This window comes from Cervus canadensis, chromosome 24, assembly GCF_019320065.1.
Source record: "Cervus canadensis isolate Bull #8, Minnesota chromosome 24, ASM1932006v1, whole genome shotgun sequence".
In the NCBI taxonomy this organism is placed as follows: domain Eukaryota; kingdom Metazoa; phylum Chordata; class Mammalia; order Artiodactyla; family Cervidae; genus Cervus; species Cervus canadensis.
Window position 1 is genome coordinate 7646696 of NC_057409.1, and position 144179 is coordinate 7790874.

Here is a 144179-nt window from a genome sequence, read left to right on the forward strand (position 1 = left end):
GTGAACCTGCAGGTCCTAAGTGCCTCGCTTTCTCATCGCCCACTCGCAAACCTCCTAACCTTTCCTGGATGGCCTCCGTGCCTGATCTCTTCCTCCAGGGCCCTGCAGGCTTGGCTGGGCTGTTGAGGAACAGGGTTCTGGCCTTGTCAGGCACACCGTGGCTTTCAGTTTGGCAAAGGCTCCGGATATACCAGGGCTCAGCTGTCAAGTCGTTCCTGCTCCAAGGTTCAGAAGGTTCCAGCAGGGTGTTCTACCCTCCAGCCTCCTTCAGCCCCCAAGCAGATAGAAATCCGAATGCAGCACCTCTTCAGGGCCCACCTACAGCACACCCAGTAGCCCCCATAGCTGCCCAAGCCTCCTCACACCTTCTCCGCCTCCCCTGCCAGCAGGCCCAAGCAGCCAGAGACAGGCATGGCCGGACCCAGGGCCTCTGGGAGAGCCACGTGTGCCAGCCCAGTGCCTGCCAGCTCTCAGGCTGATCTCACAATGGCCCCTTTCACCAGGGAGAGAGCTGGCTACCCTGGAGCCCCAGGGGTGACGTCCCAGCCCCAGGGGCAGGGAGGAGGAGGTCAGAACTCAGGAGGGGGCGGCCGAGGCTGGGAGAGAGCAAGGTGCTGAGGCCCTGCCGCCGCCATCTCCGCCTGACAGCAAGGTGCCCACAGCACAGCCAAACCACAGAGATCAGACCCCCCGGGGCCCGGGTGTGGGGGGACAGATAAGTGTGGGAGCAGATGGAGGGAAGGAGTTAGTCATGGGGTTCTGAGGGAAGGGAGGCTGGGCCCTCAGCCCACGCTCTGGCTGGCATCTCCAGGCCCATAGCAAAAGGGTGACGTGGTCTTGGTCCTTGAAACAGCCCTTCCCGTAACAATCCGGGCATCCCAGCCAGGCACCTTTTGCCCCTCCCCTTTGTCCCCATGCCTTTTGCCCCAGGCCTCCAGGAGCTCTTAAAGGAACTCGCATCTTCCTACAAGTATCTCTGTCCCTGTTGTTCAGTTCAGTTCAGTCGCTCAGTTGTGTCCGACTCTTTGCAACCCCATGGACTGCAGCGCGCTAGGCCTCCCTGTCCATCACCAACTCCTGGAGTTTACTCAAACTCATCTCCATGGAGTCGGTGATGCCAACCAACCACCTCATCCTCTGTCATCCCCTTCTCCTTCTACCTTCAATCTTTCCCAGCATCAGGGTCTTTTCAAATGAGTCAGCTCTTCGCATCAGGTGGCCAAAGTATTGGCGTCCCAGATTCAGCATCAGTCCTTCCAATGAATATTCAGGCCTGATTTCCTTTAGGATGGACTGGTTTGATCTCCTTGCAGTGCAAGGGACTCTCAAGAGTCTTCTCCAACACCACAGTTCAAAAGCATCAGTTCTTCGGCGCTCTGTCCCTGTTAGCTGCCCCCTTCTCCACTCCTAGTGCCTAAATCTAATCTAAGCCACTCAATCCCCAAATTAAAGCTTTCACTGGCTCCCCACTGCCCAAAGGACCATGACCTCAAAGTCTGGACTGTCAACTTTGCCCACCCAGTAGCCATTCCTTTTCCTTATTATCTCTAAATTCCTTTATTCCAGGGAAGCCATCCCTCCCTCACTCTGTCCCTGCGGTTTGGATGGGGCTCAGGGATATAGGGAAAGGCAGGTGACCCCAACCTGGCCAATCAGAGTAGTTAAGCCCCACCCCCAAACAGTGATTGGTTCAGGTGTAGTCATGTGACCCAGACCAGTCCAGGGAGAGTCAACTGCAGAACCTGTGTTTAAACCCTGGGAGAAATTGATTTTTTCCTTCCCCTGGGCTGGAAATTGGGATGGGACCAGTCTGGAGAGGCCTTCGTTTGGAAAGGAACTGCTCCAGAGGGAAGGCAACACAGGGAGAAGCAGAAAGATGGAGAATAAGTCCTCGTGGCAGCATTTCAATCCCTAGATCCAGCTCTTTCCTGAAGCAGAGAAAATGAAGTTCTTGTTTTTGGTGGGGGCAAGTTTCCTTCTCATTTAAGCCTCTTGGGATTGTGTTTTCTGTGTCTTGCAACCCAGGAGCTCTGACCGATTCAGAGACCCTCCCTAGTCCAGTGCAGCACCGCATCAGCGTGGAACACGCTGTCTGCCTCCCTCTGGATATACCGAACTTGCTGCTCTCCCAAACACCCCATGTACCCTGTGACTCTGCTGGGCTCTCTGCCTATGGTGAACTCACTTTTCCCTTTTGCTTTTGCTCAGCTCTTAAAGGTTCAGTTCAAATGCCCAGTTCCTCCACAGAGCCTCTGCCAGCTCCTCCCGGAGGAGAATTTGCTCTTTGCCCCTGGTCACTATAGAACCATTATTTGGCTGGATCACAGTAGTTTGTGTGTGAATCCATCTCCTTCACTAGATTATTGAGCTTCTCGAGGGCAGCGACTGTGATTTTCTTTTCTCAGTGTACAGTACCCGGTCTGGTACATCATAGGGGCTCAGAAATGCTTGTGAAATGATCTGAATTGCCATCAGACTGGGTGGCTCCCAGCTTGGGGTTGGCATCATGGGGCTGGGCCCTGACTCTGGCATCACTATTGGCAACTCTGCGGCCCGTTCCCACCTCTGTGTGGATGCTCTTTCCTCAGCTTAAAATGTCTGTCTCAGCCTGTCCTTGTGGTTCAGTGGTTAAGACTCCATGATCCCAATGCAGGGGATGTGGGTTTGATCCCTGGTCAGGGAACTAGATTCAGCATGCCATCAGAAGAGCTCATCTGCTGTGACTAAGATCTGATGCAGTCAAATTAATAATAAAAAAAAGTCTGTCTCCCCTCAATCTATAAATCCTGCTCATCCATCAAGGAGCTCGAAGCTCTTAATATATGAGATGAAGGCTGCTTTGAAATTGAACAGACTTGAGTCCAAGTCCTGGCCCTTCCACACGGCACACGTGTTTATGGGGTGAGTCATAGAACTTCCCTGAGCCTCAGTTTCCTTAAAGTGGCAAGTGCAAAGGGTTTATTACATGCTGGGCATTGTTCTAAATGCTTTACTGGTGCCAGCGTGCCTCATTCTTCTGTCCACCCTCTGGGGTGGAGGCATTAATATTATCCTCATAACAGATGAGGGAACAGAGGCCCAGAGAGGTTAAGTGCTGCCTGAAGCCATGACTCGGAGGTGGCAGAACTGGGGTTGGAACTCACAGTCAGTCGCCAGAGCAGTCCTGCCCCTTGCAAAATGAGGACAGTACTAGCACCTTCTTTTCAAGGTTGTTGTGACAGTCAACCTTCACATAATGTGTGCAGAGGACTAGCAGAGCTGAGCACTGCTGTTACCTCTGGTGTGTTCTGAGCCTGGTAAAGTCCAGTCTTCCCAGAGAATCCTGGACCAGGGAGGGAGTGGGGCTGTGGCTTGGCCAGGACAGTGTCCACGTGGCTCTGGCTGCATTTTAGGGCTCTCTCTGCTTGGCAGAAGGATTCTGCTCATAATGCTCATTTGTCCAGACTGTGGGTCAATGGCTTCTGCATTCTCTGCATGCACTTCCCTGGGCGCAGAAGGGGTGGAAGAGGACAGCATGGACTCCAGCCAGGCTAGGGAAAGCTTCTGGGAATTGGGAGGTCTGGGGTGGCCAGAGGGCCTCGTTTCTAGAAACCCCAGCTCTGCCACTGCCTGGATATGAGAACTTGATCACTTAATCACCTTGGGCCTCAGTTTCTTCATCTGTAAAGTGGGGACAGTCATGATATCTACTTGATCTGGTGGTGTGAAGATGAAAGATGGTGTGTTTTGCAGTATGTGTTGCGGGCACTCAGTGAAAGACAGTTGAGTATCAGTCTCATTTTGCTTTTTGCTCAATCAGGCTGTCTGGGACTCTGTCCTGGCTCTACTGTTTCCTAGTAGTGGGACCTTGAGCAAATTACTCAACTTCTCTGTGGTCAGCTCCTCACTTATGAATCTGGGACAAGGACAAGACATAATGAAACAACTGTGTCTGGCACATTAAGGATGCTCCATACATTTCAGTGCTTGTTGTTATTATTCTCCAGCTGTAAGACCTTGGGAGACAACCAGCCCCTCCACAAGACTTGGCTTCCCCATCTATTAAGTGAAGTTTAGACTTGGCTCTTGGGGCCATTTCCTAAGAGATTCCCGATTCTAGCCCCCACCACTGAATCACTCCCTCTGGGAGAGAGGCCAGATATCCTTTCTCTGGGAGCCGCTGTGTCCTCCTTCATCTTACTTCACTCCCTGCTGGGTCACCAAAGCCTGACCTGGACCTGGCAGATGATGGGACCTCAGTAAATGTTTACTGAATTTATGTGTGTTTTTTTTAAATGAAACAAACACTGATTTAGAGATTTTTATGTTCCAGGCACTCCTCTGAAGTCTTTACAGACAGATATAAATGCGTTCACTCTTTGTGATCTTGGAGGAAGGGACTGTTTTTTTTTTTTTTTTTTTAATTAATTTATGTATTTGGCTGCACCAGGTCTTAGTTGCAGCACACAGGATCTTCAATCTTCGTTGTGGCAGGCGGGATCTAGTTCCTTGATCAGGGAGCAAACCCGGTTCCCCTTCAGTAGGAGCCCAGGGTCTTAGCCACTGGACCAGCAGAGAAGCCCCAGGAGGGATTCTTATTATCTCCATTTTTTTCACAAGTGAAGCAGCTGAGGCAGGGAGTCAGGCTGGTGTACCCAGGATTTACACCCAGGTTCTCTGGCTCCAGGTTCATCTTCAGACCTTCTCTGACCCTGCTCTCTCTGCTCTCTCTCTCTGCTCTCTCTGTTCAAGAACCGACATACACACTGTACCCATCCACCCACAGGTATCCATTACACATCTCCTGGGATGGGATTCTCCCATCCTCAGGGTGAGAGGCGGGGACTGGCCGTGAGATGCACAGAACTGAGCAATGGGTCTAGCCTCTTGGGGACAGTCTGCCAACACCTGCCACTCTGCCAAGTCCAAAAACGGCCTGGGAACAGCTCACATCCTGCTGCTCTTCCGGAGCCCGAGGAGCTAACAGGAAAGGCTCAGAGGCCTGGCTGCAGTGCTGACTCGCTGGGAGGCGGGGCGAGCAGCCGGTAGGGAAGGGCGAGCAGCACATTAAGTTCATCTTTCCTTTCTTGGGCACTCACTGGAATAAGGCTGGGCCCTGGAGCCAGAGGCCTGAATCCTCCAACCCAGAACCACAAGATGCTCCCAGGCCACACGTACTGGATTAAAACCTGGCCACAGCACCCCTCTAAGAAGATGAGGGTCTCTGCACGGCCAAATCCAGTATTGGCCTCCTTGAGCACTGCCCACTTGCTGACCACAGCCTGGCGGCCTAGAAAGGCCCCGGGAAGGAAATAAGGAGAAACTTGAAGCCTGAAAGTGGGAGGAGGGGATGAGAGCAGAGAAATGCAATCGGAAGAAAGAAGCAACGTGTCTAGACTCCGAAGGCTCCTAGGATGGAAATGGTTGCTGAACTTTTAAGAGGAAGTATATTTAATATTCAGATTTTATCTTTTAGTGGTGCCTCCACCCACCATCACCACCAACCTTCCAGATGGCCTTGTGGGATAAATTGTGAGTGTGTTAAGGGTAGGGCCATGTTCCTGGAATGGGACTTGGGGGTATGCACAGCACACATGGGACACAAGAGATGTCGAGACTGAGAACTCAGTAAAATGCAGCCCTGGGAGGCTGGTGAGTCAGGCTCTGTAACCTGCACATCTCCTGGGCTTCTTACAGGCAGGCGCTGGAGGCTTGAGCCATGTGGTAGAGTGCAAACTTTAGAGCTAGATTATGTGAGTCACACACTCTCTACATCTGTCTTAGACTCCTTGAGCCTTGATCTCATCTATAAAATGGGAATAATAAAGACTAATTTTTTCAGTACCTAGTACATGCTCGACACTGATATCAGTATACCTTATGTGGATTACCCTTTTTAAAATTCTTAATGCAACCCTATGAAGTACCTTCTGTTTTCCGATGAGGAAACTGAGGCATAAGAAGTTTAAGTTTATACAATAAGTAGCAGAGTTGCTAAAACTCAGGAGGTCTCAAATGACACAGGTCACATCTACCCACTAAGGGAGCTGTGAGTGTTTAATGAATACACACGTGTAAGTCTCACAGACCAGTGCCTGGCACATAGTTGCTATTGCTCAGTCTCTCAGTTGTGTCCAACACTCGCGACCCCATGGACTGCAGCACATCAGGATTCACTGGCCTTCACTATCTCCTAGAGTCTGCTCAAACTCACGTTCACTGAGTCTGTGAAACCATCCAAACATCTCATCCTCTGTCGTCCCCTTCTCTTACTGCCTTCTATCTTTCCCAGCCTCATGGTCTTTTCCAATGAGTCAGCTGTTCACATCAGGTGGCCAAAGTATTGGAGTTTCAGCTTCAGTATCAGTCCTTCCAGTGAATATTCAGGGTGATTTCCTTTAGGATTAACTGATTTCATCTCCTTGCAGTCCAAGGGACTCTCAAGAGTCTTCTCCAACACCACAGTTCGACAGTATCACTTCTTTGGTGCTCAGACTTTCTTATTGTCCAGCTCTCACATCCGTACATGACTACTGGAAAAACCATAGCTTTGACTATACAGATCTTTGTAGGCAAAGTAATGTCTCTGCTTTTTAATATGCTGTCTAGGTTTGTCATTGCTTTTCTTCCAAGGAGCAAGTGTCTTTTAATTTCATGGCTCAGTCACTGTCCACAGTGATTTTGGAGCCCAAGAAAATAAAGTCTGCCACTGTTTCCATTGTTTCCCCATCTATTAGCTACAAAGTGTTGAAACCAGATGCCATGATCTTTGTTCTTTGAATGTTGAGTTTCAAACAAGTTTTTTCACTGTCCTCTTTTACCTTCATCAAGAGGCTCTTTAATTCCTCTTTGCTTTCTGCCATTTAAGTGGTATCATCGGTATACTGAGGTTATTGATATTTCTCTCTGCAGTCTTGATTCCAGCTTGTGATTCAACCAGCCAGGCATTTCGCATGGTGTACTCTGCATAGAAATTAAATAAGCAGGGTGACTATATGCAGCCTTGATGTACTTCTTTCCCAATTTGGAACCATTCTGTTCCATGTGTGGTTCTAACTGTTGCATCTTGACCTGCATACAGGTTTCTCAGGTGGCAGGTAATGTGGCCTGGTATTCCCAACTCTTTAAGAATTTTCCACAGTTTGTTAGTAACCACACAGTCAAAAGCTTCTGAGTAGTCAATAAAACAGAAGTAGATGTTTTTCTGGAACTCTCTAGCTTTTTCTATGATCCAATGGATATTGGCAATTTGATCTCTGGTTCCTCTGCCTTTTCTAAATCCAGCTTGTACATCTAGAAGTTCTCTGTTCAGACACTATTGAAGCCTAGCTTGAAGGATTTTGAGCATTACTTTCCTAGCATGTGAAATGTGTGCAATTGTGTGGTAGTTTGAACACTCCTTGGCATTGCCTTTCTCCCTCTTCCAACAACTGAAGAGATGACTCTACACATGGACATCATCAGATGGTCAATACTAAAATCAGATGGATTATGTCCTTTGAGCTGAAGATGGAGAAACTCTATACAGTCAGCAAAGACAAGACGGGGAATGGACTAGCACAGAGTAAGTTCTATGTGCCACAAGTACTGGCACATAATAAATTAAATGTGAGCTCTTGTGCTCACAGTGAAGCACAAGAGTGGCATCAGTGAAGATGTGACCATCTGACTCATTGGGGTTAAACAACAAGGGAATTTGTTATTTCATCAACTGGAGGTCCCTGGGCATTCTTGACCTCAGGATTGATTGAGGCAGTGGTTCTATGATGGCATAAAGACCTAGAATCTGTCTCCTGCTCTGCACATTGGCTTCAACCCAAGGGAAGTGGCGACACTTGGTGGCAAGGTGGCTGCCAGCAACACCTGGAAAATCCTACATCCTCATTCTTCCCCAGCAAGAGGAAGAAACTGTGTTCCTGAACTTAAACGAAGCAGGGCAAAGTCTAAGAGAGTTTTGCCAAAAGAAAACACTTTTGGGTCACAGCAACCACCCTCTTCCAACAACACAAGAGATACACTACACATGGACATCACCAGATGGTCAATACTGATTTCAGATTGATTACACTCTTTTAGTCAAAGATGGAGAAGCTCTATACAGTCAGCAAAGACAAGACATGGAACTGACAGTGGCTCAGATCATGAGCTCCTTATAAAAAAAATTCAGGCTTAAATTGAAAAAACTAGGGAAAACCACTGGACTATTCAGTTCAGTTCAGTCGCTCAGTCATGTCTGACTCTTTGTGACCCCATGGACTGCAGCATGCCAGGCTTCCCTGTCCATCACCAACTCCCAGAGCTTGCTTAAACTCATGTCCATCGAGTCGGTGATGCCATCCAACCATCTAATCCTCTTTCATTCCCTTCTTTTCCTCCCTTCAATCTTTCCCAGCCTCAGGGTCTTTTCCAACGAGTCAGTTCTTAGCATCAGGTGGCAAAAGGATTGGAGCTTCAGCTTCAGCATCAGTTCTTCCAATGAACACCCAGGACTGATCTCCTTTAGGATGGACTGGTTGGATCTCCATGCAGTCCAAGGGACTCTCAAAAGTCTTCTCCAACACTGCAGTTCAAAAGCACCAATTCTTTGGCGCTCAGCTTCCTTTATAGTCCAACTCTCACATCCATACATGACTACTGGAAAAACCATAGCTTTTACTAGATGGATCTTTGCCGACAAAGTAATGTCTCTGCTTTTAAATATGCTGGTAACCCACTCCAGTATTCTTGCCTGGAAAATCCCATGGACAGAGGAGCCTGGTGGGCTACAGTCCATGGGGTCGCTAAGAGTTGGACACGACTGAGTGACTTCACTCACTTTTCACTTTCATGCATTGGAGAAGGAAATGGCAACCCACTCCAGTATTCTTGCCTGGAGAATCCCAGGGACAGAGGAGCCTGGTAGGCTGCCGTCTATGGGGTTACACAGAGTTGGACATGACTGACGCGTCTTAGCATCAGCAGCAGCTTGGTCATAGCTTTTCTTCCAAGGAGCAAGCGTCTTAATTTCATGGCTGCAGTCACCATCTGCAGTGATTTTGGAGCCCCCAAAAATAAAGTCTCTCACTGTTTCCATTGTTTCCCCACCTATTTGACATGAAGTGATGGGACTGGATGCCATGATCTTAGTTTTTTGAATGTTGAGTTTTAAGCCAGCTTTTTCACTCTCCTCTTTCACTTTCATCAAGAGGCTCTTTAGTTCTTCTTCACTTTCTGCCATAAGGGTGGTGTCATCTGCATATTTGAAGTTATTGATATATCTCTTTGCAGTCTTGATTCCAGCTTGTGATTCATCCAGCCTGGCATTTCTCATGATGTACTCTGCATATAAGTTAAATAAGCAGAGTGACAATATGCAGCCTTGTTGTACTCCTTTCCCAATTTGGAACCAGTCTATTGTTCCATTTCTGGTTCTAACTGTTGCTTCTTGACCTGCATACAGATTTCTCAGGAGGCAGGTAAGATGGTCTATTATTCCCAACTTTTTAAGAGTTTTCCCCATTTTGTTGAATCTGCACAAAATGGATCACAAGTCACTTGCTTTGGCATAGTCAATAAAGCAGAAATAGATGTTTTTCTGGAGCTCTCTTGCTTTTTCGATGATCCAACGGATGTTGACAATCTCTGGTTCCTCTGCCTTTTCTAAAACAAGCTTGAACATCTGGAAGTTCATGGTTCACATACTGTTGAAGCCTGGCTTGGAAAATTTTGAGCATTACTTTGCTAGTGTGTGAGATGAATGCAATTGTGTGGTAGTTTGAGCATTTTTGGCATTACCTTTCTTTGAGATTGGAATAAAAACTGACCTTTTCCAGTCCTGTGGCCACTGTTGAGTGTTCCAAATTTGCTGGCATATTGAGTGCAGCACTTTCACAGCATCATCTTTTTGGATTTGAAATAGATCAACTGGAATTCTATCACCTCCACTAGCTTTGTTTGTAGTGATGCTTTCTAAGGCCCACTTGATTTCTCATTCCAGGGTGTCTGGCTCTAGGTGAGTGATAACACCATCATGATTATATGTGTCATGAAGATCTTTTTTGTGTAGTTCTTCTGTGTATTCTTGCCACCTCTTCTTGATATCTTCTGCTTCTGTTAGGTCCATACCATTTCTGTCCTTTCTTGTACTCATCTTTGCATGAAATGTTACATTGGTGTCATTGATTTTCTTGAAGAGATCTCTAGTCTTTCCCATTCTATTGTTTTCCTCCATTTCTTTGCACTGATTACTGGTTACTGAGGAAGGCTTTCTTATCTCTCCATGGTATTCTTTGGAACTCTGCATTCAGTTGGGTATATCTTTCCTTTTATTCTTTGCCTTTAGCATCTCTTCTTTTCTCAGCTATTTGTAAGTCCTCCTCATACAAGTATCTTGCCTTTTTGCTTTTCTTTTTTGTGGGGATGGTCTTGATCACTGCCTCCTGTATAATGTCACAAACCATTTATGTATGACCTAAATCAAATCCCTTATGATTATACAGTGGAGGTGACAAATAGATTCAAGGGATTAGATCTGGTAGACACTGCCTGAAGAACTATGGATGGAGGTTCATAACACTGTACAGGAGGCAGTGACCAAAACCATCTCAAAGAAAAAGAAATACAAGAAGGCAAAGTGGTTGTCTGAGGGGGCCTTACAAATAGCTGAGAAAAGAAGAGAAGTGAATGGCAAAGGAGAAAGGGAAAGACATACCCAACTGAATGCAGAGTTCCAGAGAACAGCAAGGAGAGATAAGAAAGCCTTCTTAAGTGAACAATGCAAAGAAATAGAGGAAAGCAATAGAGTGGGAAAGACTAGAGATCTTCAAGAAAATTGGAGATATCAAGGGAATATTTCATGCAAAGATGGGCTCAATAAAGGACAGAAACAACAAGGACCTAACAAAAGCAGAAGAGATGAAGAAGAGGTGGCAAGAATGCCCAGAAGAACTATACCAAAAAGGTCTTAATGACCCAGATAACCACAGTGGTGTGGTCACTCACCTAGAACCAGATATCCTGGAGTGTAAAGTCAAGTGGACCTTAGGAAGCATTATTTAGAACAAAGTTAGTGGAGGTGATGGAATTGCAGCTGAGCTATTTCAAATCCTAAAAGATGATGCTGTGAAAGTGCTGCACTCAGTATGCCAGCAAATTTGTAAAACTTAGCAGTGGCCACAGGACTGGAAAAAGTTTTCATTCCAATCCCAAAGAAAAGCAATGCTAAAGAAAGTTCAAACTACTGTACAGTTGCTCTCATCTCCTATACTAGCAAGGTGATGCTCCAAATCCTTCAAGCTAGGCTTCAATAGCATGTGAACTGAGAACTTCGAGATGTGCAAGCTGGATTTAGAAAAGGCAGGATTTAGAAAAGGATTTAGAAAATCCTAAAGAGGAACCAGAGATCAAATTACCAACATCCGCTGGATCATAGAAAAAGCAAGAGAATTCCAGAGAAACATCTACTGCTTTGTTGACTACTTAAAAGCCTTTGATTGTTGGATCACAACAAACTGGAAAATTCTTAGAGAAATGGAAATACCAGACCACCTTGCCTGCCTCCTGAGAAACCCGTATGCAGGTCAAGAAGCAACAGTTCTAACCAGACATGGAACAACAAACTGGTTCAAAACTGGGAAAGGAATACATCAAGACCATATATTGTCACCCTGCTTATTTAACTTCTATGCAGTGTACATCATGTGAAATCCTGAGCTGGATGAATCACAAGCTGGAATCAAGACTGCAAAGAGATATATCAATAACTTCAAATATGCAGATGGTACCACCCTAATGGCAGAAAGCGAAGAAGAATGAAAAACCTCTTGATGAGGGTGAAAGAGAAGAGTGAAAAAACTGGCTCAAAACTCAACATTTGAAAAACGAAGGTCATAGCATCTGGTCCAATCACTTTATGGTTAATAGATGGGGAAAAATGGAAACAGTGACAGATTTTACTTTCTTCGGCTCCAAAATCACTGTGGATGGTGACTGTCACTATGAAATTAAAGGGCACTTGCTCCTTGGAAGGAAAGCTATGAGCAACCTAGACAGCATATTAAAAAGCAGAGACTTCACTTTGCTGACAAAGATCCATCTAGCCAAAGCTATGGTTTTTCCAACAGTCATGTATGCATGTGAGAGTAGAACTGTAAAGAAGGCTGAGTGCCTAAGAATTGATACTTTCGAATTGTGGTCTGGAGAAGACTCTTGAGAATCCCCTTGAACAGCAAGGAGATCCAACAAGTCAATCCTAAAGGAAATCAACCCTGAATATTCATTGGAAGGACTGATGCTGAAGCTGAAGCTCCAATACTTTGGCCACCTGATGTGAAAAGCCAACTCACTGGAAAAGACCCTGATACTGGGAGGAATTGAAGGCAAGAGGAGAGGGGGTGACAGAAGATGAAGTGGGTGGATGGCATCGTTGACTCAATGGACATGAGTTTGGGCAAACTCTGGGAGATAGTGAAGGACAGAGAAGCATGGCATGCTGCAGTCCATGGTGTCACAAAGAGTTTGCCATGGCTTAGCGACTGAACAGCAAGTCTGACTGGTCAAGCTGAATCTTGTGCTCATCTGTGGACCAATAACAGCACCAAAACAGTGCCAGGAGCTGCTAGTATTAGCCTTCACTGGCTCCACCCCTAGAGCTGAAACTGGGGCAAACATTCCCAGAATAGGGGGGCTGGCCAGAGGACTCTGTTAGGAAGGTATAAGGAGGGGTGTGGATGCAACTTTAAAGAACTGGTGACCCGTGTTAGCTGGAGGACTGGGGGAACCCTGGGTTACACAATCCTGTGTACTCATCCAGTGTCCAGTGGTGCTGGATCCAGAGGAAGAAGAGGTTTATTTGGATTGAGGGTGGAGGTATGTTTTTGGAGGCTCCCTGGAGGCTTTGCCTCTGAATCCTGAAATATGAGAAAGATTTCCTCAGCCAGGAAAGTCTGGAAAGAGAGTCAGAGAGTATAGCGTGAGCAAAGATCTGTGGATTTGGGGGAAGTTGGGACCCTGGGCAGAGTAGCCTGGGGGGAGGGAGGTGTAATGTGAGATGGGGGCTTCAGGGCACAGGACTCCTGTCCTCCCCACCTCACCTCTGGGCTGAGAGGACCAGAATAACAGATAACATTACCAAGCGCTTGCTCTCTGTGCATACTTTCTGGGCAATTAATCCTCATGACAGCTCTAGGGAGAGGTACTGCTACTGTCCCATTTTACAGCTGGGGAAAGTGAGACACAGATTAAGTAATTTGCCTAAGATCACACAACTGGACAGGGCAGACCTGGGCTACAAATCCAAGCAGTCTGACCTCAAAGCCTATGCTTTCAACATGCCCTTGACCTTCCCTGCTTGTCCCCATCCCAAAAGGGGCTGAGCAGCACGGGGCAGGGAGAGAGAAGTTCCATCAGGCCTGTGCGTCATTTTGTGTCACTGCAGCTGGTGCTTGCCGCAGCAGGGGCACCTGCATCTGGCAGACAAAGGCTCAAGAAGGTTTTGTCTCCAGTGGGCAGGGAGTCAGCCCCCTTCCTGAGGCACGGGAGACAGGGAGAAGGCGGGAGAGCTGACGTGGAAGGAGCTCCAGGGCCAGGAGATCTTCCTTCCTAGTACTTGAGTTCTTTGAGTCTCCGTTCTCTCCTTTGAAATAATAATAATTCTCATTATTCCAAATATCATGCTATTAGGAGGAGGCAGATGGAACTCGGTAAAGAATACAAAGCTGCTTTTTACCATGTCATTCAAAGGTTATTTGTTTTTCTTGCTAAAGCAGAAATCCTGGGTTGGAAATGTTAGCAGTGATTGCCTTTGCAGCTTCATTCTTTGTTCTGCTTTTCATTCTTTTTTTTTTTTTTTAAATCTTCTGTACAATGAACATATTTTACTTTTTAATGGACTCTCCCCCACAAAGAAGAACATTAAAATTCATTATTAAAATTCTTCCATGGGATATATCTACATAAACCTATGCAGATGTATGTAGAATGGCTTTGGAAGGCAACCCAGGAAAATGACTGTGTGCAGCCTAGGGGAGGGGAAATAAGAGCCTGGGGTGGGGGTGGGGAACTACCCTTGAGCTGTAGGCTCTCTGGGACTGCTTGAATTATTATTTATTTATTTTACCCCTTGCTTGCATAACCTCTCAAAAACTGTTTTTTTTTTTCAGCCAAGAGAAAGAATCAGAGCCAAGCCCCAAATCCTCGCTGGGTCCCCTGGTGACCATTCTTGGGATCCATCTCTGAGCTCCCCTTCCCCTTCTCTGTTCTGGCTTTTTAAGAGATGCCTTAAAAAGACCCCGGTGGGACTGGAAGACTGACTTGCCTTGTCTCCCAGCCAAGTGGCTGATTCCAATGAAGTGGGTGTCAGACATCTTGCCTGGGGCGGGGAGTTCTTCCCCCACTCAGCATGGAGCTACTCACTGCAGCCTCCACACCAAGACCACATTTCTTTTCTTTTTAGTTAATAAAATTAATTAATCTTTAGCTGCGATGAGTCTTCGATGCTGTGCATGCTCAGGCTTTCTCTAGCTGCAGAGAGTGAGGGCTACTCTTCGCGGTGGCTCGAGGGCTTATTGTGGAGGCTTCTCTTTTGGAGCGCGGCTCTAGGCACTCGGGTTTCAGTAGTTGCAGCCCAAGAGGCTTAGTTGCTCCGCTGCATATGGGATCTTCCCAGACCAGGGGTTGAACCCGTGTGCCCTTCATTGGCAGGCAGATTCTTAACCACTGGACCATCAGGGGAATCCTGGCCACATTTCTTAGGGCAGTATAAGGCCCTCCCTGCCTGGCCTTTCCTCTGTCCAGTTTCACATTCTCCACCCCCTCATCTCAGACTGATGGCCAGGCGCCAAAAGAGCCTATCTTCTCTCACCCCAGGTCCACGCACAAGCTGTTCCCTCCACCTGAACAGTCCTTCTCCCCCGTCTGCACAGCTAATACCAACTGATTATGCAAACCTCGTCTTAGATGGAACCTCCTCCAGGAAGCTCTCCTTGATCCATCCTGTTAGGGGCCCTCCTCTGGACTCCCACAACACCCTGGGATCCCCTAGTGCAGAATTCTAGCTGCGCCACTTTTGCCCTGGCTGTGTAACTCTGGGCTAATGATCTAACCTCTCTGTGCCTCAGTTTCCTCATGTGTAAAAGTGCACTTAGCTCAGAGTTGTTGTAAAGATGATATGACTCAACGCAGATAAAATGTTCAGAATCGTGCCTGGTACTTTGTAAACTCTGGATAACTCTCGTTCTTATCACGTGATGTTTGGAATGGCCTGTTTATCTGTCTCCCCCGTTAGATTGTTATGAGCTTCCTGAACCCTGGGTCATCCTGATGTTCACTCAGGGCCTGGTACATATTAAGACAATCTTGAAAAATTCCTGTTAAATAAGTGAAATAATCTGTTCAGATTAATAAACATTTCTTGAGCACTTGCAAAGCATGTACAATATGTAACACTCCTTATTAGACACGGGGCTACTAGGTACCTTCTAAGCAATGTTTCACTTAACCCTTATTACAAGGGTTTGAGTCAAGTACTTGCAGCATTCCCATTTCACAGACAGGTAAGCTTTCTGTCCCCATGACCTGTTTCATTTTTTCACCATAGCACATCACCTCCTGACATGTTATGCATTTATTTGTCTGTGAGACAGGCTGCCTCCCCTGGCAGTTCTGTAACAGCAGAGACTCTATTTTGTATTATATTTTGCAGTGTTCACAGGGCCTAGGACAATGTCTTACACAGAGCAAGTGCTCATTTTTTGTCTGTATTAAACACCATTGCCTTTTCTTTTTTTTTTTTTTTTTTTTACCATTGCCTCTTGAGAAAACTTTGATGACTGCCTTCCACCCCAGACTAAGTTAGATGCCCCCATCTGTGCTTTCATAGCACCTGGAAATTATGTGCACTTCCCCTAACCCAGCAGTTATCAGGCTTTGCTGATATTTCTTCTTAAATCTTGGCCAATGGGAGGGCAGGGCCTGTGGTTAATAATAATAATAATAATAATAAACAATGAACATTTGTTGAGTATTTAGCGTGGGACAGCTCTTTCCGTGAGGTATCTATCCCACTCAGTAGTATCTGTCCTCCTCAGTAGGACCCTATGAGGAAGCATGTTGTCTCCATTTTACAGAGGAGGAAAACTGAGGCTCCTGGAGGTGAAGACACTTGCTGCAGATAAAGTGAGTAGCAAGTCACGTGCTAGCAGTGCCTGGCCTAGGCAGTCCGAATTTAGCATTGGGATCCTTAACCACTACACCTATTGCCTCTTTAGAAAAGACAACAGCTATTTATGCTACAAACTGAGTCGGGAGCACTTGAGAAATGTCTTCTGAATGCCTCTGACAAGCAGGAAACAAAAAGGTGTTCCCAGTTCCGGTTCTGCTGATTTCTGGTCCACTGGAGACAATAGGGGGCGGGGTGCTGAACCAGTCTGCGCAAAGGGAGGAATCACGCGGGGCTTTTTGGAAAGGGCGTAATAATGCCTCTTCCTTCTCACTCCCCAGCGCAGGTCCCAGAGGCTCAGAATCCCTGGAAAGACCAGTGGTTAAGCCGGTACTGCTGTTGTTTCCTGGCTGGCCCAGCCCCTATGGCCAGACTTGGGGGTGGCCCCAGTGATGGTGATCTAAAAGGCTGGAATGTCTTCCTGGCTATTAGCAAAAAGGAAACCAACCAACACATAAAAAAGTCCTTCAAAAGAGAGATATCATAGAATGAGTTCCGTTGGTTCAGCCACTCCAAGAGAGAGGGAAAAACTCCCTGGATTTCAGTTAGGGATCTAGCTTTTCCTGTCTCCGGGCCCCTATGATGTTTATTTTAATTTAAAGCAATTTCAAACCAACAGAAAAGTTGCAAGAATAATATGAAAGCTCATATTATGGATAAGTTTATTTATATGAGATATATAAATATATGTTATTTATATATGAGAAATATATACATATTTGTCACCTAGATTCCACAAACTTTTTACATTTTGCCGCTTTTATTTTTTCTCTCCATTGATAGATAGATGATAGATATTAGATATAGGTCGATAAATAGATGGATATTAGATATAGATAGATGGTAGATGTTAGAAATATGGATATACATCTAATTCTAGGATATATACTATGGTTTCTGAACCATTTGAGAGTAGGCTGCAGACATCACACTCTGTATCCCTTGATATTTCAGTACATATTTCCAAAAAATGAGGATATTCTCCTTCATAACCACAGTACAGCCATGAAATTCAGGAAACTTAGCATTGACATGATTCTGTAATTACTATGCATACTGCCATCCTGTCAGATGACGCAGTAACTTTCTTTATGGTATTCCTTTCTCTAGTATAAGCTCTGGGCCGAGGTTATGTACTGTGTTTGGCTGTTGCGTCTTTTTACTCTCCTCTAACCTGGAAAAGCCCCCTGCCTTTCTTTACATTTGTGACATTGAAATCTTGAAGAAGACAGAGCGTTTTGCAGAATGTTGCTCGTTTGGGGTGTGTCTGATGTCTTCTCATGATTAGATTTGGGTTGTACACTCAGCTGGAATCTTACAAAAGTGATGCTGTGTGCTTCTTCGGGCATCACTTCAAGAACCCCCCAATGTTTGTCTGCTTGGAGAGGGTGCTCTTTTTATTTTTCCTAACTTGTTATTTAATATTGGAGTATAGCCGATTAACAATGTTGTGGTAGTTTCCGGTGGACAGCAAAAAGATTCAGCCACACATATAAATGTATCCATTCTCCCCCAAACTCCCCTCCCACCCAGGCTGCCCCACAACATGCAGCAGAGTTCCCTGTGCTACACAATAGGTCCTCATTGGTTATCAATTTTAAATAAAACAGTGCGTACGTGTTGATGGAGAGTGTGCTCATTTTGATCATCGGGTTAAGAGGTGGTCTGGTTTCTCCACTGTACATGTTGCAATCTCCCCCCTTGCCGGGGGGGAAAAAGCAATCTGTTAGGGGGCACTTGAAGGTCAAGTAAATATGCTGTTCCTGCTGATTCTTGCAGTGTTTATTTCCGATCAGCAGGAAGAGGTGCCCCGTCCCCTTTTACCGTCTTTGTCCCAGTCAGCCCCCACACCGTGAAGCTGGGATGAGGCCTCTCCTAGCATACTTCATCAGCGTTCATTGGGGCTTGGACATGTTTACCCCACCTGACCCTGTTATTTGAATCCAGGGACTCTGGTGCATGCCTTAACAGGGTGGACTCAGCAGCTGAAGGGTATGGGCAGGTTTTGGGCAAGAAAGGACTCCTTTTAGAGTTTCACTTGAAAACAAAGAGGCAAACCAAGTGGGAGGAAAAAAAATAAGTGTTGGGCTCAGCCTTCAGAAGCCTGGCCATGTCTGCGGTCAGCTCAGGAGCAATGGCTGTGGTCCTTCTGTTAGGGACTGTCCCTTGTGTGTATACAAATGCTGGCAGTCCTGGTCCAAACACAGACAGCCCAAAGGAAGCACAGTGCTATTTAAGGAGATGAGTGACTGATATGGGAAACAAACAGATCAACTAGCCAAGCCTCCAAGTATCACCAAGCCACCGACCATGAAGGGAGCAGGTCTGAGCATGTGGGGTGCAGCTGGGAAAACACCGGCCCGTGGCTCGCAGGTCTCCTCTGGCCGCTGAGACTCGGCGTGGCTCAGAGCTGGGGGCCGTGTTTATTCTTTTGAAGCGTGAAGGGTACGTCTCAGCTTTGAAAAAATACAGTTGCCGGCTTGAGTTTCAAATAGTTCAACGCCCCCTCTGCTACCTAGCTGTGATCTAAAAAACTGGGATCGTTCAGACCTAAGAGTACCAAATAAATGAACTGTGAACGCCCAAGGATGAGAAAGAAGTGTCCTTACTCAAATCAATCTTTGTGGCTGGAAAAGATGGTCGATTTTTGGTCTGATGTTGCAGGGAAGCTGCTGGGGGCTGGAGACCCACCCCTGCGTTCTCCTGTGGCAGCACCTGGCTGTCCCTGCGCCTTTAAACCGTAGGAAATGGACACCTCATCTGAGTCGAGGCCTCCAGCTCTAGTGCTGAGAGCTATTTCTCTGTGCTGAAGGTCATATCCATGGTCTTAGGTCAAGAGGCAAAGGGCGGAACAGGCATTTGGTGGAAGACGGTGCAGTCTGGAGTAAGAATCGATTTGGGTTCAAATCCCACCTCTGTCTCTTACTTACCAGCTATTTGACTTGGGCAACTGATTGAAGGTCTCTAAGCCTCAGTTTCTTCCTCTGCAAAATGGGGTTCAATAATAACAGTGGACTTAGGTTGTAGGTATTATATGAGATTGTGTATACAGTGTACTCAATGAAGCATGTATTAAGTGCTAAATGCACCTCTAGTAATAAGAACAGTGATGATGGTGGTGGTCACTATTATTATTTCTGAACTATTATTTCTGAACATTCCAGGCTATGTTTGGCTTGGCTAGGAGGTTGGAGCCGGGGTGGAGGTAGGAGTGGGGATGTGGGCCGAGGGAGCAATGAGTGGCACTGAATTGAGGCCACCAGGCACAGAATGCCATCATCCTGATGGCCAACTCCACTAGCTCCTACCCTCATCAGCAGCCTCATTCTCAGCAACCTTGGACACCATTTTAAGTGACTGTGTATTATTGCATTGTGTGGATGAACTATGGGGGTTTTTCAAACTATGTTTTATTTGAGGAATTTTTAATAGCTGCAGAATATTCCAGTGATTGGTTGGATCATGTTTTGACAGGGAAACAAAATAGTGTATTAGAATACAAACAGGCTTTGGAAATACAGATCTTCAACTGTTTAGTCAACATTTTTTGAGCATCAACTTTGGGCCAGGCCCTGTGCTGTGTGCTGGTCATACGAGGGTAAAGGAGACTGACGGGGATCTGCCCTCATGATGCTTAGGGTCTAGAGGGCCGACAAGCATACGAGCGGACCTGAGTTTAAGCCCTGACTGTGTGATCTTAGTCTCGTGTCTTCCCGCCATAGTATCCTCATATACAGAGGCTCAACGTAGAGTGTTACAGCCACAGTATTTGGCCAACAAACATTAGTTCTCTTTTATATATATGCATATATATGTGGTTTTATATATATGCACATATATATGCATTAGTGGCTTTATATATATGCATATGTATAAACATTTATACATATATATCTGTATTATATATACATATCTAATTATAAAATAAACTATACATAACATAATTACTAATATATACATCTTTTTTTGCCCTTATGGATAATATAGCCGTGGATAGCTTCCTAAAATACCTTTTTCTTTTGGGGATGGATTATTTATTGTCATGAGATGATTTTTGCTATCTAGCTAAAGAAGGTTTTTTTTTTCTTTGTTTTTTTAGGCTGTGCTGGAGGCTTGTGGAGTCTTACTTTCTGGACGACGATTGAAACAGGCCCTGGCAGTCAAAGCACCAAGTCCCAACCACTGAAGCATCAGGGAATTCCCTGAAGAAGTTTTTCTAAACCCTCTGCTACTCTCCAGTGTTCACCGGGCAAGAAGTGGGCAGGAGCCACTGAACTGGCAGGAGGTCTCAGCAAGCAAGTAAGATCTTTGGTTTCCCATCTGCCTCCTTTGTGACACCAAGGGAATTCCTGCCTCTGCGCCTTTGCACTTGCTGTTCTCTCTGCCTAAAGCACTGGATGCCGCCTAGACATCACCTTCACTTTCTTCAGGTCTTTACTTAACTGTCATCTTATCAGAGAGGCTGTTCTTAACCACTCCCTCTCAACTCCTCTCTTCATCTCCTTTCTCCTATTTCTTCTTCTTCATAACTCTTATTACCTCCTAGCATAGGTATATTGGCCTGAGTATTGGCTTATTGTCTGTCTTTGTCAATGTTTGTGAAAACCAGGATGTTGTCTGACCTGGGCCTGGAACAATGCCTGGCATATAGGAGGCCCTCAATAAAAATTTGTGGCATAAGTAAATAAAGAGATCACATGGGACTACTCATAATATGTACAGTATATACTAGTGTCTGGAAACAGTAAAAAGCTGTTCAAATGAAAGGGAGAATGAAAATAATTGGAAACTGAATACAGTACCTTATTTGGGTGATAGGCCATTGAAGATCTTGGCTGGGGTGTATGTGAGTGTCAGAGAGACAGTATTTTTTCCCTGCCAAGCTGCAGTGAGAGACTAATGGCTTCTATGGGGATCCAATCCAATTAAGGCCCTGGCTCCAAGTCAGCTCGGGTTCCCTTGCTGGCTGCAGCAGCTTCCAAGTAACAGAATGAAACCTGTAACTTTCCCGAGATGAGACAGTCTCCAGGCGAGCAGGGCAGAAAGGGGCTGAGGGTAGGGTTTCTGCTCCCTAGGGAGCAAATCTGCCTTGCATGCACGTGGTTCTAATATTCTGTGTATGTGTGTGTGTGTCTGTCTGTCTCTGTGTGTCTATATGTCTGTCTATGTCTGTCTGTCTGTCTATGTGTGTATGTGTGTGTGTGTGTGTGCGTTCTAGGCAAAGTGGCTATTTACCATCCTCCAAAACCAGTGCTCACAGTGAAGCAGCTGGATGCGGTGGAAAGACGTCAAATGCAAAGCAAGGGGACGTGGGTTCTGAGATCTGCTCCCACATAGCTGTGTGACAGGGCAAGAAACCAAGAAGGCAGGGAAGCTGAGACCTGCCCCGACTCACACAGCTCCCTACTACAGAGCTAGAGAGGTGACTGTCCACAAGTTTAGGCTTCATTGCACTCAGAATGCTCTTTCAACTGTTGGGTTGTTTTTTTTTTTCCTTTAAAAAAGCATTTTTTGGAGAGGTAATACATAGCCAAAGGAAAAAATTTTAAATTTATGTAAAAAAAAATCTCTATTGTAGTAAACAAATGTACACCTGTATCCCCAGTGAGCTAGTTCTCCTTTCTGGGGTAAACACTGTGTCCAATTTCTTGTGTATCTTTCCAGAGAGAAATGCACTTGTGACATAGAGTTATGAAAAAGTTATTATGGTATGTGAATGTGATACACAGGCATGCAGAAATGATGCACAAGCATTACATTAAAATTTAAACTAATATAGAGAAATCTAATATCACAGGTATAGATTATGCTTCTTCATGTATCCAAGCATTTTCAAGGTTTTTTGGTGAATATATTATATGTGTGTGTATGCTCAATTGCTCAGTTATGTCTGACTCTTTGGACCCCCTGGCTTGTAGCCCGCCAGGCTCCAATGTTCATGGGATTTTCCAGGCAAGAATATTGTGGAGTGGGTTCCCATTTCCTACTCCAGACTATCTTCCCAACCCAGGGATCAAACCCACATCTCTTGCATCTCCTGCCTTGGCAGGCAGATTCTTTACCACTTTACCACCTGGGAAACCTGGTACATATATATGAGTATCAGTTCAGTTCAGTCGCTCAGTCGTGTCCAACTCTTTGCAACCCCATGGACTGCAGCACACCAGGCCTCCCTGTCCATCACCAACTCCCGGAGCTTGCTCAAACTCACGTCCATCAAGTTGGTGATGCCAGGTGGCGCCATCCAATCATCTCATCCTCTGTCATCCCCTTCTTATTCTGCCTTCAATCTTTCCCAGCCTCATGGTCAGGGTCTTTTTCAATGAGTCAGTTACTTGCATCAGGTGGCCAAAGTACTGGAGTTTCAGCTTCATCATCATTCCTTCCAATGAATATATATATATATATATATATGAATATATATATTCTAAGAATATATTCTAAGCATATATATATGCTAAGTTGCTTCAGTCATGTCTGACTCTATGATGCTATGGGCTGTATGTAGCCCACCAGGTTCCTCAGTCCATGGGATTCTCCAAGCAAGAATACTGGGATGGATTGCCACGCCCTCTTCCAGGGAATCTTGCTGACCCAGGGATTGAACCCAGGTTTCTTTTTCCTGTATTGCAGACAGATTCTTTACTGCTGAGACACCAGGGAAGCCCAATTTCCTTTATAATATTCCTTATATTATATATCAATAACATATATGTGCCATATATATGTATGTTTCTCAAAAACAATTTTGATAGAACTTCACATATTATTGAAGATTTCCTATTCCCAGATGCTTTTATGTTTTTGGTTGCAATAATAACTCAGATGTTTACTTCTATTATAATTTCGAACTGGCAGGGCTTTGAATATAGGAAGGCACTGGTTTCTAAAAAAAATAATCACTTTATATCTTATCATTTCCATGAGATTGCTCACTGTTTTGTTGTTGTTTCAGTCATGCCATTTGGCATGTGGGATTTTAGTCCTCAGACCAGGGATTGAACCCATGCCCCCTGCAATGGAAGCATGGTGTCTTAACCTCTGGACTGCCAGGGAAATCCTAAGGTTGCTTATTGTTGCTTACGGATTTCCAGTTGTTTTTCTTTGTAACTAATGTAGAAGACAGTCAGCCCAGTAGATTCTGCTCCCATGGATGCTTTGTTAATAAACTCTTCTTGATGTGACTGATGACCTATCACATCTGTGTAAACTTCCCCTTCTTTCCCTGACTCAACATAAGCCTCTGTTATAGATATTATCCCCACACTTGACAGAAGAAATTGTGGCTTGGCAAGGTGAAATGATTTGCCTTAGCTAGTGAGTGGCAGACCTGGCATTTCAACTGAGGTTTGTTATGCAAAATCTTTTGATCTTAGCGTGGCGAAACGAAGGAGAGAAGAGGTTAGAGAGGGGTTTGTGCAAAAGCAGCAGAAGACGACATTTTTTGAATGCCTAAGCCATGCCAAAAACTTTATGTACTATCTTTTTGAATGCTCATAAGACCTCTTGGAGGCCAGTGTTATGAGCAGATGGTTGGCCAGGGCATGGGCTCAAGGACAAAGAGATCTGGGTTTGATTATTAGCTCGGCCGCTTTCCAGCTGTGTGACCCTAGGCACATTGCTTAACTTTTCTGAGCCTCAGTTTCTGTGCTGTATCCTTGTTACAAATGGTACCTGAATGGTCGTCCTCTCAAAGGTCTGTGTCCTGGAGCTTGTGGCCAAGAACACCTCAGTCCTTGGACCCACACACTGGAACTCTGTTTCTAAAGCCTAGAAAAGCTGAATTGACATGTGTCTCCAGCTCCTATGTTTGCTGAATGACTTTGCTTCCTCCAGAGGAACCCATATCTACAGGGAGGTGGGAAGTTGGTGCTTCTGTGGACACAGCATTCAGGTTAAACTTTAGCCAAAATTATGGCTAAGTCACAATTAGCAGGATTTTATAGGACCTAATTGTGGGGACACATCTGAAGTTCAAAGATGCATTGGGATTTTCCAGAACTGAGTTGACTGACATCACTGGAGATTAGTTTGTTGCTGTTGTTTAATCGCTCAGTCGTGTCCCACTGATTTTGATCCCATAGACTGTAGCCCATCAGGCTCCTCTGTCCATGGGATTTCCCAGGCAAGAGTACTGGAGTTGCCATTACCTACACAGGGGATCTTCCAGACTCAGGGACCAAACTCATGGCTCCTGACACGTCTCTGGCATTGCAGGTTGATTCTTTCCTGCTGAGCCACTGGAGAAGCCCCCAGAGATTAATTAAGCACCTGTCACAGGTGCAATGAGAGAAACGACGATGTGAAACTTAGGAGATGGAGGTTAAAAGGCAATGTTTGAATTTTACTTATTCTTTCACTGAATCTCATCAAACTTGGGGCTTCCCAGGTGGTGCTTGTGGTAAAGAACCTGCCTGCCAATGCAGGAGACATAAGAGTCTCAGGTTCAATACCTGGGTCAGGAAGATCCCCTGGAGGAGAGCGTCAAGATTATTATTATTTTATTATGTCCCAAGCACTGAGCTAGGTATAAGAAAGTATAAATAGGAACTATAGGCATACATGATTTTGTTGTACATCATTGTATTGTGCTTTGTAGATATTGCATTTTCTTACAAATTAAAGGCTTTTGGCAACCTGGCATTGAGCAAGTCTATTGGCACTATTTCTCTAGCACTGTTAATTTATTTAATATACTTATTTTTAAAATGTATTTCACATCTGTAATGTATCAAGTACTCTGCTAAATCATTTGCATGTATTATCTCACTTAATCCTCACAATTACCCTGTGACATTAGTATTCTTATCACCCTTATCTTATACATAAAGAAACTGAGGCTTACAGACTAATTTGCTATTTTTCCCATTGTCAATTTAGTTAGCAAAGAATAAATATTTGAAACCCAGGTCTAGTGTACCAACAGCATTATTTTTACTTACTTACTTTATTTATTTATTTTTTGTTTGTTATTTTTGGTTATGCCATGGGATCTTAGTTCCCCAACCAGGGATCAAACCTGTGCCCTCAGCAGTGAAAGTGTGCAATCCTTCCGCCAGGGAGTTTCCTAACAGCATTATTTCTTTTTTGAATTTTTAATTTTTTTAAACTTCTAATTTTGTGTTGGGTTATAGCCAATTAGCAATGCCATGATGGTTTCAGGTGAGCAGCAAAGGGACTCAGCCATGCATATACTTGTGACCATTCTCCCCCAACCTAGACAGCATATTAAAAAGTAGAGACATCACTTTGTCAACAAAGGTCCGTCTAGTCAAGGCTATGGTTTTTCCAGTAGTCATGTATGGATGTGAGAGTTGGGCTATAAAGAAAGCTGAGCGCTGAACAATTGATGCTTTTGAACTGTGGTGTTGGAGAAGACTCTTGAGAGTCCCTTGGCCTGCAAGGACATCCACCCAGTCCATCGTAAAGGAGATCAGTCCTGGGTGTTCATTGGAAGGACTGATGCTGAAGCTGAAACTCCAATACTTTGGCCACCTGATGCGAAGAGCTGACTCATTTGAAAAGACCCTGATGCTGGGAAAGATTGAAGGCAGGAGGAGAAGGGGATGACAGAGGATGAGATGGTTGGATGGCATCACCGACTCAGTGGACATAGGTTTGGGTGGACTCTGTGAGTTGGTGATGGACAGGGAGGCCTGGTGTGCTTCGGTCCATGAGATCGCAAAGAGTTGGACACAACTGAGTGACTGAACTGAACTGAACTGATTCTCCCCCAAACTCCCCTCCCACCCAGATTGCCATATAACATTGAGCAGGGTTCCGTGTGCTGTACAGTAGAACAGCATTATTTTTCAATTAAAGTATGTATATTATTTTTTTCAGGATAATGCTACTACACACTTAATAGACTACGTACAGTGCAAACATAATTTTTATACGTACTGGGAAGCCAAAAAAATCTGTGTGACTTGCTTTATTAAGATACTGGCTTTATGAGTTAGAGGTAGCTGCAGAGGGAATTGAAAGCTTAGGCTTTGCTGTGGTCATGTTTCTCCAGTATTACTACAGTGGGCAGGGAGACCAGGTCTACACGCTGAAGAAGCCTGACTCTATGGGACAACAGACCCACTGGGCCTATACCGCTCAATTCTCCCTGGACGACAAAAACTCTCAAGATGAAATCACCATCAAGAAATGCTTCAAGGTGCTCATGACCCAGCAACCTCGGCCCGTCCTCTGAGGATCTCTTAAAATCTCATATCCCTTCTGCTGCCTGCTAGCCCCAGGAGACTTTCTGAAACCATGCTCTTCAATCTGTAAGCCTTGAAGTCTTGCTACAACTCTTGCTTCTTGAATCTGGTCTCATCCTTTCCTTTGATCATGCTTGTTGTGAAGCAATTATGGTAGCATCCTCTTTAAAGGGAAGATGTTTGAATCATCTTTTCATACTTTGAATCACTGCTAGGTTATTAAAATGATTTGAAAGAGAAAACAAAAGATACTGGCTTTATTATAGTGGCCTGGAACTGAACTCACGTCTCTAAGGCCTGCCTCTCATGTTTATTAGCATTTAGTATATGCCAGGCAGTGTGTTAATAAGGTTTACATTTATTTACCTGTTTAATCTCCATAATGACTCTGTGAGATAGGTATTGTAATTATCATCATTTTATAAGAGGAAATTGGTATAGAGAGGACTACTTTCTCAAAATTGCACAGCTGGGAAATTTCGCTCAACTAAAGATGGAGATAAAGTTCCTTCTACTCTGAGAATCTCACAGTACACCAAGGAAGAAGACTTTGATATGAACAGTAATAATAGCTAACATTTATTAAATGTTTATAATTAAATGCTTTACATGAATTATCTCATTTAATCCTCAAAGTGACTTTATTAGTTAGGTTCTATTCTAGTCTCTTGTAATGAGGAGGCTTGCTTGAGTTAAGTAACTTATCCAAATGGAGTTCAAAATCAGGCAGTTTGCAAAGAAGCTCACGTTAGTACATGCAATACCACCTAACCTCCTTGATGGATGATGTAGAATCCAGACCAATACATTGGTTCAAGGCAGCTCCTTGGAGCAGGGGAATATTTGAGTTGGGCCTTAAAGGATAGGTAGAACCTTACCCATACCCACTAAGTATACAATGTGGTGAAAAGACAATTGTGGGTTGAACTCTCAGCTCTGCCATCTTCCCAACTGAATGACTTGTGTTTAATCTCCTCCATTCTCTAGTTTCCTTAATTTTAAGTGTGGACAATGAAAATCATTCATCTGAAACACCAGGAGGAATAAAGTTTTTTTTATTTTTTTAAGAGTGCAGTCTCAGTAGTTGTGGCACACACAGGCTTATTTGCCCCAGGGTATGTGGGATCTTCCAGATGTACAAGCTGGATATAGAAAAGGAAGAGATCAAATTGCCAGAATCTTTTGGATCATAGAAAAAGAAAAGGAAGTTCCAGAAAAACATCTACTTCTGCTTCATTGACTATTCAAAAGCCTTTGACTATGTGGATCACAAAAAAAATGTGGAAAATTTTTAAAGAGATGGGAATACCAGGCCACTTTACCTGCCTCCTGAGAAACCTGTATGTGGGTCAAGAAGCAACAGTTAGAACCTTACATGGAACAACTAACTGGTTCCAAACTGAGAAAGGAGTACATCAAGGCTGTACATTTTCACCCTGCAAACTGCTGGGCTGGATGATCACAAGCTGGAATCAAGATTGCTGGGAAAAATATCAACAACCTCAGATATGCAGATGATACCACTTTAATGGCAGAACGCGAAGAGGAACTAAAGAGCCTCTTGATGAAGGTGAAAGCAGAGAGTGAAAAAGCTGGCTTGAAACTCAACATTCAAAAAACTAAGACCATGGGATCTGGGCCCATCACTTCACGGCAAATAGAAGGGGAAAAACTGGACGTGGTGACAGATTTTCTTTTCTTGGTCTCCAAAATCACTGCGGACTGTGACTGCAGCCATGAAATTAAAAGATGCTTAATCCTTGGAAGAAAAGCTATGACCAACCTAGACAGCATATTAGAAAGCAGAGGCGTCACTTTGCCAACAAAGGTCTGTGTAGTCATAGCTATGGTTTTTCCAGTAGTCATGTATAGATGTGAGGGTTGGACCATCAAGAAGGCTGCTGGTGCTGCTGCTAAGTCGCTTCAGTCGTGTCTGACTCTGTGCGACCCCATAGACGGCAGCCCACCAGACTCCCCTGTCCCTGGGATTCTCCAGGCAAGAATACTGGAGTGGGTTGCCATTTCCTTCTCCAAGGCATGGAAGTGAAAAGTGAAAGTGAAGTCTCTCAGTCGTGTCCGACTCTTAGCGACCCCATGGACTGCAGCCTACCAGGCTCCTCTGTCCATGGGATTTTCCAGGCAAGAGTACTAGAGTGGGGTGCCATTGCCTTTTCCCAAGAAAGCTGAGCACTGAAGAAATGATGCTTTCTAATTGTGGTGCTGGAGAAGACTCTGGAGAGTCCCTTGGACTGCAAGGAGATTCAATGAGTCAATTCTCAAGGAAATCAACCCTGAGTATTCATTGGTAGGACTGATGCTGAAGCCAAAGCTCCAAAACTTTGGCCACCTAATGCGAAGAGATGACTCATTGGAAGACCCTGATGCTGGGAAAGAGTGAAGGCAAAAGAAGAAGAAAACAGCAGAGGATAAGATGGTTAGATAGCAACATCAACTCAATGGATATGAATTTGAACAAACTCTGGGAGACAGTGAAGGATAGGGAAGCCTGTAGGCCGTGGAGTCGCAAAGAGTTGGACATGACTTAGGGACAGAACAATGATATGTGGGATCTTAGTTCCCCAACCAGGGATCAAACCCACATTCCCTTCATTGGAAGGCAGATTCTTAACCACTGGACCCCCAGGGAAGTCCCCATGAGGAATAAATGTGATTGGATATAAAAACACTCAGATATCTAGCATGTAGGGAGTTCAGTAGTGGAGATTAAGGACAGATGGGTTTGAGACCAACAGTTCGTTCCTAAGCAGCACCAGGCACCATTGCAAGCATTTAACATGCATTTACTTATCCATAATCCTATTTACTCATTAAAAATCATAACTATTATTTGTTACTATTTTTAGACCCATTTTATAGAGGAGCAAAGGGAACACAGTGAAGTTAAATAAGGTATTCTGAGCCAGCAAACGACAGTGGCAGAACTGGAACCCAGGCAGTCTGACCCAAGAGTCCACGTGCTTAGCACTTCGCTGCCTCAGTGGCAGAGAGTGGGTTTGAGACAGTCAGCTAGAGCAGCACTCCAGAATCAGGACTGGGAAGAGGCACGTGTGCCAGCAGTGGGGGCTTTCTGGAGGTGCCACCTTGCCCCTTGGAAAACCTGACTTCTCATGTAGCAGCAATCACAGACAAACACAAACCACCTGGCCTCTCAGAAGGGGTGAACAAGACCTTCCAAAGGGTACATCAGGGGTACAGGAAACCGTAGCTTAAACAAGGCACATACACCCATTCCATAAGTTCTTACTGTGTATTATGAATTGTTGTATGAGCTGGGAATATCAGCCATAACCAAAAATCAAACAAAAAGTTCTGCCCTCATAGAATTGATGTTTAGTGGCAGGAGAGAGACAATAAGCAAATAAACAAGTAAAATGTATTTCAGAGGGTGATAAGTGTTATGGAGAGAAATAAAGTGGAGAGTAGAATGAGGTTGAACCACTTGCAATGTTGAGTAGGATGGTATTGGGGGAGATTTCCCTGAGAAAGAGGTATGTGAGCAAAGACCTGAAGGAGGCAAGGGAATGGGAATTGCAGGAATCCTGGGGGGAAGAATGTTCCTCTGGGGGAGGAATGTTCCATAGAAGGAGAAGAGCAAGTGCAAAGGCCCTGAGGCAAGAGGGCATTTGGCACATTCAAAGAATAGCAAGGAAGCAGGTGTGCCTGGGATAGAGAGCAAAGGGGAGAGGAATAAGAGATGAGGTCAGAAGCGGGTGGGGGTGGAGGAGGGAGGAGAACACATCTCTACCTGTCTTCAAGATCTGTGTGTGTGTGTTATAAAAGCAAAACAATACAGAATGTAAAACATGCATGCATTTCAATACTCGAATATGAGACTTAAATGCAATATGCTTGTGGACCCTCCCCCACATACACGTCCTGGTTCTCTCCCTTTCTACCTCTCCCTGGACTGGCTCTGCCCATTCATGCAAGCCACATGGTGGTGGAAATTGGGAAATGTAGGTATAAGTGACTGTGATCAGATTTCTAAGCACAGGCTCTGGGTCTCAGCCTGAGATCATCACTGCCTCAAGGTTCTGTTGGGGAGGATGTCAGTGGCTTCCTCTCAGTTAGGATCTGCCTCAATAAGGCCTAAAAACTCCTGGTTGGCTCATCCCTCCACGCCTTGGTCACTTTCATGTCCTCGGCCGAGAGGCCAGTATGGGGCTGTCAGCAGACACTCACCACAGCTAACAGTGACTGATTCAAGCTGAATTTGATGACCTTCAGGCAATCTTTGGAAAAGAGAACTGCCTGGAAATACTCCTTTGCCTCAGGGCCAGTCTGGGGTCATCTTGGAGTTACCATTTGATTGTTTTGGACCTGGATCTGCTTTGAACTGGTTCACCATTTTGGTTCCTTTTCAGGCCGGTAGAGACTGGAAGCAAACTTTGGTTCACTTTCTGACTCTATGAAGAACTAACACTAGGTTCAGTTGGCACTTCAGTTTTTGTTTTGTTTTTGTTTCTTTTTTTTTTTTGGTTTGGGTTCCCATCTCGGGGACAGCCTCCTAGCATTTACTTCTTTTCAACAAATGGGCTGGTCTCACAGAGTTGAGTATGATGCCATCCTTGCCTGCAGGGGTGGACAAGGACAGTAGGAGGCCTAGAGTAGCGATAATAGCTATCACTGACTAAGCAGGAGGTGAGGTAAGGAAGGCCCAGTAACAGCCCCACTCCCATCTAGAGAATGAAACTGAGACTTAGGGAGTTGGGGCTTCCCAGGTGGCTCAGTGGTAAAATAATCTGCCTACCAATGCTGATTTGATCCCTGTGTCGAGAAGATCCCCTGGAGGAGGAAATGGCAACCCACTCCAGTATTCTTGCCTGGAGAATCCCACGGACAGAGGCGCCTGGCAGGCTACAGTTCATGGGGTCGCAAACTGAGTGACTGAACAGGCAGGGATTGAAGGATCTTGCAGTTTCAGGGCTTAGGCTGACTCTAGATCATGTGCTCCTAACCCCTGGGGTAGGATGTTTCTTTAACAGAGTTCCTGCAAGAGAATTTGAGCAACACGCTATGGACTGGGAGAGGGAGGAGCTGCAGGTTTCACTATATTTTCACACACACGTTCAGTTTGTTAAAACATTCTGACAAGTGCTATGCTCTGAGGATGTGGAGAGATAAACCTCAGTCTGATCCTCTCAGGACTCAGCCTTCAAGTTAAGCTAGGAGGTGGGGAGGAGTAGCTGAGTCATGTGTTACCGAAAGTTAGAAGAGGGGACAAGTAACTGTTTCCAGAGGGGATGACACTTGCCCCAGGCGTTCATCAGTCACAAAACCAGACCGGTGCTTACCTCCTGCCTGACTCAAAAGTATACGGCCACTGTCCTCAAGGACTTCAAATCCCAGTAGAATTTTTCCAGTTTGAAGACCACCGCATCAAAAAAGTCCCGGTGCTTGTTAAAATGGCAATTTGTCCCTTCCCCTCCGGAGGAGAATCAGAGAATTGGGTAAAGCAGGTCTGGGAGTAGCACCCAGGTGATTCTGGTACACACTTCAGGTTTGCCAGGTGGACGGGGAAAGGAAATCACTTCAGGGAAGAGGAACCCTATGGATTAATGGCTTGAGAGTCCTTCGTAGCCTCGGGCAAAGGCGTTCAGTTCCAGACCTTAGGCTCTCCGAGGATAGGGATCACGGTCCGTGCTGTTTACTGCGGGGGGGTGGGGGGGTAGGCACACTGTAGGGCCTGATAAATATTTGTTAATAAGCTGGCTCCCAAGACAGAAGTGACGGGAGAGTCAAAAGGGAAAACGGAGAAGTCAGAGAGGAAGGATAAAACAGTGCTTCTAAGGGGATGAAAACTTTCTCCGAAGAGGCAGAAGGGAGCTCTGCCTAACTGAGGGTGTTGGGGGGAGGCGACTGCTGAGGGAAAGGGGGACGACTCCCGGTGGGCTGCAGCAGAGGGGAGAGGGCGGGAGATGTCTTCTCACTTCTCCAGGCCGGCCGAAGGCTGAGGTCACCTGGCGCAGCGCCAACAGCAGCTGCGAGGACGCGCCCGCGCTTCGGCGGGAGGCGGTGTCAGGCGCTGGTCCGCGGGGGACTTTCCCCTCCGCCCCACCTCGGGAGGCGAGGCTCGGAGTCCCGCCCTCCGCTCGCCCAAGCCCAGGCTTCTCTTGGTCCCCACCGGCGCCACGCCCCTGAGCCGAGGTCAAGCCGCCTCAACAGCCTCCAGGGGCCGGAGCCATCCTTCAGCCGCCAACCCCCCGCCCCACCTCAACACCCACTCGGCCGAGGCCACGCCCCCAGCCGAGACCCCGCCCCCTGCGCCCCGCCTCCGCGACTTGAAGGGGCCGGGGCTGCGGCCGCCTCAGAGTCGCGCGCGCGGGGCGTGGGGCGGTGCTGAGGCGACGAGCCTGAGGCACGGAGGCTGAGGCGAGCTAGACGCCAGGACAGTCCAGGGTGCTGCAGCGCGGCGGGAGCCCGTAGCCAGAGCAGTCCCGGAGCAGAAACAGCCGCCGCCGCCGTCCGCGGAGTCCAGCCGAACCGGCCATGGCGTTGTCGATGCCGCTGAACGGGTTGAAGGAGGAGGACAAAGAGCCCATCATCGAGCTTTTCGTCAAGGTGAGCGCTCGCCGCCGTCCCGTCCTCCCAGAGCCGACAACCCCCCGCCCGCCGGGACGCAGGGGGCGGCGGCCCTTGGGCGCTCCTCAGCCGCGGCGCCCCCACGCGGCGCAGGGCAAGCGGGTTGGAGGGGAGCTTTGCTCCCGCGCCCCCGGCCCATTGTCTTGGGCCCACCCGCGCCTTCCCGCCGCCGAGGCCGGTCGAGGGAGCCGGGGTGGGACCGGGACCCCAGAAAGCCAGCACTGCGGGGCGGGGAGGGAGGGCGGGCACCGCCTCCAGCCGCGGGGACCCCGGCGGATGCCTCACCATCGTCCCGCGTCCGGGTGGGGCGAGCTTCTCCCTCCACCCCCGCCGCCACCCCGGGGCCCCGGAGGCCCCAATTCCTGGGACCGGGACCGGGGCGGGGGTGGGTCCTGTCACCCCTCTCTTCCCAAGCCACCGCCGGGGCGCCCGACCCCACCCCACCTCAGCCCTCGGCTCTCGACCCAAGTCCACTCCCAGCCCGGAAGGTGAAGCCTCAGCGCCGTCGTGAGCTGAACTTGCTTGAATACTTTCTGAAAGAGCGTGTCACTCCCGGCTGTAGGAAACTGTAACTTTAATTTTCGATTCCATCTGAAAAAATGTTTTAAAAAGAGCAGACGTTCCTGGGCCTCCGGAAAAGACCGAGATTCCCCACTTAGGTTTTCCTGTCTTAGGTATTTTACCACCATCTGGTTTCTTGTTTCTCAAGCGCGAGTGTTTTGTATGATGCAACATTTTGGCTGCTCCCCTCGGTGTTGCTGCCTCGGGAAAGATTATGTGCCCTTTTGTTTTGAAAGAAAAACTGATGAGGAAAGAATTCGTAACTTGTTTGGGCTTTAAAGGGTTGATTTTTTACCCCTTCTTGTCTCTTCAGTTTTTGTATCTTGGAACTACCATGTTTGTTGACAAGTACTACCTCTAGCCCTTTACTTTTTTCTTCAGTATTTTTCGTTTTCGCAAAGGAGATAGATAGAAGTTATGAACATCTGGATCCAACTGCCTCTCTCAAAACTTCTTTAAAATCCTCGAGATTTTCTTTCTTAGTCACTTACTTAAGCCAGCTCTCAGATTTAAGCTCTTAGTTGGAGAATTTAACAGAAATCCAGAACAACTTTGTTCTTTATTTCCTGAGTTTTTCTTCTAAAGTACAGAAGACATTTAGGGGTGTGTTTGAGACATGGAAGGAAGAAATGCTCTGAAAATGATGGGAACAGTGTTTTAAGATTTCTTTCAGTTATCAGTTTTAGAAGCAGTTTGATTCAGGGAGCTGAAACAGCAGACAGGTATAGAACCCGCAGAGTATCTTCAAAGAGTCTCAGTTATTTATAGTGGCAAATATAGTACTTTGAGGTGCAGAGAATGTAGGAAGAAATCTGAAATAAGAAAAAGGAAGAGGCCTGGAAGGCAGCATGGAGAAGGGAGAGGGGTGGGTCAGAGAGAAGTATTCAAAAAATTTCACTGAGCCAAGGAATAGGAAGGAATTTCCATAAATTCAAAAACAATGTATCTACTGAAAACCAAAAAAAAAAAAAAATGTTACTTAAACATATTACTTTAGAAGTATCATTAAATTTACAGTCAGATAAAGGTGCTATCAATAGTGGCCTTTCAGCTTTGTACTGGAGGTCTAGCCAATACAATAAGACAAGAAAAAGAAATAAAGGATATGAATTACAGGTAAGGAGATCAGTGCTTAATTCCCTATTGCTATTAATTTAACTCTTCAGTTAGGAGAGAGATGTGGTGCCTTGTTTCTAAGACTTGAGTCACTTGTATACATCCCTTCTTAATTTTCTGTATATTTCTTGAATTGGTCTTACTTACTAAATCCAGCTCACTTTTTAAAAAGCATAAACACATTGCCCTAAGCAATAATGCTTGTGAAACTGGATTAGGTGTGGTGATTATATTTCTTATGTGCATAACTATCAAAATAAATGTTTGTGAGCCATTTAAAAGCATCCTGCTTATCAATAGTTGTAAGAACCAGGTTCAAGTCATAGTTCTGTGTTCACTGGCTAGTTTAACCTGGGCAGGTTATTTTCCCTCTCTGAGACTTGTTTTCCTTTTTATGAAGTAAGAGGTGAAATGTTTTCTGCTGCCCCATGATTCTGCATAGGCAAAACTTTGTACTGATATAAATCAGGATAGCTGTTTCAAAGAGGGAAAAGGGGACAGTTAAGTTGTGGTAAAGAGTATTCTTGATTACCAAAATCTATGTGTGGGAAATGCCAGTGGGGAAAATATTCTTGTAAATAAAATTATTTTGAGAGCAGCAAAGGGGTGGCGACTGGTTGTCCAGTGTGGTGTATTAAACATCTGAGTTTGTAGCAGGAAACTGTTACCTACACCTAAAGGAAATGAGTATAAACATGCTACCTGTTTAGGTAGCATTAAATTTTATGGAAATAGGCTAGGACCTTACAAGCTAGTGTGACTAGACTCACTGCTACATTTTTTTTCCCTTGTGAGTGTTGTTTTTGGAGTTGTCTGTTCATGAGCCCAGTGAACTCTCATGGCCTATGTAACAGCAGTGCTCCATTTTTGTTTGTTTACCCCAGCATGTACAGGATGGGGGGTACCCTCCCAACAGTAAAAGAGGCCTACAAAGGCAGTCATCCTCAAGAGTTAGGATGCTCTCTTTTTCCTACTCTGAGGGGCCTGGTATGGATTTTGATACATTAGTCCTACTTGGGGACCACTGATTAGTAAGGTGAAGTTCAAGCCCTTTAGCAAGGTCATAAAGTCTCTTATCTTCTGCCAGGTTTCTAATCCAATTTGTCCACTTACTAATTGTGAGTCCCAGACACATTGCTTAAACCTCTCTATGGCTCATCTGCATAGGTGAGATATTAATAGACCAACTTCATGGGATTAAATTAGTTAATAGATATGGTGGTAATAAGCTTAGAACAATGCCTAGTTCTAAGATACTAGAAGTAAGTAAATAAGTAAATAAATGCTAGTAGTGTGTCATTTTGTATACACTTATTTGTATATACATCTTCCCTACTTGAAAGGCAGTAAGTTTCTTGATGGTAAGGTCTGTGTATTGTTCTGAGTGAGTACCTAGGATGGTACCAAATAGTTGGAATGAGATTGTTTCCTTTCTGAGCATTTTGGTGTTGATATATGTGTCTGACATGCTTTGGAATTGAGGGCTACTTACTTTTTAGATCCTGATGGTCTGTGTCTCAAACCTTGGTCCTTCATTTGTTTAACTTTGCTTACCCTCCAGCCTCCAAAGCTGTGTGGTTTTATCTATTTTCCCTTCCATTTTTGGTACTTCTAGTATGTTCATGTATCTGCCATATATTTTCCACCAGTATTTCTTCTTTGTTACATTTAGAATTTGAAAACCCAGATTTCTATATGGGGTAAAAGTAAATACTGTGTTGAACAACAAAATGAGAGAAGTTGAGAAGAGTCTGAATCTTTGGATTTTTCCTTTGCTTCTATATCCCTAACTCCTATTGATTCCCCTGCTGCCCTCCGGCCCCACCCCCTGCTAGAATCTTTGGTATGATGTGATGGTGTTTCTGATCTTGGGGAGGAGGATTCCCTTTGCAGAGTTTACTTTTATTGGCTGGAATGTAAAGTCGTTGGTGTTGCCATTTTGAACTGGGACACTCACTGTTGGCTGTCATTCCTAAACTGCTAGAATTGGAGTGGTGTAAAAAGTTAATCTGGTGCAGAGTGGCTTAATACACAAGAATGATTGTTTCTTTGAGGTATCTGGCAGAATTTTTAATGTGCGTGAACCCTGACTGCTTGGAGCCCGACTGCATGGCTTGAATCTGGCTTCTAGAAGTGTCAGGGAAGTTTCTTAAGTTCTTAGTACCTCAGTTTCTTGACCTCTAATATTGAGATGATGATAACAGCACAATTTTATGGGGTTGCTGATGGGATTAATTGGTGATCTTTGTGTATTAATTAGGCTAATCTAAGCTTCTGTAATAAGTACTGTTATCTACCCCAAACAGTGGTTCAAACAAAATGGAAGTTAATTTCCTTTCTCACCTGGCAACCCAGGCAGGGTATTCTCAATGTTGATGGCTTTCCTCCTTAGAGTCATTTAGGGACCAAAGCCTTTTCAGCTTCTTTTCCCACCAGCCCCCATGGCATTGTTCTCTCAGTTGGCCGAGCTGGTAACAGAAATACTGGTTGCAGCAGTTGGTGAAGAGTATGGAGGAGGCTCATCATAAGGGCACCAGCCTAGAACTTCTACCTGTCACTTCCTTTCATTCTCCACTGGGGAGAACTATAATCACATGATTCCATCTAACTGCAAGGAATGCTGGGAAATATGATCCAGCCATATATCATCCTATGTAAAGTATTAGGAATAGTGCTTGGCACACAGTAGAACAGTGGACACCTATTTTCGTTCTTGATAATATATTTTTCTTCTTTTTTTGGCTGTGTTGTGTGGCTTCGTAGGATCTTATTTCCCACCAGGGATTAAACCCAGGCCATCGGCAGTGAAAGTAGAGTCCTAACCACTGGATTTCCAGGAAATTCCCAATAGTGTATTATTCATAAGTACGAGCTTCATTAATTGGATTCAGGGGATTTCGTAAATCCTTAAAATTACATCTAAAATTCTATATGAATCTCTTTTTCTTGGAATTAGGAGCCATTGTTCTAAAAAGTATATGGTGGCATTCTGATTGTTGAGTATTAATTCATATAAGAAAGATATAGAAGAAAAGTTTGACCTAGATGATCCCTAAAGTCACTTCCATTTGTTATCTGTGATTTAAAGCATTTATTGGAAAGAAGTAAGTGACTAAAACTGAGTTAGGTGTTAAGGGAAATATAAGAAATTATTAAACATTTTCTGTTTTTAGGTTTATAAATTTTATTGGAAAGAAAACAACAATACAGGGTAGTACATGCTTAACGAGTCAACTGTGGTTCACATTAAGTTGGGCCAGGACAGATGGGTAAAGGCAGAGAAGTAAGCTTTGACTTGACTTTGAAAAAATAGCTATCGTAAGGGAATTGGGAATAGCCAAGAATGGGAATGTTAGGGGTGTGTGTGTGTGTGTGTGTGTGTGTTTTATAATTTTATTTATTTATTTTGGCTGTGCTAGATCTTTGTTGCTGCGAGGGCTTTTCTCTTCTTGCTGTGTGCGAACTTCTTATTTCGGTGAAGGCTTCTCTTATTGCAGAGCACAGGTTCTAGGACATGCAGCCTTCAGTAGTTGCAACTCCCATCCTCAAGAGCACAGGCTCAATAGTCGTGGGATAGGGACTTAATTGCTCTGCATCATGTGGGATCGACCTTGGACCAACCCAAGTCTCCTGCATTGACAGGTGGATTCTTTACCACTGAGCCACCAGGGAAGCCCTGGGAATGTTAGTTTTGACATCACTTGTAAACATTATGCAGGAAACAGTAGATAGATGATACTTTCAGAAGAAGAAGGAACCAGCAATGTTTCAAACCCATAGTGCCAGGGAGACAAGTTATTTAAAAGTTGAGAATGAGACTTTCAAAACCTAAGTCTGAGTCTCATTGTTTTCCCAATACTTCTCTACTTTTTGGATTGCTGTCTATTCATCAGCTTCTCATCTGCATTTGGAGAGGTGCAAATGGATTATGGGCAGGCTTGAAGCTATCTTTTTTTTATTGTATAAAGTGGGAGTTCTTTATGTTTTGTTTTGAGGGCAGGCTTTTTTTTTTAAACACAGACAAATGAAATTAATTTTCTATAGGCAGTGATGCTGAGAACTTTGTTTTAATAACTGAACAAAAACTAACCCAACATCAAGACAGTGTTACCTTGGATGAATTGCTTTGACATTTATTTGAGGTTTTCAGAGGGGAAAATTCAGGAGATAGAAATGAATGTAAAAATGTGAAGTTAATGGCAGCTCTGTTTTGTTATGTTTTGTCTAAGCTGTTCCTGAAGACTTAACAGTGCAATTCTTGGCAAAGGCCAAGGTGATAACTTGATTAAATGTAAAATTCTGAGAGAAAGGGGCCCCAAATGGGTAACAGATGGGAGGATTCTGAGACAAGGTGACTGAAAACATGAAAAGTCTAACATGAAGGAAGGAGATTGATGGGAGGGATAAATTATGAGGTAGAGGTTAACACATACACACTACTATATATAAAGTAGATAACCAACAAGGATCTACTCTATAGCACAGGGACCTATACTCAATATTTTGTAACACCCGTAAAGAAAAAGAATCTGAGAAAGAGACTGTGTGTATATAACTGAAGCACTGTTCTGTACACCTGAAACACAACATTCTAAGTCAACTGTACGTCAATTAAAGAAATTCTAATGGTATGAATAATAATAGGAAAGAGCAATGCGGAGGACCTGGCTGTCACTAAAAGTTAGAGTTGGTTTGGAAGGGTGCTTACAGAGATTCCTGAAAGCCAGTAAAATGATGGTGAGCAAGACTTTCCCATTTCCTGTTTCATTGGCAGTGTGGAACCTCAGTGTTCTTATGTCTCCTGACTAGGGAATTAGTGAGTCCATAAAAGGGAAATTTGTTAGCCAGGCTGAAGAGTGTGATTAAGGCAGATTTCAATCAAGTAGGGGAGTAAGTTAAGATGGGTTTGTCCACTGTATAGGATTTTGTAGAAAATGGAAAGGGAGTTTCTGAAGGAAAGTAACATTAAGGTCATGGATGCAAACTGTCCAAGTTTGATTTACTAGAAATCTAAATTTAATTCAGAGATCAGTTTGTGAATTCTTTTAGAAGTTTTAATCCTTGTCTTTTTGGTAACTTGACTTTATCCCTCAGTACTCAGTACCAAGAAATGGTATACAGAATATCAATTAGCCTTATTTGATTTGTTATTTTCCTTTATTTAAAATATAAAACCAGGAAACTATATTAGTATAAATTGATGAAAATAACAACTTAATGTAGATAAATGAGACTATATTTGAAAGGTGTGCCAAAGATGGTCTAGGAGTATTTTATATTTTAATATTTTGAAGAAGTAGTAATATTAGAATCAGGGCCAGGTATTGACCCTCAGAGCATATATTTTGTTTTATAGATTTTTTTTTTGTTGCTTTGCTTAGAGCTGAAATACAGTATGACTCTGGGCAAGAGGTATAACAGTTTTACTTTTTTTGTAATAAAATTATTACTTCCAACTTTACAGGTGAAATAATTTATTTTTATGGAAATAATTAAGTTTTCATTATAATAGAATTGTAAAAATATCAATCATCTGTAATAATTTAAGTATTAAATTTTACCATCATGTAGCATAGCTATTTATTTGTATGTGTGAGAGAAGGAAAAAGGAGAATCTGAATAAATATTAGAGACTACAAAAGCAATTAGCTGAAAGTTGAAGTAATTAAGAACTTTTAAGAATATGTGAGTTCTGTGTATGTTTCCTTAGTTAACAACCTGTTGCTTTATTATGGCGGTAGAGACCAGGTGGTAGATTGCTAGAGTGAAAGTTCATTAAAAGCTAAAGATGACCCAATTAGTCTGCTGTGCTGTTTAGGAAAATGGAAGAGTGGTAGCTATGAGCCAGACTACATAGACTAATTGAGAGAAAAGAAGACAGACTTAAATGAAGTTTTGGCCTTGAATATACATATGCCCTAGACTTAACTGAAAAATTTGCAGAGGTATAAACTTATGAAGAGTATGAAGTTTTGTATTATTTGATTCTGTAGGTTACAGAATATATTAGTTAACATGTGAAATGAAAGACTCTTAGTCGTGTTCGACTCTTTGTGACCCCATGGTCTATACAGTCCATGGAATTCTTCTGGCCAGAATACTGGGGTGGGTAGCCTTTCCCTTTTCCAGGGAATCTTCCCAACCCAGGGATTGAACCTAGGTCTCCCGCAGCGCCGGCAGATTCTTTACCAGCTGAGCCACAAACGAAGCCCAAGAATACTGGAGTGGGTGGCCTATCTCGTCTCCAGCGGATCTTCCTGACCCAGGAATTGAACTGGGATCTCATGCATTGCAGGTGGATTTTTTACCAACTGAGCTATCAGGGAAGTCCATATTCGTTAACATAGGGATCTAAATTTTTGATTTATAGGTATTGAGGGCTTGTTGATCTTCATTAAATCAAGTAAAAACTAACGCTAGCCATCAATAACATAGACTTTACTGACATTTTTACTTTTCAGCAGGACCCTTGATTGCAAAGGTATCTAAAAAAAAATGACTCAGCATCAGTGGTATCTAACCTTAGTCTGTTTTAGTTTAAATATTGGCCCTAAATTTGAAAAATAATGTCAGTTTTCTTCTGCTTCCTAGTATATTCATCTGTACGTATTATGCTTTTAAAAAAATGTTTCTAAAAAAAAATGTTTCTTTCTAGTTATAAACCAACAGTTATTTACTGTAGACAACCTGGAAAACACAGAAAAGCATCATAAAATAAAATTACTTTTGTCTGTCTTTTCTTAAAGTGACTACTGTTGCTATTTTGTTATATGTTCTAATCTTATTCAGAAACTTGCATGAATTATTGGTGACAGTTTATGTATAATGTTTTAATGTTCTTCATGCAGAATACTTGGAAGAATGAACAGTAAAACCCAATCTAAAGTAACATATACTGAGTTAAGTGAGTTGGTTTAAAGAAAATTAACTTCATTTAAGTTTAACCAGAGAAACTCAGATTGAATTTGGATTTATTTTCCTAATGGCACTAAAAGAACATTTACCCTGTTTGATCTTTGCAGGAAGAAGGGAAGCTTTTATGTTGTGAAATCTGCCAACACGTATAATTGCTCTTAGTGTAGATATTGTTTAAATGGTTTGAAGGTAGGCCTTCCTCTGTGCTTTTTGGGATATCCATTTTGAAAACTCTTTTTTTTTTTTTTTTTTAGGTATTTCCCCCCTCAAGTTCTATCTATTAATAGTAGGTTGAGGTATGCCCATTTTATAGTTGGAGGATATAAGATGCAGTCTTTGTTTAGGAACAGTCAAGCACAGTATAGGGATCATAATAGAAGCAAACATTGAATACTTTCCATGCACCAAGTGCTAGAGAGATAAAGGAATAAGAACAGTTTCCTTTGTCTTCAAGGAACTCGCAAAACAGTTTAATGGACAAGGGTGAGTAAATGAGCCGTGTTTGATGATGTCATTTTCCATATAATACAGTGACTTTTTGTCTCATGTGCTTTTTAAAATCCAGTTGAATTAAGGTCTTAAGACACAATTTATGTGGCAACCTAAATGACATAATTGACTTAAGAGATGAGTGAAATATTTATGTTGTATTCTAACAGATGAAGGGTAGTTGGTATTACTGAATCTACCAGGTATTGTATATTATTAGTTTGAAGAAACTTTTATCCTTTCCTTCAATAATTGTGTTATATTCTGTGATTTTTGCCTAAAATAAAACTGATACTTTAGTCATAAATTTTAAAAGGATCCTCCTTTCTCTAGCTGTTTATTGAATTAGATACAAACTCCATGATCTAGCATTTGTAGTCTTTCAGATCATGATCCCAACGTGTTTTCAGTCTTATCCCCCCACTGCAGCTGCAGATATATGTCATGTTCTAGCTAGATTGGTCCTCAACATGCCCTGTACTTCTCTGCCTTCATGGAAGATTTTTGCTCTTGTTTCTTTCATCTGAAATATGCTAGCCTCTCCCCCTACCTCCAGTTTCTGCCTGCTGGAATAATATTTGTTATTTTTTCAATCAGTCATTTAACAAGTAACTGTGATACTGTTCTGTGGACTTGGATATACCAAAGAACATTATGGCATTCATATTCAGTTGAGGGAGGCATGTAGTGAATGTATGTCTACTAGTGATAAGTGCTGTGAAGAAAACTGAAGTGTAGGGTAAGGAGCATGGAGAATGATAGCGGTGTTCTTTCTGATTTAACGGGACATTGAATAGAATCTTTAGCTCTGCAGAAAGTAGCAAATAGGGAGGGGAGGGCAGAAGCAAGGAGACTAAGTAGTGGACTGTCTATAATTAAGGCAAGAAATGGTGGTGGCTTGGGCTAAGGTGAGAAGTAGTCTAGTTCTGGATATATTTCTAAGATGGAGGTCACAGGATTTCCTAATAGATTGGATGAGGAATTTGAGAGAAGGAGAAGTCGAAGATGATACTGAGATTTTTTTTTTTTTGATAACTAGAATGATGGAGTTGCTATTAGCCAAGATGGGAAATGCTTTGGGAAGGGCTAGTTCTGATGGAGAGATCAGGAATTTTGTTTTTGATATGTTAAATTTGAATATTTTAAGACCTCATAGAACCTGTTGTCTAGTGAAAGAGGCTTCTGTTAAAGAAATACACAGATATGGTATATAATTACGTTAAGGACAAGAACAGGGTATCTGAGAAAGAATGACAGGAAACCAATTTAGATGGAAGCTTAATGGGAGCTTCTCTGAGAAAACGACTTGTAGGATGAATAGTAATTAGGGGAAGAATGAGAGGAAGATCATTCTAGGCTGGAGGAACTGGCATATGTAAAGGCTGGAAATACTCAATGGAGGTATTCAACAAATTGAGACTGTGTTTGGAATAGAGAGAACAAGACTGAGGTGCAGAGTGAGCAATAGGCAGGCCACGTCATGGAGGTCCTTGTGTGTCATGTGGGTTTTCTCCTTAGTAAAACGGCAGTGTCATGGTTTAGTCTGTGTTTTAGGGTGAGTAGTCTAGCCATTCTGTGGCAAGAGTGGAAGCAGGGAACACTACTTGCAGGCTGTTGTGATGGACAAAGATGGTGGTGGTGGTGGCTTGAATTAGGATGGCGATGGTGAGAATAGAATGGATTTGAGATAAATTTTGGAAGTGGAGTACATAAGAAGATGCTGAAGAAGGAGTTCTGTGAGATGACGGGGGCATCTTAGTAGAATCACTGGTTGATAGTGGTCCCTTTTATGAGAAGGAGAAGGAGCAGTGTTCAGGTTTTGACTTGTTGAGTTTGAGATGACTGAGATGTCAAGCGGACATTTCTAGTAGAAAGTTGGATGTACAGACCCAGTGCTCGGAAAGAAGTCTCAGGAGGGTAGGGAAATTTGGGACGTGTGTGTGTGTGTGTGTGTACATACTTTATTTGTTTATGTGGTGTTTAAAGTGTGTGAGGTCATTCTGTAAATGAGTGAAGAGTAGGAAAAATGCTCAGGACCAAATTCCTGGGAGCTCATAACACTGAAGGGTTGTGTAATAAAGAATCTGGAAAAGGGGAAGTAGGAGGAGTTGCAATCAAGCGATAGTGGGAAGAGGAAGGTGATAAGAGCAAGGTACCAAGGAAACTAGAAATTTTTAAGGAGGGAGCAATTGGTTGTGTCAAGTAAAAGTTGGGTGTTCTGTTTGATTTATCAGTCTGAAAGTCATGGGTAACCTTAGTAGTAACGGCTTTGATGAAGAGGTGGTGGGGAAGCTATAGCAGAGCTAGAAGAGTGAAGAGGAAGTGAGAGAGTGGGCTCAATGAGTAAGTAAAGCCAAACTCTAACAAGAACCTTGGCTGTGTCAAAGAGACAGGTTGGTAGGTAGAAGGGGATACATGTCAAGGGAAGGGCTTTTTAAAAAAGTTCAGCTGTAAGAGCTTTATTGTAGGAAGGAAAACTTACAACATCATCTTAGAGATGAAAATAGTTCTCATGAGAATCATGATAATTCACTGACTGGGATGCCTCTTTACTACAAGGAAGATCTGATTTGTAGATTTTAAAGAACAGATGCTTAATCTCACTGACTTAATTTTCCTGTTGCATTTTCCAAATGCACGAGATAGAAATGTAGAAGAGTATTTCATACTTAACTGAACTAATATAAATATTTATGAGGTGCTTTCTATGTGCCAGGCACCACTGTTCACTGCATTACGTATATTAACTCATTTGATTCTTCTTCAATAAAATATTTGCTGAAAGAATATACAAAAGCTTTGTGTTTTTTTTCCCCCCTGTTCCCTTGAACAGGGTTGATTCCAGAGGAGACTGGGGGTGGGGGGGGGGCGGAGAAGAAATAAAAAATCACATTACTGGGGAAAAGCAGATGCCTATTAAATTCACAGAAATCTTCATATAGAGAAGCCAGAGAAATAGGCTGAAAGTATAGTACACATCACAGGGCTCAGTTCATATTTGCAGTTTTGATTTAGTACCTCAAAATCGTTGTTACTTTAGATTGAAATGAACAGTTACCTTTTTTTCCTGGCAAAATAAAAAATTTCAGGGAGAGTCCTTGGCTGCGTTCTGGCCCTGAGTTTGTGGTTTAACAGCCGCTGGGGTAAAGAGTTGCTATCATTGTCCTGATGACTCAGCAGGGACCCCATGCTAGATTGTAGTGTTGCCTCAGTGTTGGTTGCAAAAGTTCTTTCTATCCTGTGTAGTATTTGAGATTCCAGATCCCAAAGTCAGAGTCAGGGAGTGATTGTTGACTTGAAGTATCATTTGTATTCCCTCTATGGGCACTGAAATAGTCTACTTCAGAGTTGAAGATCATTAGGATTAATATTTTAAGTAAGGTAATTGAAGTGTCATTTGGAAGACTGGTTCTTTGTGTTACGTTGTTGCCACAGGGTAGTGGTTAAGAGCATAGGCTCTCAAGCCATGTAGACTGTTTTAATCTTAGTTCTACCTTTATGCCTGAGTGTCTCCATTGCATAACAGTGTTTACTTCTTGGGTTTGGTGAAAATTAAGAGTTAATATAAGAAAAGCATTTAATGTCTGACACAGTTAGCATTGTTTGCTTATTATCCCATGGACCTTTGGGAATGCTGAGTTAAGCCTGCCTGTGGTTACTTTATATGTTTAATGTATCTGGTTTCAACCACCAGGATGTTACTATGAGAAGCATCTGCCAAGCTGTCATAGGTGGGGAATTTTCTATTCTTTATCAGAAGACAAGGTTTAGCACAAAAAAAGGTTAGTTTTGAACTTATTCCTGAATTTAACTTCAGTGAACCATGATCCTGTTCACACTTACTAGGTAACCACAGATAGTCAGGTTGGACTCTGCCATCTTAGAACATCTGCCTCAGCAACTCTTTCTGGACTTGGAGCTAAAGCTGAGAGTCCATTATTATCAAGAGTGTTTTTCTTATTTTTTTATTTCTTCTTATTCTTTCTTTCTTTTCTTTTTGTGACAGCATGAAAAAAAATAGAGATAATCTAAAACATATAGGATCTAGTGGTTCTGCAGAAGTATGTTATAATTATGGATCTTGGTGTATATGTGTGTGTATATATATGTGTGTGTGTGTTAGTTGCTCAGTCATGTCCAACTCTTTGCGACCCCATGGACAGTAGCCTGTCAGGCTTCTCTGTCCTTGGAATTCTCCAGGCAAGAATACTGGAGTGGGTTGCCATTTCCTTCGCCAGAGGTTCTTCCAAACTGAGGGATCAAACCTCGGTTTCATGCATTGCAGGCAGATTCTTTACCATCTGAGCCCCCAGGGAATCCTATATATTATATATATATATATATATTTTTTTTTTTTTCCATTTAGCTCCCTGTGTTACTAAATTTCACTGTTCCTTGATTTTTATGGTAAACTTTGGCATGAATATAATGATGCATGGTGTAAGGATCATAAAGTGACTTTGAAATACTTCATTTTATAACATTATAAGCTTCTTGAAACTACTTGATTTATTCCTATGCAAGATGGAGTACACTGGTACATGAAAGTGAACAGTAGGTTTTTGTTTTCCTAATAATAGTCATAGATGATAGATAGCATTGAGTGCTTGCTGTGGTTCATGCACAGTGTGCCAAGCCCTTTAACTGTGTTAAGTAGTTTAATCCTCATATAAACTCAGCAATAAGTACTATCAATACTGTTTAACACAATGAGGTTTAATTCATTTTTTGTGTATGGTCACAGGGCTGGTAAGTAGCAGTACTGGAATTTGTACCAGGGTCTTTGTAATTCAGAGAGGCTGCCTCTTAACCACTAAGAGCTTTTTTATTTGTTTGTATTCTTTTTCTCTACTTGAAACTTGAATTTTTAAACTAAGTTTTGTTTTCACTATTCACTATTTTCAGTCACCCTGAAAAATAAAAAAGAAAGAATTCAGAGAATGTTTAAGAATATTTCTAAAACACTAACCCATGGACTTAGATGGTTTTTAAAAGAGTTTGGTGCTTCCAATTCTCTTGGTTAAATTTGAAGGAAGCTGTAAATTTTCCATTACTTCATCTCTTTGCATTTTGGGGGCCTGGTTAATTAGTATTTTTAAAAGTACTTTAAGGGTTTATTTATAATCTTGTTGAGGAACTTGACTTGAACATCACATATTTGATTTAAGGATTGTTTTCCAGTTTAAAAGTTTCAGACAGTCCCAAGTTTAACAAAAATCACATACTATATTGTTAGTTTTCCTGTTGGTTTTTTTTTTTAACCTCTCCCTTCAGAGGAGCCTGCACTAATCTTTTCATTGTTGATAGGAAAAAAGCAAGGAAGTTTCTTTTTGTGGAGAGAGGAAATGGCTGTTAGTTCAGGACTTTATCCATATTAGGTATAAACTAAATATAGATGTGTAATCCAGGAGTGAAGTCACATCTATAAAGTTTCTTAAGCAGAGCTAATGACATCAGTTAGTGCTTTTGGATCTGGGTTTTTTCTTTAAAATTTTTTTATTGTTGTTGGACTTTAGTTCACTAAAAGGTTACCAAACTTATTAGTTCTATGATCTGCCTTCCATGTCCCTTGAATTTTTTAATAAGGAATCTTTCTTTAAGCAAACATAAATAAATTCTGCTTTGTCTGTAAGGAATGTTTGCTTATGCTTTTTTTTTTTTTGGCTGCACTGCACAGCTTGCTGGAACTCTGTTCCCTGACCAAGGATTGAACCCTGGTAGTGAAAGCCCAAAATCCTAACCACTAGGTCACCAGGGAACTCCTGCTTATGCCTCTTTTTGAGGGGCGGTAATAAATATGTTAGTTTCTTTAGTTTCTTGATCCTATTGTTATTTTCCTATCTCTGTGTTGTTGTTTTTTAAACTTAGTTGCGCCCTTAAGTCTTCTTTACACATACTGGTACTACACGGCTAGACTCTTGTTTTGTGTAAGAAATGTGTTTTACTTAGCATCTTCTTGGGTTTAAGTCAGATCTCAGTGTGGCCAAGTGGTTACCGGATTCTTCTGATTAGTTGGTTAGTACAAATACTAGAGCAGAACAGAATGAAGGAATAAATTTCCTGTTTCTGGCCAAAAGCACAAATGAGGACTTTTAAAAGACCCTCCAAAGAATTCTTATAAATGTCAGCTCTTATGCTTCTTCTCAGAGCCCTTTGCAAGCATGCCAACACATTCAGGCACTTAGCACTGTACAGTGCGCTGAAGAGAAGAATGATCTACCTTTATGGCATATCGTCATTATAAATATCTTAAAATACAAACTAACTGTAAAAAAGTTTATCTTAATGTGCCTCAAGGGTTTTAGTTCATGAAACCAGTGCCCTCCAAGGTTTAAGTTGAAATATGTTGTGAATCTGCCTCTGACTTTGTTGCTCCCTCAGCGAAGCTAATCCTTTCTACTATCTGTCTGGAGCACTTTGTGTATTTGCATATTCTGCCAGTCATTGAGTCATTTTTCTTCATATCTTTGCAGTTAGAATATGAATTCCATGAGATCAGGGATCAAGGATTATTTTCTTCATCTTTTGTATCGCCTAACACAAATCTTGTTACACAGGAGGTAACTCATTAATTTAGTAAATATCTATTAATGTTTTGGGACAAATTGGTATGTGTAGTCTGGGGATGGAAGCATATAAGAGAGGATTAAGCCTATTTCTGGTATTGTATTCTATATTACCTCATAGTAAAATACCAGAAATAAAAACAGTATTCAGTTATTGAACTTGAGACTTGTAATTTGGGTTTTATGACTAAGCTGTTCACTAGACAGATAGCTGTTATTCTAAACTTAATAATAGATTGGTTTAGAGTGTGAGAATCTTCAAATTATATAACTGGAAGATCAGGTTTATGTTGTTTTCATCTGTAAATCAGGTGTGGTTGCTTAGAAATGATGACCACTCTAGCTCAGATTTATGTTATGTACCTGAAGTAGACTTAGTCTTGAGTATTTAGGCTCAGACAGAAAGTTGAGACCTGAGATTTCAAAATCAGGTCCAGATAATTAAATTTTCATAATTGGAAGCAGTTTATTAGAAAACAGATATAAATGGAGCCAATAAAATTTCTCATTGATAATGGGGGCAGTTTGCCAGAGAAGTGAAAAATATTTCAGGAGTAACTTATTTGACCAGAAAGAATATATTGTATTTTTCAAATAAACTAGCTGAAAGATAATGGGAAGATTTTGTTGTGTCTAATATATAGACACAACACAAATATATAGAACTATTTTAAGTTCTATAGAACTTAGTTCTATAGTTCTTGTACTATAGTACAAGAAAGGACTGTAGTACAAAAAGAACTATATTGTCTTTATAGTATTTAAGGCACCCATGCATTAAAATGGTAAGTAACTTTTCACACTTGCAATATGTTGTTGAATATATAGTTTTAAAAGAAAAACTTATCTTGTAATATATTTTAATGAAAAATTTAAACATAGATAATCCGAAATAAAATACCAGAGAAAGATTAATTCTTTTGTGTGTTCGTTGTGTTCCAATATTCTATAACATTTTTATGATTTCAGTTTTGCATTGCTCATTATCACTACTAATCCTCTGTTCCTAGTCATTTAGAGGTCCAAAATTTAGCTCTTAAACAATCTTGTAGTGTAATGAGCACTTGAAAAAGGTGCTTAACATCTCTAGTAATTAGAGAAATGCACATCAGAACTACAGTGAGGTATCACTTCACACTGGTCAGGACGGCTATCATCAAAAAGTCTCCAAATAATAAATGCTGGACAGGGTGTGGGGAAAAAGGAACCCTTGTACAGTATTGGTGGGGCTGTAAATTGGTACAGTCACTATGGAAAACAGTATGGAGTTTCCTTAAAAAACTAAGAATCGATCTACCATATGATCCACCAATCCTACACCTGGGCATATATTTGAAAAAGATGAAAACTCTAATTTGAAAAGACACATGTACCCCTAATAGCACTATTTACACTAGCCAAGACATGGAGGCAACCTAAATGTCCATTGACAGATAAATGGATAAAGAAGATGTGGTATATACATACAATGGAATATTACTCAGCCATATAAAAGAATGAAATATTGCCATTTTTAGCAACATGGATGGACCTAGAGATTATCATACTAAGTGAAGTAAGTTAGAGAAAGACAAATACTATACGTTATCACTTTATGTAAAATCTAAAAAATAGAATCAATGAATCTTTATATGAAGCAGAAACAGATTCATAGACATAGAAAACAAATTTATAGTTACCAAAGGGGAGAGGGAAGGGTAGAGTATGGAATAAACATATGTACACTACTGTATATAAAATAGCTAAGCAACAAGGATTTACTGTATAGCAAAGGGAACTATGGTCTTCCCTCGTGGTTCAGATCATAGAGAATCTGCCCGTAATGCAGGAGACCTGGGTTCGATCCCTGGGTCAGGAAGATCGTCTGGAGAAGGGAATAGCAACCTACTCCAGTATTCTTGCCTGGTGAATCTCATGGACAGAAGAGCCTGGTGGGCTATAGTCTATGGGGTTGTAAGAGTTGACATGACGTAGTGACTAAAACCACCATCATCATAGGGAACTGTATTCAATATCTTGTAATAACTTGTAATAGAAAATAATCTGAAATATATACATACATAACTGAATTACTTTGCTGTGTACCTTGAAAAGTGAAAGTGAAAGTCAGTCACTTAGTCGTGTCCAACTCTTTGTGACCCCATGGACTGTAGCCCACCAGGCTCCTTGGTCCATGGAATTCTCCAGGCAAGAATACTGGAGTGGGTTGCTATTTCCTTCTCCATGGGAGTGTATACCTTAAACTAACACAAAATTGTAAATCAACTGTATTTCAATTAAAAAGGCAAAAATAAATAAGTAGGTCAAGGAAAAAAATACCCTGTGCTGTAATGTGTATTTTTATAGCCAATTTTCTGTGCATAACCATATCATGTAATTGTTTTTAAAGACCCTCACCTATCTTTTATTCTCTGAATTCTTCATTTTCCTTTATTTATTTATGTAAAATGTGATCTCTTAGATTCTTTGTGCTCAGTTGTGTCCAGCTCTTTGCAACCCCATGGACTGTAGCCCACCAGGCTCCTCTGTCCGTGGAGTTTTCCAGCTAAGAATACTGGAGTGGGTTGCCATTTCCTACTCCAGAGTAGATTCTTTACAAAGGAAGAAACTTTTGACTCTACTGCTGAATGCTTGATGGAGTTTCTAGTTAAAATTGCTTGGTCTTGGAACATGTTGATAAAGAGAAATAGCTCTTACCTACTTTAGTTAGGTAGTTGCCATAAGCACAGACTGGGGAGGGAGTATTTTTTTTAATACTTATTGTTTTCTTCCTCTCCTAGGATTCTTTTTGTATATTTTTAAACTACCTTTAGCGATTTTGACTTGCATTAGAATTTCACTCATACCTCTAACATATTTGTCTTCAGCTGATAAGCAAAGGAGCACTCTGACAGTTAGTGAATTTATCTTTGGTTAGAAGATGTTAAGAGAACAAGGCTTAGGCAGTGACAAAGTTTGAGATACATTTTTTGTATGTGACCAAAATGAGAATCTGTAATTGTAAAGGGGATGTGTTTATTTTTAAAACTAATATAAACATGCCTTAATATAATAAACATTAATTAGTTTTCTGTGTTACTGAAATTAACTCATTTAAATGTCAAACATTCAAATTCTATATAGTTTTATCTGAAAATGTCTTGATTCACCTCCATTCCAAGATATTTTTCCTGGATGTAAGGTTTGGGGGTGATTTTTGTTGTTTTTGTTGTTATTGTTTTTATTTCAGTATTTAAAAAATGTAATTCTGTGTTTTCTGGCCTCCATTATTTCTGATGAGAATTCAGATGTCATTCAAATCATTATTCCTTTGTTTGCAGTGTGTATGTTTATTCTGGTTCCTTTTAGGATTTTCCTTTTTTTTTCCACTTTCTAGCATTTTAATTATGATCTACCTAGGTGTGGCTTTCTTTATGTTACTTCTACTTGATGTTAAATTTCTTGAATCTTTAAACTTGTCTTAATTTGGGAAAATTTTGGCTGTTATTTCTTGAAATTTTTTTTGCCTCCTTCTTTCCTCTCTTTCTGAGATTCTAATTAAACATATAGACCTTTTGATATTTTCATAGGTCTTTGAGGTTCCCTTAGTTTTTTTCACTTGTTTTCTTCTGTTCTTCAGATTGAGTAGTTTCTTGCATCTGTCTTCACATTCATAGATTCTTTTCTCTCTGCTTCTGCTGCTAAGTTGCTTCAGTTGTGTCCGACTCTGTGCAACCCCATAGATGGCAGCCCACCAGGCTCCCCCATCCCTGGGATTCTCCAGGCAAGAACACTGGAGTGGGTTGCCATTTCCTTCTCCAATGCGTGAAAGTGAGGTCGCTCAGTCGTGTCTGACTCTTAGCGACCCTATGGACTGCAGCCCACCAGGCTCCTCTGTCCATGGGATTTTCCAGGCAAGAGTACTGGAGTGGGGTGCCATTGCCTTCTCCATCTTTTCTCTCTATTCTACTGTTAAACCCATCTTGTGGTTTTTAAAATTTTTCAGATACTGTATTTTTCAGTTCTAGAATTTACATTTTATTCTTTTTTGTGGTCTCCTTTCTCTACTGAGAATTTTCCACCTTTCTTATAGAGCTTATTTTCCTTTGTCTTTGAACATAGTTATAATAACTGCTTCAGAAATTCTTGTCTAAGGACTTTGCTGGTGGTCCAGTGTCTAAGACTTCATGCTCCCAATGCAGAGGGCCTGGGTGCGCTCCCTGATCAGAGAACTAGATCCTGCATGCCCCAGCTAAAGATTCCACATGCTGCAATGAAGATCAAAGATACAGCATGCTGCTCCTAAGACTCAGTGCAGCCAAATAAATAATATTTTTAAAAAAAAATCCTTGTCTGTAAAATGCAGCATCTGGATCAGTTTACCATGTGTCTCCTTGATGATTTTTTCTCTTGAGAACGGTTCATGTTTTTTCATGTTTTTATAGGGAATCATTTGGATTATATTCTGGACATTGTGAATAAATAAATTGTAGAAAATTTGGATTTTGTTATATTCTTCTGAAGAGTATTTTTTTTTCTTCTTTTTTTTTCAGGCTAATAGTTTACTCAGCTGAACTCAAATGTCTCTTGAAGTGAAGGCAGCTCATATTTCAATTCAGTTCTTTTAGCTGGCCTACTTGGAATCTCCCCTATGCATGTATATGCCAGGGATCAGCCAGAGATCTACACAGAGTTTTGTGCAGATTTTAGGACTCCCTCCCTCTAGTTCTCTTTTTCGTGATATTCAGCGTTATTTTCCATTGGTGATGGTTTCCCTGAATCGCTGAACTCTGTTCTTCGGTTCTTCAAGCCAGCAGGACTGTGAGTTGTTCATTGGAATTTTAGCTGCCTTGCATAGCACAAGGTTAAAAGATAAAAATTGGAGAAGCTTGTCCAGTGCATTTTCCTCCTGGGTATCAGCTCCCCTCTAGCATATGTTGCTTCTGTTCATTCTGCAGTGTAGTTCGCCCCAAGTGGTCATTTCTGTCTCGATGTTATCATTGTTCTGGGTGCAGGGGGTTGATCTTATGGGAACTACAGTTCAGTCGCTCAGTCGTGTCCAACTCTTTGCAACCCCATGAACTGCAGCACGCCAGGCCTCCCTGTCCATCACCAACTCACAGAGTCCACCCAAACCCATGTCCATTGAGTCGGTGATGCCATCCAACCATTACATCCTCTGTTGCCCCCTTCTCTTCCTGCCCTCAATCGTTCCCAGCATCAGGGTCTTTTCAAATGAGTCAACTCTTTGCATCAGGTGGCCAAAGTATTGGAGTTTCAGCTTCAATATCAGTCCTACCAGTGAACACCTAGGACTGATCTCCTTTAGGATGGACTGGTTGGATCTCCTTGCAGTCCGAGGGACTCTCAAGAGTCTTCTCCGACAACCACAGTTCAAAGCATCAATTGTTCAGCGCTCAGCTTTGTTTATAGCCCAACTCTCACATCCATACATGACTACTGGAAAAACCATAGTCTTGACTAGACAGACCTTTGTTGACAAAGTGATGTCTCTGCTTTTTAATATGCTATCTAGGTTGGTCATACCTTTCCTTCCAAGGAGTAAGCATCTTTTAATTTCATGGCTGCAATCACCATCTGCAGTGATTTTGGAGCCCAGAAAAATAGTCAGCCACTGTTTCCACTGTTTCCCCATCTATTTGCCATGAAGTGATGGGACCAGATGCCATGATCTTAGTTTTCTGAATGTTGAGCTTTAAGCCAACTTTTTCACTCCTTTTTCACTTTCATCAAGAGGCTCTTTAGTTCTTCTTCACTTTCTGCCATAAGAGTGGTGTCATCTGCATATCTGAGGTTATTGATGTTTCTCCTGGCAATCTTGATTCCAGCTTGTGCTTCATGCAGCCCAGCGAACTACTGGGCCATACTAAATGCTTCAAATTGTTTTTTTAAAGCTAACTTTATAATTTTGGAATAGTTTTAGATTATAGAAAATTTACAAAAATAGTGTAGAGTTATAATTGGTTTTATTTGTTTTTAAAACTTATTTACTTTGTCATTGTGCTGGGTCTTCCTGGCTGTGCCCGGCCTTTATGTAGTTGTGGGGACGGGGGGCACTACTCTCTAGTGTGGTACATGGGCTTCTCAGTGCAGTGACTTCTCTCGTTGTGGAGCATGGGCTCTAGGCAGAGGGGCTTCAGTAGCTGTGGCGCAGGGGCTTAGCTGCCCCGGGGCCTGTGGAATCTTCCTGGACCACGGATCAAATCCATGTCCCCTGCACTGGCAGGTGGATTCCTATCCACTGCACCACCAGGGAAGTCTAAAATTGATTTTAAATGAAAATATTTCTAACATATGTTAATACTTCCTGGACTTCTTAAAATGCTGAATTTAACTGTCAGTTAATGTCAGCATTCTGAATACAAATTCAGAAATGCAATGATGGCCTCAGAAACTGTTGAACTATGTGGACTATTTTTGCCTTTCTGCTAAAGGGCCTCAGCTATTGTGCTTTTTGAATCGCCTGTGTGTGTGTGTGTGTGCGTGCATACCATGGCTGCATGTGTGTTTATGTGTGTGTTTTCTATTTCTTCCTTTGCCAACTGAACTCTATTGATGCAGCTCATTTCCTTTAATTTTCTATTGTAGTGTTTTGTGGCTTGGGTAAGCCAGATAAACAAACTCATTAAAGTTTGTTTGAAATAAGAGTAAATAATCTGAGTTGATGCATCAGGTACATGACCTTTAGTACATGGTCTCGGTGACAGACATTAGTGTTTGTTGTTCATAGACTGATTATCTGGCCATGTGCTGTCTGGTATGATAGCCACTAGCCATATGTGGTTGTTAAGTGATTGTTTGAATTGCGATGTACTCTAAGTATAAAATATACACCAGATTTCAAAGATTTAGTACAAAGAAAATAAGCTAACAACTCTGTTGATTACATGTTCAAATTATACTAATAATATTCTAGATATATTGGATAAAATAAAATATTATTTAAATTAATTTCACTTTTTTTCTTTTTAAAATATGGCTGCTAGAAAATTTTAAATAACATTTTGGATCACATTGTCATGGTTGTGGTTCAGGTAATATAACTTACTTGATAGGAATGTCATGTGTAAGATGGTGGTTGTACCATACAGATCATGAGACTAAGCAGGTGCCATTCCAGGTTTTCATTCTTATCTTGGTGTTAGAAACTGTAAACGTGGTTAACAGCATGAATTTAAAGTTCAAACTTCAGTTCTGCCATTCCTCAGTTGTATGACCTATGGCAAGTTGCTTAGTTATATGAGGAAAACAATACCTAACTTCATGTGGTTATTGTGAGGATTAATATATCAATAAAAAGCACTTTCCTATAGTGCATGTTGAATGAGAAATTAACCACTAAATTGAACAGTAGCTGTTAACTTGTTTGCAGGCAGTTTTGGCAACATTTTCATTTATTATTGTTGATTCTTATAAGGAATACTCTCAAGATTGATCCAGACAAGGAAAAGGGTTATACTTTTGGCTGTCTTTTTTTTTTTTTTTCTTTCTTATCATTCAGTATTTTTAGTTATATGGATTATAATTTGTTCTGAAGAGATAATAGACTTTGTTCCTCCTAATTTAGGCTCTGGGTGACTGACCGTGAACAGAGCTTGTTTTTTTCCATTATGGTTCTGTTGTTCTTAGATGGAAAACCTGGTCATTGTATATCTGGCACTTAGTTTTAACAAATGATTCTGGCTGAGACAGTTCAGATTTGATTTTAATCTTGATTAGAACCTTTGTTTTCATTTTCAGCATACACTTCAAATATGTAATGGAGAACAAAAGTAGTACTCAGTAGAATCTTGACTGTCATTAATTCCCTACGTTAGTTCAGGTAGTAGTTTTTGAGTTTGCATTCAGAATTTCTTTTGAGTTCTTCATAGTGCTTGAAAAAAATGCTGTCATATTTGAACAGCTTAATTTTTTGACAGTGATGAGGAGCAGGAATAAGATTATCATGTATAAACATGTGGGACATTTTCTTAAATTTTTTCTTAAATCTTAAGAAAAAACAGTACAGAGATGTATAAAGTTAATACCCCTGTTTCTACCTTTCCCCAAGTCTGTCCTGAGGTATAAACAATGTTAATTTTGGTTTGTAGTCTCCCACACCTGAGAAATACCTTCAACTCAAGGTTATAGCTCTTGTGGTTAAGAGCTGTAAGTGGTTATGACTTGAAGGGATTTCTCTTTCTGTCCTCCAGCAAAGAATAGGCAGGCACAGCCTCACCTCCATCCATCTTGAGGCTTTCCCTCTACCCAGTTGCTGAAACCCAGAAATCTAGAAGATACTTGATTTCTTCCTTTCCCTCACTTCCCACATCCAAACCATCCACAATTTAGGATTGTACCCTCCCAAATTAAATTTAATCCATGCATTTCTTTCCACCTTCATTGCCTCCCTGTAATCCAAGCCACATCCCACTGGGACTATTGCAGTAGATCTCTCAGCTTCCATTATTCATCAGCTCCATGCTCCCAACCTGTTTTCCACTTGGTAGCAAGTGTTATTTATTGTCTTGAAATTGAAATTGGATTTTACCCTCATGTATCCCCACCTACCAAAACCCTTCAGTGGTATCCCATTACCCTCTCCACACAAGACACACACACAACACACACAAACTCCCCTCCCAACACACGCGTGCAGATTCCATAAAGTTGTACCCCATTAACACACACACACCCCTCCCAACACACACACACACATGCTCATTCCGTAAAGTTGGAATATATTCTCTTCTTGGCACATACTTTGTTACCAAGCACCTACCACATGCTGGCAATATTTTAAGAGATTTTCATATATTAACTCATTTAATCTCATAAATACTATGAAATGGATATTATTCCCCTTTCATATATAAGGAAACTGAGTTCCAGAGGTTAAGTATGTGCCCAGTATCATACAGGTGTTAAGTAGAAGAACCCTTATGTCAAACCAGGTTCTCTGCTTTCAGAATCCTTGCTCTTATGTTAAATAATTTTTTTTTTTTTTTTACATAGAGGGTACATGGTAAACATTTGTTCAATGAATATAAAATTGTTCCTTCTGCGAGTATAAGTTTAAACTCCTTAGTTTGGTCTAGAAAGTCTTTCATGATCTGGCCCCCTCCAACACCACTTTCTCTAGTATTCATAGCAATCTAGTCACACTGACTCTTTGTGGGGCTGGTTTCTTCTCATTCTTAAGGTCTAATCTTTTATGACCATCTTATCTAAAGTAGGCACTCCTTGTCCTCTTTCTTAGTACTTTGTTTCCCTTTAGGTACTTATTGCAGTTTTCAATTTTAACTTGATGGGTTTATTCTGTTTTCTTCCACAATCATGAAGTCAGCTGTTATCTTTCTCATTCACAGTTGTTTCTCCAGTGCCAGTCACCAGCACTTGGGAGGTAGTGAGTCCTCAGTAAATATGTGTTGAATGTTGAATAAATAAATATATCTGGGTCCTAGGCAAGGAGGTGTATGTAAGATGTCTGTGAATGAGGAAGAAGAGCGCATAGCTTGAACTTCAGTGGTAAGTATTACACAGACTGCTGAAATCCTAGAGCAAAGTCTGAATGGCAGCCTATGAAAATAGAATTAATTGTAAACAAACCAGAGCCCTGGTTATTATATCTCCTTTAACTTACCTTGTGAATTTTCTTCTTTCATTCCGTACCACATTTACATATTTTTATTTTTCCTCCTTTTTTTTTTTTTTTGCTGTGCTGAGGGGCTTGCAGGATCTTCCCTGACCAGAAATTGAACCCACGCCCTGGGCAGTGAGATTGTGGAGTCCTAACCTCTGCACCACTAGGGAATTCCCTCTTCCTGCTAGTCTTAATTGGAGATAAATGGCAATGTTAGTTTGGATACTTATGATTGTAAATAACAGAAAACTTTGCCCCAGATTGTCTTAAACCACTGAGACAAAGTACCTAGTGAAAGAAGTCTAGCAGGGAGACTGGCTACTGCGTGATTTTCTTATGTTGGTTGTAGCCTCAGGTTACTGTTAAGTTGGGCACATCAGCCACAGGTTTCTCACTGAAGGATTTCCTCTCCTGGTATCTTTGTCTTAAGAGTGAGAAACTTTTCTGTGGGGACTGTTGACTAGAACTGGGTCACGTGACTATACTGTCAGTCACTGGCAAGAGGATTGGAACTATCATGACTGGCTTAGAATCAGGATTTACCCCTAGAATTGGAGATTGGGTTATCATCCCCTGTGTCTCTTAGGGGAGGGAGGAGTGGATTGCTGATCAAAATTTCAAGGTCTATCAGCAAAAAAAAATGGGAGAATGGATCTTGGGCAAGCAACTGTCAGACTTTGCTTTTAGCGGTTTCTGTGGTTTGTTAACTTTATCCCAATGTGATTTGGAGACCTAATTAAATTTTTTGAAAAAACTTATTAAATCAGAAAGATTTGACTTAAGTTTTTCTATACTGATAATCCTTTTTTGTGATTCAAAAGCTTTCATTGTTAGCAACCAATAGAAAGCTATTAAATAGTAAGACATTTGTAGCAGATGAAGTCCGATAGATTAAAAAAAGTATGGTGTGTCACTGAGTTTATAGTCTAGTTCAGGAGATACAGTGCAGAGATATGAATATTAAAGTAATAATACATAGTAGTGTTTTAAGAATCACAAGGCAAGTCACAATTAACTTTTAAAAAATGATGTAGAGTTGCTATATCTTAGGAGTTTGTAAGAGACTCAGAATCTTGGGCTTTACCCAGGATCTACTGAATAAGAATCTGCATTTTAACAAGATCTTCTTCCCACATGCCAAAACTAAAAAGATCTCCATGTCCTAACTAAAAAAAAAAAAGAAAACAATCTGCTTATTTGCGTTGAGATCAGGGTTTGAAAAGCTGGAACAGAAAGTTCTCTTGCGGGTGAGACTGGAGCTTGACCTGAAGGACAGGTGCAGCCAGGGGCATTCAGATGAGGGTAGTGTGACTTTCGTCATGAAGGTGTCCACGTAATTACTGCCCGTTGTACAGAATGAATGCAAGGGGATAAAGGAATAGTAGTGTGAATCCTCATGAATATTGGTAGGGATTCACTCTAGGAAAGAAAGAAAACTTTTGCAAGACCTCATTTTTTAAAAAAATTATTTATTTATGGTTGCCCTGGGTCTTTGTTGGAGCAGGAAATGGCAACCCACTCCAGTATTCTTGCCTGGAGAATCCCAGGGACAGAGGAGCCTGGTGGGCTGCCGTCTGTGGGGTTGCACCGAGTCAGACACTGAAGCGACTTAGCGTGCATACATGCATGGGTCCTTGTCACTGTGCCCAGGCTTTCTCTAGTTGGAGCAAGCAGGGGCTACTCTGCAGTTGTGACGTGCAGGCTTCTCATTGCAGTAACTTCTTGTTGTGAAGCATGGGTTCTAGGGGGCACGGGCTTCAGTAGCTGCAGCACGTGGGCTCAATAGTTGGAGCTCGCAGGCTCCTAGAGCACAGGCTCAGTAGTTGTAACGCATGGGCTTAGCTGCCCCACAGCATGTGGGATCTTCCCAGATCGGGGATCAAACCTTTGTTCCTTGCATCGGTGGGTGTATTCTTAACCACTGGACAACCAGGGAAATCCAAGACCTCATTTTTAAAGACTGTTGTACATGTTTGCTGTGCTGTGCTTAGTCACTCAGTCATGTCCAACTCTTTGTGACCCCATGGACTGTAGCCTGCCAGGCTCCTCTGTCCATGGGATTCTCCAGGCAGGAACACTGGAGTGGGTAGCCATTTCCTTCTCCAGGGGATCTTCCTGACCCAGGGCTCAAACCTGGGTCTCCTGCATTGCAGGCAGATTCTTGACTGTCTGAGCCATTGTACATGTTTATAAGTTTTTTAAAAAATGTATTAGCTAAGGTAGATAGTTGAATCATAATTTGATCACTTATTGAAGGAAAGAAACTGACAACCTTTGAAACTACTGGAGTTGAATTATCACTCCTATTTGATAACTGGATAGTTGTGAGAGAACTGTCTATACCTTGACATTTAGCTAAAACAATTGGCTTAATCATGTATCTTAGCGATTTCTTACAATGGCATTCAAGTAACTTTGAATCTTAAAGACTTTAGTAATAACTATAGATTTTAGTGGCTTGTTTCAGATAGGTAAGCATGATAAGGGCTTCCCAGGTGATGCTAGTGGTGAAGAACTCACTTGCCAAGGCAGGCGACATAAGAGACATAGCTTTGATCCCTGGGTTGGGAAAATCCCCTGGAGGACGGCATGGCAACCCACTCCAGTATTCTTGCCTGGAGAATCCCCATGGACTGCAGTCACCAGTCCATGGAGTTGCAAAGAGTTGAATATGACTGAGCATGCACACACACACACACATACAGTTTTTTAGTGGAAAATCAGGTATTGGTTCTCATCCCTAAATCACAGCAGAATTTGGCTTTTTTTTTTCTTCTCTTGACAAGTCAAATCATTTAGTAGTATAACATACTAATTAAAATGTGTAATTGTTCTTTTAAGCCAGATATAGTCATCCTGCAGCATAAAGGACTTGATCTGTAAAGGATTCTAGGTCACCATCATTGTCTTTGACATTATATTTGGTCTTAAGATATAGACAGTGGTGGTAGTGGGCTTCTTTGGTGGCTCAGAAGGTATAGAGAATCCGCCTGCAAAGCAGGAGACCTGGCTTCGATCCCTGGGTCGGGAAGATCCCCTGGAGGAGGGCATGGCAATCTACTCCAGTATTCTTCCCTGGAGAATCCCCATGAACAGAGAAGCCTGGTGGGCGACAGTCCATGGGGTCTCAAAGAGTCAGACATGACTGAATGACTAAGCACAGCACAGTAGTGGTTTAGTCGCTCCGTCATGTCTGACTCTTTGGCTTAAGATAAGCTTCTAGAAACTTTAATATATTGTTTTGTACCAAAAGATACTTGCCTCTGCTTCTTAGATTGTGTGGAATAAGAATGAGTGTTTAGGCTTTAAGAGGCTTTAGGCTACTAGTTTGGTTTAAGTAACTTGACTTTTGCCAGGTTTGAGGCAAGATAGCTTGGCATTCCTTTAAAGTATGAGAGGAGGCTGTTATTTATCAAATTCGACCCTAGCAAATCGTGACTAGATTGCTGGCTTACAAAGAGCAGAGTCCAAAAGGCATCATGAGGAATTCAAAGTTTAACAGTGGAGTAAAGTTCTTTTCCTGTCTTTTATTTTTTGGCATGTTTTCTCTCCATGTCAGTGTTTACCAAAATATGGTCTGCCCACCAAATGCATGAGAATTAGAATTGTTTGAAGTACTTGTTAAAAACTGCAGATTCCTGTACCCCACCACAGATGTTCTGAATCAGTGTCTGGAGGTGAGACCTGGTAATCTGTTTTAAACCCACCTCCTTACAGATTTATGTATCCTAAGGTTTTGAGAATCCAGTTTCTACGTGGATTCCTTTTATTTTCAGGTCTTTTCCACATTCATCTATAACTTATGTTTCACTTAATTTTCATATGTTGAGGGCAGGAAGTTTTTTCTTTCTTGGCTGAATCACACAGCATGTGGGATCTTAGTTCCCTGACCAGGTATCAAACCTGTGCCACCCACAGTCCTGCAGTGCAAGCACAGAGTCCTAAACACTGGACCACCAGGGAATTTCCTAGGGTAGGAAGGTTTTTGGGGCTTCCCAGGTGGTGCTAGTGGTAAAGAATCCCCCTGGCAATGAAGGAGATATAAGAGACTCGGGTTCGATCCCTGGGTCGAGAAGATCCCCTGGAGTAGGGCATGGCAACCCACTCCAGTATTCTTGCCTAGAGAATCCCATGGACAGAGGAGCCTGGCAAGCTACAGTCTACAGGGTCGCAAAGAGTCGGACACCACCAAAGCGACTTAGCATGCATGCAGGAAGGTTTTTGATTGCTTGCTTTTTGTTGTTGTTGTTAAATGAGAGATTCATGTGCATGGTATGAATATCAAAAAGTATGAAAGGACATACAATGAACAATTCACTCATCTCCCTGTTTTAGTGCATTGTGCTGTTCTAAGCCCTTTAATATATTAATTCATTCAGTTCTTCCAAACAATCCAGTTAGGTAGTTCATGTTACTGTTCCCATTTTATAGAAGACAGAAACAGGCCCAGAAAGGTTAAATCACTTTTGAAAGTCACACAGCTGGGATGTGCTGGAATTGTCTAGGAGTCTGACTCTTAACTCTTAACCACCATCCTCTGCTGCGCGAGAAGGATATAAGGGTTAACTAGATTAAAACATGTGAAGAGCTTGTTTTGGGAGAGTGTAGAGTTCATCTTCAACATGGTAAATGTTTCACATGAACTCTTAACAGCCTACCCTGGAGTTTCGTCTAAGCATGGTATCTATTCCTCATGTAATTTCTTTTCAAACTAATCTGTTCTTTAAATTGCACTGGCTCTCATCTGGAGAGTAGACTTCATGGATTGGTAATACTGAACAAGAAAAATGGTAGCAACTGAGGTCTTTTCAATGTCCTCTGATTGACTGGCTTTGTTTTATTTACATGAGCAGAGCTTGGGATGTGGTAATTCTTCCTTTACACATCCGTTGCCTTTATTTATGGAGTTATTTCTATGATGCTTCTTTCTCTTCCCCTAGTCATAGCACCCTTCACCCCCAGCCCCTTCAACACAAAGAAATATAGAGAAACCAAGTTAAAGCTCTCTTCCTAGGGTGTTTTAAAATCTGACTATTCTGAAAACTGATTAAACTGGGTTTTCTAAGTGAGCAGTTCCTTAACCTTGAATTAGTAAAACATTAAAAATATTTATGGCACCTACCACTGACTCCTCTTCTGCAATGTAGTAGTTAATCTGGGTAGTTTCTGAATAAATACTAGTATTGGGCAATTCAAGAATTACAACAGAGGTGGGATGGGAAAGGGTGAGGAATAGAAAGTGTACAAGAAGAGCTCTCGATCACAGATTAAACAAAACCACCCTTTTTATAAGAGCAAAACCTAAATGAATGCTAAGACGCATTATTTGTATGGAATTAGTGGTTGTTTCTGTCAGTGGTATTGTTCATGTTTTTGCTTTGATTATTTGGAATAATTAATTTTTAAGAAAATGTTTTCTGTAATATGAAATCATAGTTTAAAAACTATTTATGTATTCCAAATTAAAGTTTTGTCTAGTATGTATATATTTATACTTGTAATCTGTATCTACATTTAAAACAGCTTTATCGCGATATTCAGATATTACTCAATTCACCCATTTCAAATGTACAATTCAGTGGTTTCTTGGTATACTCACAAAGTTATGCAACCATCAGCACAGTTTAATTTTAGAACATTTTTATCACTTCAAAAAGAAATGACGACCCATTAGCAGTCTTTCTCAACTCCCTTTTCTTTCCAACCTCTCTCCTCTATCCTTAGCCCTAGGCAACTGCTAATCTGTCTCTTTGGATTTGCCTATTTTGGACATTTCATATAAATGAAATCATGTGATCTTTTGTTACTAGCTGCTTTTTTTTTAAACTTTATTGCTACTTTTAAAATATTTCTATTTATTTGGCTGCACTGAGCCTTATTGCAGCATGTGGGATCTGGTTCCCTGACCAGGGATTTAACCCCGGCCGCTTGCATTGGGAGTGCAGAGTCTTAGCCACTGGACCACCGAGGAAGTCCCTGGCCCCTTTTATTTAACATAATTATTCAAAGTTCATCCAAGTTATAGAACGTATCAGCACTTCATTTTATGTAGGTATACTACCACCTTTTATATATTTTTAATTTTGCATTTTAATTTTTATAAATTTTATTGACATATTGACATATATTGGCATATAGTTGCTTTGCAATGTTGTGTTAATTTCTGACATACAGCAAAATGATTCAATTATACATATATAGTTTTCATTTTCTTTTCCACTTCCAAATGTTCATCTGTGTTGTGTTTTAGATTCCACATATAAGTGATGTCATATAGTATGTGTCTTTCTGACTTAACTTTGCTTATTAATATACACTCTAGATTTATCCTTGTTGCTGCAAATGGCATTATTTCTTTTTTATGGCTTAGTAATAATCCATTGTATTAGTTTTGCTTTTTAAATTTAATACATCTGAAAAACTTGCACTTCTGGGAAGATGGAGTAGTGGATGGTGGTGGTGAGTTTCCTGAGTTTTTGCTTCATGTATCCCAGACTTGGCGCTACAAAAACCAGCAACCTGGAAACACCTACAGCTGCAGACAAAACAACACCACCAACAGAAGGCTGTCTCTAGCCAGAAAACCAGGAAAGGGACAGCCTAAGCAAGACAGAAAACTTTCAGACAATAGCTGCTCTACTCCAAACACCGCAGGTCCTATCCCCCACCCATGCCAGCAAAGGCCAAATGGGTTAGCCCTGACTTCCACCCTCTGGTGGGGTGATAACATTTACCAGATCCTTTACTAATGGGCATTGGGTGGTTGGGGGAGGGGGTCTCCAATGTTTTGTTTTCTGGTTCCTCCTTATATCTTGAATTTCTTTGCTGAAGTTATTTTTATGTTTGTTTTTATGTTTTAAGCTGTTCATACTTGCTCATTGAAGCATCTTTATCATGGCAGCTTTAAAATCTTTGTCAGATAATTCTGACATTTCTGTCATCTTGATGTTGATATCTTTTGACTGCTTTTTTTAAAATTCAGTTTGATATGGTTATTGTTATGACAAGTGATTTTCAGTTGAAACCTAAAATTTTCTTATTATGTTATGAAACTCTGGATCTTATTTAAACCTTCTCTTTAAACTTCTCTGACATGCAAATAAGGCTTCTCTGACACTCGTCTGGAAGAGGGTGGGAGAGAAGAAGGGTGGTGGGAAGGAGAAGCCGGATGGAGATAGATGTCCAAGTAGAGATGGAAGTCCATGTGCCCTGCTTGGCCTCCACTGATACCCAGCGTGGGAGGCTCCTCAGTATTGCTGAGCCAGGATCAGAGTTCCAGCTCCCCATGGGGTCTCCACTGACACCCCAGTTCAAAGTGGCCTCTTTATAGCTGGTTGAGCTTGAAAGTCCTGGCTACTCTGTTCTAGGCCTCCTTTTCTGACACCCTTCACCCCACTTCCCTCCTGCCAAGGAGAAGGGAGGGTTCTCATCACTGGCTGGCAGTGTTGAAGGCCCTGGCTCCCTCCTTGGCCTTCTCTGATGCCATCCTGGTTGGGACATTTACAGTCTCCAGAGGACTGATTATATTAGTTTGGGAATAAAATGTTATAAAAAAAACTATGCAGTGTGATCACATGTTTAAAAGAAAAAGTAGTGTGTATGTAGAAAATGAAAATCTAGAAGAATGACTGGTGAATGGTTCAAGGGCAGGGGAACTCTGACCTTCTGTAGTGTTTCAGTTTTTGTTTTAAAAGTAATAGAGTTAAAAGACCTATACTCAGAAAACTATAAAACACTGATGAAAGAAATTAAAAGCAATGCAAACAGATAGAAAAATATACCATGCTCTTGGATTGAAAGAATTAATATTGTTAAATAATCAGCGTTCAGAAAACTAAGATCATGGTATCCAGATCCATCACTTCAAGACAAATAACAGGGAAAAAAATGGAAACAGTGATAGACTTAATTCTTGGACTCCAAAATCACTGCGTTGACTGCAGCCGTGGAATTAAAAGATGCTTGCTTCTTGGAAGAAGAGCTATGACAAACCTAGACAGTGTGTTAAAAAGCAGAGACATCACTTTGCTGGCAAAGGTCCATATATTCAAAGCTATGGGTTTTCCAGTAGTCATGTGTATGTGAGAGGTGGACCATAAAGAAGGCTGAGAGACAAAGAATTGATGCTCTGGAACTATGGTGCTGGAAAAGACTTTTTAAGAGTCTCTTGGACAGTAAGAAGATCAAACCAGTCAATCCTAATAGAAATCAGCCCTGAATATTCATTGGAAGAACTGATGCTGAAGCTGAAGCTCCAATACTTTGGCCACTTGATACGAAGAGCTGACTCATTGGAAAAGACCCTGGTGCTGGGAAAGATTAAAGGCAGGAGAAGGGGACGACAGCAGATGAGATGGTTGGATGGCGTCACTGACGCAATGGACATGAGTTTGAGCAAGCTCCGGGAGATGGTGAAAGACAGGGAAGACTGGGGTGCTTCAGTCCATGGGTTCATAAAGAGTCGGACATGACTAAGTGACTGAACAACAACCCAAGGCAGATGGCATTTCCCACAGAACTAGAACAAATAATTAAAAATTTTGTATGGAAATATAAAAGACCCTGAGTAGCCAAAACAATCTTGAGAAAGAACAAAGAGGGAGAAATCATGCTTCCTGACCTTCGACTGTACTACAAAAGCTACAGTAATCAAAACAGTGTGGTACTGGCACAAAGACAGATTGATAGATTTATAATAAGCCCATTAACCCACCCACCTATGGTCAATTAATTTATAACGCAGGAGGCAAGAATATACAAAGGAACAAAGATAGTCTCTTCAATAAATGGTGTTGGGAAAACTGGAGCTACATGTAAAAGAACGAAATTAGAATATTCTCTGATACCATACACAAACTCAAAATGGATTAAAAACCTAAATTTAAGACCAGATACTATAAAATTTCTACAGGAAAACATTGATAAATGAGGTTTTAAAGTGTACCTGTAGTGTGGTAGTGGTTTAGTCACTAAGTTTTGTCTGACTCTCGCAAGCCCATGGATTGTAGCCCTCCTGGCTCCTCTGTCCATGAGATTTTCCAGGCAAGAATACTGGAGTGGGTTGCCCTTTCCTTCTCCAGGGGATCTTCCTGACACAGTGGTCAAACCTGTGTTTCCTGCATTGCAGGCGGTTTCCTGCATTGCAGGCAGATTCTTTACTGCAGGGCCACCAGGGAAGCCCAGCTTTTAGCATGGATTTTGTCTAAATTAGCTGCTAAATTCATGAAAAGACTTTCTTTGATTAGATTAACTTAGAAGTCATATAGAACAATCTTTGACATAAATTGCAGCAGTGTTTGTTTGGATCTGCCTACTAAAGCAAAGAAACAAAAGCAAAAATAAATAAATGGGACCTAATGAAACTTAAAAGCTTTTGCACAGCAAAGGAAACCAACTACAAAATGAAAAGGCAGTCTACTGAATGAAAGAAGATATTTGCAAATGATAGACTGATAAGGGGTTAATATCCATTAATATCCAAAATATATAAACTGCTCATACAACTCAACATCAAAACAACCAGATTAAAAAATGGGCTGAAGAACTAAATAGACATTTTTCCAAAGAGGAAATGCAGATGGCCAACAGGACATGAAAAGATGCTCAACATCACTAATTATCAGGGAAATGTAAATGAAAACTGCAATGAGATATCACCGTACACTGGTCAGAAAGGAAATCATCAAAAAGAACACAAATAGCAAATGTTGACAAGGGTGTGGAGAAAAGGGACACTTAGACACAGTTGGTAAGAGTGTAAATTGGTACAGCCACTGTGGAAAACAGTATAGTGGTTTCCTCAGAAACTAAAAATAGAACTACCATGTGACCCAGGAATTCCACTCCTAGGAATATATCTGAAAAAAACAAAAACACTGATTCAAAAAGGTACACGAACCCCAGTGTTCATAGCAGCATTATTTACAGTTGCCAAGGTAAATAATATGGGAACAAGCTAAGAGCCCATCAATAGATGAATGGATAAAGAAGATGTGATATGTGTGTGTATATATATACACACATATATACATAACATACAATGGAATACTACTCAGCCGTAAAAAAGAAAGTAATTTTGCCTTTTGTAGCGACATGGATGAACTTGGGGGGGCATTATGCTAAGTGAAATGAGTCAAATAGAAGACAAGTACTGTATGATATCACTTAAAAATGGAATCTAAAAAATGCAACAAACCAGTGAATAAAACAAAAGAAGCAGATTCACAGATTTAGAGCACAAACTAGTGGCTACTGGTGAGGGGGGCGGAAGGAGAAAGGGGCAGTAGAGGGGTAGGAGTAAAAAAAGGTTATTTTGGGATTATATGAAATTGTGTGTGGAACTTTAAAAATGTTAAAGCACTATATAATTTAAAGAATCTTTCATTTAATAAAAAAATTGAAAATGTGTATGTTGCTGTTAGAAGAAATAAAGAAAAAGCAAAACTTTAAAAATGCTATATGTATGCTTTTTAAAATGCTATATGTACCTTTTTAAATGCTATATGTTCATTTTTGTCATCAATACAAAACTGAGTGTAGAATAAGATACCATGATTCCCAGTTGTAGTATGCTTTTTGTATACTACATTGTACCATAATACCCTTCTCAATCAGTTGGACCAACTATTCATTGCAGTTGATACTCAAAAGATTGATTTAGATCCTTTAACTTTGTTGAAATGGAATTTTATTAGTACAACTTGGATTAAAGGAGAAAGTTTTGATTTATGACTACTGGAAATCTTGAGTTTTTCCACAGTTTCACTCTACTATATGAAAACATCATCTGACTAGTAACTCCCAATTTTCTAGTGGTCTTATGACTTTGGAAAAACTTATTCATGGTACTATTTCTTATTTGAATTGTTTTGAATTTTAGGAGAGTAGTTAATAAGAAGCCTTTTTCCGAATTTGTATTGGAGAGTGCACATACTGTGGTTTTTTTTTTTTTAATTAATTAATTTCACTGCACTGGGTCTTAGTTGTGGCATGTGGGATCTAGTTTCCTGACCAGGGATCAAACCCAGGCCCACTGCATTGAGACGCAGAGTCTTAGCCCCTGGGCCACCAAGGAAGTCTCCTACGTGCTGTTTTTACTTGTGCATAAAGGAAAGTAGCTTGATGAGGAGTATGAGATGTGTAACAGCTTTTGCTATACCTGAAAGAGAAGTAAATTGGTAAAACCGGTAGAAAATTATAGACAAAAGAGGTGAAAACACAGGGACGTTTGTAGTCTGACCAGGTTTTCATGAAGCAGCTAATGTACCAAGATTCTTTTGTCCATACTCTAGGATGTGCTGTGCAGACCACTGTAGGAAATTGAGGTGCAATGTCTTTGACCTGTAGCCAGTCACTGTTTACCTCCAACTTGTCTTCAGTTTAATGTGTTTCCCGGTGCTTGGATATAACATCTTCGTTACCAGTTTATTTATTTTCACACTGCTGTCACAGAGACTTGGAAAATATAGTTAATTTTATAGATTAAATACATGGAATAGGATGAAGACAATAAGCCATACTCATTCTTTGTCTATCAAACTACTGCTTTTCCAGTAAGTCTCGGTTTGTTCAACTTTTTCTTATACTTCTGTTGCTAAGGATATTAAAACTGGGAGGGAAAAAAAATGCAAAAAATAAAATAAAAATTGGAGCATATGAAGCTACAGGTTTGTATGAAAATATTAATCATCAAGCTGTGTAGACAGGTAGTATGTTACCTTTTTATCTGTGAAAAATTTAGTTGTATGTTACCTGTGTTCCATATGTTGTTTAGATGGTCAGCATCTTCTAAAAAACGGATTTGGGTGCTGACTTATTATATATTTAACCTAGTGGTATGACTTAGTACTGTAAACTGACTTGTGCTCTGAAGAAAAAAATTACTGTCCTCACTTTTCCACATCAGTGTTTCATCATGTGTCCAGCAGATGCCTCACTTTGTCTCCTTGAAAAGTGAAAGTTAGTTGTTCTGTCGTGACCCCATGGACTGTAGCCCACCAAGCTCCTCTGTCCATGGAATTCTCCAGGCAAGAATATTGGAGTCGGTTGCCATTTCCTTCTCCAGGGGATCTCCCCAATCCGGGGATGGAACCCAGGTCTCCTGCATCGCAGGCAGATTACCATCAGAGCCCTGAGGGAAGCCCCTCTTCAGGTTGTTTTTAATCACACCAAAGTTTAAGAACTAGACCTTTTTTAGAAAGTGAATTTTTGTACAAGTTGTATTATTATAAATGAATATAATTCATGCTGGCTACAATTTGGTGTTTTGTTACTGATAAAGAATGATCAAAAAATTTTTTTATGAAACCAAACATATCCCATGCTATGTGATTAGGGTGGAGTTCTGAGATCCTCCTTATATGCCCATGTATTTTGTTGGTTGTATCAATATCTTTAATCATGTAACTGCTTTTGTTTTAACTCCACTCCATTTCCCTGTTAGCATAGGAATTAATGACTTTCCTAATGTAGCATTTTACTGAAATGGCTTCTGAAGTTTTTGAGAATTACTTTAGGAAAATGAGCTATTTTTACCAACATCTTTGAGTACTTGTGTTGAAAGGTAACTTCTGGCCCTATTCATAGACTTCATGGTGAAGAGGGCTGTGTTGGCTGCTGGTCAGTGTCAGAGTGTTCTCTTCCACCCTGTAGGCTCTTTCTCTCATTTCTTGCTCCCCCTTGCCTCCTTTATAAACTCAGGGACCTACATGATGGAGTTAAAAATTTGTCTCACTCTGATTTTTAGGAAAATTTTGTGTCATTGTTGAGCTCAGTGAAATCAGCTGCTTCCTTTATTAAGTAGGATTACAGATAACTTGGTTTCCCTGGTGGCTCAGACGGGTAAGCATCTGCCTACAATGCAGGAGACCTGGGTTCAATCCCTGGGTTGCGAAGATCTCCTGGAGAAGGAAATGGCCACCCACTCCAGTACTCTTGCCTGGAAAATCCCATGGACAGAGGAGCCTGGTAGGCTACAGTCCATGGGGTCACAAAGAGTCAGACACAACTGAGCAACTTCACTTTCACAGATAACTTATCCAAAAGATATCTTCTGTTATTTTCTTGTTCCCTGAAGGAATGTGTAAACAGGATACGGGATTTTTATAATGAATAATTTAAAAATTATTATTTTAAATTGGTGATTTAAATATTGGGGGAGGTTGGCAATTAGTTTACTCTTTGGAGGCAAGCATGGTTGTCCTGTAAAGAACACTGTCTCATAGAGTAAGAAGTAATTTACATTTCACAAAACCTGTGATAGTTTTTGCCCCCACGCAAGGATATATGTTCCCCCTAGGGGTTGATTATACCTGTGCTATCCAATATGGTAACCTTTAGCCACATGTGGCTGTTTAAATATAAATTAATTAGAAGTAAATAAAATTCAGTTCAGTTGAACCAACTAAATTTTAAGTACTCATTAGCCACGTATCACAAGTAACTACTGTTTTGGACAGTGGTAGTTTCTATCATTGCAGAAGGTGCTCTTGGACAATGCTGTATTAGGCTAGCCATTTTTAAGAAGAGAAAGAGGTGAGAATTCTCTGGTGGTCCAGTGGTCAGGATTGTGTGCTTTCACTGCTGAAGCCCAGAGTTCAATCCCTAGTCAGAGAGAGCTAAGATCCTGCAAGCCACGAGGCACAGTCAAATAAATAGAAGAGTGAAAGAAAGAGGCCAATGAAAGACCTGAGTTTCTTCCTTCCACAGTGCAACTTTCCCTGTCTCCTCGTACCCTTGATTAAAAATTCAGAAAAAGGTCTGTAGTTTTGTATATCATCACTTTGACTTTTTTTTTAATGTTCATTTCTGTTTCCCAGGCTGGCAGTGATGGTGAAAGCATAGGAAACTGCCCCTTTTCCCAGAGGCTCTTCATGATTCTTTGGCTCAAAGGAGTTGTGTTTAGTGTCACAACTGTTGACCTGAAAAGGTAAGATTTGGTTATAGTTGGGGATCAACTTGAGTACATACTTTACTGTTTTCAGTTTGATCCTTTCCCCATCTCTCACTTTGCTTGCATATGTTCTCTAAAGAAATGTATTAAAGTTCAGCTGATTGATGGACACATTTAACTTGCATAAGTATTACAGATAATTCACAGTGTCAGTATATTACATGTGACCACTCTGTGTTTTTAAGAACTTATTGTATGTTTATCCTATATTTCGAGAGGAGCACCAGGAGCTATTTTAGTGTAGATGCAGTGACATCTTTGACGTTACAGGATGAGCATGGAACTATGAAGAACTTTCTAAGCAGATGACTTCTCATGTGCTAGTAAACACATGGCCAAGTATCTGGATTTTTAAAGCCAAGCATGGAATTTTAGGAAGCTGATTACTGCTGTGGTCTTTCTCATTTCATCTACTTTTCAGGGAATAATAGGAGTTTTCTATAATACGATTTTGACCATATTTGGTTAAATACAATTATAGAGTAAGAGCAATTATCTTGCTCTATGGCCCTGTGATTGTTCTTGCTAGTTGAAGGATGTTTCTAATTTTCTCTCCATAGACCAAAGTGGAGAGGGCTGTGAAGAGCCCTGATAAGCAGTAAGCTGTTTTCCTCAGGAACTTCTGTTGTCCCCTAGCAAACAGATCCGAGGCGAAGAACATTCATACTTTTTTTTAAAAAAGGTTTAAGCCAAGGGTTGAGAGCATTTATACCAATAGATAGTTTAGGATGTGGCAGTGGAAATATATTCCTCTTGACACAAACGCCACGACATGCGTTGCTGTTTATTTTGTGAGCATGTCAATCATGGACAGTGTCCAAAGCTGTCACTTGTGGATAGCAGAATTCACGTGCATTCTTCTTCTGGGCATCACAAGGTGAGAGTTATTTGACAGCTGTAATCCCATGCCCTGTTCTTGGTTATCATTCTCTGGGACCTTAAAATTTTTTTTTTTTGCTTCACTTAGTTAGATTTTGAGGACTTAAAATGTCTTTATTGAAAATAAGTCATAAAGTCTTCTAGGAGCCCCTTTGGTTATATATATGAGCATAGAAGTAAGCCTTGGAAATTGTAAGAATTAAAACTACAGGTTCATTTGAAGAAAAACCTGGCTATATTGGACAGGACTGTTGTAAGAATGAAATAATTTATAGTTACCCTTCTATTACTGTTTTTTTCCTACACGCATTCACAAAGGGAGTTTCCCAATATAACTCCTAAAAATAGACCATGCTGCTAAGCACACACCCTTAGTGTGTCTTAAAATACATGGATTCCTCCTATTCCATTTTTGGCTTGGAGTAAGTGAGTTGACTGCCATGCTTTGAAAAAAGCCTTTTTTGAACAGCTCAATAACAGTGCTTGATTGTGGTACATACCAGTAATAGCACAAAAAACGATGGGAATCTGGTTCAGAAAAGGAAGTGAACTTGTAACAGCCGTTTCTAACTCATCTGTTTCACTTTTCACTTATAAACTTTTTAAGACATTATTCCTGGAAGTTGATTGATATTTGAGGGCTTGTATATGTTTAGGGCTTGTATATGTAATGTACCCTACATGTAAAAAGTGACACAGAAGTGGGATGAAAGATTCAGGGTTTTCTCACAGAAAATCTACTACTCTAGATATATGTTTATTTCCTAGAGCTTTGTGTTAAATAAACAGAGAGCACTGAATATTAGAGCCTATATTCTTTAGCTTTCTTTAAAAATCTTAGGTCTACAGTATATATTAAAAAAGAAAAAACCTTCTTAAGATCAATTAAAAGTATACAGCTAGTAAATGGTAATGAGTCCCCTTCATTCCCAACCTTGGTCATCAAGTTCCCCTTCACAGAGATAATTGAACTTAGGTTTGGTGTTTATCATTCTTCCAGATCTTTTCTATGAGTTTCACCCTTATATGGGCTTCCCAGGTGACTCAGTGGTAAAGAGTCTGCCTGCCAAGTAGGAGACATGGTTTTGATCCCTGGATTGGGAAGATCCCCTGGAGAAGGAAATGGCAACCTACTCCAGTATTCTTGTCCGAGAAATTCCATGGACAAAGGAGCCTGGTGGGCTACAGTCCATGGGGTCGCTAAAGAGTTGGACACGAGTGAGCAACACCACCACCCTTAATATGTAGTCTTAACTAAGATTTCAAAGAGAAGGTACCTCAAGAAAGTAAACATTGGCTCAAAAAAAAAAAATGTAAATAGAATAAAGTTGTCACAGAAGAATAAAACATCATGTAGTAAAAAGTACCTTTAATAATTTTTAAAACTTTAAATGTGACTGTTTTTAGAAAGCTGTGGGGGAGAAAAGATTTGGTGCCCACAGTGGTTGTTTTCCTGCTTTTTCTGATAATTGCCTAATTTCTTGGTGAAATGTACTGATCCCAGAACAAGCTGGTGGAGAGCAATAGAGCTCTACTGAGAGCTTTTTAGAAGCCCACTCTCTGCTCTCAAAAAATTATTGTTACCTGACATTTCATCCATAAGAACAAGCCAGTTTCTAGTTCTGGCACTGTATGACAGGTTCTCTTTGCAGCTCAGTTGGTGTTAATGACTATGCTGGAGGTATTCATGTGCCCCTGTGAGACTTGGAGCAACCTCCCGTTGCTTGCCTGCCAGCGCTGCCTTGATACTCTTGTGGGAGTAATTTCTAAACCTAATTTTTGGTTTATGCTGCAATCATATTACAGAACTTTTAGATTAAAAAAAAGTTTGTAGGCTTTAGGAGGAATTTAAGTTTTTACCAACTGCCGTTTGAACAAAAGCTTCAGGCAAATGTAAGTGAAAATAATAAAATGTGGGGCACATTTCAAGATGTTATCACATCATCAAAAGGGGGGCAGCCATGGCATAGTAGAAAATGCGAGGGGCAGAGGCCTGGATCTGTGCAGAGAGAGCCTGTCCCTGGTTTCCCTGGGACCTCGGGCAAGCTACCTTATCTTCTTGGAGGTCAGTTACCTCATTTTTAATCTCAGGAAGGAGGAAGGGGAAAATAAACTGGCATTTCTTCAGTGTCTGTTACATGTTAAATATCTTCACCATACTTATTAGAAACTACTCATATCAAACCATGTTCAGACCTTTCATTGAATAGAATTATTTTATCACACTGGTGTTATAGGGCCTTTCTGGCTAACAGGTTCATGGCAGTGATCAAGATCTTTATTTAAGGACTTCCACTACCTTCACTGTGTTCAGAAGTTCCTAAATCAGAGGTCAGCATCATCAGAGCACAAATAAGCCTGAGAGGTAGGCTGGGGTAAGAGAAAGAAGAAAGCATGAGAACAGTAATGAGAGAGACAGTCACACTGACGGGTGTAGCTGAGTGTGGCCATGCAGTTGTTAGGGTAAACTCCTCTGGTTTGGGGAACTGAGAGTAGAAATGATAACTTTAAGAAATTAGTTTTTTACTTTAAAAGCAGTGTTATATTACTAGTGCATAAAATTCCTCCTCCATGATATTCTCAGAGAAATTAAGTAAATTGGAGAAGACCACCTTAAAAGTCTGAGCAGTATTTGTTTTCATTTTCCATTCCTATCTTAAACATTGAAACTCTCATCCTTTGAGGTGTCTAATTTCCTTCTGCTTTAGAAGTCTGCACACCATTTGTAACATTGTGTGAATCAGACCCACAGTAAGTTGCCATTGTCATGGCATAAAGTTTGGAAGATTACTATGATAGTTTAAAACAATTTTGAAGTAATTTAAAATGTTACAATGGAAAAAATGATAGCTCTATATCTTAAAAAGACTTATAAACTCAGAACTAAATCTGATTTCCAAGTATATTTTTGAGGTAATTTGCTTTCATTATCACTTTCATTATCTCTGTGGTTCCACCCTTCTGAAAATAGTCATTAGCAAGTTGAGAGATCAGTTTGAGTTCCAGGTATGTCTTTAGTAAACAGCAGCTTGAATAACATGTACAGAGAGACTAAGTGGAGTGAAACAGTCCAGCCTTTTAGAGAAATCATTCATTTCCTGCTGCTGGTCAGGCAGGAAAGTACAGACTCTGTCCTTTCCCTTCGTGAAGTTGACTTGGGCTGCGTGAAGCCCTTGTTAGAATGGTCCTACAATTGAAGATACATGTCTCATGAATGCATTCTGAATCACATGTATACTTTCGGTATGTGTGTGTGAGAGACAGACAGACAGGGAGAATTTCATTGCCATGTGTCTTTATGTTCTTTTTCAAGATAATTTCAAAGATGGAAATCCTGTTGAGGCCACTAAGAGCTGAATTAGAAAATTGGATTGTAAATGAAAGGTTTTTTAAACCTGTTACCAGTGTGTGTTCTGAGTGCTCGGTCACTTGAGTCATGTCCAACTCATGTCCAGACCCCATGGACTGTAGCCCTCCAGGCTGCCTCTGTTCTTGGGATTCTAGGCAGGAATAGTAGAGTGGATTGCCATTCCCTCCCCCAGGGGATCTTCTCCACCCAGGGATTGAACCTGGTGTCTCCTGCATTGTAAGTGGATTCTTTACTGCTGAGCCACGGAAAAGCCCTGTTATCAGTATACATTCTGCTTATAAACTATAAATCTGTTAAGAATTATTAAAGTTGTATTTGATACCTTTTCATAGATGTTATTTTGTTTTAAAATGATTGCTCCACAAATTGACTTTCAAGTAGACAGGGGTCAGCAGTATACCACATTTGATCACAATAAATAAAATCCTTTAACTGGTTGAACTGGGACACATAGGCAGATGCTTAGTAATGGGATCTTGGTGTGTGTGGTTTGATGTCCACAACAATTCAGTCATTCAGTTAGTGATTTAGTATTAGTCAGAATATAGCAAATCTAGTGAAGAATAATTAATAGGAGTAAAGTGATCTGAAACAAAAGATTTGTGTTGTTACTTTTTTTTTTTTTTGCTTATTTGCCATATACTATGTCTAGCATTCTCTTGACTTATGTGAATTAATTTTATGTCTGAAAAATCAACACCTTTAAAGTTTTAAAAGGAAACTCAATTAACAAATAAGTCTACATCCTTAGTATTTTTTTCTATTTAGTGAGTCGACTAGTTACATTTGGTCATTTTTAAGAACCAGCTCCAGTCTCCTGTGGCTGTGCTATACTCATTTTTACCAAGCAGCTGGAACTGAGCCACCAGCCCAAGGGCCTCCAATTGTTTGTGCTGAATTAAATTTTAATTGAAGTTAACCCACTTAAGTTGCTTAAAGTATTAGCTTCTATAAGGTGCCTCCTTTTCATTCCTTCTTTCTCTTTCTGTTTTTTTTTTTTGTTTGTTTGTTTTAGTTTTTTCTCTTTATATATTTCCTTTTTTTCATTTGGAAACAAAAGAGGCAATAACAAAATAATTTTTTTTCGTCTAAATAGAAGACTACTATAAAAAAAGACTTACTCTGATGAGTAACTGTGAAAATAAATAGCCTCCAAAACATTCATGCTCTCATATCAAGGCATGAATTCTATGCACTTTACTTTCCTAGATATCTGTTAAGGGAAATATTTGAATGAATTGCTGAATACTTATTGAAGGCCCTTTATGAAATAAACCAAAGATGTCCTGAAAATTTTAGCCATTACCTGTTCAGTTTCATTTTTCTCATGTTGCAGTTCTTGAAATGTCAAGTTTCGGTGAAGCATCTGTAAAAACGAGCCTTTGTGGGTCAAACAAAACATGAGACCTTAGAGTGCCCAGTGAGGACTCGAAGGTGAAGAATCTTAGATTCTATCTGGTTGCTGACTTGATAATAGCTTCTAAGTGAGTCACTTCAGTGCTTACAGCTTGTCCATTTGAAATCTGCTGATCTGTTTAGAGGCATTAAAGTTTTTTCTCAAATCTACTTTCACTTGGAGCAAGGACCTAACATGATTGTCCTTCATCTTAACAGTTAATCCTGGAAAATAGTTTCATCACCTTAAAAAAAAATCTACATAGCCTTTCAGCAGAAACAAGAAGGATTATTCACTAGTTGTGCATAGTTTCACTTTACTTACACACTTCTGTTAATCAAATTTCTTAGTACCAGCTAATGCTAAATAACCATCAGACTCAAATAGAATTTTGAACCATCAGATTCAGAGTTTAAAATTGCCACTTTCATGAACACTTGTATAAAGTTCAATTCACTTTCATACCCATCATTTAATTTGATCTTTATAGACAAATCAAGTCTTATATCCATAATACAAATGAGGAAATCTAGGCCCAGAGAGGATGTGATTTATTTAGTCACATAGCTGATGAATAGCAGAACTGTTCAATTTGGGACTTTAACCAGGTTCTTTTTATTTGGTTTTTTGGTTCTTTCTTCTCTACCATGCTAACTTTATCCCTCCTCTAACAAATATTTTTGTTTGGAAACCTTGAAAATTGTCGTAATTTATTGTAGAAGTAGTAACTGCTATTTATTTTGCCACCCTACCTTATGGATTATTTTATAGCATTGATTTCCTTCTTCTCCTTTACCTAACTCTGCCCTGTTCATGAAAAAATGATTACCTTATACTTAAGCATTAATGGACTCTTCGTTAGTCATAAGAATGTTAGTGGATATGTTTTATAACTTTGAAGTGAGAAAAGTGTCTTCCGGGTGACCACAATTTGTGTGTGACAGATTAAAGGATGTTCTTATTCATCACTGGCATTGATGGAAGATTTGTGTATTTTCTTTCTCGTGTATTTTATACAGTTTTATTAGCCCTCCTTGCAGTGATGAGTTACTATTGTTCTTTCTTACCTTTGTGCTACTTTCTTAAAACTTTTTTAAGTGTTAGGAGTTGGAAATAAATATATAAACCCTAAATTGTTAGGGTTTCCGGACTCTTGATTTTGTGTATGGTCTTTCTGAGTTGAGGAGGAAATAAATTATAAATGGGAACAAATGTGATTCTGAGTGAGAATATGAATGGGTGACTTGAAGACTAGAGATGACTACCGTCTTGGACATGCTGGACCCTTTAGTGATCAAAGAACAGATGGTTAAGATGAGTAAAAAGGAATAACAAAAAGAAACCAGTGGCAATTCCCTGGTGGTCCAGTGGTTAGGGCTGCTGTGTGCCCATGCCCAGGTTCAGTCCCTGGTCAGAGGACCTAATATTCTGCAAACCATGCAGTACAGCCAAAAACAAAAAAAGAAACCAGTGAAATGAAAAAGAACAATTCTAATTTGGAGTTGAATGCTTATATAAAAGTTACTGGAACCCTCTAGTCATACCTCACTATTTAACTCACGTTCCATGTATTCCGATTATTTTGTGCTCAACTTTACCTTGTCCAACCAAAGAATGCTCAGTAAAAGAATAAGAGTTGAAAATCAGATCAGATTTTGCCTTTTAAAAGTTCTCTTCTGGAATTTAGGTTATTGCAGAAGTCGATAAATAGTGTTACTTTTTCTTTGGCGTGGGATGGAGATATGCTGTAGAATATGAGTAGAGGGGGCCCTGAGTTAGAACATCTGAGCTGTTGGGATAATTCCTAAGTCCTTGTATATTTGATTGGAATGTAATAGTAGATGAGGCACTCTCCAGACCTAAACTGAGAGAGAGTTAACGTGGTGTGGGTGGGGTAAGGGGAGGTAAAGAAAGGGAGAGAGAGAATTGATGTGAATTAGCCCAGGGGAAATTGATAAGCTGGACTGAGTATAGATTTTAGGGTACACTCTATTTTAAAAATTCTTTTTAATGACAAAATATTTTACCTTCATCATACACTTAAAGATATCCTTTATTTTATTCAAATTGTGTGCATTTGTGGTAAGGAGGGAAGGAAGGAAGGTCTGTACTAGGGGAAAAGTTCTTTGAAGCAATGCGTTAATTTTTTTAAGTTTTTAATGTTCATCTTCTTAATTATGAGAGTTCTCAAACATATACAAAAATGAATCAACTTCCTCATAACTTCAGTTCTATTAACAAGGTTTTGCTTCCGTTTGCTTTGTCCCCCCCTTTTTTTTCTTCCCTGAAATATTTCAAAGCGCACCCCAGGAATACTGTCATTTCATCTCTATTTATTTCATTGTATATCTCCAAACAATAATGACATTTCTTTACCTAACCACAATGCCATTATAATATCTAGTTCCCAGTGTATAATCCAGTTTCCCTGTTGTTTAGTCACTCAGTCATGTCCGACTCTTTTGCAACGCCATGGACTGTAGCCCCCAGTCACCTCTGTCCATGGAATTTTCCAGGCAAGAATACTGGAGTGGGTTGTCATTTCCTCCTCCAGGGGATCTTCCTTGAGACCCAGGGACCAAACCCACAGCTTCTACCATATCTCCTGCATTACAGGTGGATTCTTTACCGCTGAGCCACTGGAGAGGTTCCCCGCCCCAGTTTGCTTAGTTGTCTCCAAAATATTTTCTCTTTCACTGGTTTGTTCAAATTAGGATTCAAACAAATTAAACTCATATTTGGTTGTTATGTCTCATAAATTTTTCTTAATCTATAATAATCCCTTCTAACTCCCATTTGTGGCTTTTTGTCCTTCTGTCATTGACTGGTGAAAATCCAATTAGTTGAACTGTAGATTGCCCCAAATTCTAGATTTGGCTGACTGCTTCCTTGTGGTATCACTTAACTTTGTCCTGTAATGCCTCATGTTTCCTATAAATGAACTTTTTGGTCACAGGACCCCTTTATTCTTTTAAATTACTGAAGACCTCAAAGAGCTTTCAGTTAATATTGATTTTACTATATTAGCAATTAAAGTGAGGAATAAAATTTAAAATTTCTATTTAAAGTTAGAAATTTAAAATAATTATTTACTAATTCATTTAAGTAGAATAATCATGAACTCATTGTCATCACAGTTTTTAATTAAAAATAACTTTATTTTCCAAAATTAGTGAGAAGAGTGGCATTGTTTTATATTTTTGTACATATCTAATGACTGCCTTAATAGAAGACAGATTCTTATATCTGCTTCTGTATTTGTTACTTTGTGATATCACCAAGTAACCTGTGGAAAACTCCACTATACAACATGAGAGTGAAAAAGCTACATGATGTCTTTGTATTATTGGAGTGGTTTTGACCTCATGGACTATCTGATGAAAAAGTGAAAGTTGCTCAGTCGTGTCCGACTCTTTGCGACCCTATGGGCTACACAGTCCATGGAATTCTCCAGTCCAGAACACTGAAGTGGGCAGCCACTCCCTCTCCAGGGGACCCTGGTTCCCTAGATGACAGACTGAGAGACAGCTGCCCTAGGAGGCTTGATTGGTAAGAATGCTTTTAGGTGGTGATGTGTGCTTAATGTTTTATCATTAGGATGCACACCATATCTGGTCACGCATGTTGGGCTTAGTTGAGGCATTTTGCTTTTTAATAGGGCAACATACCAGTTTTGCCATTTTTATTAGTGTTCTGTGTATTTTCAGTTTTTCCTAATAGGAGGAGAATGTCTTCATTCTTTAATTTTGAATTTCTTTGATAATTGGGTTTGTGGACATTTTTCCATATGTTCACTTATCTGTTGCTTATCAATTTATTTTGACCCATACCTATTAGAATTTTTGAATTTGGACAAAGTCCTTCTTATTACTGTCATATTTTTCCATTCTGTGTTGCCTTTTATCTTTGTTTATGCTCTCTTTTATATATTAAAGTATTTTGATACTAGTCAAATCTTTTGATTTTTTTCCATCAAGTCTGGACTTGGAAAATGGAAAGGAAGTAACACCTGAATTTGAAATGTTATGGAAAAGGATTGTGGGAATCAGCTACTCCTCTCCCTTATTTAAAAAATAAAAGGCCTAGAGAAGTTATAGTTTGTCCATCTTTATACAGTAAGTTGATGCCAGGGTCTAGACTAGAGACTGACTTTCCCAAGTCGTCTTCCCCTCATTCTGTCTCCATTTCTAATAAGTACCTCAGTTAAATTTGAAACATGAATGAAGGACTTTGTAATTAAAATCAAAGATTTAAAATTTTCTTATCATAAATTATATGCTTTGTGGAGGTTTGCCTCTTACTAGAGTACTGTTGCAGCTATTATACTTAGTGGAAAAAGTATATTTTTTCTTATTCATTTTTATATACTTCAAAATTTAGAATCACTCTGAGAATGTGAAGTATTGTTGCCTTCTTTAGTTAGAGTTAAAAATGATCTGATGTTGACCACTGTTTTGCCTAACAGGAAGCCTGCAGACCTGCAGAACTTGGCTCCGGGGACCCACCCACCATTTATAACTTTCAACAATGAGGTCAAAACGGATGTAAATAAGATTGAAGAATTCCTTGAAGAAGTCTTATGCCCCCCCAAGTGAGTATCCAAGAAAATATGCCTGGAAATAGTGCTGTCTTTTTAAAGCTTTGTCTTATCCGGCCCTTAGAGATATTTCTATTCATTGTACTTAAGTTAAATTGTCACAGAATTAAGTTGGAATTACTAGGACTTCTCTTCATTCATTATAATGCTACACAGATGTCAGAATTGGCTGCTGGCTAGGCCAGTGAGCCATACTAAGAAAGGTAGGAATCGGGTTAAGCTGGAGAATACATGGTGTTTGGGATATGTGAGACAGGTCAGGAAAGACTGATTATTTGAGGTCCCAAAATGAGAGTGAAATTTAAGGATAAGAAGAGATGGGGAAAGACCTACTCACATTGAACCCAGCCAGAATGTCTAAGCAGGAGTGTGGTACAGGTTGCTGGGAGATTTCCTATCAGGCCATTTTAAAGGTAATTTTCTGAAGCTACTACCCAAGGGCATTAACTTTTTAGACTGTGTCCCTGGGATTCCATTTTTATGTATATATTTCTTAGAGGTGTTCTAGATACCCTGGTCCTGCATATTAGCCCACGTGGTAAATGATTTTAAAATACTCAACTATTGCCTATAATGTGAGATGTAGTTGAGAAATAAATGTACTGTAATGACAGTTACTTAAATTGCAACAATGCAGGTTTGCATCATAATGTAATCTTCGCATAGATTCAAAGCCTTTTAGGCTTTTCCAGTTTCATTATCCTGAAAACCAGGTGTCTTTTTTTTTGGGCCCAAGCTTTTTCTTGTTAGTTGTCCTTACTCTCCACACATACAGATAAATTTCCCTGGAATGAGATTACTGAGTTAGAGAGTTCTAAAATAATAGTTACTCAGTATTCATTCCTTCATTCACTGGTTTATTCTGCAAACAGTTACTGGGCAACAAAGCTCTATGGATACAATATGAGATAGTTCCTGCTCTCTAGAGGTGCAGTTGAATAAGGACAGATAGTGGTGCTATGGGAAGGTGAGTGGAATCAGGAAAGGCTTTAGAGAAAGAGATAATATTTGAATTAAGCTATAATTGAAAAAAAAAGATTGGCATTCCACAGGTGAGTGCAAAGATGACAGACGTTCTAGGCAGAAAAATAATTTTGAATAAACTGTTTCTTTGGAGGACCTGAGGATGTGACTGCAGCATAGCGTGCAGGGTTGAAGATGGTAGGCAAGAAGGCCGCCAGGAGGTACATGAATAATGACACCCCTGTCTGCAACTAGTTCATCTTCAGTTAGGAACAGAATTGCCCTCTATTCAGCAATCTTACACTAAGCTTAAAATTTCATTTTCTTAATCCTATATTCTAAAGTTTATCCTCTGCTTTCCTGTCTTTCTGAGAACCTCAAACTTCTTTTATCTCTGTTTTCCAAGAGTCCTAACCTATCTTCCATCCCTAGTAAAGTTTCTGTAGACCAATATCTATAAAACTATGTTTGACTTTTCCTCCAGAACATGTATATAGTTAGAATACTGATAAACTAAAACTAAGATCTTTATAAAATAGAAACTGAAGATTTATATACATCAGTAATGAACTATTATGAACATTCATTCAAATAACTGTTGAGAGAAAATGGAACCTGCCAGACCTCTTTTTATTCTTTTTATGTATGTGTATATATATATATATGTATGTATGTATGTATATCTTACCCTTTTCATTTTTAAAGTCAGTCAGCTGTGAGGAAAGTTCCATATTTGCTAGTTTATCCTCAGATGCTAGTGAAAGTAGTCTTTCTCTCATAACTGTAGATTATTGTATCAACACTAAATTATAAATAGAGAAACAGTTTGAATGACATTCATTCTCTGGGAGGGAAACTGTATATTGTTTCAAATCATAGTCTGAAAAGTTTCTTGTGTAAATCCTTCCAAGGATATTTACGTTTTTGAAGTCAGTATGCTGATAACATTATATACCATTTCAGTAAAATGGGGATATTTCTACATATTCTCTCCTAAACTTATTCAACAATGTCAGCAATAACAATAACAAATTTCATTATTCTTATTTTTTCTAAGAGGGAATACATATTAAGTAATAATATTAAAGTTATTAATAAATAATAATAGCTTCATAATAAATATTAATGGAGCTAATATTAAAATATTCTAATTTTTTGGCATCCAGGACTCTCTAAGACATCATAGCATTTTTAATTTGATTTGGACTTTGAAAATAAACATTTTCACTTTTTTTTTGGCCACATTTTGTGGCTTGTGGGATTTTAATTCCCCAATCAGGGAATGAATCTGGGTGCTCAGCAGTGAGAGCAGAGTCCTAACCACTGGACCACCAGGGAATTTCTTCACTTTGTTTTTTATATATAGAAAATTTAGCTTCATTTCGTTTGGGCATATTTAAAGAGATACTCTAAGCAGAGATGATCTTTTCGTTTAAATAATTTAATTTAAAACTTTGGAGATCTTTCTGTTTTAAAGGGTTCTTAATCTGCTAAATTCTCTCTGTGGTTAATTTTCCTTGTTTTTATGTTGATGTTTCTGATGGCTCAGATGGTTAAAGAATCTGCCTGCAATTCGGGAGACCTGGGTTCAACCCCTGGGTAGGGACGATCCCCTGGAGCAGGGAATGGCAACCCACTCCAGTATTCTTGCCTAGAGAATCCCATGGACAGAGGAGACTGTCAGGCTACATACAGTCTATGGGGTTGCAAAGAGTCGGACACAACTGACTGACTAACAACTTTGACTTTATATTCTGAAGAGAGTTTCTAAATAAAGTTTAAAATTTTACTTTAAATAGAAGAGAGTATTTTTTATGTTACCAATGCCTCTGCTGTTATTAACATTCAAGTGCTAATTATGTGCCATGCACTGTCCATTGTGGAGTATTTTGTGGAGTATCTCAATCCTCTCCAAGACTTTATGGAAAAACTGAAGATGAGTAATCAAAATAATTTGTCCAAGGTTTCACAGTTAATGGTGGCAGAGTTGGCGTGTGCATACTGCATGCTAAGTCGCTTCAGTTGTGTCCGACTTTGTGAGACCCCATGGACTGTAGCCTGCCAGACTCCTTTGTCCATGGGAATTCTCCAGGCAAGAATACTAGAGTGGGTTGCTGTCCCTCCTCCAGGGGATCTTCCCAACCCAGGGATTGAACCTGCTTCTCTTATGTCTCCTGCATTGACAGGAGGGTTCTTTACCACCAGCGCCACCTGGGCAGAGTTGGCATACTTACTTTGAAAGCTAGATCTTTTTGCCTTCAAAACCCTATGTTTCCTCTTACTTCTGTTTTTCATTTGGTTGAGTTTGACTTTTGTTAAAGGTAAACTGTGAGTCTTTAATTGGAATTGTGCTTTAGTGAGTACAAAATTGAAGGGTAGCTCAAGTTTAGAGGAAGGGTAGGATAGAAAGCAAAGGGAGTTTGTTTTACTGTGATGACCACGTGAGACTGAAAGTGGTTGTCCAACTTAATTTAGTGAATCCTTTTTAAAAAGTAGGGGAGGTTTAATTTCTGATGAGTTTTTGTTTATATGCATGGGAGCAGCATGTTTGGATTGAGAGTACTTTGCCCTTAGTGGATTCTGTAACCCGTAATGTGAAATACTGATCAAACAGCATGTTCTCTGTCACACAGACTTGCTTTTAGAGGATGAGAGAGAGAGAAGGAAGTGGGATCATCACATGCATTCTTTTCCCTTTCCTCTGTTCTAGGGCAGTCAGGGATCAGCCTTTTCTCTAGGATGAGGTCTTAGCTGATCCTATTCACACTGATTGTAAGCCTTGTTTCCAGGTAGGAGGAGGAGAAAAGGCAGAAGAGTTGTATAAGCTGGTGAACCAGAATCCAGCATTTCTAATAACATGTTTTTGGCATTTGATGACTGAGAACAGAGGGGTTTTTATGTGAGCATTTCTAATTTAATCATGACAAATATAAGCTATTTTAGAGTTGTTTAGAATTTAGAGACTGATGAAAAGCTAAAATCAAGGAGCTTTTGCTAGTCTAAGTAACTATAGGTTTTAACGGAGAAGCTGTCTTCTCTTCTGGGGTATTTTTTTTTTCAGTTTCCCCCTTGCTTGAAAGAAGGAACTACTTTGCCACCCCCCACCCCCACCCCCACCAAAAGCTTTTAAAAAACTTTGAAATTTGGATTTTTAACTGAAGCAGGCTTGTATACTTGGCCAACTTACTGATAAAAGGAGAGAAGGTAAAAAAAAAAAAAAAAAAAAAAAGGAGAGAAGGATAGAGGAAGATAGATAATTTTGGAGAAAAGTTCTATAAACTGTTGTTAAGCCTTTTCTCTTTCTCTCTTTTTTTTTTTTTTAAGAGAAATAACAATGAAACTTACAGGAATGAATTTACAGGAATAATTTAATAGACTTGTATAACCACACTTTATTCTCACATTAACACAAGAAAGGAGAAAATGTCTGAGATCTTTCTTAAAGGATGGAATTATTCTTAGCTAGTCTACCATAAATACTAGTCAGTGATGTGATACAGGATGTAATAAAGGACTGATCGTAAAGTCTCAGTGCCCTGGATGTGCGTGTCTGTTCTGTGGTTGACACATAGCCTTTTATTAATCATTTACTTTTGTTTTGTTAAATGTTAAAGTAAATGTTCATAATAGTTGAAAAGTATTGCTTAATCAAGCAGTTTGCCAAAACTACTACTAATGAATTATTAAAATCCAGTGTTTGGGGGAAATGCAAAAAAGTTGACAACTGATTTTGGACCTAATGGTTTAGAATTTGATTTATCTTTTTGAACTTGATCTGTAATAAAAACAACAACACTGGACTTGGGGACAGGAGATGTGAGTTTGATGATACTTTTAATAAGTCCAATGATTTGGGATAACTATGTAAGTTTTTTGGAATATAATTTCCTCTTAGCAAATTGAGAGATTTAGGTTGAGTGGTCTCTTGTACCTATATTATTGTGTGCATTAAATTAATAATACAAGTTTAATTGTTTGTCTTGGAGAAGAATAGGGCATGTTTTAGAGAACAGTAGTTTTTGTTTTTTTAAACAGTTGTAATAGTATCTGTTTCCATGTAATAAAGGATACACTGATTGCAAGTCCTACATTTTTACCTGCTCATTAAAATAGGTCTCTGGTAAGTATGATTCTGTGTGTTCGTCTTTATAACCCCAGTACCTAGTACAACTTCTGACACATAGTAGATACCTAATTATTAGAATAAGTCAATATATGCATAAAATGAATATGTAAATAATCTATAATTCAAATCTACTTCCTTATAAGTTACTTTGAGAATTATGAAGTTTACTTCATTAGAAAAAGTAGGTACTCTTAAATATTGGTTGGGGAATAGAAGAATAAATTTGGAAACTTGGCTAGAGGAAGACATAGGTGTACTGAAGAGGCGTTTTTGTTCCTTGCACTATATTTTCTTTGGAATGAGTCAATGAAGGTACTGTATTATAAGTGGTGGAAATATTTAAACTACAGGCTGGTTATTTTCATAGTCAAGGGAAATCCAGGGATGTTGAAGCTGGAATTAACTGTTTCAGCTCAGGTAGGGGGCGGAGGGAAAGAGAGAGAGATAATAAAGTTTCCTGTAGTTAATAGGAAAAAAAACATGTTATATATGTGTATATATAAACACACACATCACACACACATATAATATGCATATACATACACTCAGGTGAAATTTATTTACTGTAATCATTCACTGAAAAACTCATTATGTAGTTACTATAACTTCTAATTATAAAGAACCTTTTAAGCTTAAAAATAGATATTAAAAAGGAAATAACTTGAGCATATAGGTATTTAATATATATTTTATATTTTCCTTCCCAGTATAGTACTATGTCTAGTTTAGAAGATATCTTTTCTTGAATTTAAAATGGTAAACATAAAAAATATGAATATAAAAACTAGCCTGAAACTACAACTTGCAACTGGACTAAATTTTTTCCCTAAAAATTTTTCATTTTTAGTTTAAAGAAAAGTGGTAAGAAAGCATCTTAAAATGCATGAATAAATCTGAATAACTAGTTCAATGTAAGATTTTTTTTCTGTAGTTTTACTGCCCCAGTCCATTTTCCAGGGAAGTTTTGCAGGGCTTTTAAGAAAAGATCAATCTTTCCTAAAGTGGTGCTAAGAGTCTGAATTTCTCTAGTCCTGGCTCCTTGGAGTTGCTGCAAACTCTACTGAAGGGAAAAGTAAAGAATTGGGCTTTTTCACGTGTGTTTTCTAATTTAAGGAAGAAATAAAAATTAAGTATATGTGTTGAAATTTGAGTATATAAAATACACGTGTGTATGTCTTTTTAAAAAAGCTGTTGTGTCATGAAATGTCTCTTCTCAAAGTAGAAAGACTTTGTAATAACACAACAGAGCACTTGTTAGCAAAATTCCAATGTCTTATTTTTCTCTTGCTTGGTGTCACCCTTACAAGTATTTCGTGTATGGAAGTTGTGGAAAATCCTGAGTGTGGGGCTAAAGTGAATGATCGGCCTCCTGCTGTTTTGTCCTTGACCTAAATTTGGCCAGTCTAGATTCTTTTCCTACTGCCACGGTTCTGTGGTACTGTTGTGCACGGCTGGCTCGGTGCATGGCATACCAAAGATGTCTCTTTGGCATTCCTATCTGAGAAAGCGCTACAGTTGAAATGTGGCTAGTGCAACTGAGGAAATGAGTTTTAACTTTATTATGATTAATTTAGATTCCTATTTGGATAGGCACAAGTCACTAATGGCTACCATATTGGACAATTCAGATATGTAATATTTCCATCAGCACAGAAAGTTCTTTTGGACAGCTCTGCTCTAGAGTTCGCTTACTAAGACGCCCATTGACTTGGCACCATTCTCTGAACAAGTAGACTGTTTTCCCAGCATTTTAATTTATAAAATGGAGATGGGGTGCGGATGCCCTTTGGATGCCAAGAATATTAATATGTGAACAAAAGCACTGTGCAGAACTTTGTTTCCTAAGGAAAAAGCACATCTTAAAAAATTCTGTGGAAAACTGATGATGGCATTTCTTAGAGTAATAACTGTTAAAAGATGTCTAGTAACTGCTAGCACAATGGTTTGATTGAGAGGATTTATGCAAATGTCTCTTTGGAGGCTGTATAATCCATTATTACATTTTTCATTTAGGTACTTAAAGCTTTCACCAAAACACCCAGAATCAAATACTGCTGGAATGGACATCTTTGCCAAATTCTCTGCATATATCAAGAATTCAAGGCCAGAGGCTAATGAAGGTAAAAAAAAAAAAACCCAAGTGGTTGAATTAGCAGTGTAGAACCAGTCCCTCCTACCTACCCCCCAGAAAACCTCCAAAACAAAACAAAAACAGGAACAAAGATCAGAAAACCCTATTATGACAGTGATTGTAAATGATTACTTTGGAGGCCGTTCCTTAAAGTATTAAAAACTAGCTTTCAGAGTTGATCGGAGATTTGATGATAAACCAGAGTAAGTCCTTAAATTGTTCTTTTTCTTTGTTTCTTGTTGATTAACTGTGCCTAGCATAAAGTGGGTGTGTGATTAAATGTTTATTGAGTGAATTTGTTCACATATTCTTCTGAGAAGTTACCATGAAGGCAGCTATACAGAAAATTACAGTGTCTCAGAAACAATGGATTGGGTGGTTGTAGTGGTTGGGATAGATTGATATAGCTTAATTTAAACTATTACTAAAGCTTTTGTTTATTGTTGGGTGCCAGGAACCTAAAGTCAGCCTGGGTGAATTTTTGTGCTAATTACCCTTATGAGCAGTTTTTGGAGTTGCTCTAAGAGAGCATTTGGACACACCAGCCTTGCAAAGGTCTCTGTATCCTAAAACTAAGGTTTTCGCTTCAAGTCCTATTTTCATGGTGAGAGTGGTTTGTGTAGTACAGATGCTACCTCCTTCTTTTATTTATTAAAAGACACTGTCTTATCATTTCATTTACCAAACTTACATATAGTAAAAGGGAAATCTCTTTGAAAGAGGTCCCATTGAATGAACCTTGTCTTAACTACACCATTCAGTCATCTCCCCTTTTCTTCTCTTTGGGATGTTAAGCATTGTTCTTTCTGCCAAAAACTATATAGAGAGAGCATTAGTGTTTAATTAAAAGTATCAGTAATTACCAAAGAGCCAATTCCTAAAGACATTATAATCCATCATAATTTTAGAGTGTTTGATAGCTTGGGTGGGGTTCTTTGGGTGGAGTTTATGGCCGCAGATGAGCAAGAATACCAAAGGGAAAAAATATCTCAGTGCCAGTTGAGCAAGAATAAACATTTAAAAAGTTGACACATTTGCCGATTTCCTTCTGTTATTTCAATGGGTAGATTTCCAAGCTATTCAGGCTTTTAAAAATTACTATTAAATTTTTAAATTGCAGCATTTTACAATTTAGTATTGAATTTCAGTGATTTCTGGAATAATATTCACTGCATGAAATCGTGTTTCTATAGGGAAGGGAAAAACTTTAGTGCTCAGGCCTGTCTTACATCTATTAAATGTGTTTCAGTAGCTGCCACAGCTAGGGAGCAATTTTCCTTAGTAATTGTCTTTTTTTGTCCGACTAATGGTTCTGTATGAGTCTCTCATACGCTCAGTAAACAGTTCACTGGAGCCCCTCCTGTCCATGGACAGTGTCTCTGCTCTGCTCTTCCTTCCTGCAGGTGGCTGTTCTCTGTACACCCAGATGTTCTTGCTGAACATCTTCTATGAATTTCTTCTATGAACTCTCTAAGTTAAAGTCATAATGTTTTTATTTCTCAGTGTGGCTGTTGGAAACTGGAGGGTGGTTGAATTTCTTTTGATGCTTGGTAAAGAGGAGAGGGAAATAAAATGTGTCTGCTTAAAAAAAAAACACTGCTTTGAGGGATGGGAATGGGGGAGGAGACTAGGGGAGAAAGTGACTCACTTAATTATAACTTTGTATTCTATTTTCCTATCAATTTGTTCCTGTCTTAAGTAGCCACCTACATGTACTGTCCTTTGAATGCTATAACCAATAAGAACAAGCGATATAATAGATTATACCGCGCATAACTTAGAAGGCCTTTTATATTAAATTACCTATTGCTAAATAAGAATTCCAGTTGCCAAGCAGCTTCTCCCCACACTGCCATGAGATTTCAGAAAACAGTATTCCACATCACTTGGAGCTTAAGGGGTCTCCCTTGTATATATTTGTTGCAGGCCTTTTATCTGTCTGTTTAGTACAATTAAATACCTTAAATAAGCCTTAATGATCTACCTCCTTATTCCCCCAAATAATCAACAACCTACATACACATCAATTGGTTTTTCATTTTACATGGTAAATTAGAGTAGGCAAGCCTTGATTGGTTTTAAAAACATATTAAATATTTCACAAAATTCAGTGTATTTGGACAATTTTAAGGCCCTTTAAGACCTACTTCATAAGGGATTAGATGTTTGGATGCCTTAGCAGTTGGGCGAGTGAAACAGAAGGGTCAAAGCTTTTATCAGGGTACAGAGTAAACAAAAAAGATTTAGAGAATAAAATAAAGGAAACATAGATAGATAAAACAAATAATTCTTTAGTAACTTGTCTAAGGTGACCGAGAGTAACTGTGTTTTCTTTTGAAACATTAAAGGAGAAATTAATGGGTAATTACTTTTATGGATGGGTTAGGTATGACCTGTCCCAGATCTCTCATGTTTTTTTAAAATTCTTTGATTTCATTAATTTATATAATTTATTAAGCTCCCAAATGTAACTCATAGATAATTTGTTAGTCTGTTGATGTTTATAATATTCTTAAGAGGTCAGTGAATTTAGCAGTGATGAAATCTGCCACTATATCCTCAGAGGCATATTCCATAATGTCCCAATTCCCATTTTTAGATGGAGGCAAGGAATTCTGTAACAGAAATTGTCTTGTTTAGTTAATGCCTTCTGCCTTGTTCTTACTCATTCACATTATACAATTCATAGAGTGAATGCATGCTTATTGAAGAAGTTAAAATAGTACAGAAATTAATAAAACTCCAGTGCCCTTTGTGAGTCACATCACATAACCTGTTCCCCAGCAGTTAGGATGTTGCCTCCTTTTTTCTATGCACACACATTGTACTTAAATGTGTATTTATGTGTGTGTGTGTGTGTGTGTGTGTGTGTACAGCAGTTGTCTTTATCGTGTATTATATGGTAGAAATACTTCCATTTCGAAGTGTAGATCTACCTCACTTTAAGAAATGCTGCTTGATATTCCATAATATGGAGTTTTTAGTTAACTATTTCGCTGCTGATAGACATTTAGATTGCCTCAAGTTTTTTCATTATGACAAACTATGCTGCCACTGATATCCTTGTGCTAGATTTCAAATAGGTCAAAAGATTTTGTTCTCCAAAGACTATTCCAGTTTATCGTCCCACCGTGAAGGTATTCATTTCCCCACACTTATGATCTTGGTGTGTTTGTGAGAGTGTTTGTTAATATTTTGATTTTTCACAATTAAATTTAAAAGATAATTTGTATAGCCTCTGTTGTACTTAGTAATTTTTTATTGAGAACTTTTGAAATACCTTCTTAGAGATACAGCATTAGTACAGTAGGGGTATTAGAGAATAATAGTGCTTGTTACTAGTTAAAGAAGACAAGGAGCTTAAACAAAAAGGGAGTTACTTTCTGATGGCCTGCTACTGCCTTCTAGTGGTTAATCTTGAGATTTTCGTCTTAACCAATTTCAAATTCCTTTGTGATGGTTTGTTTTCAAAACTTTATTATGTTTATTAAATGATGTTCTTTAGTTCTTGTTACCTCATTTTTTAGTTCTCGTTACCTCATTTTTCATTGTTATCCATTCCTTGTATTCTTACATAAAAATTGTATCAAACTAATTCATCCTTCTTTGTTTTCATTAATACACCCTTTATTCCAACATTCTTAACTATGAAAAATCACTAACACTGGTTGAGTACAGCAAGTTGGCTTCATTGCAGGTATTTTGCTAAGTCCAGAATTACAGGGCAAAAATAAACAAGAAGAAAAAAAAAAAAACAGGAAAAAAAAGAAAACAACAACAAAAAAAAAAAGAAGAAGAAAGAAAATTAAAAAAAGAAAAAAAATTACAGGGCAGCAATTGTAATGTTCTGTTAGCCTCTGAATTTTAGTGCCTTACAGCTACAAATATAAACACTGTACATTATAAACCTTGTAAATTTAGGATATTTTATTTTTCTTTTGGATACTTTTGAGAATTAATTCAGGAAAAGGATTTATTTAGAGCAGGTCAGAGATCATATACTTGCTCAGACTGGTCATGCCACTCAAGTGCCGTTTGAGACATTATTTCAGTGTTTGAATTCAGTATTATCTTCCTTGTAGACCATGATCCTGTTCATTGTAATCTGATCAAAGAACAAGTCCTTGTATCTAATGTGTATTTATTCTGTATTCACTGCTTTTGACAGAAGCATATTGAATCTTCAAAAGTGAAAGCAAGCGCTTTGAAGCATTTTATTTTTACCTCAAGATTTGACACTTATGTTTACAGCCCTGGATCTATATAAGGGCTTCCCTGATAGCTCAGTTGGTAAAGAATCCACTTGCTATGCAGGAGACCCTGTTTCGATTCCTGGGTCAGGAAGATCCACTGGATCATGTACTTGCTAACCAGTCAACTTTTTCTTACTGCCTCCTCTATGAGCCTGTGAAATTTACAATTCACTTTATAATATCAGGGAGTTGTAACAAGTCAAATTCCAAGATGTCAGATCTCCTTTCTTTGATGTTGAGAAAAGGCAAATGCTCTTCTCCTTTATCTCAGTATCTGTAAGATAGGATAATATCTGCTCTATGTCCTGTGGCTGCTCTGAGAATCAGTTCTGTTAACATGTTCATCAAGTTTTTCAACTGAAAAATAGGAAAGTAATGATTAATTGTTTTTTATTTATGAATTTTAAATGGTAATGGCAAAATAGACATCTTCAAATAAACAGAAACCAAACATTCATGTTAGCAGACTCATACTAAATGAAATACTACTAAAAGTAGCTTTTCAGGCAGAAGGAAAATGATTTCAAATGAATACCCAGAGATGTAGGAAGGAAGAGAAACCAAAAATTCATGTAAATATAATAAAGTATAAATGAATACTGTCTGTATAGAACAGTAATAACTTCTGAAATTTAAAATATGTGTCAAATTAATACAAAAAACAATAGTAGCATGTGATTGAAGTGAAGTCACTCAGTCGTGTCTGACTCTTTGCAACCCCACAGACTGTATAGTCCATGGAATTCTCCAGGCCAGAATACTGGAGTGGGTAGCCTTTCCCTTCTCCAGGGGACCTTCCCAACCTAGGGACTGAACCCAGGTATCCTGCATTACAGGCAGATTCTTTACCAGCTGAGCCACAAGGGAAACCCATGTGAGACAGGAAGGCAATTAAATACAGTTAGAGTGCTCTAGGGCTCTTCCATTATCCTGGAAATGGTAAAAGTTATAATTATGCTTTAGTAAGTCAAGGAAACATTCTAGCCAAAAAGATGTGTAATACACGAGTAGAGGGAGAAATGAATAATAATTTTTTTTTAAAATTCAAAAGAAGGCAAGAAAGAAGAGAACAAGAATAGGTTAATAGAAAACAAATGTATGATAGCAATTCTAAACCAAAGTTTGTTCAGATGTAAATGATTCAGATACTCCCAAGTAGAAAACAAAATATGCTAACAGGATTAAAAATAGTTGTTTATGTACAAGAAGAAATACTCCCCCTTCACACACATTTGAAATACACACAGATAGATAGACAGACCGATCATCAGACCCAGGAAAGTTGAATGTAACAGTGTAAATACTAACCAGAAAGATGGTAAAGCTATATAGACATTGCACAAAGTAGACTTTGAGGAAAGAAGCATTACTAGAGATAATGAAACATGTTTCAGAATGATTTAAAAAGATCAACCTACCAGGAAAATAAAATAACTCTAGATTTATATTTATAAATAAATTAACTACCCTGGCCTGGAGAATTCCATGGACTGTATAGTCCATGGGATCACAGAGTCGGACGTGACTGAGCAACTTTCACTTTCACCCTCAAAATATATAAACCAGATTGACAGAGCTAAAAGAGAAATAAACTAATCCACAGTCTTAGTGGGAGATCTTAACTGACTCCTTTAGTAACTATTAGAATCTGCCAAAAAGAAAAATTCAGTGAGAATGTAGAAGAATTGAATAAGACAGTGAACAAGTTTAATCTCACTGATACTATAAATTTAATCTCACAGTGCCCCAAAACTGCAGAATATACCCTTGTTTTTCAAATGCACATGGAACACAAAATTGACTGTAAAACTGATGTGTGTGTGTGCTTAGTCGCCCAGTTATGTCTGACTCTTTGTGACCACATGGACTACAGCCTGCCAGGCTCTGTCCATGGGGATTCTCCAGGTGAGAATACTGGAGTGGGTTGCCATGCCCTTCTCGAGGGGATCTTCCCAACCAAGGAACTGGACCCAGGTCTCCCACATTGCAGATTGTTTGCTATCTGAGCCACTCAGTTCAGTTCAGTTCAGTTCAGTTCAGTTGCTCAGTCGTGTCTGACTCTGTGACCCCATGAACTGCAGCATGCAGGCCTCCCTATCCATCACCAACTCCTGCATGTCCATTAAGTCGGTGATGTCATCCAACCGTCTCATCCTCTGTCACCCCCTTCTTTTCCCACCTTCAGTCTTTCCCAGCATCAAGGTCTTTTCCAGTGAGTCAGTTCTTCACATCAGGTGGCCAACGTATTGGAGTTTCAGCTTCAGCCTCAGGCCTTCCAATGAACACTCGGGACTGATTTCCTTTAGGATGGACAGATTGGATCTCCTTGCAGTCCAAGGGACTCTCAAGAGTCTTCTCCAACACCACAGTTCAAAAGCATCAATTATTGGGCACTCAGCTTCCTTTATAGTCCAACTCTCAGATCCATACATGACCACTGGAAAAACCATAGCCTTGACTAGATGGACCTTTGTTGACAAAGTAATGTCTCTGCTTTTTAATATGCTGTCTACGTTGGTCATAACTTTTCTGCCAAGGAGCAAGCATCTTAATTTCATGGCTGCAGTCACCATCTGCAGTGATTTTGGAGCCCCCAAAAATAGTCTGTCACTGTTTCCATTGTTTCCCCATCTATTTGCCATGAAGTGATGGGACCAGATGCCATGATCTTAGTTTTCAGAATGTTGAGCTTTAATCCAACTTTTTCACTCTCCTTTCTCACTTTCATCAAGAGGCTGTTTAGTCCTTCTTCACTTGCTGCCATAAGGGTGGTGTCATCTGCATATCTGAGGTTATTGATATTTCTCCCGGCAAGCTTGATTCCATCTTGTGTTTTATCCAGCCCAGTGTTTCTCGTGATGTACTCTGCATATAAGTTAAATAAACAGGGTGACAATGTACAGCCTTGACTTACTCCTTTCCCAATTTGGAACCAGTCTGTTGTTCCTTGTCCAGTTCTATCTGTTCCTTCCTGATCTGCATACAGATCTCTCAAGAGGCAGGTCAGGTGGTCTGGTATTCTGAGCCACTAGGGAAGCCCATAAAGCTGAACCATAAAGCAAATCTGAAAAATTTTCCAAAAGAAATTTGTATCATATCAACCACAAAGAAAATAAGCTAGATATTGGTAGCAAAAGTACAGCTAGAAAATTTCTACATGTTTGAAAAATAAGCAGTGTATTTCTGAATAATCCATGGGTTGAAGAATAACATGATGAAAATATACCACTTCTAAATTTATATGCTATCATTTGGGCTTCCCAGGTGGTGCTAGTGGTAAAGAATCCACCTGCCAGTGCAGGAGACACAAGAGATGCAGGTTCAATCCCTGGGTTGGGAAGATCCCCTGGAGTAGGGAGTGGCCACCCATTCTGGTATTCTTGTCTGGAAAATTCTGTGGACAGAGGAGCCTGGCAGGCTACAGTGTGTGGGGCCATAAAGAGTCTGACAAAACTGAGTGTACATACACACACACACATATACACACACAGAGCTTTGTTTAGAGGAAAATTTATAGCTCTAAATGCATATATTAGAAAAAAAGAAGAGCTAAAAATTGGTAACCTTAAAGTATCCACTTCAGGGATTTAGTTAGATCAGCAAATTAAACCCAAGAAAGTAGAAGGAATGAGATACTCAAAGAGTAGAATTTTATGAAATAGAAAACAACTAGGAGAGGATTAGCAAAGCTAAAAGTTCTTTGAAAAGTATAAGAAAACTGATGAATTCTTGACAGGAAAAATCAAGGTAAGTAAAAGAAGGTAATAACCAATATTAGCAATGAAAGGGAATTACTACAGATCTTACATTTAAATGATTTGGGGAGGATGTTATGAAAATGTTTATGTTTATATATTTGAAAACACTATTGCATAAATTTACACAGAGTACCATGTAAGAAAATTGTTACAAGAAGTGATGCAAGATGTGAATTGTCTTATATCTATAATTAAAAACTGTCTCACAAAGATGGCTTCTCTGATGAACTCTTCTAAGTATTTGGGGAAGATGTAACATCAGTCTTACATATATTCTTCCAGGAAACAGAAAAGAGGATATACTTCCCAGCTTGCCTTTTGAGGTCAAACGAAACAAAAACATCAAAAGGAAGGAGTCTTTCAGGCCAGTCTCTCTCAAACATAGTCATAAAAGGCTAAAACAAAATATGCCAGATCCAGCAATATGATAAATACATATGATAAATACATATAACCAAGTTGAGTTTAATTCAGGAATGGAAGATTGGACATTCAAAAAAATCTATTCAAATTGTCACAATAATAGACTACAAGAGAAAAATTATGATATTATTTCAATTTATGCAGAAAAAGTACTTGATAAAATTTAGTACTTATTAAAATGTTTATTTTTTAAAAGTACAAACTATATATAGCAAGGAATTTCCTTAATCTGACAGAGAATCCACAGAAAAGTCAGACTTAATAGAGGAATAGTGAAAGATTTCCTCTTCAAACCGAGACTAGAAAACAATGCTATTGTCACCACTTCTATTTAGCATTGGATTGTTGGTTATGACCAGTATAATAGGCAAGAAAAAGTAATGAGTCATATGAGACTTGTGAAAGAAGGGATAAATTTGTCATTATTCTTAATATAATCGAAAATGTGGAAAATCCAAAGTAATCTACAGACAAACCCTAAGAATTAAAAAAAAAGTGAATTATCAGAGTGACTGCATATGAGGCTATTATAAAAATCAGTTTTATCTGTGCCTGCTAGCAAGAAGCAATAGAAAATGTGATAAAAATATTTATACAATAAAAAATATCAGATATTTAGGAATAAATGTAACAACAATGGACAAGACTTCTACATAGAAAACATAGAAGAAATCTCTTTTAATTTCGTAAAATTGAATAAAATTTAAAAAAATCATAGATTGGGACACTCAAAATTATAAAGATTCCAGTTCTCAAATTGGAGTTGTGTTGAATTTATAAATCATTCAAAAGTTCAACAGTTTGTGTGTGTGCGTGCTTACACACATGTAAATTAACATGCTAATTCTATAGTTTATTAGGGATATGTAAGGAGCCAGGAATAGCCAAGATGATCTTGAAGAAAGATTTGTTTGAAAACTTATACTGCCTAATATCAGGATGTGTTGTAAAGGTACAGTAGCTAAAACTGTGGTATTAACAGAAGGATAGACAAATAGAACAATAAAACAGAATACAGAGTCAGAAAACATCCCTGTCTCACACTATACACAATCAATTCTAAGTGGATTAGAGATATAAATATACTTGGTAAAATATCTTCTAGAATATAATGGACAATAGCTTCATAATTTGGGTTTAGGTAACCAAGGCAACCACAGCCTTGTCTAACTCAGTAAAACTAAGCCATGCTGTGTGGAGCCACCCAAGATGGACGGTCATGGTGGAGAGGTCTGACAGAATGTGGTCCACTGGAGAAGGGAATGGCAAACCACTTCAGTATTCTTGCCTTGAGAACCCCATCAGTAGGAAAAGGCAAAATGATAGGATGGCTGGATGGCATCACCGACTCGATGGACATGAGTTTGAGTTAAACTCTGGGAGTTGGTGATGGACAGGGAGGCCTGGTATGCTGCGATTCATGGGGTCGCAGAGTCAGGCACGACTGAGCGACTGAACTGACTGAACTGAACTAAACACGTTTCATGGATATAAATCCAAACATTTTTATAGGAGCAGGATTTAAAATTGAGGGCAAGAATCTCAGTCTCAGCAAGACTTTCTTCCCTAGATTTGAAATAACAGGTTTGTCTTTTTAACCCTTTTTTTTTTTTCCCGGTTTAGACATCAACTGTGTTGGGCCACGGTGTGTTTGTATATGGGGCATTTAGTTATTAAAAAATGTTTATAGATGACACTATCTGAAATTATCATACTTGTTTTTATATTTATCTGTAAATTTGTCTCATCTCTTTCCCGCAAGTGAATAAATAAGCTCCTGGAGAGTAGGAACCTTGTCTGTTTTGTACCCCAGTGTCAGAGAGACCAGTTACTGACTGAAGGAGTAACACTTCTAGACTTTGGGGATTGGGTGATTTTCCTTCTTATAGCATTTCCATCTTTCTTTCTTTCTTTTTTTTTTTTCTTTTTTCATTTATTTTTATTAGCTGGAGGCTAATTACTTTACAATATTGTGGCGGTTTTTGCCATACATTGACATGAATCAGCCATGGATTTACATGTGTTCCCCATCCTGATCCCCCCTCCCACCTCCCTCCCCATCCCATCCCTCTGGGTCTTCCCAGTGCACCAGCCCTGAGCACTTGTCTCATGCATCCAACCTGGGCTGGCGATCTGTTTCACACTTGATAACATTTCCATCTTTCTTTCAGCTTTGGAGCGGGGTCTCTTGAAAACACTGCAGAAACTAGATGAATATCTGAATTCTCCCCTCCCTGATGAAATTGATGAGAATAGTATGGAGGACATCAAGTTTTCTACACGTAAATTTCTGGATGGCAATGAAATGACTCTAGCTGACTGCAACCTGCTGCCCAAGCTGCACATTGTCAAGGTAGGCCTGCAGGATGTGGGGTCACGTTGCTATTAAACCTGATAACTTTTTAAGAAGACAGGACTCCCCCTGTGTGTAAAACTTGGCTGATATTCTGACAGTCACAATTTAGAACCTCCAAACAGTGTAACTTAATGTTGTCTAGGCAATAGGTGAAACACCCTAAGGTGTATTAAATGGAAAATTGTGTATTAAAATCAATGCCTATGCGAAATGGAAAATTTTTTTCTATGACTGCATAAAAATTCAAGGTAACTTTAAAGTGGTTGCTACACTGACATACAGCATCAAACTTTGTTCTTTGATCACCTGGCTTTTTCTTTTCAAGGCAGAAAATATTTATTGAGCATTTATTGTGTGAATACATTTACTGGGCTTCCCAGGTAACACTAGTGGGGAGACATAAGAGACATGGGTTCAGTCCCTGAGTTGGAAAGATCCCCTGAAGGAGGGCACAGCAACCCACTCCAGTATTCTTGCCTGGACAATCCTATGGACAGGCGAGCCTGGTGGGCTATGGTCCACAGGGTCGCAAAAAGTCAGACTCGACTGGGCGACTGACACAGGTGACAGTGTGTGAAACACTGTGCTCTGAAGGTCAAGGTCAAGAAAAACAGGTCGCAACTCGTGTGTATGTTTGCAGCGATGTCTTTTTCAATCCATCTCTCAGAATAATGGAAATAAAAACAAGAATAAACAAATGGGACCTACCTAAACTCAAAAACTTTTGCACAGCAAAGGAAACAAACAAAATGAAAAGACAACCCACAGATTGGGAGAAAATATTTGCAAACGATGTGACTGACAGGAGATTAGGCTCCAAAATTTACAAACATCTCATGATTTTTAACAACATCAGAACAACCCAATCAAAAAATGGGCTGAAGACCTAGACTAGTGTGTATGTTTTAAAGTATTTATCCAGTGATTTCGCTTGACTGTTTCTATTGTTGGTAAAGGCAGGCATTTGCAGTCACCACCACACTTCTGAATCTCTGGTATAGTTTACAGTCCTTGTCATTATTTTAAATGTCTAGTTATAATGAAGGGGAGAGACTTCAAGTAGAGGCAGTTTTGAGAGGCTCACAGAATTAATTTGCCCTAAAATCAGATACATGTCTGGTTTATAAGACATGGCATATAAACATTAACGTTTGATCTCTTTGTATTTCAGGTGGTGGCGAAAAAATACCGCAACTTTGATATTCCAAAAGGAATGACTGGCATCTGGAGATACCTAACCAATGCCTACAGTAGGGATGAGTTCACCAACACCTGCCCCAGCGATAAGGAGGTTGAAATAGCATACAGTGATGTAGCCAAAAGACTTACCAAGTAAAGGAGCACTTACGAGAGAAATGTCTCCACATCTTCCCCTGACTAAGAACACACTTTTCCTAACAGACTGCTCCTCTTCCTAGAAAGTAGAAACTTTATTTGGCACGAACATGCAGTTATTCCACATTAGGATAAAGGATAGACAAGGTATAGTAGCTGTCTTGAAATATATATACTCTCTAAGCAGTATTATTTTAAAATTCCTTTACCCTGCCTATATCCCCTAGCCCATATCCTCCTTTCCTTCAATTTGGAGACACTCCATCACAGACTTTCACTTTAAAGGTAGTTTGCCATCTCTCTGGAGCCTTCATCACTGGAGTCCATTCACTGTGTATCGATGACAGAACTTTTGAGGTGCACTGTTCAACTGTTAAAATAGTAACCATAAAAAAATAAAAAAAATAGTAACCGTGACCCCTTCAGTCAGGCCCAAACTGGTGCATAATGCATGGTACAAGGAATATTTATGTATTTTGGGAGTTTTATAATATTTAGTAAGAGTATATGAAAGGATTGCTACTGTATCAAAATATTCTCTTTCAGTTTAGTCTATCCTGGATATGTACTAAAGGATGTTACCACCTGAGAAGAGTGCTTTTATAGAAAGTCAGTGCAGATTTTGTTATTTTACTTTGTACATGGGTTTTTACTTTTGCCTAAAAGCATTTTTCTTTCATACTAACGATAACATCTGACACTACTTAGAAGCTGAAAATTTAAAGGGAAGGATGGTATTTTCAAGATCTTCTCAAGCATATATGTATTTTGTCCAGTGCCATTCATTTGGAACATTTTTCATTTCTTCCTTTATTTTAAAAGTGCTCTTTTTTAAGGTAAACATCAGCCTTGCTGTCTATAGATCTTTTGAGCAACACTACGTAAACTGTTATTTAGTTCATTTAGCTCTAGCAGTACAGTGATTAGTAATATAAAAGTTAACCTAAGGAATATAGCATGGGTTTGTCAAAATATCAGGCATATTTAATGTGGATAATCTAGAGTGCAGTATAAATCCTATATTAAAAATAAGATAAAACAAGTTATTATTCCACCCCATTTACTGGTAGACATCAGGTAGAGGATGGGTTTGTCAAAATATCAGGCATATTTAATGTGGATAATCTAGAGTGCAGTATAAATCCTATATTAAAAATAAGATAAAACAAGTTATTATTCTACCCCATTTACTGGTAGACATCAGGTAGAGGATGGTTCACTCCTTTTGGACTAAATTATAGTTGTGATGGTGACTTCATATTTACTGCAGTTTTGCCTAATCTCAATCATTGCATTTCCTTCAATTAAATTTTTCTGGAGCTACATTGAGGAATAGCACTCTGCATGTTTGTTTCTTAAACTGAAGTCCTAAACCAGGAATTTTTTTGTGTTGTAACAAGGAAGGATAAACATGATGAAAATAAAACTTTGCTAAGTATTTATTCACTTAAAAGAAGAAAAAAATGACTTTCTGTGTACTACTCCAAAGACTGTGGTTGTGACTGTAGTTAATGTTTTTGGTCATTTTTATACCTAACTTGTTTAAGAAGTGCTATTTCTCATAGGCTGTTTTTGGAAATTTTAAGTATATTGCTTTAAAATGGCAATGTTTTTTTTTTCCCTGTGATATGCTAACATTTAGTAAACACTGGCTTTAAGGAAGCAGCCTGATTTTTTTATAAGCATTATGCATTTATTTAAATCTATCAGTAATTAGCTTGGCATTTATTTAAATCTATCAGTAATTAGCTTGGTGTAGAAAGATAAGAAAAACTCCATATTGTATCCATTTGGCTCAGGGAGATTTCTTTGCTTTACCTTTTTTAGAACTCCTTATTGCTGAACAAAGTTAGGGTACCCACCATTTTGTAATAAAGTATTGGGTGATGACTTATCTTGTTCCAGGAAGAAGCAGTATCAGGTTATATATTGAGAAATTCTATGGCAGCAGCTTCCGTGGGTGAATTGCGTCACCTCTGCACCAGTACACAGACAGCCATATTCACTTTTCACTTACTTTTACAATAGGACTAACTTGGCATCAGGTGATATTGAATCTTGCCTCATAGCTTAAAGCATAATTCAGAAGTAGAGCATCTATTTCAGGTGAACGGTGGACTAAGTGATGCAGAGTAGAGGGCTAATGAGGAAAGAGCCCACAGTCCTCAAAACAGGGATGAAAAACACATTCTGAAGTTCAATTGTAAGAGCTTTCCACTTTGGATATTTATTCTCTTCTTCTTTTTAAAAAATGTACCCCATGATTACACTTGGCTGTCTCTCTAGATATCCAAGGAAGGGAGGGTCTATCTGTTATAATTTCGATGAAGGCCGAGTTATGTTTCTGTCGAAAGACAGATCTTATTACTTCATCAGGAAAGTTAGTCAGATGAGACTGATATTGGCAAATGGACCAAAGCTAGTAGAAGATGGTCCTAGAACAGACCTTTCCCCCATCTCACACTGTGGAGAAGTCACAGCTCACAGTCTTGGGAGACTCGGAACATGAAAGATTTTCATGGCAGCTCATGTAGTGTATGGGTTGATGTAATAGAAATCATCTGATATTATTTCTACAACTACTGAATCATTCCCCCCTTCATTTAAACCCCTTTTGTTCCACTTAAACAAGATAAGAGTCTGAATGGAAGATCTTACAGTTTCCAAGGGATTCTGAGAAATTTTTGTGTTCAACATTTGGAAGGCTGTCTACCATTTCAGTTGATATAACTTCCCCCTTTAAAAAAAAAATAGATGTGGATTTTCTGTATAGTTCTGTTATTTTCTTTTACCAAGATTGTTGACTTTTGTGATAAAATTCATACAAGATTTTATTTCTTGGTAACTTCGGCTTATACAACTATCTTTAAACCCTTGAGCAATCTGTATACAATGAAGAGGTTTCTGACATTTATTCTTACACTCATTTGTTTGATTTAGAATTTAGGCACGTTTACTTCTGTTGTTTTGAATCTCTTTAGAGCTGTGTGTAGATAGCCTTTATTTCTGTGCATTTAAAATAATCCATTTAGAAAATATCTACATGGTAAAAATGAGAAGAAATAGAAATGTATTTTTTCATAAACATTTTGATACACATTTCATCAAATTTATTGATTAACCAATTTCTTACACTGGTTATAATCAGTATTTGATTCAAAGAGAGGGAAGCATTCATTATTGTTATACTGTATCATCATTTTTATTCCATCCTTTACAAATTACCAAGGTTGGGGCTGTCAAAATTATACTTCTATTATGGAAAAACATTTCAACTCCCCCAAACCATAATGTTGAACAGAATTGAAGTATTTTTTTTTAATTACTTGAAAAGGAAAATGAAAGCTTATTATAGAATGCTTGTATTTTCTTTTCTCTCTCTGGAACCAGTATATTGCTGGCAGCTATTGTATTAAAAAATAAAGTATATTTTCACTATCATAAAAGGTTCTTTCTTCCCCCCCCTCATGGAAATAAATAACAATTTGGGGTAAAAGTGTTTATTTGAGACTACCTTTGTTTTTCTTGAGGGGGCAGTTCACCACATTTAATAGATTAAAGGGAAAAACCATACGATCATCTCAGTAGGTGCATAAAACAACTTACAAAAACTTTCACGGTACCCATTCTTAGCAAAGCGGGATCAAAGATTAACATTTTTTTAACCCAGTAAAGACATCTGCCAAAAACCTACAGCAAATTTCATAAATAAGTGTGAAACAAGCCATCATTAAAGTCAGAAGCAAAATACGATTGCCTTCTGTCACAGCTGTTACTCAGCTGTTTTACATAACTACTGTGTTAGAGGTGTCCTACACCAGTACAGGAAAACCAGTAAAAGGAATAAGGAATGGAAAAAGATGGACTAAGTGGCTTCTCCTTTGTGGATGACACATATATAAGAAAGAAATTCAAAATAACCTATTAGAAATAATAAAATTCACTTGCTTACTAGATATAAGATTGAACTATATACTAACATTAACCACATTAAAAATAAATAGGTAACATTCATTTCTTCTAGAAGAAAACTGGGTGACAGAAAAATGGATGAAAATTGTCAGTGTTACTTTTTTGAGCTTTTGGAAATTTGTACTATAAATACCTATTCTTTTTAAAAAGTACTTTAGAAGATCATCTCTAAGGTATTTGGGATAAAACCTGATAAAGTATGTGCAATTCCTTGATGGAGAAAAGTACAAAATATTATTAAAGGACCTAAAAGAAACCTACTCAATGGATAGGTATACCATATTCGTGGATGGAGAATGTAAAAGTTATAAGAATTTCAGTTTTAAGTAATTTATAAATTCAATATATTTTCCCAACAAAATCCCAAGAGGATTTTTTTGGGGGACACAAATGGATTTAAAACATTCATGTGGAAGAAGTATGCTCCCCAAATAGCCAACATATATCTGGAAGGAGAGGGAAAGAAAAGAAACTTGCTTGACAGGATATAAAGTCTTAAAAAGCTTAATATAATTGATGAGTAGGATATATTAGGTCACATCAACACAACACTCCTGCTGCAACTACCAGAAAAAACTGGTTTAAAATACCAAAAATTCAATACCACTTTTAAACATCAGAAAACTGCGGAAGCAATAAAGACTAAATGAATTGGATTTCGGAGGAGGAAGCCTTTCTGAGGTGAACTGATGGTCTGGCCATTTTTTCCTTAGCCTTTGCTGATTCTGGGCCTGGGATTGAAGATTGGGTTTAGCCCATGCAGAAGGGCACTACTTGGTAAAAGAAAGTAAAGGTCCTCGGTGACGACATACTGGATGCCTGAGACACCTTACATAAGTGACTGGTTTTCTCCCAGGACATTTGCTGAATTCCAGCGCTCTACATGCCATGCCAGATGCTAAGCCCAGGGCCACCAAAAGGCAGAGTGAAACGTCCCACAATGACACAACACTTAGGAGATAAAATCTCATTAAAAGGTGGGCTTACCTGAAACAGAGCAGCCGTAGCTTAGTGGTTGCCTGTTACTAGGGTTGGGAGTTCACCAAGAGTCAAACACGACTGAGCAAGTGAGCAACAGGGTTGGGAGTGGGAATTGACCGCAAACGGACACGAGAGGTCTGCTTTAAATAAAGTAGATAAGGGTCTAGTATCCAGAATATATAAAGAATTGTTAAAACTCAATAATAAAAGGACAACCCAGCTGGGGGCTTTGCTGGCAGTCCAGTGGTTAGGACTCTTCTTCTACTGCAGGGGGCATAGATTCAGTCCCTGGTGAGGGAACTTAAGATCCCTGCATGCCATGAGTGTGGCCAAACAAAACCCCACAACCCAATCAAAAAATGAACAAGGGTTTAAATATACATTTCTCCAAAGAAGATCTACAGATGACCAGTAAACACTTCGAAGCTTAACATTATTAGTCATTAGGGAAATGCAAATCAAAAGCCATAAAAAACACCTTTTAGGATGGCTTTAATCGAGAAGACAGTGTTTGCAGTGATGTGGATAAGTTAGAACTCATGCATACATTGCTGGTGGGAACGTAAAATGGTACAGCCACTTTGGCAGATCCTTAAAAAGCTAAGCATAGAACTAGTAATACTTACCCAGCAATTCCACTCCTAGGTTTATAACCAGGAGAAATGATGCTCATGGCATGGTTTTTCATAGTAGCCCTACATGGAAACAAATAGCCATCAACCAGTGACTGGATGAAATGTCCATATAATGGAATACTATTCGGCCGTTAAAAAAGTTCTGATGCCACCTACAATGTGATCCTTGAAAGCATGCCCAGTGAAAGAAGCCAGACACAAAAAGGCTGCATATTATATGGTGCCATTTATATGAAATGGCCAGCTTAGACAAATCTATAGAGACAGTAAATTAGTAAATTAACAGCTGGGGAAGGAGAGAATGGGAAGTAACTGCTAGTGACTATAGGTTTCTTTTTGGAGTGATGAATGTTCTGGAATTAACTAATAGTGATGATTGCACAACTTTGTGAATATACTAAAATCCACTGAGTTGTATACTTTCAAAGGTAAACTTTATGATATATGAATTATATCTCAATTTTTACCATTCTGCCTGCTTAAAAGTTTTGGGTAAGCAGTGTATAGACAGGTTGATTGGCAAAGCTAGTGATGTCTGTTTCCTTTGTGTTTGACTTAACTTTCAATTTAGATGTCATCCAGAATATATCCTTAAAGAAGAAAGAGGGGGAAAATTGTGTTAATGGCTGCCCAACTTAATAAATCTAAAAAAAATTTTGTTTGCCTAAAATGGGTGAATTCTGCAGTTTGTAAGTTAAACCTCAATAAAGCTGGTTGAAAAGAATATTGCAATAAAAGCTCAAATCTGAAATGAAGAACTCACTGTGTGGGTTTAACAGCAGAGTGCACGCAGCAGGAGATAGGATTAGTGCTTGAAGATCGGGCAATAGAAAAATTCAAATGGAAGCAAACAGTAAAAAGAATGTACAAACCAAACAAAAAAACAGCATAAGAAACATGGTGAACACAACCTAAAGATGCATGTAATTGAGGTCCCAGATGTAAAAGGGAATGGGGCAGAATCAATATTTGATGAAATAATAACAGAATTTTCCAAAATTGTTGACAAACTTTAACCTACAGATGCATAAAACTCAGCAAATCCATTATGGAGTAAAAGCAAAACCAAAAGGCACACTTAAGAATATCTTGGTCAGACTGCTGGAAACCAAAGGCAGAAAATTCTGAAGATGGCCAGAGAGAAATATGTAACCTTTGAAGGAGCAGTGGCTGACTTTTGAGCAGAAACTTTGGAAGCCAGAATCTTATAAGTCCTGAGAAAGGTCTGCCAACTTGGTGAAAATATTCTTAAAAACAAGCTAAAGGCATTTTCAGACAGACAAAAGCTGAGAGAATTAAGCACCAGCAGACATGTGCTACAAAAATACTTAAGGAAGTACTTCAGCCTAAAGGAAAACGACCCCAGGTGGTAGTACAGAACCGGAAGAAAGAATAAAGAGCAATGAACAGGGTAAATATATAGGCAAATATGAAAGAATATTGACTGTTTTAAACAGCAGTAATGTCTTGACATTGTTAAAAATATGTTGTTGTTAAAATAACATTATTGTTAAAAATATGTATTGTTAAAAATATGTGATATGGAATACATAACAGTGGTTATATATTATACATGTATAATAGTGTGGAAGGGTAGAAGAAAGGGTTGTTTGTACTTGGCAAGTGGTAAAAGTACTAATTTTTAAAAACTGTAATCATAAATATTGTAATCTCTAGAGAAGCTTAGGTATTATTAGGATAACTATAAAAAATAGCTTGAAAATCTAAGCTTCAAGAGTACATGAATGCATTTCAAAAAATCTAAGATGCAAGAGGAAAATGGAGTTTTTAAAAAACCCAGCGACTCCAAAAGAAAAAAGGACTAAAGGAACAAAGGATAGGACTAATTGGAAAAACAGCAAAAGATTAGCTATAAAGTCTACACCATTAGTTATAGTCAATATAAGTGGGGTAAACAATCCAACTAAAAGGGAGTATGAAACTATTTAATCAAAACCCAATATATGGCATTTACAAGAAACAAACTTTATAATGACACAGAAAGTTTGAAATTCACGGATGTAACAGTTATTTCACTGACACAGCAAACAGGAAAGCAGATGTAACCATTATAAAAAGCAGGCTTTGAGGCAAGAAGTATTTACCAGAGACAAAGAAGGACATTTTACAATACAGACATGTATAATGCCCTTTTATAATTATGAAAGTTTTATTCACTAGGAAGATACAAGAGTCCTAAATTTATACTCATCTAATAACACAGCCTTGGATACATACAGCAAAAGTTAGTGAAGCTGAAAGGAGAAATAGACAAATTCACCATCATAAGGAGATTTTTAACAGCTCTCTCACTAACTAATAGAACAAGCAGGAAATGAACCACACACACGCCCACATACTCAGTAAGGAATAACTCAATTAACTAATTTGACTTAATTGACATTGGAACATTACATCTGGCAGCTGCAGAATGCACATTCTTTTCAGTTGCACAAGGAGGTTTTAGGAGAGCAGTCCATATGCTGGTCCAGAAAGGAAGCCTCCACACATTTCAGAAGAGTGGCATCATACAAGGCAAGTTCTCCCAATGCTGTGGAACTGAAGGAAGGTAGGCTTGGATGAAAGACAGCAAGAGGGCTTCCCTGGTGGCTCAGTGGGACAGAGTCTGCCTGTCAATGCCAGAGACACAGGTTTGACCCCTGCTGGGGGAAGCTGTTGTTTTTTTTTCCCCCCTGCAGTGGAGCAACTAAGCCCCTGCGCCACAACTAGTAGTGAGTCTGTGCTCTAGAGCCCAGGGACCGCAGCTATTGAAGCCTGCCCACCCTAAAGCCTGTGCTCCACAAGAGGAGTCAGGGCAATGAGAAACCCTTCCACCACAACTAGAGAGTGGCCCCCCACCGCGTCTCCACAACTAGAGAAGGCCTGAGCAGCAAGGACGGTCCAGCACAGCCAAAAAATCTATATACATATATATATAAAGGCAGCAAGAAAATCCCCAGAACAAGGAACCAGTTACAGCAAGTTCAACAAGCCTTCAGCCTACAGTGAAATTTAAACAATTTAACAGACGGATGTGCACTAAGCCAGGAAGCTGTTCTAAGCACTTTTACATATATTAACTCTGTCTTCCCTACAACCTTGTGGGGTGGTCTATGATTCCCATTTTATGAAAGAGGAAACCGAAACACAGGGAACTTGCTCAAGGTCACACAGCCAGGAAGCAACAGCAAAAAAATCAGAGCCCTGGAGCGGAGCTCTGCCATCTTCAGAAGTGCTTCTATACCTTTCTCAGTAGGGTGGGCTTGGCTCCGACCCCTGGACTGCCAAGGTAATTGGGTTGCCAGGGTCTTCCCTGTAGCTCAGACGGGTAAAGAATCTGCCTGCAACGCAGGAGATCCGGGTTCCATCCCTGGGTCAGGTAGATCCGCTGGAGAAGGGAATGGCAGTCCACTCCAGTATTCTGGCCTGGAGAATCCCCATGGACAGAGGAGCCTGGCGGGCTCCAGTTCGTGGAGACTCGCAAAGAGTCGGACACGACTGAGCGACTAAACACTACGAGGTAAGCAGAGCCCATCTGGAGCAAACCTGGCCCTGTGATTCTTTCTCTGCGGTGTCTGGCAGGCAGCCGAAGATAAAGGATCCAGGCCCAGGCAAGCTCCGTATCCCCCCCGGAGACTTACCCACCCAGGGCCTTTACCAACTAAGATTGAAGGCGGGAGGAGAAGGGGACGACAGAGGATGAGATGGTTGGATGGCGTCATCGACTCGATGGACATGAGTTTGGGTAAACTCCGAGAGCTGGCGATGGACAGGGAGGCCTGGCGTGCTGCAGTCCATGGAGCAGCAAAGATCGGACACGACTGAGCGACTGAAGTGAACTGAATTGAACTGAGGAGGAGGCGGTGGTCGCGCCCTGGTCCCCGCAGCCCGGCCCGCTCTCCGGGCCCCCGGGACGGTCGCTCCGAACGACCGGCAGGGGGCGCAGGCTCCCCGGCCTTTCGGCCCGGCCTCCGCGCGCCCTCAGGGGCTGTGACAGCTGCAGGACCTCGTCGGTTTGGGGAGCCGGCAGCTCGGCTCAGCCGCGTCGAGGGCTTCCTTCCTCTTTTATCAGATCTGTCAGGGCAGCCGCGCTGTGAAGGCGCCTCCGGCCTCTTCCCTACTTCCTGTGGCGAACCGACGTGCCCCGCGCCGCCGCCCATCTCCGCCCCTGCCGCCGGCCGCAGGCCCCGCGGGCCCCGCTCGCACCCTTTTCGGGGGGTGGGGGCGGGGGGTGCGGGACCCTGCTTTGAGGTCAGGTCGCCGGGGGGCTCTGGTTTGCCCACCCGCCCCCCGGCCGGGGGCCGCGCGCGGAGCCGCTTCTTGCAGCTCTTTGCGCACTTCTGCACGCGCTCGGCCCGCGGCGGCTGGAGGAAGCGCCTCGGAAGCGAAACTCTTGGCAGGTCTGGGCGCAGCTGGGACGCGGGGCCTGGGTGCCGCCGACGTTAAGGCCCGGGCCTCCTCTTCACTTCGCCCTCACGCCAGGGGCGGGCCCCCCACCCCCGGGTCCAGGTCCCGCAAGGTGCCCCGCCGCCCGCAGAGGAGACCCGCCCGCGTGCCTCCGCCAGGGGTCCCCGCGCTGAACTTGACCCTGTCCCCGGGGAGGAGGGCCCCGCCTGCCAGACGGCCTTGGAGGGGGGACTGGCCTCAAGGGAGGCGAGCTGCCTCTGGGACGGCCTTTGGGGCAGGGGGCGGGGGTGGGAAGAAAAAGCCAGCCAGCCATTTCTGATCTCATTTCTTATAAGAAATGGACCTGCTTCCGTTCCTTCCAGTGTTTCTTCGTTCTCCGGTTTCCTCAGTCAAAGAAGAATAAATGGTTTTCCTTAAACACGTATGCCCGACTCTTGGTGATCCCATGGACTGTAGCCTGCTGGGCTCCTCTGTCCGTGGGATTCTCCAAGCAAGAATACTGGAGTGGGTAGTCATTCCCTTCTCCAGGGCATCTTCCCAATCCAGGGATCGAACCTAGGTCTCCTGCACTGCAGGCGGATTCTTTCCCTTCTGAGCCACCAGGGAAGCCCCTGCCAATTACTCGGCTTTATATACATACAGGTACAAATATATTGTTAATATAGGGAACTTTCATCATTTCAGCTTGTCAACAGTCTCTTGGAGTATTAACCCCATTTTAAAGATAAGGAACTTTGAGCATCCAGAGGTTCAGTAATTTGCCCAAGCTCACGCAGTCAAGAGCGGATGGAGGCCATCTGGCTCCAGAGCACTGGGTTCCTGGCTGTCACCTCTCCAGTGTTAGAAGGGGCTCAGGTTGGGGACACAAGAAGGCTGATTTCGTGGCACTGTGGTGGAGTAGCCCTGAGCTTCCGACTGGACTTTTCTCCTGGGGAGTTTGGGAGTTCCTGGTTACACCATGCCCAGCTCCAGTCTCTGAAGGGCATGCAAGCGGGGACAAAGCAAGTGGAGCTCAGGGTTCTAATACCAAGAACCAAGCTTCAGGGCAGGCGCTCCATTTCTGTGTGATCGAGAGGGTCCTGGTTGATAACAGGGGACTCTGGGAGCCGGGGGAGAGCAGGAGGGGCCTCTTCACCTCCCGCTCAGAGACAAACGTGCAACTCCCTGCTGTCTGCAGAGGTCACTGCAAACCAGCAAAACCACCCTGTTGCGGATGAATGCAGAATTCTGGACCAAGGAGGGGAAAGAGAAGAAAAGCCCAGGATCCTCTCCATTCCCTGCCCTCACTGGAAACACTGACTTTTCAGTGAGTCATCTCATTCTCTGAAATCATTGACTGTAAGAGGAATTGTTGCTTATCTCTACAGATGCTCCAGGAATCCCAGGGTCCTTGCCAGAACCTTAAGGTTGCCTAATTTAATTATTAAGATTGACGATAAAGACAAAAATGTCAATGAAGTGGAGCCCAGCTCACGGGTGCACATTATTGATTTGGTTTATCAATAGAGGGTGTTTTGCTTTTTTATTTTTTTAAGAAAAATTCTGCCATGTTCTGAAGATCCCTTTCACCTTGGTATTCCAAACCAACTTTCACTATCAGATGCTTTTTAGAAATCCTAGTGACAGCAAGCTAGAAGTACTCCAGCACCTTTGGTTCATGCGTGAGTGAACTAAGGATGAGTGACTTGCCCAGAGCCCCGTAGGTAGTTAACTGCAGCATGAGGACTCCTAGGACAGTGCTCTCAGGACTAGACAGCAGCTTTGGCATAAACACCTGATGGCTTCCGGGTTGGGGCAGAGTTGCCACTAGAATCCCTTTTTTGATCTCCTTGTTCTTGGCTTTCAGGGAGTCCTACTTCAGGAGGCTTGGGTTTAACATAGTCTTTGGCATCCTGAATCTTTATCTCATGTGAGAAAACACTTAACTGTATGATATGCTCCATTCATTTAAAAATAACATTTGGAGCTCCTCCTGGGTTCAAGGCACTGGCTGGATGTGAATAAATGGAGACATGTGATTTCTGCCTTCTGAGACCTTCCAGGGTCACGAGGGAGAAAGCCATATACACAAATAACCAGGCAATAAAAGCAGAAAGTGAGAAACAATTCACAAGAGTCTTAAAAGCATTATTCACTCATTTGCTCACGAATATTTGTCGAACCTACGTGTCAATTCATAAAGGGAACAATTGCTTTTCACTAGAAAAATCGACTGTATCAAGGAGAGTAATTGTTTTTTTCAGATTTTAACTACTTAAGTGATTATCAAAGTAATTCTGCACACTTAAGACATTTTGGAAAGCACAGAAAGTGGTAAAGAAGCACATAAACAAATTTCCCCTAAGTTCACCAGCCAGAGGCAATCCATGTGTGGTGTGTTTTCCCTTCTGTTGGCTAAAAATTTTTTTTCTTTAAGAAATTGAGAGCTTACTTCCCACTGCAAACCTATTACCTCATAAGCATTTCCCCACATCATTTGGAACCCTCGACTGTTATACGGTTTTTTACCCAGTGCTTTTAGTCACATGGACGTACGGTAATTGCCTCACCCGCTCCCTGACCGTAGGTCACTTAGGTTCTTTCCAGCTTTTCGTTACAGCCTGTTCACACTGCAGCAGACATCTCTTTATGTACATCCATCTTCAGCCGCATGTCAACTTGTAGATTTCAGAGAAGAAATATGAGTCAAAAGTACAACCATCTCAAGAGACTGATAAATATCAACAAGTTATTTGCTGAAAAGTTTCTAAAGAAACAGTAAAAAAAAAATGTGAACAAAGTAGAAACATTTTTCAGGCTTTTGATAAAGATCACCAAGTGGCTTGCCAGAAATAGCTCACGAATTTACAAGCCCCAGTGCCTACACAAATGCTATCCCTCTGTGCTTCAGTTAGCAGGGAGCAGTGTCTTTGATAACTTAATCTGTCTTATTGCTATTTGCGTTTCTTTGACCTTTAGAGAGATCGAGCATTCTTTCCCCCTCTTATATTTGCTTTTTATTAAATCATTTGCCCTTTTATCCATGAGCATCTTTGTATAAGTATCTTCAAAACTGATTTATGTGGGTTCTTTCTAAAGTAAGGGTCCTCACCATCTGTCTGTGGTATTTGTTGCAAACATTTTCCCCCAGTTGTTTGTCTTTTAATTTTGCTTGATTTTCTTAATCGCACCGGAATTTCTTGTTTTTATGTAGCGTGGGACTGTCAAGCATTTCCTCTGTGGTTTCTTCCACGGCTTTGAAGCTTAGAAAGCCCTTCCCCATTTAAAGATCATTTGGTGAAGGGAGTTCCCAGGTGATAGATACAGTGGGCCCTTGGCCAGGTGGCTGGAGGTGACAGTCTGGGGTGCCTGGGTTGCATTTGTCACTTTTTACCATGCTGGGCCAGATCAGGGACACTTTTTAAGGTGTGCTGGGGGTTACAGGTGGGGGAATTCACCGACTGTTTTTGAGCTGGGAGAGGGCATACAGAAGGAGTGTGCCAGCGTCTGTGTCTTCAGGATGCTACCGAATACTGAAATGTGTGATTTCTACTGAGAACAACGTGGAACCTGTTCTGGAAAGCTGTTATGGGAAATCCAAAATTTATAGCCCAGTGAAACTGGAGAATTTTCTCCACTGTCTTCTGAGCCTGCAGCTGTTTGGGGATTTGAAGGTGATGTTTCTGATTCTATTACTATCCGCACTGGGAGGGCTCCTGCAGGCCCGCAAATTTCCTTACTTCGCAGCAAATTAATACCTGCTGCTCTCTTTGCCCACCACGTCGCCGACACCTCCTGTCCGCCTGGCCTAGCTTCTCTCCACGCCCAGCTGGACTGTGAACTTTGAGCGTGGGCGCCCACTTTTCTGCTTAATGAGGACGGCAGTTTCAATAACTGATTCTGCTAGAGAAACCGCACTTGAACAACTTGTGAAATCTCTGGGAAGGAGTTATTCTGGGTGGTCAAACTTAGGGTGCATAAAAAGCTTACTCCTTACAGGATCGTATTTTCGTTTCTGGTTAGACTCCCTGTGAAAATGTATTATACCTCTCAGCCCTTTATTCATTCTCTATGACAAGACAGTCTAATACATTCCTAAATAAAATACTTCAAAGATTTTTAAGTTGCCCAGAATCCCTGCCTCACAATACAAACTTTTCATCTTTTTTCCACCCTGCCTTCTGTGTGTGTGTTTTACAAGACTGCAAATCATTGTACAGGCTCTCCTGAAGTTCTGCCCTTTTCATGGCCCAGAATCTGATTTTAGGTCTCTAGATTTCAAACAGTATCCATACAATGATCATTTAAAACCATTTCATATTGAAATATAGTGTGCATACAGATTAGAGCACGCATCACAAATATACAGCTTGATGAATTTTTACAAAAGAAGCATACCCATGATCTAAACTATACAGCCCCTAGTCTCTGGCCATACCACCCCGAATGTGGCTGATCTTGTCTAAACTATACAGCCCCCAGCCCAAAAAGCGGAACGTTATCAGCACTTCGAGGCTCGCTCCTAATTGGTCCCAGTGGCTACCCTGCTTCCCCTCCCAAAAAAGAACCACTATGCAGACAGCAAAGATTAACTTTGAGTGTTTAGGATCTTTGTGCCAATAAAATCACAGAGAATGCCCTCTTTGGTATCTGGCTTCTTTTGCTTAACATCGTGTTTATGAAATTCATCGTGTTTGTGAAACTACTGCTATTGTGTGGATAACAGTAGTTTAATCACTTTTTACTTTCGCTGCTGTATGAATTACATCATGTCTATTGCTTTCAAACAAATGACCTAAATCCTAGTGACTTGAAACAATGGCATTTATTGTCACTCATAGTTTCTATCTGTTAAGAATGTCAAGAGCGGTGTAGCTGGGCAATGCTGACTCAGGGCCTGCCATGAGTCTGCCCTTGAGACGTCCGGTCGGGCTGCGGTCATCTGAAGGCTTGACTGGGGCTGGCCATCCATTCCCAAAGTGGGGCACTCACCTGGCTCTTGGCCAGAGGCCCCAGGCCCTCTTCGTGGCTTGGGTTTCTCTACGATGTGGTGGCTGGCCTCCCCCAGAGTGAATGATCAAGAGACCGAGACAGAAGCTGCAACATCTTCCAAGACCTCTCCTTGGAGGTCACACATGGTCACTTCCACCCAACCCTACTGGTTACCAAGTCAGTTCTATGCAGCATCTAGAAGGGAACTTCACCAGGGCATGACTACCAGGGGGTGAGACTCACGGAGGGCAATTTGGGGACTGGCTACCACATATGGAGAAACTACTCGTCATAAAAAGTCGCTTTCTAAAGCATCTCCCATCACATTGTTGGGGCTTCCCCTGGTGGCTCAGCTGTAAAGAACCCGCCTGAAGTGTAGGAGATGTGGCAGGAGACGTGTGTGATCCCTGAGTCAGGGAGATCCCCTGGAGAAGGGAGTGGCAACCCACTGCAGTATTCTTGCCTGGAAAATCCCATGGACAGCCCAAGGGATCGAAAAAGAGTTGGACATGACTTTGCGACTAAACAACAAAATCACATCTGTCATTTTATAAGTCATTTGCTAGTGTAGTTAATACCGATACGAACATCTTTATGCCTGTCAATTTCTATTTTTTTTCTGCTGAAGTAGTTCTTAGAAATATATGCTTGGGAATGGAATTCCTGAGTCAAAAGGTCTTAACCTGTCTATGAGTCTTGCTCTGTTGTCACGTATTGCTTCCAAAAAGGATTGTACTGATTTTCTGTGCTACCGGCAACCAAATGGCACATGGAATCCACTTCAGCTTTATCTGCATTAGGCATTAACACTTCCAAATAAAACATTGTATTCAGAACATAAAAATGACCTTCTGTCATCAAAAGACTTGGCAAACAACAGCCAGAAGGGCAGTTGTATTGTGAGAAACTGGTGACTCTTCTCTAAGAAGTCCTAGATAATGGATACTCTGAAGCAAACTGGTTCGCTTGTTTGTTTATTTATTATGTGCTGGGTCTTAGTTGCATCATGTGGGATCTTTCATTGCAGCACACAGACTCCCTAGTTGTGGCACGCGGGCTCAGTCGTTGTGAGGGTTTAGTTGCTCTGAAGCATGTGGGGTGTTGTTAGCTCCCAGACCAGGGATCAAGCTCATGTTCCTTGCATTACAAGGTGGATTCTTAACCACTTTATTGCCAGAGAAGTCACCAAACTGGTTTTGGAGCTGCATTTTCTGCCACCTCTTGGAGAGGCAGCATGGTGAGTGGAGAGTTGCTTTCACTCTCAGCATCCCCATCTGTAAAATGGGGATCAAGGCACCAAACTCCCAGGGTCTTGAGGTGTGAAGATTGAAGGGATAATGGATGAGGGATTCCTAGCCACACAATAGGCATCCAACAAATACTGGTCATCCCCTTTGCACCCTCTCCCATTCTCTCTTTCTGTTTAACAAGAGTCACACATTTTACCTTCATTTGGATGAAATACTTCCTGTGATATGTCCTTGGTTTCTCCTGGAGGGGAAAAAAAAGCATAATAATTTTTTTCTAATTATAACACCGATGTGTGCTCACCCAATAAAAATTTGGAAACTGTGGGAAAGTACAAAGAAGGAAACAAAAATTACCCGCAATTTCACGCCTCAGATCTGCCACTGTGAACGTCTGGGTGTGTCCTAAGGGGTGTTGGGGCTGCTACTTATTCTCAGAATTCTAAGGTGTGGCTCCAGGCCAGCGTGGTATCACCCCTGTCCGGGCCCCGTCCCAGGGATGCTGAGGATGGGGTGCGCTGGAGCTGTCGGGTCCCAGCTGTGACCGGTTCCTCCCGGCGGCCTCACTTTTTCCTGCACACAGGAAGCAGATAGGATTTCAAGACTTGTCCTCACCGCCCGTGGAGAGCAAGACCACGTAGGGCAAGCCCTGTGGGGCAAAGGGCGATCTTTGTTCTTCCCCCTTTCCTCTGCAGGACCCTGACCAGACTCATCCAGACTCGGGCACTTCCTGTCTCTGGGCCCCAGTTTCCTCATCCGTCCGATGAGCAGCTGGGCCTTGCTTTGCAGGATTAACCCTGGGTGGCCTCGGCGGTGTCTGTGTCACCTGTACACACACGCGTGTCTACTTTATTCCTTTGGTGCCCATCCCTTCTCCTCCCCCAGCTTCAGCCCACGCTGGCACCTGGACCATCTCCAAGCAGGCTCCTCAGTTGCTCTGGGAGTCTCGAGTCAGGCACGGAGTCCTTCTGAGAGCTCCACGAGGAGGAAATGGAACAACATTGTGTGCAGGCCTCTGTGCTGATACGGTAGAGCTGTCATGATGCCACTGCTAGAGAAGGACTGTCCAGGTTCAAATCCCAGCTTTGCCACTAACTGTGTGGCCTTGGGTAAGTTCCTTAAAAAGCTGTGTCTCACTCATCTGTAAACCGGGAAGGATGAAGATGGTAATGTGTGTTAAATCGTATATGGATTAACTGAGTTAATATGCCTAACATCCTTGGCATGTGGTATGTACTGTTATTGATCAGTTGCTCAGCTATGTTAGATTCTTTGCCACCCATTGGACTGCAGCACTCCAGGCTTCCCCATCCTTCAGTATCTCTCAGAGTTTGCCCAAACTCTTGTCCATTGAGTCAGTGATGCCATCTAGCCATCTCATCCTCTGTCACCCCCTTCTCCTCCTGCCTTCAATCTTTCCCAGCATCAGGGTCTTTTTCAATGAGTTGGCTCTTTTCCATCAGGTTTTGGAACGTCAGCATCAGTCCTTCCAAAATGAATATTCAAGGTTGAGTCCCTTTAGGATTGACTGGTTTGATCTCCCTGCAGTCCTATGTGGGTATTGGTATTACTATACTGTCTAGAAGGTAGTCAGTGGTCTGAGATGTGTGCTCTGTAGAACTGTAAGCAGTTTCCAAAAAATGCAAATGTGATTGACGTGGAAAGTGAGTTTCTTCTCCGTCACCTACTCTCACAGTCCAGAAATAACCACTGAGAATAGATCAGTGGGCCACCTTCCAGAGCATATATAGGGACTGTTTCCTCCTAAAAGCATTACGTATGGTTCTGCAATTTGCTTTTTCACTCAGGATGTTATTGAACATGCTTTCACGTCACAAGCTGCAGAGATGTGGCTGTTAAAATTATGCCTCCAACTCCCTGTAAATGGACAGTTAGACTAGTTCCAGTTTTTGACTATGCGAAGTACAGCAAGGAACATCCCTCTTTAGAGTTTCTCATTCCCAAAAGAGTACCCTGGGGGGAGGGGGTGGGGGCCATGACCTGTTCATTTTTGCTACCCTGGGAAGGTCTAGTCAGTGCTAGTGAGTGTTCTGAGTGGATCTACTGTGCCACCCTGGGAGGTCCCCCTCCATATCCCCAAAGGAAACAGGAGGGTCCCTCCTGGAGGTGAAGACAGCACCTTGAGGAGAGGACAGCGGGCACTCAGATGACCCTAGAGCCCCTTTCTCATCATTTCCTTTTAAAAATTATTATTTAAATATCTTTATTATAAAATTATCAAGCACATATAAAAGATGCAAGACTAGTCTAACATACATGCATACAGTAGGAGTGGAAGTGTTCATCGCTCAGTCGTGTCCCACTCTTTGCAATCGCATGGACTATACAGTCCATAGAATTCTCCAGGCCACAGTACTGGAGTGGGTAGATTTTCCCTTCTCCAGGGGATCTTCCTGACCCAGGGATCTAACCTGGGCCTCCTGCATCGCAGGCAGATTCTTTACCGACTGAGCCACCGGGGAAGCGTACATGCATATACCTACCATTAAATGTAATGACGGTTGTCACGTGGTCATGTGTGTTTTCCCCATTTATATTATACCTTTCTCTATCTCTAGCCCTATAGTTTGGCTGGAATATTTCAAAGTAAGCTGTAAACTTCACAACATATCCCTCTTAAATAACTCAATGTTCATCTGCTGAGAATATAGATACTCTTCTATATAACCCCAAACCTGAGGAAATTAAAAGGCATTTCTTAATATCATCTAATAATAAATGGATTTTCAAATTTCCCAAGTTGTCCTCCATATAAATAATTTTACAAACCAGGCAGGCTCCAGTGACCTGGGGCTGGATGACAGTCCTTGGCAAAGGCTGATACTGGCCCTGTGACGGGAAGTGGCCTGAGCTCTGCAAAACCTATCACTACCCGTGTGGTGCGTTTGGAAAGAGTAGAAAACATACCCTTGTGGGCACAGGTCCCGTGCCAGTGTGCCTGGCTCTGTGGAGGCAGGTTGGAGTCCAGCCCCAATGCTGGCGACCACACCTTGTGCAGTGCGCAGACTAGGCCACTGCATGTGGCAACCATGCCTGGAAGGGGCAGTTTGGTCAGCAAGGCAGGGCAGAGAGAGCTTCCAGCCTGAAAGTGAGCAAGATGAGTGGTTAACAGCGGGCTCCCCACCTCCCCGCGACAGCCCTGACTGCAGCGGTGTTTACTGGGCATCTCGCTGTGCTGAGCCCTGCGCTGGGCGCTGTCTCGAATTCTCTCCCGTTGTTTCATTGGTGCCAGGATTACCCTCACTTGGCGGATGAGAATACAGGCTCAGAGAGGTTCGGTGTTTGCTCAAGGCTGCACTGCTCATAAGGGGCTGAATCAGGGCTCGGTCCTGGGTCTGTTGGCTCTTGGGGTTGTGCTTTAAGAACTGTGCCCCAGGTGGCATTGTTTGGGGCCCAGGGGTGCATTCCAGGGCCAGGACCTCAGGGGTTCCATTTCGCAAGTCCAAAGTGGGGTCTGTGTAGTCAGGTTTTAAATGAGGCCCTCTCTACCCACTCCAGGGCATACTCATGTGCCCCCCATCCCCACCATTTAGGAACCACTGGGCAACAAAAACATCTGGAAATCCAGGGCCCCGCCCTCTCTTGGCGACTGTCAGCGGCTGTTTGCTGACCCGTAGGTCCCCAAGGCAGAAGTCCCACCACCTGGAGGTGCAAAGGGGCGTCAGGAAGGCGATGGGGATTCTGTGACTGGGGCCACAGCGGGTCCCAGTCTTGTCGCTCCCCCCGCCCTTGGGCATCAGACACGGGGCAGGGTGGCAGGAAGGAGGTGAGGTGGGGTGTGACCCACAAAGGCACCCAGCTGTCCTGGCAACCCTACCAGCTGCGTGGCCCCTGAGAGACTGGAGATCACGGCTTGCTCTGGGCTCCCCCAAAATGCAGTGATGTTGCTGGTTCCTCTCCCCTGGCCGTGACCATAACTGGGGCCTGGGGAGCCCTGGAGAAGGGGGTGCAGATGCTGAAGTCTGCGGCCCTGACACCACCCTCTCCAGGCCCTAGGCCGTCCTCTAGACAATGAGCAGTTTACCACCCGCCTGCCCAGAAGTTGGCTCGCAGGGATGTGTGTTCTGATGGGCACTCCCTCTTGGCAGAACCCGTTGTTAACTTGGATGAATTGACTACATGGCCTCTGCCGTCTGGGTAGGTGCTTGAGAAGGCTGGGGTGCGGCCTTGAATAATTTCAACTCTGCACTCACCGGCCTGGGACTTGCCAGGTTACCTGTTCTCCAGAACAAACATCAGAACCCAGAGCTGTTTCTCAATTGTCAGATAAAGTGATGTTTTGTATAAAGGGGTCCTAAAAGAAATCAGGTGGGGCTTCAAGGAGATCCACAGCAGACCCAAAGACACTTGGATCGTGACTCCTGGATTGTTTGTTTTGGAGGGAGAGGCAATTAGTAGAAATTCTTGGCTGCTGCCTGAGCTAGGGAGGCTTGGGGTGAGGAGGAGGGCGCAGGTTTGGGTGTGTAGGAACCACGCTTGGTGGGGCCAGTGGGCAGCGTCAGACTGAGCCACAGACGGTGGGGAGGAGGGACCCCGAGATTCCCAGAGAGGAAACTGAGCCTCAGAGTGGTCAGGGGTGAGCCCAGGGTCACACAGTTTGAGGCAAAGCTTCTAAGTACAACTGAGCAGACACCAGACATCTTTCCAGGCCGCTCCCTGCCCCTCCTCCTGGTGACAGATACCCCTCTCCCTCCTAATTTATGCCAATGGTGGATGCTCAGACTCTATCCTCAGGGAACCCGGGGGTCCCTGCTCTCATCCACGTCCAGTTTTCCTTTCTGACTGCCATCTAGGTGACCTGTGGTGACTCAGGCCTCACCCCAGCTCCCTAACTCTACTATGGACCCTCACTGGGCTCCTTGGACAGGCCTGGTGTCTGCTGGGACCCTGCTCAGCGATCCCTCCCTGATCCCTTATGCTCCGGCTGCCTCTGTCTTCTTCCATCTCCCTCACCTCCCCTTCCACCCACCCAAACACAGGGTCTCCCAAGGTCCCTGCTTATGATAATAACATGACATAAAAATAATATCTCCCATTTACCAAGACTGTACCAGGCCCTGCAGCTAAGCGCTTGCAAGTCTCATCAGGCCCTCAGGCCACAGCGCATGGGGAAAACTGTCTCTTCCTGCAGCCCAGAGGGTGGGGCGCTGGCAATTTTGGACACCACCCCCCCCCACCCCCCCACCCCCGCCATGGAGGACCTTCTGATGGTTTGGTCAAGATGTGTAGAAGAGTGTGAGGGAGAGAAGTGTCTGGAGCCAGGCCCAGCTCCTCCGCCCTTTGGGAGGGGCAGGGGGACAAGGAAGTGAGACCCGGCTGTCCGGGGCGGGTGACCCTGCCCTGGAGGGTTTCAACCGAGGGGATCTGCTTGGGATGCGAGGGAGTCTGCTTGGGATGGCCCAGACTTCTGACCTTGCAGGTGTCTTTTCTCCCCAATCCCTTTCTTCTGGGAGAAGTTCTGTGTGTGTGCGTGTGTGTGTGAGTGTGTGGCACACGTGCGTTTGTATCCACCGTGATCCGATTTCCTGCATCTCGCGATTCGCCATCCCCTAGACTTTCCGGAGTCGTCCTCGTTAGCGGCCGCCGTGGTTCGCCGTGTGAGGGGATTTAATGCGGCTCGTAAAACACCCGCTTGACGATGTTTACTTTTCCCCGCTTTTCTCTCTCCCGGCAGCGCGAGTTTCTCCCCTGCATTTGGCCAGATCTATAAAATAAATACATCCACTGCACGGGAGGAAGTGACCTTCGGGTCTGGGGGCCTTTTTAATGGGGCCTGAGCTCTGCTGACAGCTCCTGGCTTCCCGGCTTTACCCGCTGGGGTAAAGCCTCGCGAAGCCCTCCAGTCACCCCCATTTCTAGCTTGGAGTTACCAGCTGAACCTCTGTCATAACTTCCCACAGCTTTGTGCTTGCTTGCTTTTTTTTTTTTTCCTTTTTTCAAGTAATAAAGAAATGTCTGTCTGTAAGACTGTAAAGAACCCAGACCCGAATGTCCTCGTCTCTTCTTGTCTGAATGGCCTGCACTGTCTTGGGAGCAGCTATGGATTTATCATCCCTCGTCTGGAGTAGAAATTGCGTGAGGCCCCTGTTGGAATCCTCAACTCCCAACCCCCATCCTCGGTGGGGGGCCCTTCACTGGGGGCTTGTGTATCCATCTCAAGAGGTGGGCATGTGTCTGAGGACATATGTCATTTCCTTGAAGCAGGAGGCCTGGCTTGCTACAGGCCCCTGGCAAAGGTTGAGTGAATGAATGAGCAAATGAATGAAGGAGTGAATGCATGAGTGAGTGAATGAATGAGTGAGTGAATGCATGAGTGGATGAAGATGCGGTGAGCAGTCAGCCCCCAGTGGGTGGATCATCCCGGGGGCACCCTGTTCAGCCTTCCTGCGGCTCCACTTGCGGCTCTCTGTGACCTGGGGCAGTTGTCGTTTCTAGAAACTTCAGTTTTTCCATCTGCTGACTGGGGATATCACCTGCCTGTTTCCCATCAGGGGCCTGTGAAGGTCAAGGTAGAAGGCAGGAGGGAAGCACATCCTGGAAGCACCAGGACGTCTCAGAGACAAAGTGCTGATGGGAAAATCAAGTTCAGGCCAAGCCACACAGGATGGTGATACTCATTTTTTTAACTACCCCACCCCCCACCATCCCCCGCTGTACCCCTTCCCCTGCCTTATCTCTCCAGATGCGGTGGAAAGGTCTGGAATGGAAATTACTCACCAAGCCAACAGCGGTTGCTAGGAGCTCATCAGCTTTATTTGCAATGTTTTGGTAACAGAAATGTACTGAGGTTGTACTTTTGTATTGAAAAGCTTTTAATTTATTTGCAGAAGAATAAATAACATTAATCGTGGTCTCCATTGATTGGACTCTGGCTCTGTAGCAGACTGTGAGGGTTATTAAGATGTCCATTTTCCGGGTGAGGAAACCAAAGCCCAGAGGAGTGGGTGACTGTCCCAGGGTCACACAGCCAGGAAAGGCCGAGGCCGATTCTGGCCCCCTGCACAGCTGACCCCTGGGGGATGGTTGGGCCCTAAGCAGATCTTGACCACAGCATCCCCTGGGTGACCCGCTGGGCAGGGCAGGACTCAGAGTGGCTTCCTGGTACAAGGTGAGAAGCAACCCACAGAACGTGTTACCAGGGCCAGAATTCACAACATCCTGTCGAAGAGCGGGCAAGGGTTTTAGCATCAGAAAGACAGGCTGGTGTCCCGGTTCTGCCACTTGCAGGCTGTGTAAGCTCAGGCAGGTCCCCTCACCTCTCTGAGCCTTTGTTCATCTTCGAAAGGGCTGAGAAGCCACCTGCTGCTGGGCTTGTGTGGACTGAATGTGCTGCGGACCCAAGGGCATCGTGTAAACCACCAAGGGCTGCTTATTTGTTCTTGGAATGAGCATCTATAACACCCCTGCTTTCGTGCCTGGCAGGCCCTTCTCACAACAGACTGAGTCCTGGTCCCCCAAGGTGACCTATGATGCTGGGAACCGACAGTCAACCCGGAGGCCAGGGAGAGTTGTCCGGAGTGGTGACCCGGTGTGGGGGGAGGCTGGGCACTGAGTGGGTGGCCAGCGAAGGCCTCTGGGGAAGGTGACATCTGACTGAAGCCAAGATGTGGGAGGTCAGCGTGGGAAGCTCTTCAGGGGAGTGCCCTGGGCAGGCGACAGCCCCGAGGGAGGGAAGTGCTGGTGTGGTTGAGGTGCTAGGAAGGCCAGGGCAGGGAGCGCAGAGAGAGGGTGGGGGCCGGGCCGGAGCTGGAAGGCCCCGTGAGGACAGTAGACGGCTTTCCCGGGGCGCACGTGTGACTCCTCAAAGCCCCCCATCCTCGGCTGGGGGCCCTTCGCAGAGGGCTTATGTATCCATCTCAGGAGGTGGGCGTGTGTCTGAGGACATATGTCATTTCCTTGAAGCAGAGAGGCTTTCCTGCTGAGATCATGGATGAGCAGAAGGGCTTTGGGCAGGGCTGCTGGGAGGCGGGAGGAGGAGACACTTGTCCAGAGGCCCTGGTCCCCGGGAGCGGCCAGGGTGGATTAAAGGGCGGCAGTGGTGCGCAAAGTAGCGGAGCTCAAGGGGAAAGAAGAGCCTAATGTCCCCAGATTTGGGAAGATGTGAACAGGTCCAAAGTGGGGGGTGGCCAGAGGGGGACCCAGGAGGCCCCAGAAAGGGGCTCAGAGAGGTGCCCAGGGAAGCTCTGGAATGTATTCTCCCAGGCACCCCCATCGGAGGCAGGGGTTTGGACTGGTCCCTGGAGTTGCCACACCCTCAAAAAACCCCAGACATCTAATGCCCATCTACAGCTCATGATCCTTAGCAAGATGAGTCTTTCTAGAAATGCCATTTTCTCCCCAGTGCAATAGGTTTGATGGGGCTGCCCGTGGGACATCTCTAGGAGGGCGCCCTGGGGGTGGAGCCTGCCAGTGTCACTCTGGTGCCCTGAGACGCTTCTTCCCTGCCTGCAGCTTTGCTGGGAGGCTTGAGGCACTTGTGCCTGCAGAGCCCTCTGCTTAGCACTTGGCCCAAAGTGAGGAACCGGCAAGGCGGCTCTTTCAGTCCTGGGTCCCAAAGTCACAGGATCATGGACTCTCAGGGTGGGAGGTCCCAGAGCCCACCCCTCTGTTCGGTGACTGGTCAATTCTATGGAGTCCTGCTGGGCATCACCCACCTCAGCTTGGTCTCCTCTGATGACAGGATGCTCGCTCCCCACCCCTCAAGACAGCTCAGTCCAGTCTTAGGCAGATCTGTTGGCAGTGCTCCCTTTTGCAGAGCCCAGCTTTATATCCTTTATCTCCTCCCAGGGGTTCCAGTTTTTCCTCCTGGGACTGCAAAGAGCACGTGTGTGCCTCATGCGTAATTGCTCGGTCGTGTCCAACTCTTTGTGACCCCATAGACAGTAGCCTGCCAGGCTCCTCTGTCTGTGGGATTCTCCAGGCAATAATACTGGAGTGGGTTGCCATGCCCTCCTCCAGGGGATCTTCCTGACCCTGGGATGGAATCCTCATCTCCTGTGTCTTCTGCATTGGCAGGAGGATTGTTTTGGCCACTGAGCCCCTGCATAGAGCACATCACGTGTCTAATCCACACACAGATTACGGTTACCTGGGTCTGCTCTCTGGTCCCGCCAGCCACGCTCCATCAGGATGCTCTAGCTCTGATCCCCCACCTCCCACCCCTTCATTTGTCTGGATCCCTTTTCCATGCAGGGCTGAGCATAAGACTAGGTGCAGAACAGAGAAGACACAGGGGCCTCCGATCTCCTCCTTGTACGAGGTCGGCTTATCTGACATCGGGGCCTTTGCCAGCCGTCTCCCATCCTTTCCTTTCTCTGTCGTCCTAAAAGCACAGACACAGCTATCTGAGGCATGGAAGGGGGCTCCTGATTGCCCCCTTCCTTAGCCAGAGGAGGGTCAGGCTAAGCCAGCCACCAGAGACCAGAGGAGACTCCTGCCAACCGTGGGCATTTTTAACTGAAAACACGTTTTCGTCCTCTCGTCTTTAAGTGACAAGAATAAAACAAGCTCACTGTAAAACTATGAAGCAATTCCAAAGTGTATAGAGTACAAAGCAAAGGCCCCTTTCATAGCTCTCTCTCCCCAAATCTTAACCCCTGTCGACAGATTGGTGGGGCTCCTTCAAGCATTTTTCTTTCCTCATGGAAGTAAATCTCTTTTCCTCCCAAAGGGAGCACTACCCACAGTGATCGCTCATTTATCAGGAACAGGTTTCCATGTCAGCATGTTGAGCACAACCTCATTCTTTTTTTTTTTAAATATCAATTATGAAAAACAACTTTACTGTTCTTAGAACAATGCTGTGCCCATGCCGGCCACGTAAACAGCATAAAGGATTTATTGTGAAAAATGAGTTATCGTTCCATCTCATCCCCCACCCCCGCCACTGCCCTTTGCTCTGAGCTCTCTGCACCCCAAACCCACAGGGCTGGGCAAGTCACATCGAGTTTGGTCAAACAGCTGCCTAGGGGTGGGCCGACTAGGCTTTAGGACTGAACTCCTGCTCATGTCACTTAGGTTACCTCTAGCTTTTAACTTCTGTTCTTGTATTTTGGGGCTGCTCCGCAGCATGTGGGATCTTACTTCCTTGACCAGGGATTAAACCCATGCTCCCCCCCATTGGAAGCCATAGTCTTAACTGCTGGACCAGCAGGGAAATCCCTAGCTTGTCACTTTTAAACGCTTAGAGCTGCGTAGAAAACCTTCTCAAGGGTGGGCTGGCCAGGCCACCACAGCACCAGTCCCTACCAGGGTGCCAGCAGCCCTGAAGATCCCGATTCACTCCTGGGAGGTGGCCGGGGATAGGATAACACAAGAAGGGAAAAGGCACCAGGCCAGGAGTCAGGAGGCCTGGGTTTAGAGGGAGCCACTTCCCCATTCTGACCCTCGTCCTTCCTCCTCAAATGAGGATGCTGGCCCAGAGGGCACTGGTGGCCGTTCCTGGCTTGCATCAGACCCCAGTGCATAAAACGGTGTGGAGTCTTCTCCAGCGCCCTGCAGTTCTTCCCCGCCATTCAGAAGGACTCTCTGCTCAGGTGACCACGAAAGGCTACTGGACTTGTCTGATGGTCTGCAGGAGGTTCAGTCTCTGCTCTAGGACCTATCTGGGTGGAGGCAGACGGTCCGGTGCCACATCAGAGGGAAGATGGCACTGGGATAGGAGGCAAGGACCTGGCTGAGAGTCAAAGGCTTACGAAGGACCTTCCGGATCAACCTCTACTCCCGATTTCTCAGGACAAGGCTTTCCATGTGGCTTCAGTAAGGACTTGTGTCATTTCGGGCTCAATTAAGTAACAGACACACTCTAGGTGTGTCAGATTGCTGTTGTTCAGTCACTAAGTCTTGTCCGACGCTTCGCAACCCTATGGACTGCAGCACGCCAGGCTCCTCTGTCCTCCACTGTCTCCTGGAGTTTTCTTCAAATTCCTGTCCATTGAGTCGGTGATGCTGTCTGACCATCTCACCCTCTACCACTCCCCTTTCCTTTTGCCCTCGATCTTTCCCAGCATTGGGGTCTTTTCCAATGAGTCTTTTCACATCAGGTGGCTAAAGTACTGGAGCTTCAGCTTCAGTATCCGTCCTTCCAAAGAATATTCAGGGTTGATTGACTGGTTTGATTGCCTTGCAGTCCAAGGGTATTTCAGATAGAGGTACTTAAAACAGGGTGCTGGTTCCCCAGGTTGTTTATAGGGGAGCTGAGGAGCCAAAGCGGGGAATGATGAGTCAATCCAGAGATCAGCCACCGTGGGAAGCTGCCACCACCCAGGGGTGGAGGGACCAGAGGAGGCGCTGGGGTGTGCGGGGCCCAGGGTCCCGGGCCAGTTGGTTCCAGCTGGAGCCTGGCTGGGTAGAGCGCAGAGGAAATGCAGCAGCCTCCAGTGACCACCCCCCACCCCGCCCCCCGGGGCAGACTTGAACGTGGGAGGAGTAGCCCAGCTTCTCCCTTCATGCCCCCCGCCTCCATTTCCCCCGCTACCTCGATGGGGCAGAACGTACCTGAAAACTGGCTGGCAAGGGAGTCTGGGCAACAGGGCCCACAGGCATCAACCCCCTCTGCAACACAGACAGGGAAGTGTTTGAGGCTGGAAGCCCACACCTGGCTCATGACTATTTGTGCTTAAATGCTCCAGGTGCCAGGGAGCTCACTCTCTAACCTTAGGGGCGGCAGCCGTAGTCCGTTTCTCCGCCTGCTGAGTACAAACACTGGCTCAGGATAAAGGAGAAGCGTCTGTGACTCCCATCCTGAAGACGAGGGTTTGCAGCAGGAACCCTTTGTGTAAGACAGTTGCCTCATGCCTCCCCGCTTTGTTGATGCTGCCATAACTGCCAGGAATGCCCCTTCCACCCAGTTGACTCTCACCCACCTGATGAGATTCAGCTCCTCCCGAAAACCTCCCAGCACCCCATACTGGGTGATGGCACCCTGTTGCCCGTTCAAAGCACCTCATGCCTCCTTCCCTAGTTAGCACTAAGTATATTACGTCATGCTCAAATCTCCCTGTTGGTCCATCTGATTTTTGACAGACTTGACTTTGCCGCCCCCCCCCACTGCTAACCTACTAAATACTTTGCATGCATTATTGAATTCTCCCAACTACGGGAAGTTAGCTACTATTATCCTCATTTCTCAGCTGGGGAATCTGAGGTTCAGAGAGGAGAGCGTCCACGCCCACTTGGCTCTGGGAAACAGAGCTGGGATCTGAACCCACTTCTCATCTCTGAAGGCCAGGTTCCGTAAGTGCAGGGCCAGCCCACACGGCCTTGCCCCAGTACAGCTGGGCAGTGGGGTGGAAATGCACAGGATCCCTCCCTGGGAACGTTTTCAGTTCAGCTCTGGTGCCTCGTCCCGTATCCTCCGTCCAAGCCCCTACGTCAGCCCCCTGCAGATGAGGAGGTCGTTCCCATGGCCACTTCTCCATTCTGAAATGACCAAGAGGCCGGGCTGGGGCGGCAGGTCTAACCACAGATTGACAGATGTTTCCACGTGTGGAAGTGGGGTTTGAGCCTTGACGTGTGTTTTCACGGTTCCGTTTTCACTCTCTCCCTTGGGTAACGTGTCTAGTCATGGTCCTGATGCTCTGAGGTATTTCATGTCTGTTGCACACACTCCTTAGACTGTTCTTACCACTTTTTCTCATTAGCAGAGCACTTTCTAGTTTGCATAGCACTTTTATATGCAGCAGCTCACTGGATCTTCCTGGCAAACCTGGGACCTGTGTCTGTTTGATAGATGGAGCCTCAGAGAAACTAAGAAACGACAGTGACAACAGTTTGTTGCCCTTTATTGGGCTCTTTTACGCCTTTCTAAAATCAAGACTCTCAATCACGCTGCATACAGTATCTCCTTTAATCTTCCCAGCAGCTATATAAGGTAAATGATATTTGCGATCCCATTGACTATAGCCCACCAGGCTCCTCTGTTCATAGGATTTTCCAGGCAAGGATACTGGAGTGGGTTGCCATTTCCTCCTTCAGGGCATCTTTCCGGCCCAGGTATCGAACCTGGGTCACCTGCACTGCAGGTGGATTCTTTACTGACTGAGCCACTAGGCAAGTCCCCAAAGGATATTGTCCCTATTTTGTTTTATTTTGGCCACCCCCTTGGGGAGGCATGTGGAACTTTCCCAACCAGGAATCAAACCCGTGCCCCCCCTGCAGTGGAAGCTTGGAGTCTTAACCACGGGACTACCAAGGAAGTTCCCCTCCCTATTTCAGAGGTAGGAAAACTGAAGCTCAGAGAGGATAACTGACTTGCTCAAGGTCACACACAGCAAATCCAGACCTAGAACCCATCTCGTGATTCCTGGCCCAGTGTTCTAACCCGCTCTTGAGAACAGCTATAAAACTGGAAAAAACACATTAGTATATTTCAATAAATCCACATCATTGAACATAGACATACTAATATTTTATATATCCTAGGAAATAAGAATGCTGTCAAAAAAAAAATTTAAAAAAAAGAAAAAAAAAGAATGCTGTCAGTTAAACTAAGATACGGTACTTTATCACTTAGAATTTGTTTCCTACTTAGTGAAAGAACCCTTTTAGACTTAGATGCATATCGTATATATGTATATTTATATACAACACTTTCTATATACATAAGAGGAAATTTGTATGAAAACAAATTTATGTGAAATGAAACTAAATTTATATAAAAATAAACTTCTTCACATAGAAAATCTGACTCCAACTCAGGGAGCAGCCAAGGCTCATGATTTTTCACACAACATCATCCGCTGAGCCAGCCAGTACCGGTTATACGGACCTCGCTCTCGCTTTCTGTTTTTTAGAAACATTTTATGGAACCAAAGTTCTCATATAATAATATGCACAAATCATAAGTATTTCTGATGGGCTTTTATCCACGTATGTGTACATGTATGATCAGTGATGGGCTGGTTGTTAAGTATTAATAGCTAGGACTTTTGCAAACCAATTTTTAAATTAAACTCTTAGTCCCCACGGTGGGAATATTTACACCATGGAAATTGGCAAGTGCTACAGTTCAGGGCTCTCCCTCACCACTACCCTCAGAGGTTGGTATACCAGCACCCCCTCATTGACTGTAACCATCATCAGGAGGTGGGGCAGAGGATGAGACGGTTGGATGGCATCACCGACTCAACAGACACGAGTTTGGGTAAACTCCGGGAGTTGGTGATGGACAGGGAGGCCTGGCGTGCTGTGGTTCATGGGGTCACAAAGAGTCGGACACGACTGAGCGACTGAACTGAACTGAACTGAACCGTCAGGATCAGGAGCGAGTTTTCCAGCCGCATAGAAGGCCCCTCTGTGCTCTCCTAGCCCATCTCCACCAAGGAACCTCTGAAGCAGCGTTTTTTTTTTTACAAGAATTCCACAGATAGACTGAGAGGTGAGGGTCCTTACACTGGCCCTGCCTTTTGTGGCTCTTCCCACATTTGAGTCCCAGTGAGGAATGTGGCTGAACGCGTCTGTCTGCTTTACCCACTATCGGTTGTTTCCTAAAGGTTAAAAGAATGCTTCTCTATTGTCTCCAGGGTTTTCTTCCAAGCCACAGAAACCCATCCCAGAGTGCTGGGCAGGCAATAGTGACTCCATCCAGAGGGCTCCTGGCCAGCAGAGACTGGGAGACGCACCCTGATTTCAGAGCTATTAAAATGTGAAGGCCACGCCTCTTAGGATGGCTGAGATACAGGGTATTATGACTTTTTTGAACATCTTTCTTTGCGGAAGCAATTTCCTTTGAGAAGCAGCTTGTCTTGATGATTAAGCCCTGTGGAGTGGAAGCATCTCAATTTCCTCATGGCCAGCAGTCTCAGTGGTGGTCCCGTCCCTAAGCCGCTGGCCTCTGCCCATTTCTTCAGGGTCAGTTGGGTGTTACTACCTCTGGCTCTGACCTGGAAAGAGAGGGAAACCATGGCTCTGACACCAGACTGCTTCTGGATCATCTTTTCTGGGTGCAGATGAAGGCAGAGCTTGTGCCCTCTGGGAATGGTTCAAGGTGTTCTTTATGGGCTTCCACCGCAGACACACCCCTGTGATGACTATTTCAAAGGGTCAGCGTCCTCTTCCCAGCCTAGCAGTGACCTTCTGCAAATTCGCGTGTGTGTGCCAAGTTGCTTCAGTCGTGTGACCCTATGGACTGCAGCCCACCAGGCTCCTCTGTCCATGGGATTCTCCAGGCCAGAATACTGGAGTGGGTGGCCATGCCATCCTCCCCGGGATCTTTCTGACCTAGCAATAGAACCTGCATCTCTTATTTCTCCTGCATTGGCAGCAGGTTCTTTACCACTAGAACCACTGGGGAAGCCCGGTACATTATGTTCCCTCAAAGTCCAGCATGCCATTGATGTGGAGCAAGTGCCCAGGAAGTATTTAGATGAAGGAGCCAATGACAGACCTGGGTGGAGAGATGTCATTCTGCAGCCTGCCTGACTCCTTGCCCTGCAGAAAAACCACTTCTCCAAAATTGACAGGAGCAGCTAGGATGGTGTGCATCCTGGCTTCACCTGAGTTTGGAGGGGTTCATCGAAGGCATCGTAGGTGACCCCTTTGGAGACCTCAGGACCACTCCTTCTTTCTGTGTCTTGGTTCAGGCTGCCCTACCCCAACCCAGCCTGGCAGGGCCAAGTCCTGGGTCTCTGGCAGGTGGGGGGCTGAGAGTGACAGAGAGGATCGGGCTGAGACCTGCTCTGGAGCCGGGGGAGGGCGTGGCAGGACGCAGCATCCAGAGTGAAGCCGATCCAGAGCAGTGGGTTTAGCTCAAACTGCAGAAGAGCAGGGAGGTTGCAGGAGTTTGCTGGAGATGGACTGAGTGGGTTGGAGCACTGGGAGTCTGGAAAGGATCTCGCATGTTCTTCAGGAGCTGGGGTGAATCAGAGGGAAGTGCATGGACCAGAATGTCCAGGCTCAAGTCCCAGCTTGGCTCCCTCCCATCCTCACGACTCCAAGTGGCTACTGCCTATTCTGGGCCTCAGTTTCACCACTCAGATGATAACCCTGGTTCTTAAAACCTGCCAGTGTGGTTGTGGGAAAAAATTAAAATGTGCTTATGTGATAGTGAGTCCTTCTTCAGAGGCCAGACCCAGAGCACTTTTCATGAATTAATTCAGGGCTTCTTAAAGTGTGGTCCGGGGACCAGCAGCAGCATCAGCCTCACTCGGGAACTTGTTAGAAAAGCAAATTCTTGGGCTCCTACTGAATCTGAAGCCCTGGGAACGTGGCCAGCAGTTTGTATTTGAACAACCTCTCTCGAAGATTCTGCTGAAACCTAAAATTTGAGAATCACGGCGTTGGCTTCTTGGTCTGCTCATTCCTGCTGTGAGGCGAGTGCTATTATCATGAAGAGCAAAAGCCTCAGTCATGCTGGATGGTGCCCAATTTTTCCAGACTCAAAATCAGGTTTTTGAAAAACGATATGATTCATATATTGTACAATTAACCCTTTTACAGAGTGTGCAATTCAGTGATTTTTAGTATATTCACATCATCATGTAGCCATTACCACTAATTTCAGGATATTTTCATTGACCCCCCGAAGAAATGGTGTACCATTTAGCAGTCACACTCCATTCCTCTTTCCTCTTAGGCCTTAGGAACCATTAATCCATTCTGTTTTAAAGATAGACATTTCTGGACATTGTGGACAATAGACAATGTTAATATCAATGTCTATTCTGGATATTTTCCTATAAATGGGATCATAGTAATATGTGCTCTTTTGTTTCACTTAGCATAATGGCTTCAAGCTTCTTCCATGTTGTACTTGATTCCTTTTTATGGTCGAATAATACTCCATTGTATGGATATACCACATTTTGTTCATACTTTCTACTACTGATGGGCGGTTGGATTTTTTTCCAGTTTTTGCTAATCTCATTGTGCACTGAATGCACAGCGCTTTGTAACCATCGCCTCTACCTAGTTGCAAACATTTCATCACCCCTAAAAGGGACCCTGCACCTGCTTCTTATTCCTCCCTCCCCTAAGCCCTGGCAACCACTCATCTGCTTCTGTCTCCATGGATTTAACTTTCTGGATATTTCATATAAAAGGAATTATTCAACATGAGATCTTCTGTGTCTGACTTATTTGATTGAGCATAAAGTTTTCAAAGTTCATCTGTGTAGTTAGCATGCCTCAGTCCTTCATTTTTTTTAATGGAAGAATAATAGTTTATTGTACAGATAGACCACATTTTGTTTACCCATTCACCCACCGATGGACATTTCCATTGTTTCCACCTTTAGCTAAGGTGGATAGTGCTTCCACGAACATTCATGTACAAGCATTTGTTTGACTACCTATTTTCAGTTTTTTGGAGTATACATCTATATGGGTCATATGGTAACCTTGCACACAGCTTTTTGAAGAAATGCCAGTCTGTGTTTTCAAAGTGGCCGCATCATTTTACATTCTCACCAACAATGTATGAGGGTTCCAATTTCTACACATCCTTGTCAACACTTTCCATCTTCTCTCTGTTGTAAACATTACATCCATTCTAGTGGATGTAAAGTGGTATCTCATCGTGATTTCGATTTGCATTTCCCTAATGATTAGTGATACTGAACATCTTTTCATGTGCTGGTTGGCCACCTGAATATCTTCTTTCCAGATTGTTTTTTAAGCCCTTTGTCCATTTTTGAACTGGTTTGTCTTTTTGTTGTTGAGTTTGAGGAGTTCTGTATATATTCTCAATATTAATCCCTTATTAGATATGTGACTTGCAAATATTTTCTCTCACTCTGTGGTTGCCTTTTTACTTTGTTGGTAGTGTCTTTTGATGCACAACATTTTTTCATTTTGATGAAGTCCAATTTATCTGTTCTTTTTTTTTGTTGCTGTGCTTTGGGGTCATATATCTGAGAAGCCATTGCTAATTTCAAAGTCATGAAGAGTTAACCTCTATAAGCATCATTGCTTACATTTAGCTCTTTGACCCATGTTTGAGTTGGTTTTTGTATATGATGTGAGGTAGGGATCCAACTTCATTCTTTTGCACATGGGTAGCTAATTATCCCATCACCACTTGTTGAAGAGACTAAAAAGAGGCAATAAAGAAAAATGTGAAGTAAAATACTTATGAAGCGGATATGTGCCAGATATGCAAAAAGTGGGTATGTGGTACTTGAGTAAGTGAAGTTTGGGTGAAGCTCTTACTAGTGGATTTTTTGCTCCTTGAAGATTTCCTCTGGCCCAGGGAGATGCTCTGTTTAGTAAAAGATGCCAGGATTGAGGTGCCATGGCTGCTGCCTCCCACCAAAAGGGACAACTTGGCAAGATCCCAGCCAAGCTCTTTTTTGCTACTCTTCCTAGGTCTACATTCATGACTAGGGTCTCCAGGAGCAAAGAAGAACGAGCCCCCTCACTTGCTCACCTGGTGTCCGTCTGCTCCTTCCTCTTCCCCTAACTGGGCCGCGGTCCCGCTGCCAGGCCCAGCACCTCTCCCATCTGGCCAAGTGCAGTTCCAAAAACAACCTCGGGAGCACTGGGATATGTTTCCAGCCCAGACTAATGGTGCTCCCATCCATGGCCCAGACTCAGGTTCCTGTTGGGTGGGGCAACAGCTCCTCATGTCCTGGAAGGTGATGGAAGCATGTGGTTTTGCTTTTTCTCATTTGTTTTTGGAACATAAATATCTTTCCAAGGCTGTCTGGCCAGACGGTGACAGTGCAGGTCGGTTGGCTTCCTTGTCAAAGCCAAGTGCACCTGTGAGCTGCGTCTCCTGCGTGGTCCTTCCAGGTGTTCTCATTTCCTAGGACCACCATAGCAAAGGACCACGAACTGGGAAGCTTATAACAGGAAGAATGTACTTTCTTTCAGGTTTGAAAGCTCGAAATTCAAAATCAAGATGTCAGCAGAGTTGATTCCTTCTGGGGGCTCTGAGGGGGGAAGTCTGTTCCATGCTTCTCCTCTAGCTGCTGGGGCTGCTGGCAAGCCCTGGTGTCCCTCGACTTGTGGCTGCATCCCTCCAGTTTCCGCCTTCTTCACCTGACCTTCTCCCTGTGTCTCTGTCTCTGTGTCTTTTCTCCTCTTATAAGGACACCAATCATCGTAGATGCAAAGCCCATCCTATTCGGCGGACTTCCCTGGTGGTCCACTGGCTAAGAATCCATGCTCCCAGTGCAGGGGCCCTGGGTTTGATCCCTGGTCAGGGAACTAGATCCCACATGCTACAACTAAAGATCCAGCATGCTGCAATGAAGATCAAAGATCCCGTGTGCTACAACTAAGAGCTGGTACAGCCAAAGAAACAAATATTTTAAAAAAGAGGACATTGCATCTTAAAAAAAAAAAAAAAAAAGCCCACTTTATTCATCTAAAGCTAATCTTTTGACCTCATCTTAACTAATTACGTCTGCCATGATCCTATTTCTGAATTAAGTCACATTCTGAGGTTCCAGGAAGAACATGATTTTGGAAGGGACTCTATGGAACCCCATGCCCAAGGTGAGGAGCTGTGGTTCCTGGGAAACTCGCTGGAGCTGACAGTCTGTTTCTGTGAGGCCCTCCTGGATGCCTTTGCTTCTAACAGCCTGCACCTGTGGCTCTCTTCAGAGGCATCTCCTTGAGCTACTGGAGCTGTTTTGTTCACACACACACACCCACCCACCCACACACACACACACACCCAGACTTGCCTGGGCATTTATGTCCTCTGGGCCGCCTTAGCATGATAATTACTGGTCCTCATTCAGGAGTTTGAAAGCCCAGCTCACTTGCCTTGTCTGGGGACAAACTCTGAGGTGGAGCAGACACTCCAGAGCGCCCCCACAGGTCAGGGTGGAGCTGACTAGTTCCCTCTCCAGGTCCAGCTCCCCCGACTCTGTTCGTGACTTGTCCTGGGAGCAATGTCTCAAGAAATTTGCTATAAAGGTCCTCTGCTCAAAGTCTGTTCTGGGCATCCCAACCTGAGACGGATACCCATACCTGGAGCCTGCTGTGGCCAGGACTGATGTAGGAACCTAGGCCAGAGGAGCCACAGAGGGACCCATCTCACAGATCCCGAGACTCAGTGATTTGTGACGGGTGGTGCTTTGAAAATGGGCTTGCCCTTTGGGGGCACTGAGGCATCTCCCACACATCCCGCTGAGACTGGTCTTTCCAGCCACGCCATCAGAGATCTAATCTTGTCCTTTCAGGCTTCTGGCCATCCAGTTAGTGCCAATAGGTGGTCCTTCTTCCTCCACATGAAGGGAAGACTACATGGATAGCTCATCGCTGTGCACCAACACACAACTTGGCCCTGACTCCTTGACTTCTCTGACAGTTGACTGCAGAGGACACAGGAGAGTGTGGAGGGTCAGGTATAGAGGAAGCGCGAGTGGGTGACCTGGGGCCTGGCACACCTCTTCATGGGACTTGCTTGGATGCTCTGGACCACTCAGTCCCCATTCCAACTGTATCATTTTAATTCTATAATGGATTGTTGCTGTGCCTCCCTAATATTATGACCTGATGGACTTGATAATATCCAGTTCACAAGGGACACTCAGAAGAGTGCTATAGTTGCTGAGTGTCTCATGGTCAGGCATGCAGTCCCAATTAGGAATCAGGAGAATGTCAGAAACCATTTTTTTTTAAAATGAGTACTTCTCTGCTGCAGAAAACCCAAGGGGTGTGCACTAGCACTCTTCCACTAGGGCTTGCCAAAGACTCTGTCCAATATCCTTGTCTAGCACCGTGGAATCTTCTTGGTCACCTGGCTTAAATAATGAGGCAGCTTGCATTGCAGCCTCAGCCTTGACAGGGTTCTCTCTTTTTGTCTCAGAAATGATAGTTTTTTAAAAGTAACAAATGTTAGTGAGGATGTGAAGAAATGAACCCTCGGGCACTGTTGGTGGGCATGTAAAGTGGTACAGCCACTGTGAACAACAGTATAGGGTGTCAAAGTAATACTGAACAAGGAGAACAAAGCCAGAGGCATCACTGTCTCTGATTTCAGGCTACTCTACAAGGCGACAATGATCAAAACAAGATGGCACTGGGACATATATATCAATGGAACAGACTAGACAGCCCCAAATTAAACCAATACCGTTACGGTCAACTAATCTATGACAAAGGAGATAAGAATACACGTGGAGAAAAGAGAGTCTCTCCAATAAATGGTGCTGGGAAAACTGGGTGGCTACATGTAAAAGAATGAAATTAGAACATTTTCTCACATCATATACAAAAATAAACTAAACATGGATTAAAGGCCTAAATGTGAGACTGGAAACCATAAAACTCCTGGAAGAAAACATGGACATAACACTCTTCAACACAAATTGCAGCAATTTTTTGGGGGGGATCTGTCTCTTAAGGAAAAAGAAACAAAAGCAAAAATAAACAAGTGGGACCTAATTAAACCTAAAAGCTTTTGCACAGCAAAGGAAACTGTTGACAAAACAAAAAGACAACCTATAGAATGGAAGAAGATACTTGCAAATGATAGACTGATAAGGGGTTAATACCTAAAATATATAAATAGCTTGTACAACTCAACATAACAAATTTAAACAACTCAATTGAAAAATGGGCAGAAGACCTGGACAGACTTTTTTCCCAAGGAAGACACACATATGGCCAAGAGGAGCATGAAAAATGTTCAATATCCAATCATCGGGGAAATGCGAATCAAAACTACCTTGAAAAATCACATCACAGCTGTCAGAATGTCTACAGTAAAAGGGACCAGAAATGACAAATATTGGTAAGGATGTGGAGAAAAGGGAACATTTGGTTATTGCTGGTGGGAATGTAAACAGGTGCGGCCACTATGGGAAACTATGGTGGTTCTCAAAAATCTAAAAATAGAACTACCATATGATCCAGCAACCACTCCTGGATATATTTCGCAGAAAATGAAAGCACTGATTTCAAAAGATCTATCCCAGTGTTCACATGTGCGGTCACATCAGCTGCGTCTGACTCTTTGCCACCCTACAGACTGTAGCCCGCCAGGCTACTCCGTCCATGGGATTCTCCAGGCAAGAATCCTTTAGTGGGTTGCAGTGCTCTCCTCCAGGGGATCTTCCCAACACTGGGATCAAACCCCTGTCTCTTATGTCTCCTCTACTGGCAGGTGCTTTCTGTACCACTAACGCCACTGTTCATAGCAGCATTATTTACAATAGCCAAGACACGGAAGCAACGTAAATGACCACCAACAGATAAATGGATAAAGAAGTCGTGGGATACAATGGAATACCACTCAGGCATGAAAAACAATGAAAGTTTGCCATTTGCAACCAAATGGATAGACTTTGAAGGTATTATGTTTAGTGAAATAAATTAGCTCAAGGATATATTATATGACATAGGGAATATAGCCAATATTTTTATAACTTGAAGTATAATCTATAAAATTTTGAAACACTATTTGTACACCTAAAACTGTATAATATTGTAAATCAACTTAAAAAATATCTCCCTCCCCCGAGTATGGTGGCTTATCAAATAATTAAAAATAGAATTACTGTATGAGCCAGCAATTCCATTTCTGGGTATATACTCAAACGAATAAAAAGAAGGGCTTTGAAGATATATCCTACACTCACAGTATTATTCACAAGTAGTTAAAACATGGAAGCAATCCTAGTATCCATCAATGGATGGATGGATGGGCAAAATGTAGTATATCCACACAGTGGTAAAGTAGTCAACCTTAAAAACAAAGGAAGTCCTGTCATATACTGCAACATGCATGAACCTTGAGGACGTAATGCTAAGTGAAATCAGCCATCACAAAAAGTCAAACACAAAAAAAAAAAAAAAGAAAAGAAAAAACAAAAAGTCAAATACAGTATGATTCCATGTATATGAGATACTTAGAGCAGTCAAAATCATGGGACAGAAAGTAGAGTGATAGAACTACCATATGATCCAGGGTAGTTGCCAGGGTCTTGGGGGTCATCATTTAACAGATATAGAGTTTTCACTTTGCCAGATGAAAAGAGTTACAGGGATGGATGGTGGTGATGGTTATAGGATAATGTGAATGAATTTAATACCACTGAACTGTTTACTTAAAATAGTAAAGATAGTAAACTTTTGTTATATGTATTTTAACACACACACACAAAGTTGATAACTTTCTCATCACCTAATAAACAGATCCAAGTAATATTTCCAAGGGTAGAATATACTGCTTTGAAATTCAAAGAGGCCAAAGAAGGTGGCTTAAAACAGTAAGAGTTGACTCTCGAAGTTCTGCAGGTCAGAAGCCTGAACTCAAGGTGTGGGCAGGGCTTGCTCTCTCTGAAGTCTCCAGGACCCATCCTTTCTTTGCTTCCTCTGGCCTCTGGTAGCTCCAGACATGCCTTGGCCTGTGACTTCTTTACTCCAACCTCTTCCTCTGTGGTCACGTTGCTTCCTCCTTTGTGCGTCACTTATAAGGACGTTTGTTGTTGGATTTAGGATCTGCTCGGATAACCCAGTATTATACTCTCATCTTGAGATCGTTAACTTAATTACATCTGTAATGACCCATTCTCCAAATAAGATATTCACAGGTTTCAGGGGTAAAGATATGAATGTATCTTTTGGTGGGAGGACTTTTTTTTTTAAGTTTTTGATGAGGACCATTTTTAATGTCTTTATTGAATTTGTTACAATATTTTTTGCTTGTGTTCCATGTTTTGGTGTTTTGGCCAAGAGGTGCGTGGGATCTTAGCTCCCCTAACAGGGATCAAACCCACAACCCCTGCATTGGAAGGTGAATCTTAACCACTAGACCACCAGGGAAGTCCCTGGGGGTAACTTTTTGCCTACTATGTGGTCAAAGGTGCAAAAATGTAGCAACTTCTCTTAGAGGTGAGGGCGTGACCTGCCTCAGCTCCATGTTCCTCACTATCTACACATCAACATGTTGGACCCTTGAATCTTCTTGGGGGTTTATCTCCCACCCTCTGGCCATGTTCTTGCCATTTCCTGCGTCCCCAGCAGCAGGGGCATGGGGTGCTGGCCCAGGGAGGAGCGGGTGGGTTATGTTCTGACAGCATCCATGACAGTATTCTTGATCCTCTTGCCGTTCCAGACACTACTCTGGGCCACCAGGTTGGCTCCAGCAGCCCATATCTTCCCCATTCTTTGGAGAACTGCACTCTGTCCCATTGTAGGGAGCCTGCCAGGGAGGTCACTCCCCTATGAGGGGCTGGTCAGTCACACTGACTACTTGGGGGCCAAGTCAGTGGTGCAATTCACCCTCCAGAGACCCCTGCGAGACCAGAAGGAGGAAAATCTCCAGCCCAAATGCATCATGGTAATTAGCTTTCTTCTCTTGCTCTGTCCTATTTGTCATTCTGCTTCTGAAACAACAACCCCCCCACCCCCGCCAACGAAAATCCCTGCCTCTGGATCTGTGTGTAGGGTGCCTGAGTTAAGACAGCCCCCGGGGTTTCCCTGGTGGTACCGTGGATAGGAATCCACATGCCGGTGCTGGGGACACGGATTTCGATCTGTGGTCTGGGAAGATCCCACCTGCCATGGAGCAACTGCGCCCAGGCGCCACAACTACTGAAGGCTGTGTGCCCGAGAGCCTGTGACCCACAAAAGAAGCCACCGCGGTGACAAGCCAGTGCACCGCAGTGAAGCGTAGCCCCCACTCACAGCAACCAGACAGCCCGCGTGTAGCAACGAAGACCCAGTGCAGCCAGAAATAAATTAATTAATTAAAAGAAAGGAAAAAAAAAAAAAAGATAGCCCAAAGGAGCGTTGTTTTGATGATCAGACGGGGCCGGGAGGAGGGTTCTGTGGTCCCTGTTGGGTAGAGGCAAACTGCTTTGCCCCCTCTCTGCTGTGGGACCTTGTGAATAGGGTCTGGGACCTCGTGAATAGGGTCTGAGACCTCGTGAACAGTCGGCCATATCAATGGCTGTCTGCCGGATTCCAGACATGCTGGACACCTTCCAGACGGCTTCCAGGGAAGATGCCACCTGGCACAGAGATTCAGGGACACCGGGCTGAAGCTCCCAGCAGCCTGAATCCCATCCTCAGAGGGCCCTTCGCTGACCACCTTTTCTAATGTCCTCCTCCACCACTCCATCTTCTGCCATCATATTCTCCCATCTTATTCTTTGTAGCCTTTATTCCTTTCTGAAATCATGGCACATGTTTATCTGCTTGTTTATGGTCTTTCCTACTAGGGCCTAAGCTCCAAGGGGTTGAGGATTCTGGCTTATTCTCAGCTGCATCCCAAGCCCCCATCATGGTAGTAGGTGCTGAACCAGTATGTGTCAAATGAATCAAAGAGTGGTCTGTGTTCTTTCACTTGAAATCAACAGAAGGCAAGCCAGAGGGTTTTCTGCATAGATTTTAAAGTAGAGGCCACTTCTGGGGGTCACCAGGGTGAGAGAAGGCAGGTCAAGGTGGGCTGTCTTCCAGGTGGTGAAAATCCCCTTGGCCCAGCGAGCCCCTCCCTGGCCCGGGCTTCTTGTTGGGTCTGGCACAGACCTCAAGGAAACATAACATTTTTAATAAAACCTCAGAGTCAATAAAGCGAAATGGTCCCGGGTGCCCCTCCTGCCGGCCCTAGCTGTTGATCTTAGAAGTCAAGAGGTTGGGGAGTCGCCTAATTCCCGTGTAGTTTGGGGAGACGTAAGCTAAAAGGGTCTGGTCCATTTTCTATGAAAAAAAAAAAACACAAAACAAAACAAAACTCACTGGTCCTGGAAAGATTCCATTGCCAGCCAGAATCAAAGGTCCATTCAGAGCGACAGAACCACTCACACTCGCCGCTAATGAAAACCAAATTTCTCGTCCCCTTGAGCGCTTCCACGGGCTGCAACTGGAAGGGGCTGCTGTGGGCTCCTGGCCACCCCTTCTGCCGCCCAGAGGGCCCCACTGTGTTAAAATAGTTTTATGATAATATGGGCCATGTATTTTTCTAGTTTCAGGCGTCGGTGATTTAGAACTGAGTTGTTTTCACCGAAAGAGAAATAGCACTTGTTTAAGTAGGGGAAGACGGCTGGTCATCCCACTGTGTGTCCCCCTGCAGAGTGAGGGAGCCTGCCGCCAGGGGCTCTGGCCCCCCAGAGAGGCCTCATTCACAGGGCACCCTCGCCCTTCAGGGGCAGGACGGGTGGTGGGGTCACCATAGGGTCTAGAGATGTCATTTCTGTCTTTTGATTTCACGCTTCTGTCAAATTTCAGGTTCACAATTCAGAAAGACAGATGCA

The 144179-nt window shown here is 42.0% G+C and overlaps 2 protein-coding genes across 2 annotated transcripts; both read left to right on the top strand.

The window, feature by feature from the left end:
* Nucleotides 1-26180: 26180 nt before the first annotated feature.
* On the top strand, nt 26181-26375 carry LOC122426093 (H/ACA ribonucleoprotein complex subunit 3-like). Its single transcript, XM_043444726.1, has one exon. It carries the CDS (start codon nt 26181-26183, stop codon nt 26373-26375), a length of 195 nt encoding a protein of 64 aa, XP_043300661.1.
* Nucleotides 26376-32671: 6296 nt separating this feature from the next.
* CLIC4 (chloride intracellular channel 4) lies at nt 32672-102202 on the top strand. The gene is made up of 6 exons (XM_043444725.1): nt 32672-32967; nt 72075-72184; nt 82319-82444; nt 89553-89659; nt 100276-100457; nt 101632-102202. Exons 1-6 carry the CDS (start codon nt 32896-32898, stop codon nt 101794-101796), a joined length of 762 nt encoding a protein of 253 aa, XP_043300660.1. The 5' UTR covers nt 32672-32895; the 3' UTR covers nt 101797-102202.
* Nucleotides 102203-144179: the final 41977 nt, after the last annotated feature.

Excerpts from the sequence above, each read along its gene's own strand:
- LOC122426093 (XM_043444726.1), top strand. The coding sequence starts at position 26,181 with ATGTTTCTCCAGTATTACTACAGTGGGCAGGGAGACCAGGTCTACACG.
- CLIC4 (XM_043444725.1), top strand. The coding sequence starts at position 32,896 with ATGGCGTTGTCGATGCCGCTGAACGGGTTGAAGGAGGAGGACAAAGAG. Across the intron at positions 82,445-89,552 it reads GAAGTCTTATGCCCCCCCAA|GTACTTAAAGCTTTCACCAA; the intron begins GTGAGTATCCAA and ends TTTTTCATTTAG. Across the intron at positions 89,660-100,275 it reads AAGGCCAGAGGCTAATGAAG|CTTTGGAGCGGGGTCTCTTG; the intron begins GTAAAAAAAAAA and ends TCTTTCTTTCAG.